The 142,311-nt window shown below is 43.5% G+C and overlaps 3 protein-coding genes and 19 non-coding genes across 31 annotated transcripts; 21 read left to right on the top strand and 1 right to left on the bottom strand.

Annotated features, from left to right (window-relative positions):
• The first annotated feature begins 7,265 nt into the window (after positions 1-7,265).
• Positions 7,266-15,315, top strand: LOC142877123 (histidine ammonia-lyase-like). Its single transcript, XM_076011506.1, has 19 exons — positions 7,266-7,536; positions 7,604-7,640; positions 8,589-8,616; positions 8,706-8,780; positions 8,858-8,930; positions 9,027-9,093; positions 9,599-9,636; positions 9,771-9,896; positions 10,421-10,560; positions 10,810-10,857; positions 11,235-11,382; positions 11,794-11,889; positions 11,994-12,052; positions 12,189-12,269; positions 12,897-12,962; positions 13,284-13,449; positions 14,244-14,378; positions 14,459-14,567; positions 14,659-15,315. The coding sequence occupies exons 1-19, from the start codon at positions 7,281-7,283 to the stop codon at positions 14,765-14,767; spliced, it is 1,857 nt and encodes a 618-aa protein (XP_075867621.1). The 5' UTR covers positions 7,266-7,280; the 3' UTR covers positions 14,768-15,315.
• Positions 15,316-15,958: 643 nt separating this feature from the next.
• trnah-gug (transfer RNA histidin (anticodon GUG)) lies at positions 15,959-16,032 on the top strand. Its single transcript has one exon. It is a non-coding gene; the product is annotated as a tRNA-His (tRNA).
• Positions 16,033-16,730: 698 nt separating this feature from the next.
• Positions 16,731-16,804, top strand: trnan-guu (transfer RNA asparagine (anticodon GUU)). Its single transcript has one exon. It is a non-coding gene; the product is annotated as a tRNA-Asn (tRNA).
• Positions 16,805-17,432: 628 nt separating this feature from the next.
• On the top strand, positions 17,433-17,506 carry trnan-guu (transfer RNA asparagine (anticodon GUU)). The gene has a single exon. It is a non-coding gene; the product is annotated as a tRNA-Asn (tRNA).
• A 1,301-nt stretch (positions 17,507-18,807) lies between these two features.
• Positions 18,808-18,881, top strand: trnan-guu (transfer RNA asparagine (anticodon GUU)). Its single transcript has one exon. It is a non-coding gene; the product is annotated as a tRNA-Asn (tRNA).
• Positions 18,882-19,335: 454 nt separating this feature from the next.
• On the top strand, positions 19,336-19,409 carry trnan-guu (transfer RNA asparagine (anticodon GUU)). Its single transcript has one exon. It is a non-coding gene; the product is annotated as a tRNA-Asn (tRNA).
• A 447-nt stretch (positions 19,410-19,856) lies between these two features.
• trnan-guu (transfer RNA asparagine (anticodon GUU)) lies at positions 19,857-19,930 on the top strand. The gene has a single exon. It is a non-coding gene; the product is annotated as a tRNA-Asn (tRNA).
• Positions 19,931-20,553: 623 nt separating this feature from the next.
• On the top strand, positions 20,554-20,627 carry trnan-guu (transfer RNA asparagine (anticodon GUU)). Its single transcript has one exon. It is a non-coding gene; the product is annotated as a tRNA-Asn (tRNA).
• Positions 20,628-21,163: 536 nt separating this feature from the next.
• Positions 21,164-21,237, top strand: trnan-guu (transfer RNA asparagine (anticodon GUU)). Its single transcript has one exon. It is a non-coding gene; the product is annotated as a tRNA-Asn (tRNA).
• Positions 21,238-21,684: 447 nt separating this feature from the next.
• trnan-guu (transfer RNA asparagine (anticodon GUU)) lies at positions 21,685-21,758 on the top strand. Its single transcript has one exon. It is a non-coding gene; the product is annotated as a tRNA-Asn (tRNA).
• Positions 21,759-22,893: 1,135 nt separating this feature from the next.
• On the top strand, positions 22,894-22,967 carry trnan-guu (transfer RNA asparagine (anticodon GUU)). Its single transcript has one exon. It is a non-coding gene; the product is annotated as a tRNA-Asn (tRNA).
• Positions 22,968-23,589: 622 nt separating this feature from the next.
• trnan-guu (transfer RNA asparagine (anticodon GUU)) lies at positions 23,590-23,663 on the top strand. The gene has a single exon. It is a non-coding gene; the product is annotated as a tRNA-Asn (tRNA).
• A 440-nt stretch (positions 23,664-24,103) lies between these two features.
• trnan-guu (transfer RNA asparagine (anticodon GUU)) lies at positions 24,104-24,177 on the top strand. The gene has a single exon. It is a non-coding gene; the product is annotated as a tRNA-Asn (tRNA).
• A 1,135-nt stretch (positions 24,178-25,312) lies between these two features.
• Positions 25,313-25,386, top strand: trnan-guu (transfer RNA asparagine (anticodon GUU)). Its single transcript has one exon. It is a non-coding gene; the product is annotated as a tRNA-Asn (tRNA).
• A 622-nt stretch (positions 25,387-26,008) lies between these two features.
• Positions 26,009-26,082, top strand: trnan-guu (transfer RNA asparagine (anticodon GUU)). Its single transcript has one exon. It is a non-coding gene; the product is annotated as a tRNA-Asn (tRNA).
• A 440-nt stretch (positions 26,083-26,522) lies between these two features.
• Positions 26,523-26,596, top strand: trnan-guu (transfer RNA asparagine (anticodon GUU)). The gene has a single exon. It is a non-coding gene; the product is annotated as a tRNA-Asn (tRNA).
• A 787-nt stretch (positions 26,597-27,383) lies between these two features.
• trnan-guu (transfer RNA asparagine (anticodon GUU)) lies at positions 27,384-27,457 on the top strand. Its single transcript has one exon. It is a non-coding gene; the product is annotated as a tRNA-Asn (tRNA).
• A 440-nt stretch (positions 27,458-27,897) lies between these two features.
• Positions 27,898-27,971, top strand: trnan-guu (transfer RNA asparagine (anticodon GUU)). The gene has a single exon. It is a non-coding gene; the product is annotated as a tRNA-Asn (tRNA).
• Positions 27,972-28,765: 794 nt separating this feature from the next.
• Positions 28,766-28,839, top strand: trnan-guu (transfer RNA asparagine (anticodon GUU)). The gene has a single exon. It is a non-coding gene; the product is annotated as a tRNA-Asn (tRNA).
• Positions 28,840-33,132: 4,293 nt separating this feature from the next.
• trnan-guu (transfer RNA asparagine (anticodon GUU)) lies at positions 33,133-33,206 on the top strand. The gene has a single exon. It is a non-coding gene; the product is annotated as a tRNA-Asn (tRNA).
• Positions 33,207-46,881: 13,675 nt separating this feature from the next.
• On the bottom strand, positions 46,882-58,085 carry adm2a (adrenomedullin 2a). Of its 2 annotated transcripts, none has more exons than XM_076051783.1 (2): positions 57,705-58,085; positions 46,882-50,309 (listed from the first exon to the last, which is right to left on the bottom strand). In XM_076051783.1, exons 1-2 carry the CDS (start codon positions 57,803-57,805, stop codon positions 49,895-49,897), a joined length of 516 nt encoding a protein of 171 aa, XP_075907898.1. In that variant the 5' UTR covers positions 57,806-58,085; the 3' UTR covers positions 46,882-49,894. The 2 variants fall into 2 exon arrangements, with proteins under 2 accessions (XP_075907898.1, XP_075907899.1); XM_076051784.1 differs by lacking the exon at positions 57,705-58,085 and adding an exon at positions 52,602-55,278.
• Positions 58,086-69,558: 11,473 nt separating this feature from the next.
• Positions 69,559-133,149, top strand: sbf1 (SET binding factor 1). 9 transcript variants are annotated; one of them, XM_076012015.1, is made up of 43 exons: positions 69,559-69,844; positions 92,359-92,444; positions 94,468-94,605; positions 95,244-95,372; positions 96,084-96,194; positions 97,226-97,297; positions 101,309-101,338; positions 103,047-103,152; positions 104,598-104,730; positions 104,842-104,950; positions 105,688-105,801; positions 108,491-108,568; positions 109,342-109,455; positions 109,527-109,655; positions 111,360-111,458; positions 111,575-111,782; positions 112,827-112,939; positions 113,064-113,213; positions 113,913-113,981; positions 114,095-114,256; positions 115,266-115,552; positions 115,894-116,066; positions 116,158-116,231; positions 117,944-118,136; positions 118,814-118,941; positions 119,044-119,219; positions 120,696-120,832; positions 122,499-122,706; positions 123,083-123,279; positions 124,065-124,202; positions 124,299-124,394; positions 124,543-124,641; positions 125,173-125,345; positions 126,364-126,540; positions 126,666-126,767; positions 127,503-127,688; positions 127,923-128,049; positions 128,139-128,269; positions 129,500-129,847; positions 130,999-131,204; positions 131,542-131,629; positions 131,724-131,855; positions 133,037-133,149. In XM_076012015.1, exons 1-43 carry the CDS (start codon positions 69,790-69,792, stop codon positions 133,133-133,135), a joined length of 5,880 nt encoding a protein of 1,959 aa, XP_075868130.1. In that variant the 5' UTR covers positions 69,559-69,789; the 3' UTR covers positions 133,136-133,149. The 9 variants fall into 9 exon arrangements, with proteins under 9 accessions (XP_075868130.1, XP_075868129.1, XP_075868132.1 ...); XM_076012014.1 differs by having other exon boundaries at positions 69,561-69,844; positions 115,263-115,552; XM_076012016.1 differs by having other exon boundaries at positions 69,564-69,844; positions 115,263-115,552; positions 124,567-124,641.
• Positions 133,150-142,311: the final 9,162 nt, after the last annotated feature.

Genomic DNA, 142,311 nt, shown 5'->3' with positions numbered 1-142,311 from the left:
ATTTGAGCTGCCAAGTAGTATTTCTTAAAACTGGGCAATCGAAGTCCCCCTGAATGATGGTCCCACGTTAGTTTCTCAATCGATACCCGGGGTGTTTTATGGTTCCATAAGAATTGTCTGACATATCCATTGAGGGTTCAAAAAAAGGATTGTGGTAATGGAATAGGTAGAGATTGAAACAAATATTGTAACCTTGGTTGTACATTCATCTTAACACAATTAATTCTGCCAATCAAGGTGAGAGGCAAGAACGTCCATCTACGCAAATCTTCTTCAATCTTACTGAGCAGTGGGAGATAATTCAGTTTATACAGGTTTTTGAGATTGCTGTCTACAAATATACCAAGATATTTTATACCATCTGTAGGCCATTTAAATAGACTTGTTTGCTGAAGTTCAGAGTGGTCAAAATTCGTTAAAGGAATAATTTCACTTTTTTCCAAATTTACTTTGTAACCAGAAATATTACCATACATATTCAAAACAGTTTGCAGTTTGGAGAGAGAGTTACCAGGATCTTTTAAGTACAAAATGATGTCATCTGCCAAAAGATTAATTTTATGAGTTATCTGACCAACCTGGAAACCTTTTATATCAAGATCATTTCTAATTGTTTGAGCTAAGGGTTCAATTGCTAAAACAAAAAGTGCTGGGGATAAAGGACATCCCTGTCTACTTGATCTGCCTAGAGGGAATGCAGGCGAAATTTGTCCATTGGTGCTAATTTTACCTTGGGGTTTATGGTACAGAGTTTGGATCCATTTAATAAATAGTGGGCCAAACTCAAATTTGGCAAGCACTTTAAATAAATATGCCCATTCTAACCTATCAAAGGCTTTCTCAGCATCTAAAGCCACAGCTATACTGGGTTCTGTTTCAGATTTTGTTAAATTAATAATATTAAATAGGCTGCATAGATTATTAGCTGAGGAACGTTTTGAGATAAAAACCACTTTGGTCCGGGTTTATTAGTTGAGGCAGGTATTGACTAAGCCTGTTAGCCAAGGCTTTGGAAATCAATTTATAATCTGTGTTTAACAATGAGATTGGCCGGTAAGAGGAGCAATTCAATGGATCTTTATTTTTTTTTTATGAATGACAGTAATTATCGCTGTAGAGAAAGAATCAGGAAGTGTTCCTGTTTCTGAGGCTGTTGATGACATCAATAAGAAGTCGGAGAAGTAAATCCTTAAATTCCCTGTAGAATTCTGGAGGGAACCCATCTTCTCCTGGTGATTTGTTTGCTTGTAATGAGCTAAGAGCTTTTTCAATTTCTGTTTGTATAAAAGGACGATCAAGGCTATCTTGATCTTCCTTGCTGAGCTTGGGCAGTTCAATCATGGACAAAAATTCATCAACACTATTCATATCTTCTGGAGGTTCTGATGTGTATAACTGCGTATAGTACTGTTTAAATGTATCATTAATTTCTTTAGGGTTATATGATAGCAAACCTGTTTTAGTCTGAATCGAATTAATTGTCCTAGAGCTTTCCTCTTTTTTTAGTTGCCAAGATAGAATTTTGTGTGCCTTTTCTCCCAGTTCGTAGTATCTTTGTTTGCTTCTCATGATATTTTTTTCAATTCTATAAGTATGCAGTGTATTATATGTAAGCTTTTTATTTACCAATAACTGATGTATATCTTTAGATTTTGATTGTTGAAACTCTTTTTCCAATTTTAAGATGTCTGCTTCCAGTTCTTCTATTTCTGCCATGTATTTCTTTTTGATACCTTTGGTATAGGAAATTATTTGTCCCCTTAGAAATGCTTTAAGTGTGTCCCATAATATGAAACTGTTGGGGGAAGAAGGACAGTTTGTATCACAAAATAACTCAATCTGTCCCCTTATGAATTTGCAAAAATCTGGTTTTTGAAGGAGGGTAGGGTTGAGACGCCACCTATAGACATTAGAAGTTTTTTCAGGCATATAAATTGACAGTGTCAAAGGAGAATGATCTGACAATATTCTAGGTAAATATTTAGATTCTATTGCTCTGTGAATCAGGTGTGTCGATAACAAGAAAAGATCAATCCGAGTGAAAGAGTTATGCCGACCAGAGTAGAAGGAGTCGTCTCGGGCTTGAGGATGCATCTGCCTCCACATATCAGTTAAGTTTAATTCCTTCATGAAGTTAATGGTGGTTTTAGCTGCTTTAGATTTGGTTACTGATAGAGCTGACTTATCTAGAAGAGGGTCCAGGCAGAAATTGAAGTCTCCCCCTATTAGAATGTTTTTATGTCCACCTGAGACCTTCAAGAATATATTTTGAATAAATGACTCATCATCATAATTAGGTGCATAAAAATTCAAGAGGGTCCAGGGTTCTGAATAAATCTGACAATTCACCACAACATATCTACCTAATGTATCAACAATGGTTTCTCCAATTGTTACAGGGGTGTTCTTATTTATTAGGTCGGCCACTCCCCTGGCTTTAGAGTGAAAAGATGATGATATTACGTGCCCTATCCAATCTCTCTTCAATTTTCTATGTTCCAGGGGTGTTAAATGGGTTTCCTGTACGAAAGCAATGTCTATTTTGAGTTTTTTCAAATACATCAAAACTCTCTTCCGTTTTATTGGTCCATTAAGCCCATTCACATTAAAACTTACAAAATTCACCACTCTATTCATCAACCATAAACTTTCTTAAGAAATATTGTCCCATCCATATCATGCTTCCCGTATAACCAAGTATTTCAAAATAAAGCACTGACCGTGCAAGGAGAAAAGAAAAGAAAAGAAAAGAAAAGAAAAGAAAAGAAAAGAAAAGAAAAGAAAAATATGCTACAACTACACACACCCACCACCCTCCCCCCACGCGCCTTGCGCCTTCCCAAACCTGGCGCATGGCAGGCGTGATTATCACAACGGGACCTACTGGGCAAATGACTAAACCATTAGCCCCCTCTCTGCAATATTCTAATGTCAACAAAAATAACAAATGACATCGCGTAGAAAAATAAATAAATGCATTTAAGAAAAATGTGGACAGTATCATTACCTCAAAATGTGCGGGTATGACAGCAGTTCAAAATGGACAATTGTAATGGCAAAATTGTATAAAGAAATCGTTAATGCAAGGAGATCCAAAAAATGTAAGCAGCATAGCCGTTTTGAACAAATGGTAACATCCCCTTAGCACAATCGTGAGTTAAATAATAATGATAATAATGAAAGAAAAAGAAAAGTTTTGCCTGTGCGGATCAATCTCCTTCCCGTACGTTATCCTTCTTCAGGAACTTAGTCGCCTCCTCCGGGTCCACGAAAATCTTGGGCTCTTCATCTTCTCCCGGATAGACGTAAAGCTTGGCCGGGTACCGTAAATTGTATTTTAATCCCTTGTCGCGTAGAGCCTGTAGCACTTCTTTGAAGGCTCGCCGTTGAGCCATGACCTCACTGGTATAGTCTGGAAAGATAAGGACTTTGCCTCCGTTGTATTCCATGGACTGTTGTCTGCCAAGGCGTAGAATTAACTCCTTCTGCTGAAAGTGATGGATATCCATCACGCGGTCTTGTGCTGGTAGCCGGCTTCGGCTGGAGGGATCGGTGCGCCCGATCCACCATAACTGGATGCGGGAAATGTTCATCACCAAGCAACTTTGGGATTAGTTTGGAGACAAATTCAGTAGGTCTACCTTTCTCCTCATCCTCCGGTATCCCCACGAGTTTAATATTGTGTCTCCGGGAGCGAGCTTCCAAGTCAAGGACTTTAGTCTGGAGCTGAGCGTTGTGTTTCGTTAGCTCAGTGCATTTAGCCTCCAATTTTAGCATGCGGACGTCAAGGTCGCTCATTGCTTGTTCTTGATTGGTCACACGAGTTTGAAGTTCAGTCTGTGAAGCTGCAAGCGCATGAAACTTGGCTTCAAATGCATCAAATCATTCATTTATGCAGCGAAGGATTGATTCAGACATCTCTTTGCATATTTCTTTACACATAGCGTAGGTTTGGTCCGAAGATCCCTCTGGCTTGGTGGGAGAGTCATTAGCATGGTTATGGCTACCGATGGTACTAGCTCTAGTTCCAGTGGCTTGACTGTCGGTAGATTTGGTTTTGCTGGAGGTGCTTGGCTTCGGCATGTTGGATTCCCAGTTCCTTAAAGGTTTTCGGGAGGTATATATACACACAGACACTTACAGACACTTTTAGTCTATACGTAGAAAAACGCGATATAAAGATGATTTCAAAAAGTCGCAGAGAGGAGCACGGACTAAACATGTCTTACAGCTTCCGCATGCCGCGTCTTGTGTCCACTTTTATATCTTGATTGAGAGAAAGACTTGATTAACAATTAAGAATACAGACTCAATAATAATTAAATTCTCGTGATCTAACATTAGTCTTCAGTTCAGGGATGGCTTATATACATTAACAAAACTATTCAGTTTGTTTATTAAACATGGAAAAATAGCCTGATGTCAGGGTCGGAGTATTCAGAGGTTATTGAACATGATACCCAATCTTATCTGACCAACTCAGAGGTTAAGGGTTTGAATAATGTCCAGTGAAACTTAACTAAGGTGTTTGGGATTCTGATTAATCCCTATCTTAGTTCAGTGATGGCAGATATAGACAAAGCATTCAGTGACCTTCTTAACATAGAAGAACAGCCCAGACATCTAGGTTGAGATATTATACTCAATCTTTTCTATTCAACTCAGAGGTAAAGAGTACTAGCATTACTCAGATAAATCTACCATATAACTGAAGACTTAATCAACATCTAATGTCAGATTATGCTCTACATAGAACAAAAGTCTCAACAAGTTGGTACTGAAGGGAAATGGATAACATACCAGTTTATTGCGATGTCCAGAGTAAAAATGCAGCAAAAATGTAACAGACCGGTTGTGTAAAAATGATGGTAAGCAAATCAAGAAGTCAAAGAAAAAGAAGAAGAAAACAGAAGAAGAGAGACAGAGAGAGAGAGAGAGAGAGAGAATCAAAAAAGAGAGTGGGTTCCAGAAAAGGAGAGGAAAAAGAGAGAGCTTCAGATTCTTGTTCCTTCCCTTAAATATCCTCCCAGAACAGAGACACTGCTAAAATGCATATTTAAAAGATTCAAATCAGATCTACTTTTCCCACTCGGGAACCTTTTGGTCATCAGGGGTTATCTTCCACAGCAACAATAGATCACCAAGACCTTCATACCTCTCGCACTGACACTCACAACATTTCAAAGCAAAGTTATAAACAAAAGGCAGAGACAGTCCCTGAATGCAAATCCAACAAACCCAAGGAGATACCTTTTGGCCCTCGGGGGTTCCTTTCCCGCGACACGTAAATCATGTTAGTTACAATAGGTGAGATACACACAGTTGTAACCCCCGTCTTTGAAGAACTTCCAGTGTTAGAGAAAACACTTCCGGATGTGGATTTGACTGTCTTACACTGTTGAACAAAGGAGCGATATGTGTTGTACCTCCCGCACAAAGTCAGAGCGGTTTTTACTCCAGGTATTTCCTGGTCCCCAAACGGGGAGGGACCGGAAATCGGCCTATCCTGGATCTAAGGGCTCTGAACAAATATCTCAGGAAATACAAGTTCAGGATGCTCACACATGCATCTCTCTTGCGTCTGGTTCGCAGAGGCGACTGGTTCACCTCTGTCGATCTAAAAGACGCGTATTTCCACATTCCAATATATCCCCCTCGCAGAAAGTATCTCAGATTCGCTTTCCGGGGGATCTGTTACGAATACCGCAATCTTCCTTATAGTAATATGAGTGAGATGTCTCACCAGACAACCCTTCTTGCTTGGGCGAGTGAGAAGAGGTGCTTATTTTGAATGACGTGATACCGCCCGCAGGTGGCATTTATGGTAGGTGGGACTACCTGATGCGGATGGATACACTTCACCAGCCAATCAGGATTGGCATAATGAGATTAATGCTTCTGAGGGCTGCAGCGGGGGCGTGCATCCCATAGTGAGACATCTCACTATGGGATGTTGACTACCTTCTTGTTTTACTTTTTTTATTATTTGTTTTCCCATTTTATCTTGTAGCTTGACTTTCTATTCTGTGTTTTGTTCCTTTCACTCCCTGCCCTTCATAACAATATGACCTTTGTCACATGTCCGACGTTAATATGAACCAAGAGAACTTTAATCTGAACAAAAGTGAGGCAGAATTGGACAGGAGGAGAACAGTTTCTAAAAGCAAAAAAGAGTGCAAAAATGAGGAATATCTCAGCAAACATGGACATGCAGAGAGAGAATTTAAAAATGAAATACATTTTTTTTTAAACAAATTGCAGATGGAAGTGATGCAGCACTGAGGATGTCCCCTGCAGTTGACTTCATGATACAGTGTATCTAACCCTAACTCAATCCGAGCAAGCAACACTCTTGACAATTGTAATAACAGCAAAAAATACATTAATAAATAATGAAATACAACATTTCAACATTTTATAAATGCTTTGTTATAAACCAAATACCAAATGACGCCCAACATCTGTTCACCCTGTGTTGGTAACAGTCAAGATGTACAGTGCCTGACACCTGCACTGGAACTGAACTGGAACTGGCCTTGTCATTTACAGTACTGTGCAGTACAGTACAGCGCTACAGTACTACAGTACGCTGACAAATGATATTGCAGTTTCCAATTTTCTTTTGAAATGTCGCCAGTGTCAATACGCACAGTTATCAGGTCTTTACCGCAACACAAGCCAAGTCCCATGAGGCAGAGCTGACGGCCCTTTTTAGTTGAAGGCAACGTTATTCATTAATGCTAAGTCAAACTACAATAAACAAGACTAACTTTATACCATTTTGTCATATTCAGGAATGATTCATCTTGTAAACGGTCGTTCCTATTTTTGATAAGAATCAAGGCGCCATATAAAGGGCTTTTGTTTTTAATACAATGCAAAAAAACATTTTAAAAATGACAGTTTTCCTCAATTTAGAATTCTGGCATCTAGTACTTAATGCAGGAAGTGATAAAGTCATTGTGAAAAAATAAGCTCCAATCTCCCTGTACCTATGTTTTTGACTGTCATATACAATCTTGCCGTCTCGGCTGGTGGGTGAAATGTGCTCATAATCACAGTTTCATAATTTAACAAAGACACCTGCTGCCGGTGGTGGTGGTGGTGTCTGAGCAAACACGTCAAATTAAAGATTGACTACAGAAACATCCAACATGAAGCCTCACAGATGTGTTAATGTGTCATTGAACGCTACACTGAACCAGCTTTACCAGTCGCTCTGGTATGGGTTGGGCTGCTCCTCATCTTTAAAAAGTCGTGCTTAGCTGCACTTTTGTCAAATGTCTGCGCTGGAGATGAGCCTGTTGTCTGTGTGCATGCGGGGCGAGTGGCTCAGGGTCCCCCGCGGCGGGCCCTCCACCTCCGTCCACGCGCTGGGGGTCAGCGCCCTGCGGAGGTACCATGAAGCCAGGGGACGTGCGGACGGGGGAGAGGAGAACCTGAGGTTCAGCGTGCAGAGGTGCCGCGGCGGAGAGGTCCTCCACCCGGACGACAAACTGGAGGACGTCTTGGACGACAACGACTTTGTGCAAATGGGTACGTTCCACCGGCGAATTGCACGGAACGTCTGAGATGTCACTGATTTTCTTTTTGCTCTCTGAAGTCTTTGCAGGAGAAACGGGCAGCGGGTCAACGGCAACGTATCCTTGAGCGGATTTCATCACCGTCATTTTCTATCGTTCTACATCTTCAACCAGATTCATCTGACAAACTGCCTGGTTGAAATGTAGCGATTCCTTCATTCACTCCAGGCATCTCTGATCCAATCAGCAAGCTATAAGGCTTGCTGATGGTTTGTAAGCAGTGTGCGAAATACCGGTCCATCCTTCTTATTGTTATTCAATACTATATACGGGACCGGCTGGCTTGCCAAAAAAAAAAGGTTGTGAGTAATCACTGAATATTAAAGCACTTAAAGCAGGCATGAGCAAACCACGGCCCGGGGGCCATATGTGGCCCGTTAAGATATTTAATCTGGCCCGCTGAACTTGAGGGAATGATATTTATAGTCAGTAAGTCATAAAATAGCTGTAATTCATCCATTTTTTTCAGACTTTTAAGAATCATTTCAATAAAGAGCTGAATACTATGGGGCTTCAAAGACGCAGATTTTGTTGTAATGCGTGTTCATTTTCAATTGACATTAAAGCACACGTTTTTCACACATCACATGATATATTTTTCACCAAAACACTCCATACATCTGCTGCAGCTCCGGCCCCTGTGTCACATTTTACAAGCCATGGTGGCCGACCGGGTTTGCCCACCCCTGTCTTAAAGACATTCTAGTGACCATTGGTGACAATAATACATGTATTTTTTAGCTTTTTGAAAAGAAAAAAAAAGTCAGAGCCCCTTAAAAGTTTGCCTTAAAGCTTTTAGGGGTTCTCATGAGTTAATCAGGGGGTCCAAACCCCTGATTACCCCCCCCCCCCCGCCCAATTTAACCAATTTGTAACCAATTTGCAGAGTTCCACCCAACTTCTGCTAAATACATTGATTTTCGTCTCAGTAATGTAACAGTTAAGCACACATTGATTTTTCTCTCTCTGATTAACTCACATTCACCCTTAACCAACAACAAACAGGCAAACCCCGTACCGAGAGCCCAAAGAGGTAAGGTGGTCTTTTTTCTTTTTTTTTTACTTATCATTTGTTCCAATTTTGTGGCATTTCTATGCTTTCAATCCATTTTTCTCCACCAGTTTTATCTCCTGGATGGCAACAGTCTAACCACAGCCGACCTGGTCAAATTGGGTCAGGGTCTCTTCAAAGTAAAGGTGGGAAAACTACTTTAGAAAATGGGAAACAAAAGATGTTGTCAACGTACTGATTTTTTTCTCCCTCCCGTCTCCAGCTGACGCCTGAGTCGGAGGAGCGAGTCAAGAAGAGCAGGCACGTGATTGACTCTTTCATTAGAGAGGAAAAAGGTACGAAGACCTGAAGCCAATTCACACTTTGCACCTTGCATTTGCCATTTTAGACCCTCCAACCTCCTCCGTGTGTTGTTTTTTTTCCGGATGCAGTTGTGTACGGGGTCAACACCGGATTTGGAAAGTTTGCACACACGATCATAGCGAAAGAGCAACTGGTGTGAGTATCCTGTCAATAAATAACTCACTCTTATGGGAATTTGGATGGATTCAGGGCCAACATGTTCCCCTTTATGACTGTATGTAGCTTCTGTTATTTGTCTTTTGTGTATGAGGAAGAGTTTTACACCAAATCAACAGGCGGCTATTTGGCTACTATGATTACATTGAGAAATGAGGAATGAACTGTTCCCCGGGACGTGTACGCTTGTATGTTGTGTGTCACTCCTGAGTGAGAACATTAAGATCTTGAGTGCAGAAAAAAAGATTTTGCACATTTCATACAATGCTGATCAACAATGTGCATTCATTTAAGGTCACAGTCTGCTTAGCAAAAGGCAAAACATAGAGTGCTTCACTGTTCAACAGCAGGACTAAATTAACAGCACTGGCCTCCTTGCCTACAATCACTCGTCAGCCGTGCCTTCACCCACTTCCTCACTAGTGACTCTAATGAGGTGGTGCATGTTTAACAGCTCTGCCACTCTGCTCCTCTTATCTTCCAGGCAGCTGCAGGAAAATCTGGTCCGTTCGCACTGCGCTGGTATGCGGCGAGTTGGCAACGTCACCTGTTAAATATTGAACTAAGGAAAAAAAGCTAACGTCTGTCGCAAACATCCACGTGTGCGTGTGTGTGTGTGTGTGTGTGTGTGTGTGTGTCCTGCTGTGTGTGATAAGGTGTGGGCTTGCCTCTGAGTGTGGAGAGGACACGCATGCTGCTGGTTCTCAGGATTAATGTCCTGGCCAAAGGCTGCAGCGGCATCTCAGTTGAGACCCTCGATGGTTTGATCAAGGCCTTCAACGGTAAAAAACCAAACACAATAACACAAAACTGACACCCAGTTTGCCATTTCTTTATGTATGTATGTGGAATTTGGTTTTCCTGAGGATCAAAATATACACTGCTGGAATAAATAAGGGGTGACTCTAGGTCAGTCGCACTTTCTGGACATCAGAACAGCACTAATGACTGTCAGTCATTCGTGTTTCATTTATATATATATATATATGTATATATATACATATATATATATATATATATATATATATATATATATATATATATATACATATATATATATATATATATAGATAGATAGATAGATAGATAGATAGATAGATATACATGTATACATATACATATATATATAAAGAGAGAGATACATATACATATATACATATATACACATATGTACATATATATAAAGAGATAGATAGATAGATAGATAGATAGATAGATAGATAGATAGATAGATATACGTGTGTGTATACATTTTACAGATTTAAGATCAAATGAAAGATGGCAGAAAATGATTTGTATGTTCCAGCCTCGTGTTTGTCCTGGGTGCCAGAGCAGGGCACCGTGGGGGCCAGTGGAGACCTGGCCCCGCTGGCCCACCTGGCGCTGGGGCTGATGGGAGAAGGCAAGATGTGGTCGCCTCAGAGCGGCTGGGCCGATGCCAAGGCTGTGAGCTCCTCCACTGTCACTGACCACACTCCACCTCCTGTTCTGAAATGATTGACTCTATTGCTTTGACTTATGGTTGCTATGTAACTGTGCTCGTAGTTACTATTGATGCAGAATGTCTGATTTACTAAAAGTTTCACTTAAAAAAGAAAACAAATGGGCCTTCACCTTAGCCATCCTTTATGCTAAAATGGAACTATTTCACTGATTAACTACTTCTTTAGTCTGTGTGGGGTTTTATTCCTGCAGGTGTTGGAGGGCCATGGGCTGAAACCTCTGATGCTGAAACCTAAGGAGGTGCAGTGCATTATCTTCCCACAAAAATGTAACATTTATATTATTGCTAATCTGCTATAATAATTTGTAGGATTTTTTTAGGCTGATGCAAACATGAGAAAGCCAAAGATGGCGGCAGAGAGAGGGGCCAGATATACAATGTGACTGCAGGGCTTTTTGCAGTAGAAAACCTCTTGCAAACAGGACAGAAAACTTACTTTGTATAATTGCTCCATAGTTTTATTGGTTTATACATTTGACAATAGGTGTTGTTTAAGCAACATTGTCTGAAAAATATAGTTTGCTTATGTAAAAGAATATTAAGCGTGTTTTGGGTTTTGAAGTTGGTCTGTTCCCTGTCTGCAAATAATAGTTCAATGGTTTCTTGCTTGGTTCAGGGTCTGGCTCTGATCAACGGCACTCAGATGATCTCGTCTCTGGGTGCCGAGGCTGTGGAGAGAGCTGCGGCCGTGGCAAGACAAGCCGACATTGTCGCAGCCTTGACTTTGGAGGCACTGAGAGGCACCAAGAAGGCCTTCCACAAAGGTGCGCCCAGAAGCGTATACCTAATATACCCAATAAGCAGCCCAACAAACATTCCCAGTTGCATTTTACGATTTCTGAAAAGTATTTTGATCCAGGTCTTGATCTGTACTTAGTTGCATTGTTAAGTTAACTGCATTTCATTAGTTGTATTACCTGAAAGACAGTATGACATAGTTAAATATGGAAATATTGAGTCTCCAAGCTTTTTGATCAGCACTTAAACTAATTAATCATTGATTAGATCATTTCAGTTCAGTCTGTGAAATTTTGGGGCAGTTTTCTTAAAAAACATTATTTTTTCTTTTTACTTTTGAATCACGTGAAGACATTAACATCTTTTACTGCAGGACCCAGTAAGTGTCTGTAGATCATATAAGTGTAAAGGCCTAATAGTGAAGTGTTGTGCTGCAGCTGTCCATGCAGTGAGGCCTCACCCTGGTCAGGTGGAGGTGGCCCAGAGGCTTCGCTCTCTGTTGGACTCAGACCTTTTTCCTTCTCAGATCTCAGGTACAACCCCTCCTGCCTTTAACAAGTCACCCGTTATTACCCACACGCCAACAATCAATCAAAAGTAAATGTGTTTTTGTATACTCAAACCCTCAATTCCTCAGCGACAGAAAAGGCCCGCAGTCGAGTTCAGGATGCCTACACCCTGCGATGCGTCCCACAGGTACAGTGCACGAGGGGTTGTACAAGCAAACTCTCTGGAACTGCCCACGAAGCCGCGACCCAAACAACCCAATCAAAACAGCTTATTTATTATTAAGATTATTTATTGTGTGTGTTTGTGTGTGTGTCTGTTGCAGGTCCATGGGGTGGTGAATGACACCATTGCCTTTGTCCAGAAGGTGATCAACACTGAGCTCAACAGTGCCACAGACAACCCAGTATCCTTCACCATCAACTCTGTGCCCTGCAAGTATCTCCACCTCTGCTGTCTTTAAAATGCATCTGGGCAGTTCTATTAGATTCATTAATTGGCTCAACTGATGTGCAGATTCATCCAGGCAACACGGAAACTGTCAAGGGTAGCCTGTATTCGGCTGCATTCCACACAAATCACCTGAAATGTTCCTTAAACTACTTGATGAATCTGGATAATTAATGATGCTTCAATTGGTGTGTGGAAACTCATGTCCAATCAAAATAGGTGGAAAATGTTCCATCTAAACCAATATCGTAAGAAGGGGAACGTAAATGAGTAGTCTTTAAATAAAAACAACAGGAAGGAAGAATGTTTTCTCCTTCAAGCTGCACAACCTCACTCCTATCATTCTAATCTTTTTTTTTTAAATAACAAATGTTTAGTGCTGCATTTTACATCTCCTTTCCCTCACCTATAATTGATTATATTGATTCAAAGGTAAACTTTTTTTTCCTTTTCTTCAAATCCAATATGCAAACATACTCCAGAACATGGAGTATGTTTGCCCTTGGGAACATGATCTCCATGTCTTAATATAATGTGTTGGGGAAACAACTCGCTCTTGATTTATCCTTAATGTTACTTCCAGTTGGTATTTGCAGAAATCGGGGAGACAATATCTGGTGGGAATTTCCATGGAGAGTATCCAGCAAAGGTAACTAACATATAATTCTGTTGGCCTCCTGGGGAGCAGGAGTGTTTCAAGGCATACCTGACCCAGGCAGTTGTGTCGGGTGCCCCCTTGTGGAAGAGTTGCTAAACACAACCCTTCCCCATTTTTTTTTACATTCTTAGATATGTTGTTGATGTGTATTTAAGGGTATTTTGTTTACCTGCTTCACAACTCCACGATGATATGGCTAGAAAAGCCACTGCTCACCATAGTTGGCTCAGCAGACAGTGGATATCGCGATCAGACACTCCACACTCCTCTTGGAATGTTGATCAACACGTCATTGCATGACTGCCGTTTCAGGTGCTGGACTACCTGGCCATAGGTGTGCATGAGCTGGCCAGCATCAGCGAGAGGAGGATAGAGAGGCTTGTGAACCCCTCCCTCAGTGAACTGCCAGCCTTCCTTGTCCGAGAAGGAGGCTTGAACTCTGGCTTCATGATTGCCCACTGCACTGCAGCAGCCTTAGGTAGCAGCCTTCTGTTTAACTGTCTTCTATTTAACTGTCTTCATCATGTTTTAATAGTGTGGAAAAATAACAGTACATTTCAAGGTGTTTTTACTGTTTAAAATTGTAAATGTATGTTTATTTTCAGATTATTATTATTATTATTATTATTATTATTATTATTATTATTATTATTATGATAAGTGTGAGAATGAGAGGGACCTATGAGTAACAATGAGGTTACAAGGAGTCGAGATGAAGAAAGTTGAGGTAATAGTGTGTGTGTGTGTGTGTGCGTGCGTGCGTGCGTGCGTGCGTGCGTGCGTGCGTGCGTGCGTGCGTGCGTGCGCGAGCGTGTGTGTACAACTACTGAGTACTTGACCTTATGGACGGAGAATGATAAAGAAAAGAGGTGAAAAAGTGTGTACAACCAGGATGGAATGGGTGTTTGAAAGCAAAGGGAGGATGATGAGGACCCAACAGTGGTGAGAGCAGCAATGTTGCATTGTTTCAAGACAAGGAGGCAGAGCTGGACGTAGAAGAGAGATTCAACCATTGAGCTTTGGCAGAAGGTTGGGTTAGATGGAGACATCATTGAATTTGATGCATTTTAAAGCTCGTTAACACTGGTCCAGTCTCTCTCACAACCCCTTCACAGTAACCTCTGATTTGATGAATGCTTGCCACTGCTTCTAACGCCATTAGCTAAATGTCTTTTCTGACAGTGACACTTGATTAAAGATGCCTTCACTGAAAACTTAGTACAGTCGTTACCATTTTGAGCTCCACATTCACTAAAGCTGCCGTCCCTCCAGTGTCTGAGAACAAGGCTCTGTGCCACCCGTCCTCTGTCGACTCCCTGTCCACCAGTGGAGCCACAGAGGACCACGTGTCTATGGGTGGCTGGGCCGCTCGCAAGGCCCTCACAGTGGTGGAGCACGTGGAACAAGGTGACCACACCACCAACGCTCACTAATAAAACACCGGTGTCCCTGGTTCCAAGTGACCCCAGTGTGTCTCTGTCATGCAGTGCTGGCCATAGAGCTGCTGGCTGCCTGCCAGGCTCTGGAGTTCCTGCGCCCCCTGAAGACCACCACCCCCTTGGAGAAGGTTTATGAGCTGCTGCGCTCTGTGGTCAGGTCAGCCACCACTCAAAATCTTGTCTTTCACTAATTGGTTTCAAGATCTATGCATACATTGGGGTAGGTCTAACTATTTTTGCATGTCCAGTCCCTGGGACAGAGACCGCATCATGAGCACCGACATCCAAGCTGCTCACACGCTCATCAGAGAGCAAAAGGCAGGTTTACTTGAACATCTTTTCACACGTGAAAGCTGAGAACTCTTAATCATGCTGTGTCTCTGGTTGGTTTTCAGGTGTGGAGAACGGCTCAGCCAGACATGGACATGCACAGGAGGCACGAGGACTCGAGAAACTAGTAATCAAATGTTGGGAATTTTCAGACATAAAGTGGATTATGATTAAAGAAGATGATTTCATGTGAAATGTTTTGGTAGGGGGCTAAATTAAAGCAAAAGAAATCAAAAGTGAAAGAAGTGTTAAATTTCTGATTTCAATTTAAAAAATAATTAATTTTTTTAAATACTGCAAAGTTTTTGAGGTTACTCATCACTGTCATTTTTTAATTTTCGTTAATAATAAAAAATAAATCACTTTGAAAGAGAAATATCCCTTTAAGGTTGGTTTATCCTCAAATCCTAAGTGCTAATGGGTTTAAGATATGCATCTTAAAAAAATGAAAACATTGAATAAATAAAGTAAATAAATATTCTGATCACGCATTCAGCTATTAACTTAGGAGTTGGTGGTTCAAGCCCACCCACGGATGACCCTTGCCTGCAATTCCAAAGAAATCTTGTGATCTCCGTTCGTAAAAATGATCTTGAGACTTGATAAGATGTCATTTTTGAAAACCTCCACAATCAATGTGCAACTTAAAATGTTTCTATTTCCATGGCAATATCTTATTATTATGTCCAGGGATGAGTAGCTGGTATGATGTCCATTTTGAAACCTCCCCAATTAACATCCAACATAAAGTTACTCTTTCCATGTGTTACAAACCCAGTTAATCTAGGGTCACGTGTTGCAACATGAATTAAAAACCAGTGGGCCACCGAGCATTTAGGAGGCAACGTGATGCCTGTGTATGGAGGCCCCCTTTCTTACCTGTCCCAAGGCAGGGCATACAAAAATGGCAAAACGAGGAGAAACAAAATGGGACCGACTCAGGAGCAACGGTCATGTGGCTGGTGTGAAGCATGTAGAGGAGGATAGAAGGGCTGGACCCCGCCCTTTTATCGAGCAGCTGATGGGTGCTCTGATCAGCAGCAGGTGAGGTGACTGGGAGATGCAGCAGATGATGGTGGTGATGGCGAATTCGGGCCTGCAGAGAGCAACAGAGGGAGGGAGAGAGAACAAAACAAACCCGGGAAACACCATGCAACTAAAACAAAAAGTGGACCGTAACACCATATCCAAACTTTTATGAAATGTACAATAAGCCATGTCTCTGTGGCGCAATTGGCTAGCGCATTTGGCTGTGAACTGAAAGGTTGGTGGTTCAAGCCCACCCAGGGACTTCTAGCTGTTAAGATACCTTTTTGGGAACCTATACAATCAACATGCAACATTCTGTAGAGTTAGTATTTCCATGTCCTTCTTCTAATTAAATGTGTACTATGTCTCTTTGGGGTTTGCGGGTTTGTTATGTTAACGGCGACCAACGGTAACTAGCTGCAAGTTAAATAGAAACTTTGTTCTACTGCTTAGTGCTGAGCTAATACACCTACTGCTGAAATAGTGTTTACGTTCAGTAAAGGTCGTCGTTTACAAAATTGGTGGAGGTGTCACTCTGATCTGCATTCAGTACTTGAGAGCCCAGCTAAGAGATTGTGGGTTCAAGCCCACCAAGGGATGAGTGGCCAATAATATGTTGCTTTTGAAACCTCCACAAACAGCATGAAACATAAAGTTCCTATTTCCATGTATTTGACTGTTAACCGAAAGGTTGGTGGTTTGAGTCCACCCAGGCATGAGTAGCTGATAAGATACCTCTTTGGAAACCTTCACAATCAACATGCAACATACTGTAGAGTTAGTATTTCCATGTCCTTTTTATTAAATGTACAATATGTCTACTATGTCTCTTTGCTGCCATTGGCTAGCGCATTTGGCTCTTTCACCAATAAGATCTTACTTTTGAAACATCCACAAACAGCATGAAACATAGGGTTACTATTTCAATGTCTAAATTTTATAAAAATGTTTAATCTAGCATGTCTCTGTGGCGCAATAGGCTAGCGCGTTCGGCTGTTAACCGAAAGGTTGGTGGTTCAAGCCCACCCAGGGACGAGTAGCTGGTAGGATCTCTCTTTGGAAACCTCCACAATCAACATGAGACATAGAGTTACTCTTTCCACGTTCATATCTTTATTAAATGTACATTTTTAGATGTCTCTTTGACACAATCAGCTAGTGTATTTGGCTCTTAACCGAAAGGTTGCTGGTTCAAGCCCACCCAGGGACGAGTAGCTAATAAAATCTCTCTTTAGAAACCTCCACAATTTGCAAAATGACATTTCTATTTCAATGTACAAATTTTTATGAAATGTACAATAAGACATGTCTCTGTGGTGCAATTGGCAAGAGCATTCGGCTGTTAACCGAAAGGTTGGTGGTTTGAGTCCACCCAGGCATGAGTAGCTGATAAGATACCTCTTTGGAAACCTTCACAATCAACATGCAACATACTGTAGAGTTAGTATTTCCATGTCCTTTTTATTAAATGTACAATATGTCTACTATGTCTCTTTGCTGCAATTGGCTAGCGCATTTGGCCCTTTCACTAAAATGTTGGTGGTTCAAGCGCACCAAGGGATGAATGGCCAATAAGATGTTACTTTTGAAACATCCACAAACAGCATGAAACATAGGGTTACTATTTCAATGTCCAAATTTTATAAAATTCTTGATCTAGCATGTCCCTGTGGCGCAATTGGCTAGCGCGTTCGGCTGTTAACCGAAAGGTTGGTGGTTCAAGCCCACCCAGGGACGAGTAGCTCATAAGATCTCTCTTTGGAAACCTCAACATGAGACATAGAGTTACTCTTTCGACGTTCTTATCTTTATTAAATGTACATTTTTAGATGTCTCTTTGACACAATCAGATGGTGTATTTGGCTGTGAAATGAAAAGTTGCTGGTTCAAGCCCACCCAGGGACGAGTAGCTGATAAAATCTCTCTTTAGAAACCTCCACAATTTGCAAAATGACTTTTCTATTTCAATGTACAAATTTTTATGAAATGTACAATAAGACATGTCTCTGTGGCACAATTGGCTAGGGCATTCGGCTGTTAACCGAATGGTTGGTGGTTTGAGCCCACCCATGGATGAGTGACCAATAATATGTTGCGTTTGAAACCTCCACAAACAGTGTGAAACATAAAGTTACTATTTACATGTCCATAATTTTATTAAATGTAAATTGTAATATGTCTCTTTGCTGCAATTGGATAGCGCATTCGGCTGTTAACCGAAAGGTTGTTGGTTCAAGCCCACCCAGGGACGAGTAGCTGATAAAATCTCTCTTCAGAAACCTCCACAATTTGCAAAATGACGTTTCTATTTCAATGTACAAATTTTTTATGAAATGTAGAATAAGACATGTCTCTGTGGTACAATTGGCTAGGGCATTCGGCTGTTAACCGAAAGGTTGGTGGTTTGAGCCCACCCATGGATGAGTGACCAATAATATGTTGCGTTTGAAACCTCCACAAACAGTGTGAAACATAAAGTTACTATTTACATGTCCATAATTTTATTAAATGTAAATTGTAATATGTCTCTTTGCTGCAATTGGATAGCGCATTCGGCTGTTAACCGAAAGGTTGTTGGTTCAAGCCCACCCAGGGACGAGTAGCTGGTAGGATCTCTCTTTGGAAACATCAACATGAGACATAGAGTTACTCTTTCCACATCCATATCTTTATTAAATGTACATTTTTAGATGTCTCTTTGACACAATCAGCTAGTGTATTTGGCTCTTAACCGAAAGGTTGTTGGTTCAAGCCCACCCAGGGACGAGTAGCTGATAAAATCTCTCTTTAGAAACCTCCACAATTTGCAAAATGATGTTTCTATTTCAATATACAAATCTTTATGAAATGGACAATAAGACATGTCTCTGTGGTACAATTGGCTAGGGCATTCAGCTGTTAACCGAATAGTTGGTGGTTTGAGCCCACCCATGGATGAGTGACCAATAATATGTTGCTTTTGAAACCTCCAGAAACAGTGTGAAACATAAAGTTACTATTTACATGTCCATATTTTTATTAAATGTACCTTATAATATGTCTCTGTGGCGCAATAGGCTAGCGCGTTCGGCTGTTAACCGAAAGGTTGGTGGTTCAAGCCCACCCAGGGACGAGTAGCTGGTAGGATCTCTCTTTGGAAACCTCCACAATCAACATGAGACATAGAGTTACTCTTTCCACGTCCATAATTTTATTAAATGTAAATTGTAATATGTCTCTTTGCTGCAATTGGATAGCGCATTCGGCTGTTAACCGAAAGGTTGTTGGTTCAAGCCCACCCAGAGACGATTAGCTGATAATATACCTCTTTGGGAACCTATACAATCAACATACTGTAGAGTTAGTATTTCCATATCCTTCTTTTTATTAAATGTACAATATGTCTACTATGTCTCTTTGCTGCAATTGGCTAGCGCATTTGGCCCTTTCACTAAAAGGTTGGTGGTTCAAGCGCACCAAGGGATGAATGGCCAATAAGATGTTACTTTTGAAACATCCACAAACAGCATGAAACATAGGGTTACTATTTCAATGTCCAAATTTTATAAAAATGTTTAATCTAGCATGTCTCTGTGGCGCAATAGGCTAGCGCGTTCGGCTGTTAACCGAAAGGTTGGTGGTTCAAGCCCACCCAGGGACGAGTAGCTGGTAGGATCTCTCTTTGGAAACCTCCACAATCAACATGAGACATAGAGTTACTCTTTCCACGTCCATATCTTTATTAAATGTACATTTTTAGATGTCTCTTTGACACAATCAGCTAGTGTATTTGGCTCTTAACCGAAAGGTTGCTGGTTCAAACCCACCGAGGGACGAGTAGCTGATAAAATCTCTCTTTAGAAACCTCCACAATTTGCAAAATGACGTTTCTATTTCAATATACAAATTTTTATGAAATGTACAATAAGACATGTCTCTGTGGCACAATTGGCTAGGGCATTCGGCTGTTAACGGAATGGTTGGTGGTTTGAGCCCACCCATGGATGAGTGACCAATAATATGTTGCTTTTGAAACCTCCAGAAACAGTGTGAAACATAAAGTTACTATTTACATGTCCATATTTTTATTAAATGTACATTATGATATGTCTCTGTGGCGCAATAGGCTAGAGCGTTCGGCTGTTAACCAAAAGGTTGGTGGTTCAAGCCCACCCAGGGACGAGTAGCTGGTAGGAGCTCTCTTTGGAAACCTCCACAATCAACATGAGACATAGAGTTACTCTTTCCACGTCCATATCTTTATTAAATGTACATTTTTAGATGTCTCTTTGACACAATCAGCTAGTGTATTTGGCTCTTAACCGAAAGTTTGGTGGTTCAAGCCCACCCAGGGACGAGTAGCTGATAAGATACCTCTTTGGGAACCTATACAATCAACATGCAACATACTGTAGAGTTAGTATATTAGGTTGTTTGAATGACGGTAGTCAACAAATAAAAACAGTTTCACTGTGACAGACAGCGGGTTTGTTATGTTAACGGCTGACCAACGGTAACTAGCTGCTAGTTAAATAGAAACTGCGTTTTACTGCTTGGTGCTGAGCTAATACACCTGCTGCTGAAATAGTGTTTATGTTTAGTAAACGTTGTCGTTTACAAAATTGGTGGAGGTGTCACTCTGATCTGCATTCAATACTTGAGAGCCCTGCTAAAAGATTGTGGCTTCAAGCCCACCCATGGATGAGTGACCAATAATATGTTGCGTTTGAAACCTCCACAAACAGTGTGAAACATAAAGTTACTATTTACATGTCCATAATTTTATTAAATGTAAATTGTAATATGTCTCAGTGGCACAATTGGCTAGCGCATTCGGCTGTTAACCGAAAGGTTGGTGGTTCAAGCCCACCCAGGGACGAGTAGCTGGTACGATCTCTCTTTGGAAACCTCCACAATCAACATGAGACATAGAGTTACTCTTTCCACGTCCATATCTTTATTAAATGTACATTTTTAGATGTCTCTTTGACACAATCAGCTAGTGTATTTGGCTCTTAACCGAAAGGTTGCTGGTTCAAGCCCACCAAGGGATGAGTGGCCAATAATATGCTGCTTTTGAAACCTCCACAAACAGCATGAAACATAAAGTTCCTATTTCCATGTATTTGACTGTTAACCGAAAGGTTGGTGGTTTGAGTCCACCCAGGCATGAGTAGCTGATAAGATACCTCTTTGGAAACCTTCACAATCAACATGCAACATACTGTAGAGTTAGTATTTCCATGTCCTTTTTATTAAATGTACAATATGTCTACTATGTCTCTTTGCTGCCATTGGCTAGCGCATTTGGCCCTTTCACCAATAAGATGTTACTTTTGATACATCCACAAACAGCATGAAACATAGGGTTACTATTTCAATGTCCAAATTTTATAAAAATGTTTAATCTAGCATGTCTCTGTGGCGCAATAGGCTAGAGCGTTCGGCTGTTAACCGAAAGGTTGGTGGTTCAAGCCCACCCAGGGACGAGTAGCTCATAAGATCTCTCTTTGGAAACCTCCACAATCAACATGAGACATAGAGTTACTCTTTCCACGTCCATATCTTTATTAAATGTACATTTTTAGATGTCTCTTTGACACAATCAGCTAGTGTATTTGGCTCTTAACCGAAAGGTTGCTGGTTCAAGTCCACCCAGGGACGAGTAGCTGATAAAATCTCTCTTTAGAAACCTCCACAATTTGCAAAATGACTTTTCTATTTCAATGTACAAATTTTTATGAAATGTACAATAAGACATGTCTCTGTGGCACAATTGGCTAGGGCATTCGGCTGTTAACCGAATGGTTGGTGGTTTGAGCCCACCCATGGATGAGTGACCAATAATATGTTGCTTTTGAAACCTCCAGAAACAGCGTCAAACATAAAGTTACTATTTACATGTCCATATTTTTATTAAATGTACATTATAATATGTCTCTGTGGCGCAATAGGCTAGCGCGTTCGGCTGTTAACAGAAAGGTTGGTGGTTCAAGCCCACCCAGGGACGAGTTGATGTTTCTCTTTGGAAACATCAACATGAGACATAGAGTTACTCTTTCCACGTCCATATCTTTATTAAATGTACATTTTTAGATGTCTCTTTGACACAATCAGCTAATGTATTTGGCTCTTAACCGAAAGTTTGGTGGTTCAAGCCCACCCAGGGACGAGTAGCTGATAAAATCTCTCTTTAGAAACCTCCACAATTTGCAAAATGACATTTCTATTTCAATGTACAAATTTTTATGAAATGTACAATAAGACATGTCTCTGTGGTGCAATTGGCAAGAGCATTCGGCTGTTAACCGAAAGGTTGGTGGTTTGAGCCCACCCATGGATGAGTGACCAATAATATGTTGCGTTTGAAACCTCCACAAACAGTGTGAAACATAAAGTTACTATTTACATGTCCATAATTTTATTAAATGTAAATTGTAATATGTCTCTTTGCTGCAATTGGATAGCGCATTCGGCTGTTAACCGAAAGGTTGTTGGTTCAAGCCCACCCAGGGACGAGTAGCTGATAAAATCTCTCTTCAGAAACCTCCACAATTTGCAAAATGACTTTTCTATTTCAATGTACAAATTTTTTTATAAAATGTACAATAAGACATGTCTCTGTGGTACAATTGGCTAGGGCATTCGGCTGTTAGCCGAAAGGGTGGTGGTTTGAGCCCACCCATGGATGAGTGACCAATAATATGTTGCGTTTGAAACCTCCACAAACAGTGTGAAACATAAAGTTACTATTTACATGTCCATAATTTTATTAAATGTAAATTGTAATATGTCTCTTTGCTGCAATTGGATAGCGCATTCGGCTGTTAACCGAAAGGTTGTTGGTTCAAGCCCACCCAGAGACGATTAGCTGATAATATACCTCTTTGGGAACCTATACAATCAACATACTGTAGAGTTAGTATTTCCATATCCTTCTTTTTATTAAATGTACAATATGTCTACTATGTCTCTTTGCTTCAATTGGCTAGCGCATTTGGCCCTTTCACTAAAAGGTTGGTGGTTCAAGCGCACCAAGGGATGAATGGCCAATAAGATGTTACTTTTGAAACATCCACAAACAGCATGAAACATAGGGTTACTATTTCAATGTCCAAATTTTATAAAAATGTTTAATCTAGCATGTCTCTGTGGCGCAATAGGCTAGCGCGTTCGGCTGTTAACCGAAAGGTTGGTGGTTCAAGCCCACCCAGGGACGAGTAGCTGGTAGGATCTCTCTTTTGAATCATCAACATGAGACATAGAGTTACTCTTTCCACGTCCATATCTTTATTAAATGTACATTTTTAGATGTCTCTTTGACACAATCAGCTAATGTATTTGGCTCTTAACCGAAAGTTTGGTGGTTCAAGCCCACCCAGGGACGAGTAGCTGATAAAATCTCTCTTTAGAAACCTCCACAATTTGCAAAATGACATTTCTATTTCAATGTACAAATTTTTATGAAATGTACAATAAGACATGTCTCTGTGGTGCAATTGGCAAGAGCATTCGGCTGTTAACCGAAAGGTTGGTGGTTTGAGTCCACCCAGGCATGAGTAGCTGATAAGATACCTCTTTGGAAACCTTCACAATCAACATGCAACATACTGTAGAGTTAGTATTTCCATGTCCTTTTTATTAAATGTACAATATGTCTACTATGTCTCTTTGCTGCAATTGGCTAGCGCATTTGGCCCTTTCACTAAAAGGTTGGTGGTTCAAGCGCACCAAGGGATGAATGGCCAATAAGATGTTACTTTTGAAACATCCACAAACAGCATGAAACATAGGGTTACTATTTCAATGTCCAAATTTTATAAAAATGTTTAATCTAGCATGTCTCTGTGGCGCAATTGGCTAGCGCGTTCGGCTGTTAACCGAAAGGTTGGTGGTTCAAGCCCACCCAGGGACGAGTAGCTCATAAGATCTCTCTTTGGAAACCTCAACATGAGACATAGAGTTACTCTTTCGACGTTCTTATCTTTATTAAATGTACATTTTTAGATGTCTCTTTGACACAATCAGATGGTGTATTTGGCTGTGAAATGAAAAGTTGCTGGTTCAAGCCCACCCAGGGACGAGTAGCTGATAAAATCTCTCTTTAGAAACCTCCACAATTTGCAAAATGACTTTTCTATTTCAATGTACAAATTTTTATGAAATGTACAATAAGACATGTCTCTGTGGCACAATTGGCTAGGGCATTCGGCTGTTAACCGAATGGTTGGTGGTTTGAGCCCACCCATGGATGAGTGACCAATAATATGTTGCTTTTGAAACCTCCAGAAACAGCGTCAAACATAAAGTTACTATTTACATGTCCATATTTTTATTAAATGTACATTATAATATGTCTCTGTGGCGCAATAGGCTAGCGCGTTCGGCTGTTAACCGAAAGGTTGGTGGTTCAAGCCCACCCAGGGACGAGTTGATGTTTCTCTTTGGAAACATCAACATGAGACATAGAGTTACTCTTTCCACGTCCATATCTTTATTAAATGTACATTTTTAGATGTCTCTTTGACACAATCAGCTAATGTATTTGGCTCTTAACCGAAAGTTTGGTGGTTCAAGCCCACCCAGGGACGAGTAGCTGATAAAATCTCTCTTTAGAAACCTCCACAATTTGCAAAATGACATTTCTATTTCAATGTACAAATTTTTATGAAATGTACAATAAGACATGTCTCTGTGGTGCAATTGGCAAGAGCATTCGGCTGTTAACCGAAAGGTTGGTGGTTTGAGCCCACCCATGGATGAGTGACCAATAATATGTTGCGTTTGAAACCTCCGCAAACAGTGTGAAACATAAAGTTACTATTTACATGTCCATAATTTTATTAAATGTAAATTGTAATATGTCTCTTTGCTGCAATTGGATAGCGCATTCGGCTGTTAACCGAAAGGTTGTTGGTTCAAGCCCACCCAGGGACGAGTAGCTGATAAAATCTCTCTTCAGAAACCTCCACAATTTGCAAAATGACTTTTCTATTTCAATGTACAAATTTTTTTATAAAATGTACAATAAGACATGTCTCTGTGGTACAATTGGCTAGGGCATTCGGCTGTTAGCCGAAAGGTTGGTGGTTTGAGCCCACCCATGGATGAGTGACCAATAATATGTTGCGTTTGAAACCTCCACAAACAGTGTGAAACATAAAGTTACTATTTACATGTCCATAATTTTATTAAATGTAAATTGTAATATGTCTCTTTGCTGCAATTGGATAGCGCATTCGGCTGTTAACCGAAAGGTTGTTGGTTCAAGCCCACCCAGAGACGATTAGCTGATAATATACCTCTTTGGGAACCTATACAATCAACATACTGTAGAGTTAGTATTTCCATATCCTTCTTTTTATTAAATGTACAATATGTCTACTATGTCTCTTTGCTTCAATTGGCTAGCGCATTTGGCCCTTTCACTAAAAGGTTGGTGGTTCAAGCGCACCAAGGGATGAATGGCCAATAAGATGTTACTTTTGAAACATCCACAAACAGCATGAAACATAGGGTTACTATTTCAATGTCCAAATTTTATAAAAATGTTTAATCTAGCATGTCTCTGTGGCGCAATAGGCTAGCGCGTTCGGCTGTTAACCGAAAGGTTGGTGGTTCAAGCCCACCCAGGGACGAGTAGCTGGTAGGATCTCTCTTTGGAAACATCAACATGAGACATAGAGTTACTCTTTCCACGTCCATATCTTTATTAAATGTACATTTTTAGATGTCTCTTTGACACAATCAGCTAATGTATTTGGCTCTTAACCGAAAGTTTGGTGGTTCAAGCCCACCCAGGGACGAGTAGCTGATAAAATCTCTCTTTAGAAACCTCCACAATTTGCAAAATGACATTTCTATTTCAATGTACAAATTTTTATGAAATGTACAATAAGACATGTCTCTGTGGTGCAATTGGCAAGAGCATTCGGCTGTTAACCGAAAGGTTGGTGGTTTGAGTCCACCCAGGCATGAGTAGCTGATAAGATACCTCTTTGGAAACCTTCACAATCAACATGCAACATACTGTAGAGTTAGTATTTCCATGTCCTTTTTATTAAATGTACAATATGTCTACTATGTCTCTTTGCTGCAATTGGCTAGCGCATTTGGCCCTTTCACTAAAAGGTTGGTGGTTCAAGCGCACCAAGGGATGAATGGCCAATAAGATGTTACTTTTGAAACATCCACAAACAGCATGAAACATAGGGTTACTATTTCAATGTCCAAATTTTATAAAAATGTTTAATCTAGCATGTCTCTGTGGCGCAATTGGCTAGCGCGTTCGGCTGTTAACCGAAAGGTTGGTGGTTCAAGCCCACCCAGGGACGAGTAGCTCATAAGATCTCTCTTTGGAAACCTCAACATGAGACATAGAGTTACTCTTTCGACGTTCTTATCTTTATTAAATGTACATTTTTAGATGTCTCTTTGACACAATCAGATGGTGTATTTGGCTGTGAAATGAAAAGTTGCTGGTTCAAGCCCACCCAGGGACGAGTAGCTGATAAAATCTCTCTTTAGAAACCTCCACAATTTGCAAAATGACTTTTCTATTTCAATGTACAAATTTTTATGAAATGTACAATAAGACATGTCTCTGTGGCACAATTGGCTAGGGCATTCGGCTGTTAACCGAATGGTTGGTGGTTTGAGCCCACCCATGGATGAGTGACCAATAATATGTTGCTTTTGAAACCTCCAGAAACAGCGTCAAACATAAAGTTACTATTTACATGTCCATATTTTTATTAAATGTACATTATAATATGTCTCTGTGGCGCAATAGGCTAGCGCGTTCGGCTGTTAACCGAAAGGTTGGTGGTTCAAGCCCACCCAGGGACGAGTTGATGTTTCTCTTTGGAAACATCAACATGAGACATAGAGTTACTCTTTCCACGTCCATATCTTTATTAAATGTACATTTTTAGATGTCTCTTTGACACAATCAGCTAATGTATTTGGCTCTTAACCGAAAGTTTGGTGGTTCAAGCCCACCCAGGGACGAGTAGCTGATAAAATCTCTCTTTAGAAACCTCCACAATTTGCAAAATGACATTTCTATTTCAATGTACAAATTTTTATGAAATGTACAATAAGACATGTCTCTGTGGTGCAATTGGCAAGAGCATTCGGCTGTTAACCGAAAGGTTGGTGGTTTGAGCCCACCCATGGATGAGTGACCAATAATATGTTGCGTTTGAAACCTCCACAAACAGTGTGAAACATAAAGTTACTATTTACATGTCCATAATTTTATTAAATGTAAATTGTAATATGTCTCTTTGCTGCAATTGGATAGCGCATTCGGCTGTTAACCGAAAGGTTGTTGGTTCAAGCCCACCCAGAGACGATTAGCTGATAATATACCTCTTTGGGAACCTATACAATCAACATACTGTAGAGTTAGTATTTCCATATCCTTCTTTTTATTAAATGTACAATATGTCTACTATGTCTCTTTGCTTCAATTGGCTAGCGCATTTGGCCCTTTCACTAAAAGGTTGGTGGTTCAAGCGCACCAAGGGATGAATGGCCAATAAGATGTTACTTTTGAAACATCCACAAACAGCATGAAACATAGGGTTACTATTTCAATGTCCAAATTTTATAAAAATGTTTAATCTAGCATGTCTCTGTGGCGCAATAGGCTAGCGCGTTCGGCTGTTAACCGAAAGGTTGGTGGTTCAAGCCCACCCAGGGACGAGTAGCTGGTAGGATCTCTCTTTGGAAACATCAACATGAGACATAGAGTTACTCTTTCCACGTCCATATCTTTATTAAATGTACATTTTTAGATGTCTCTTTGACACAATCAGCTAGTGTATTTGGCTCTTAACCGAAAGGTTGCTGGTTCAAACCCACCCAGGGACGAGTAGCTGATAAAATCTCTCTTTAGAAACCTCCACAATTTGCAAAATGACGTTTCTATTTCAATATACAAATCTTTATGAAATGTACAATAAGACATGTCTCTGTGGCACAATTGGCTAGGGCATTCGCCTGTTAACCGAAAGGTTGGTGGTTTGAGCCCACCCATGGATGAGTGACCGATAATATTTTGCTTTTGAAACCTCCAGAAACAGCGTCAAACATAAAGTTACTATTTACATGTCCATATTTTTATTAAATGTACATTATAATATGTCCCTGTGGCGCAATAGGCTAGCGCGTTCGGCTGTTAACCGAAAGGTTGGTGGTTCAAGCCCACCCAGGGACGAGTAGCTGTTGATGTTTCTCTTTGGAAACATCAACATGAGACATAGAGTTACTCTTTCCACGTCCATATCTTTATTAAATGTACATTTTTAGATGTCTCTTTGACACAATCAGCTAGTGTATTTGGCTCTTAACCGAAAGGTTGCTGGTTCAAGCCCACCCAGGGACGAGTAGCTGATAAAATCTCTCTTCAGAAACCTCCACAATTTGCAAAATGACGTTTCTATTTCAATGTACAAATTTTTTATGAAATGTACAATAAGACATGTCTCTGTGGTACAATTGGCTAGGGCATTCGGCTTTTAACCGAAAGGTTGGTGGTTTGAGCCCACCCATGGATGAGTGACCAATAATATGTTGCGTTTGAAACCTCCACAAACAGTGTGAAACATAAAGTTACTATTTACATGTCCATAATTTTATTAAATGTAAATTGTAATATGTCTCTTTGCTGCAATTGGATAGCGCATTCGGCTGTTAACCGAAAGGTTGTTGGTTCATGCCCACCCAGAGACGATTAGCTGATAATATACCTCTTTGGGAACCTATACAATCAACATACTGTAGAGTTAGTATTTCCATATCCTTCTTTTTATTTAATGTACAATATGTCTACTATGTCTCTTTGCTTCAATTGGCTAGCGCATTTGGCCCTTTCACTAAAAGGTTGGTGGTTCAAGCGCACCAAGGGATGAATGGCCAATAAGATGTTACTTTTGAAACATCCACAAACAGCATGAAACATCGGGTTACTATTTCAATGTCCAAATTTTATAAAAATGTTCAACCTAGCATGTCTCTGTTGCGCAATAGGCTAGCGCGTTCGGCTGTTAACCGAAAGGTTGGTGGTTCAAGCCCACCCAGGGACGAGTAGCTGGTAGGATCTCTCTTTTGAATCATCAACATGAGACATAGAGTTACTCTTTCCACGTCCATATCTTTATTAAATGTACATTTTTAGATGTCTTTTTGACACAATCAGCCAGTGTATTTGGCTGTGAGATGAAAGGTTGGTGGTTCAAGCCCACCCAGGGCTGCTGAAATAGTGTTTACGTTTAGTAAACGTCGTCGTTTACAAAATTAGAGGTGGAGGTGTCACTCTGGTCTGCATTCAATACTTGAGAGCCCTGCACGCACACACACACACACACACACACACACACACACACACACACACACACACACACACACACTCTGTTTACAGGTGTAAGGACCTGTGTTTGTTGCACTGGTGTGTGTGTGTGTGTGTGTGTGTGTGTGTGTCCCAGCAGCAATCACATCAGCTGCAAACGACGACTCAGATTGTGAACTATGAACTGTGATTCGTTGTCCTCATCTGTCTTCACAAGTACAAACACACACACACACACACACACACACACACACACACACACACACACACTGTGACACTCCTCTTCCCGGAATGAGTCAGGAGGTTAGAAGCCCCCCCCCGGTGCTCCAATCACAGCCCTGACTGGTCGTTTCCTCCCCTTCAGGTCAGACATGTTGCCTCTGTCTGGATCTTCTGAAGGATCCAGCAGTGACTACTTCCCGTGGACACAGCTACTGCAGAAAATGTCTCCAAGACCACTGGGATGCAGAGGAGGAGAAGAGAGTCTACAGCTGCCCTCAGTGTAGGAGGACCTTCAAACCGAGGCCTGTCCTGGAGAAGAACATCATGTTAGCAGCTCTAGTGGAGACCCTGGAGAAGACTGGACTCCAAGATACTCCTGCTGATCACTGCTATGCTGGAGCTGGAGATGTGGCCTGTGATGTCTGCACTAGGAGGAAACTGAAGGCCCTCAAGTCCTGTCTGGTCTGTCGGGCCTCCTCCTGTGACTCTTACCTCCAGCATCATCGTGATGCTGCTCCCCTACAGAGACACAAGCTGGTGGAACTCACCCAGCAGCTCCAGGAGACCATCTGCCCTCGTCATGATGAGGTGATGAAAATATTCTGCTGCACTGATTGGCAGATCATCTGTGGTTTATGCTGTATGGATGATCATAAAGGTCATCACACAGTGTCAGCAGCAGCAGAAAGGACTGAGAGGCAGAGAGAGCTGGAGGAGACCAGGCAGAAGATGCAGCAGAAGATCCAGCACACAGAGGAAGACCTGAAGGTGCTTCAGAAGGAGGTGGAGTCCATCAATGGCTCTGCTGATAAAGCAGTGAAGGACAGACTCCTCCAGCCTGGAGATCCGTCCTCGGAGATACTTTGAGGACGTGGCAGCAGCTGTGACCAAGCTGAGAGATGAAATATAGCAAGTTCTGATGGAGACTCAGACAAACATCTCATGGACAGTGAGCAACGTTGATGTTCTACTGAACGTACCAGAACCCAGGAGCAGAGAGGACTTCCTCAGATGTTCACCTCAAATCACTCTGGATCCAAACACGGTGTTATTATCTGAGGAGAACAGAAAAGTGACATGCATGCAGGTTCAGTCTTATTGTGATCATCCAGACAGATTCACTGACAGGAAGCAGGTCCTGAGTAGAGAAGGTCTGACTGGACGATGTTACTGGGAGGTGGAGTTGAGAGTGGGGAGGGGCCTCCGGGGGGTTTTGTACGGGGTTGGTGTAGCAGTGGCCTACAGGAACATCAGCAGAGGGTCAGAGGAAAGTTTATTTGGATTCAATGACAAATCCTGTAGTTCCCCAGGTGAATATGTGTTTTATCACAACAAAATCAACACTGGTGTCTCAGGTCCTCGGCCCTCCAGACTGGGAGTGTACCTGGACCACAGAGCAGGTCTTCTGTCCTTCTATAGCGTCTCTGGAACCATGAAGCTCCTCCACAGAGTCCAGACCTCCTTCACTCAGCCGCTACATGTTGGACTCAATGTTCCTTCAGGTTCTTCAGCTGAGTTGATGAAAGTGTGTCTGAAGTCGTCAGCGAGAGACTGAACTGAATTCTCACCTTTGATTCTTCTTCTGTCTTAACGTTTGTTGCCGAGTGTCTCCGGCTGTCAGTCAAACAAGGTGGGCAGGGCCACTTCCTGTTTGTGCTCCTGGTGACTGTTGCCCACCTGATGTTTGTCTCCACAGCTGCTGGATGTTTGTGCCACGTTGTTTCTCTTCCTCTGCAGCCGATTCATCCCACAGATTAATAATGTGTCATTAGTCCACATTACAACTTTATTACTGTGGAAACACAGCTGAGGTCTGTTTCCACTCTGGACCTTTCCTGACCTTTGACCTTTCAACAACTGATCCATCTGATGAACTTTCTGACTGTTGATCCGTTTGTCAAGAATCAGATGAATGGATGTAAATATTGTGAGAGAATTTTGTCTTTTGATTCTGGTTGTTGGGCTCAATGGGACGATAGTGAATCAATAAGTCATGAAATATGCCATCAGTCTATATTGCACAACAATGTCATGTGAATGATCAACTTTTGAATTGAAGCAATAAAGCAACAAGACAATCCAGAGAACAGTGGGAGTATTTCCTTGCAGTGAACTGGTGCCAGTCAATGAGCTGATGTGACTGATGTCAGGCTGCAGGACCAGGTGGTCACCAGAGGGGGGAGGCAGAGAGTCAGCAGGAACACAGTCAAAGGTCAAAGGTCAACCAACAGTTAGCAAAGCAGCTTGATCTGCTGCTCAGCAAAAACAGGGGACAAAAGTGGGCACGCATGCACACGCACACACACACACACAAACCACTATTTTACAGAACAAGTCGAGAATGGGTACTTTACTCACATTGACTCACATTGTATTTACTTTATTGCATCATAACACCCATGATCATGTGAATTCATATATAGTGATTATATAATATTATCTTATATTATCTATTATGTCAAATATGTATATTGTATATTAGATGTAATTTTTATATTATATATTACATATTACATTTAAACAAAATCATTAAAATGTTTATGCTATGTCGATTATTATGTTTATTATATTATACTGCAACATTAATATTATTATCCCCTACTAATATTGTTAGTGATTTTACTTTTTTTTTTTTTTACTAATTATTGAAATTATTATTATTCTATATTATAATGGTATAATGTGATATGTTTGCATTCCATTGTGGGAACATATTATATTATATTATATTATATTATATTATATCATATTACGGTATATGCATTTCTAGCGGAGGCCGTAAGCGATGTCATATTTAGTCAACCCTAAATTAAAACAATAATGAGCTTCAACTATTGTCCAAACTGGACCAATAAACTGAACGTTGTCTCCAACTCAATGCACCAGGGCTTCTTGTCCAATCACAGGATGCTTACGTGTGAAGTTCAGCGTAAAGCCAGCTAGCTGACCTTGCCATTGGAGACTCGGGATCTGATTGGCTATTTCAACTAACTGCTCAGTGGTCTAGTGGTAGAGTGTCGCCTTGAGACTGGTAGGTTATGGGTTCGATCCCTGGACGGGTCATAGCAAAGACAGAAGAAGTGGTCTCCATTGCCTCTCTGCCTGGCACTCAGTATTCAGGGTTGGAATTGAAGGGTTGGATCAGCCAATGATTCCCAAAATTGTACAAAATTGTCACATCCTGGCAGAATGTGACAATCACTTGGACTTTAACTTTCGACTGTAACATTAACTGTGTTCTGTTGACTTCCAGCAGTCTGCAGCCTGCTGTGTCGGTTCTGCTGGCCTCAGGCAGATTTTAATGGAACCTGACCACACAATCTGTCTGAAATATGCTTCGCTTCCACGTCCCGTGAACTGGCGTAAATGTATGGCACGATCCGCGAGGGGAGGCGCCCGCCGTTCTGGTGTGAACCACTACACTGATTAACATGGGCGCCGAATTGAAGCGTTCGGCGGCGCTTGGCGGCGCTTCCACGTCCAGTGTGAACAGGGCGTAAGCCTGAGTAGATATTATAACAGCAACCACACTGATGATAATATAAATGATATGAAAGACCCTCATTCCTGTAACCCATCCAACCCATGTGGACAATTATTATATATATACTGTATATATATATATTTTTTTTTTTTGGAGGGGGGGGGCGTCACTCTGGTCTGCATTCAAAACTAAAAGATTGTTGGTTCGAACCCACCAAGGGATGAGTGGCCAATATAATGTTGCTTTTGAAACCTCCACAAACAGCATGACGCATAGGGTTACTATTTCCATGTCCATATTTTAATTAAATACTTGAGCGACTGTGTCTCTGTGGCGCAATTGGCTAGCGCATTCGGCTGTTAACCGAAAGGTTGGTGGTTCAAGCCCACCCAAGGACGAGTAGCTGATAAGGGGCCAATTCCAATTCCTCCCTTCATCCTAACTCTCAACCCTCAATCTTTGGCCCTCAAAAATAAGTGTAAGGGTTATCTTGTGACTTAGAAATTGGACACGCCTTAAGTGCAGTTACGTCTTCAGACTCTGGGGGGGCGGCCTTACGCCAAAGCTACGTCCAGTCTGTCAAGAAGAAGACGACTAAAAAGAAGAAGTCCTCCGTTGCTACACAACGAGGTATACAAGTAACATGAAGCCAGGACCGCCGGTCCGGCTGACAAACATCATAAAGTAAAAAAAAAAAAAAATGTTACGCAACAACGATATCAATATATAAAATACGGGGATTAATTGGTGGAGACAGCTCAGAGAGGAGCCAAGCGTTAGGAGGACAGTAGTGGGTGTGAGGACCCCATTCCACAGCCTATAAGCGTTTCCGTGATGAATATGAAGGATATCGTTCAGATGGTGACATTACCAGATCACGCACCCCCAGACGTGGATGAGACTGATGTCTCAAGCAATGCTCCTGAAGAGACAACACCAGGACCCAGCCATCAAGAACAGTCCAAGAAAAGGCGTGGGTGGTGATGGAAGGCTTCTTCGCTAACACCAAATCAAGCCCAGTTTGAGCATGAAGAGGAAACTGTTCAGGACAGAGAGGGCTGGACCCCCCCCCCCACTATACCTGTACCTGGAGATGAAATAGTAATGATTAAATACATTAAATGGACCTCAATTCCCCTAAGTCTGAAGCACACATTTATTGCTTATATTTATTGTTAATTGTATTTTTCATCTACAGATATTAATATGTATTTAGTGAATTTATATTAAATCAATTTGAATGTTATATATATATATATATATATATATATATATATATATATATATATATATATATATGCCCTGCGATGAACTGGCGACTTGTCCAGGGTGTCACCCTGCCTTCGCCCTAAGACAGCTGGGAGAGGCTCCTGCAGACCCCCGTGACCCTGAATAGGAATAAGCGGGTATAGAAGATGAATGAATGTTCATATTTTATGCACCGTTTTCCATTGCCCACAAAACGTTAAAGGCCTTCGTGGTGGCCAGCAGAGGGCAGAGTGGTAAAAGAAGTTTCAAGGGAGCGTCTGCCTCGCGCTGTTTGAAAGAAGTCACTGACACAGCTGCGAGGAACAGTAACAGTAAATTCCTCGCTTCAGTACGGAGAGAATAAGGGACCTACTTTGCAATTACAACACCAAACCACTAGAGGACGACTTAAACATTTGCACTCACGTAATGCGCGCTTGTCGTGACGTGTGTGATCCATAGGATCCTGTCCTGTCTGCACCGAGATCAAATGCAATTCATTCAGCACGAGGAAAGGAAGGAAGAAATGACGGAAGGAATTGTGTGGCTGAACTTAAAATGAAAGATTAAAAAATCAGTTCCAAATATTTAAAACTAAAAATAGAAATTCATCTGTGGGTTTTTGTATTTATTACTTTATTTAGATGGATAACTAGAATGATATATCGATAAATAGATCAATCCAGCAATGTATTGAATACTTTTGAATCAAATAATGACTTAGTTTTTCTTTGTTTATTTAATTCTTTTACTTTTTATCCTCATGATTTTTCAATATAATGGTTTGGGTGCATGTAATGATAGATAGATAGATAGATAGATAGATAGATAGATAGATCTCCCACAGTGTGACATTTTGGTGATTCAGAATAGCTGAGGTCAGCTTGAATTCAGGAGCAAGGCTCCACTGTTGGGAGGTGTGCAGCCAATCAGCAGTTCCAGAAATTCTTCCAGTCTGACGTCACAGATTATGGTCTTAACTCCCAGACAGGGATTAATTTCACTGTTCTTTCTTTCTTAAGGCGAAGACCATTGATTTTCCCCAGTAATTCCTTCCCCAATTTCCCCCCTTTTGTCACTGCACTGCACGGCGCCATGCACTGGGATTGATACGCTGTCTCCCCTCGTAATTAATACATTATCACCAATTAGTTGTCAGAGTGGATGTTTTTGTTCTCTCTCTATAAACGTCAACATACAGTATAAGCAATGATGTTGTTCGAGTGCTGCGTCAAACTCGTTTGCTTTTGGTCCCAGAAATCTGGGTTCAAGGTCACGAGGACTTTAACTCTCAGCGGCTCGCATTTTGCGCATGTGCGCCACGAGGGAGTTGGAATGACTCCCAATGCAACAACAACTCCTAATGAGAGGTTTTCCAATATCGGACGGGCAGGTCCTGACATAAGAGACGCGCTGGCGTGCGGCATTTTGCGTCATCGAGGGGGTCAAAGTTCAAGTTCAGTCTGTTGTAGCGTATAGTGGCTCGATGTGTACGCGGCGGCGCAGCTGGCGGGCTTCCAGCGTCCGGAGTAAAAAACACCTCAACTGTGCGTCACGCCAGGGGAGAGTGTGATGAGGATAAAAACTATGGTGAAATGTTTTCTGCAAATGAAGAAAGACTGCGTTAAAGACTGAAACCAGTTAATCATGTGACAGCAGGGAGGATTTTGTTGGGAGGATGTGATGGTGCACCATTCGAGCTGCAGGATTGAAAAAAAACAACAAAACATAACAACATAGAGATGGACCGCTAGCAGAGTCTCCCTCCTTGATTGCTTTCAGCAATCAATTCAACTTTTTTACTTTACTTTGAATTAAATCAAATCAAACAATTAGTTGTTTTTTGTGTGTTTGTTTTTTGCATTTCCTTTTCACCCCAAGCGGTCAAAGCAGATGAGAATTTTCAGTTGGTTTCAGTTGGTTTTCTCTTGAGTGAGCAAAGTTGTGATTTTGCTCTTTACAAAGAAAAGTTTGATTGATTGACTGACACTACCGTCCCAGTAGATAATTTCATAAAACCATGGTTATATGTTTATTTTATTCATTGTTTATTGTTGTTATAATGGAGTTCAATGCAGAAATGAGTAGGTCACCCCAAACTTTTGAACAGTAGTGTATATAAATATACATATTGTTGGTATATTTGCTCTGTTGGAGGTTGTACATTTTGTCACCCCATTTTAAGATATTTCTATGCCACAGAAGAAAACACAGTCATGCAGTTTTGCCCACAGTCTCTAATAGGGCTGGTCCCTGTGAGGAGGCTGCGTGTGTGAGAGGCTGCACGTACGTGCACTGGCAGACAGGGCAGCTGTGTGCCTCTGTGCATGTGAGTGTGTATGTGAGTGTGAGTGAGGGTGTGAGGGTGTGTGCGTGCCAGACGTCACGTTCACGTTCAGGCCGCAGGTTGGGAGAGTTCAGGCCCGCCCGATAGGTTTTCCAGGGATTACTCTCCTCCGCTGGTAAAATACCCACAACTGGAGCTCAGACATTATGAAGTCAGCTTTTCCTCAAAGTCCCTAAAATCCAAGAAGCCCAGAGAGAGAAACAAAACACAAAAAACGCAAAGTAAGCTGAAAGATTTGGGTTCGAGGTTCCTGTTAGTGTAGGAAGTCCAGGACTAATGTAACAGCGAACGTCTCCGTTTTACTACACTGTAGCTTTAATGTTTCCTTTTCAAGAATAGAGACATTATTTTTACTGATCTTAGGTTTAAATGAGTCACTCATGAGAGAGATAGAATCAAGGTTTTTATGTTTTTTGGGGTCACTTGGGTCAAATCCCAGTGTCGAGTTATTTTCCCTTCAAACTGCCAACCAGGCCTTTGCATGGAGGACGCAGGAGTCAACTCAATTCCAACGTTTCCTTCTTATTTGATTTTTTTTTTTTTTCATTATTGGATCAATCAGTCAGGTTGATAACCAATAATGTGCTTCTGATTCCACACCACACCCAGGGCGGACAAATGGCTGCCCAGGTGCTCCCTACAGGTTAATCACCCTGGTGCTTCTCACCATGGCTGTGTCTCAATTCAGGGTCTGCATCCTTCTTCGGCTGGGTCCTCCATTAGCCGCCGGGTCCTTTGGAAGACCCGGGGGCCGACGGAGGACGAACCCAAACCCGCCTCGCCTGGTAATCACATGGGACGGTCTAGCTTGCTTCACCACCGTTCCCTCCTGCTAGCCAACCTCGGAAGTGCCTTTTTTTATAGCATCAAGCTAACCATTGGTTCACCATCCAACCATGACATTGGATGTTCAAATAAGTGAATACCCTACGGTAAAAACGTAATATTCTCTGTGAAATTTCAATACTTAAAAGTATATGTCGTGTCTTTGCCAGTATCTGCTGCCATTTCAGCTGACTTCCTAGGATCCCAAGATGTTTGCGTGCTGCTGCAAATCAGGGCTGGGTTTGGCTGCCTGGTACCTGTAACAGACACGTTGTCTTTTATTTAAACACTGTCTGTGGTCTGATGAGCAACAATAGGTCAAAACCAACCCCAATGCCGCAACAGTTATAACTAGGGGCATTCCAAAATGCAAATGCACTAAATGCAAGTAGAACGGGTACTTGTATGTTGCGTCTCACTGATTTCAAAGATGAGTACTTAATAGAGTCATTACACATTATAGAATTTGATTTTTATTTGGGGATTTTTTATTTTTTTTATTTTATTTTTTTTTTAGTTTAACACAGATGTTCTGTTATTGGTACAACATTCCTCAGCATTTTTTTCTCACTCACAGGTTTTACCTGCAATATAAACACAAATTTAACACAACCCTCATATACAGTACATACATGTACACTACAACATCAGTATCATAGTATCCTCACACATCATACGAGTAGAGTACTCATCCCTGGTATCGGTACCAATACCTGATACTGTTATCGGCATTGTCATCGGTATTGGTAGCGATACCCAATACTGGTATCGGCATTGTCATCGGTATTGGTAGCGATACCCAATACAGGTATCGGCATTGTCATCGGTATTGGTAGCGATACCCAATACTGGTATTGGCATTGTCATCGGTATTGGTAGCGATACCCAATACAGGTATCGGTATTGGTGCATCCCTAGTTAGTCCCCCGCTGTGGACAGGTTATGCAACCATGATTCATTTCCGTTCTCTCTGTGCCACAGACTGAGACATTCAGCCTTGACGGCGATGCACTTTCTTCCTAAACCTTCCACAATTCTACCCCTGAAGCCACAGTCATATTATTTCCAAGGATCATGATCTCCAATAACTCATTATTTTAGAGTTTTGTGCAGGGCTCACAGAACTCCAGTCCCAGACAGGGTTTAAAGAAAAAACCTGAAAATTTGAAAATTATTTTACTCAAGGCACTATTCCCTAAAATCATTACTATTATTATTATTATTATTCCCATCTTCCAAAGCTCATTGCTTTGCAATCTTATTTTCTACACACCCCCCACGTCCCTTTCGGTGAATTCGACCCACTTGTTCTTATAAATATTATATCTTGGGTTCGGTTTTAGTTTACTCTTAAATTACTGCCTTTGTTCACTTTTGTTCTGAGAAAGCATTGTGAGCTTTATAAACAGCAGTTTAGCAATTTATTTTAAACTGAGGGTTTGTTATGTTCCACTTACAAGTTCTTACACTTGGATGTTGTCAATGTGTCTCCAGGTCACTTCAGTCTGACCTCATAACCTTCATTGAGCTTCTTCCCTAGATGATGTGTGGCATGGATTTTCCTGATCGTGGCCTCTTTTGAAGTTCTTATGGTCTCATTCCTTTCCCGTAGGACTGTTCCAGGTCAGGTACTTTTATTTTTTATAACCGTGTTATTGTGCCTGCCAAGTTCCTTCTTGTCTGCCTCGATTTGGCAGGTGACAGATCTCGCCTTGCAGTCTGCAGCAGCAGTCCATCATCTGGCTGGCATGCAGGACGGTTTGGACGCAAATTTGTGGGATGATAAAAATCCTCACCCTGTGTTTTGTTGCATTGTGTCTTTTGCATCAACGCACACTTCGTTTGGCAGTTTTAAAATCATTAAAATCAGTTTAAAATTTGGCCCAAGTTTACAGGAAATGAAACAGTACCAGTACCTTGAATCAGCTGGAATCTTCAAGACTTTTTATGATGCAATAAACAGCAGTCCTAGTTAAGATGCTCCCTGAAGTTGCCAGAATGACAGACAGGAAATTAATTCAAGAGCTAAAGGCAAATTTAGTCCATTTGATTTTGCAAACCTAGTTAGAGGTGGTCAAAGGCATGAGTTTTTCTATAGCTGTCTTGAAGCTAACAACAAGAAACTAAATTTAAACAGCAAAATGTGAGCCGCCTCGTTTGCCAAGTTCAGAAGTGTGTGTGTTTTTCAATGACCACAGCGCTTCTTCTTCCCCTGGTCTTTACCACAAGAATATACAGCAGCTTCTTGCACTCCACCGTTTCTTACGTAACGCACTGCCTAAGAATGCGAAGCCCCTTTGGCCCTGAAAACCTCTGAACAAAATTTACGAGGAGCCGTTACTGTCAGTCAGCGTGCAGCTGCAGAGATGTGGGGCAGGCACGCCTCCACTGATTAAAGCAGCCGCGTGAATGGACATGTGAGTGTCCAGCGCTCCATCCATCCACCCATCAGTCTTGAGCCCCTCTCAAGTGGGGACGTGTGGCTTGTGCCCTGAGTTTTTTATTACCGCCCATGCTGGCAGAATTACTTCACCTAGAGAAAATGATGTCTCTTATAGTGCAGCAAGGCTCCCTCCGTGTGAGAGACATCTGCCAACAGTGTCGTGAGTTATGACGAGCACATGCTCTCTGTCTCCTGCCTCCAATCAAAATAAATGGATATGACTTTGGGAAATGATTTTCTTTTCTTTAGATAGGTTGAGTTGGTGCGTCACCGGCACTGGGTGTGTTTGAACTCATGTTTGTGAATATGACCTTCACCGTAGGTGTGTGAGGCTTTAAGTGGATCAATATAATTGCACTGTGGTTTTGCCAAGGGCAGTAACTTCACATCCCGTGTGAAAATCCTGTACTGGCCCTCTGCTCTCATGTGGCAAAGTAACCGATTCTTGCTCAGTGACTCAACAACTACTGCATGTGCTTGTCTAAGCAATATATATATATGTATATATATACATATATATATATATATATATATGTATATATATACATATATACATATATGTATATATATACATATATGTATATATATATATATGTATACATATATGTATATATATATATATGTATATATATATATATATATATATATATATATATATGTATATATATATATATATATATATATATAATATATATATATATATATATATATATATACATATATATATATATATTTATATATATATATGTATATATATATACATATATATATATACAGAAGACAACAACAGAAAAAAGTGCATATTTTTATATTCTGAAGTATTTTTTAAGTTATGCATTTGCCTTTTTAAGCGTTTTCGACCCAGACCTAGTGTGAGTGTGAGTCACAGAGTGTCTAATTACAACAAGTTGATTCTCCAAAACAGGATTCAGAAATAAAAGTAAATTTAAGACCAATACAAAAGATTAAACATGTGAAAATCCGTTGGTTCTACTAAAATCATCTTTCAGTACTTTTTTTTTTTTCTTTCTTTTTTCGCTTGTCCTGTCTGGCCATAATGACAAGCAGAAATGTGACTGAATGTCTTTATGATGGCTGACAGATTTAGTCTTGATGGTAAAGCATGTCACCTCATAGTGTGAATCACACAAGCCGGTTAATTTCGGTTCATCTGTTGTGTGGTTTTATTATATTTTTTATGGATGAGTGATCTGCCAGTACTTTCAGCATCTTATCCATGCATCCCAATGCCCAACTGGCAGCCCGTGGAAACATGCCCTTATACTTTCCTAGTCCATGAATTGTATTTAATTGTTGCGCTATAAAGATTTCAAACACAATTTAAAGAAGGAGTTTAAAGAACTGAAAAATTCAGCAGCAGTCTGATAAAGAATGAGAAGAATGGAGCTTTGCAGAGCCAAATGAGCAACAGAAAAACTAGAAATGTCTTCAGACTGACTGGTCTGTATTCTGAGGCAGAATACAGACCAGTCAAGTGCACCACCCATCCACATATTTTCTGCTACTCCTTCTCCTGCACTCAGGGTGGTGGGGTCTGCTGGAGCCCATCCCAGTTTGTCTCTGGGCGAGGCCGAGGTCATGTCAAGTTACCACACTTACATCTTCAGCCAATTTAGAATTCCCAATTCACCTCATTGTGCATATTTTCGAGCTCTGGGAGGAAGCCAGAGAGAACCCGCGCAGACACAGGGGAGACCATGCAAACCATCCTCACAGGATGGTCCCATGGCTGTGGACTTGAGCCTGTGACCTTCTTGCTGTGAGGCAACAGTGCAAACCACTGCGCTGTCATGTCACCTTCAAGTGGACCAACCACTAAGAAAATAAGTTTACCCGCTAATTCCATGGTGATGAGGAAAAACAACCTTGTGTCTTGCAGATCTCTGGACTTTTGTCGATTTAATGATTCTGACAGTGTCAGTACACTGAAATATTTGTACTACAATGGAGTCAAGTGAGGCAAACATACTGCACGTATACAGACAGAGCCTTAGTAATAGTAAATACGTCGTAGTCAAACGTGTTTTGTAACTGTGTCTTTAATCGAATAGTTTTTTTTTGTGTATTGCACTTGTCCAACTCGTCAAACTTGCTAATGCCAGGGAATGTAGGTGGACACGTTCTGGCCGCGAGTAGATTCCACTTTGGACGCCCGTCACGTGATTATTTGAAATTACTCAGTGGTGGAATTTTTCTCCGACTTGTTCAAACAAATGCAAATACATTCAAGTATTTATGTGAACCACGTCAGTGAATCACCCTGTTCCCGCTGCTTGTTGGTTTCATTATTCTCGTCTTTGTTGTCTCAAGAAACGGTTTCCAGTCGCAGATAATTACCGTGCGTGACTTCCTGCTTTAGCCAAACTGCATGAGGACCTGATATGTCTGCGCAGAGCCAAAGAATTGGATCATTGGTCCAGAGTCAAACTCAAAATCCCTGCTACTGCTTGTTTAGTTACTATCTTATCCTGTTTGCCCCGTTTCCCTGCAGCGTGCTAAACTTGAGCGGGGATAAGCTCTCGATAGGGTGGCATCAGCTCCGTGTCTGCTGGGTAACTGTTCTCCAACTCTTATCATGTCTGCCCAGATCTTGATGAAATGTGGACACCAGAGTAACTTTATTTGTCCTCTTGATGAGGGACATTGTGTCCAAGACGTTTCAAGTCCTTGGAATAGCGTACAACCACTTCACTTTGCTGATATACATTCAGCTTTATTTCAAATTCAACATTTTTGAGTATCATGTCTGTGTGCTAATTTTAACTGTTGCCATTACTTATTTTAAGTTTAACTATACAATATTTTTTGTGTTGTTTTAGCTAAATCAAGCTAACTTATTTTTAAAGTAATTAACTTTGCTTTCCAACCATCTGACCTCACACTTACCGCCACTCACCACCAGCTTTATGCAGTCATTTGCTATGAGTGCAATATTGCTAGAATGCCACACTTCTACAAACTCTTTCTTCTAGAAACAGTACACTCTACCAAATGGAGCTGCTCAAATTGACCAGACTGATTGGTAGTTGCCCTGCGATGAACTGGCAACTTGTCCAGGGTGTCACCCTGCCTTCGCCCTAAGACAGCTGGGAGAGGCTCCAGCAGACCCCCGTGACCCTGAATTGGAATAAGCGGGTATAGAAGATGGATAGATGGGATGATTGGTAGTTATCCCAGTGCAACTTGGAAAACCCAGACTGAGTGCGGGCGAGAGCCTCTGTGACCCAGACGTTGTGACCCTGCAGACTTCATTGTTGTTGATTTTCTAGACGCACTTTTAGAGACCTCAGTCTGAAATTGAAAGTTTCAGACTGAAAGTTTCAGGGCAACACACTTCTGGGCACATATTGATAACAAAACATGTGTTATTAACTTATCCTCAGCATTAAATGGCCATGTCTGAGTCTTAGTTCAGCTCAGTACCTTACCTTTGATCAAACAACCCTTTTTTCACTGCATTGTGGTTGTGGCTGTGACGTCAGTTCTTCTATTGGTGCAGGTCTGGCATCGCTGTTCCACCTTCTAGTGTTACTATCAGCTACATTCCAGCACTGATAAATATACACAGGTCCTGCACGTGCACAGCTAAATGTATGCGTTTGAGAAACAGGGTATTATTGCGTAGGTTCCATAAAGGCATGTCTGAGTGAGGTCGCATGCTGGAATGTAAATGTTATGACAGTGGAAGCGGGTCAGGGTCGAACCGAACCAGGCGGCCCGGCGGACCAGTGCGTGAGCTGAGGACGGTGTCTGCATCCTGCATGTTTACTGGTCTGGGTCCAGAACCGAGATTCCACCCACCTCCCCTGAATTGACATGTATGTCTTTTCATTTTGAGTGACTCTACAGAGGGATGCATTTGAAAATGTTTCTCTCAACTTTTAACACAACCCAATAAAACCCATCCGTTCATTTATTTTGTGTTCCGGCTTCTCCAACAATCTGGGGGGTTGGAGTGGTGGGCGGTTGAAGTCTAGTTCTGGTGTTTTCAGGCAAAGGTGGGGTTACACACTGGACAATGTACAAGTTTAAATACTACACAGTGATGAGTGATATTAAGAATATTTGCTTTTGTTGTGTTTGCTTCTCTTCAGTTCAATTGCAAAACTGAGAAGAGAAGAGAAGAGAAGAGAAGAGACGACAATGAACTTTATTTCCCCCAGGGGGGAAATGAATGTTGTTACAGCAGCAATAGAAACACAAGACAGAACGGTCTCAATGTTTGTGTGTCAATAGCAACAACCCAATCAACAATAAAACTTAGCAATGATAAAAAAAGATTTAATGAATAGTACAAGATGATACTTGTCTTATTCTTGTCTTCACTACTGCACCAGTGGCTCCTGACCTACTGTGCCGATCGGATGCTTACCTGATGTTTTTGTTTTCAGGTTTTTTTGTTTTTTTTAGAAAATGGAAACATTTCTGAGAATAATTTAACACTTTGCGTGTTAATGTGTTCATGATGCTTTAAAACCCTGAACTCTTTTTTAAGACCTACAGACTGTTTTGTGTTGCAACTTCCGATAGCATCCATAAAAAATATGTGTTAAAAGTTTATTGATCAGCCAGATCAGATCGAAAGTGACAACTCTTGCTTTGAACAAGCCTTTTGACAAGTCTTCTTATGTATGTATTAAGGAGGTGATAAGTGACCAGAGGGGGAAATGTTTGCAGTTAATTTCTGGAATCGCTGGGAAAAGACGGAAAACACCAAACTGTCGCAGGGAGGTTTTTTGATTATAACTGCTAACTGCTTTTTGGCGAGCTTTTTTGTCTGCCTTGTCCGGCAGATTAGAGAAATATGGATTTGGCTGCACTTTTCCACTTCCTGGAAAAGACATTTGGAGGAAATTAAAACGAATTCAATCCAAGAGCTAAATTAACCTACATCAAGTAAGTCTAAAAAAAAAAAATCCCACATAGAGTCAGAGAGGAGTTTGGTTCACCTGTGCGAGAGGCCTCAGGTCTTGTAGCCTACTTTTCCCTGATTTACACTCAGTTTATGTTGTGGCCATAGGGTTGCATTCCACTGACCAAATGCACAGCATTTCACATTGCATGCATTCATGTGTGCAGATCTGCTGTATGTTAAAAGTTGTTATTTTCCATGAGGCAACATGAACCAGACTCGGCCTCTGTGAGTTTCCACTGGCTTAGAAATTCCATTAAGTCACTCATTTACACTCGATGGGCTGAAACGTCACACGGCGGCTCTTTAGTTTGTTTGACAGATGAAGGAGTGAGAAGAAGTTTGTGTTATTTTGCACTGTACCCAACTACAGGAACGCATTTCAATTGCAAGATGAGGAAGTGCAGCCAGGATTCTTTTTTTTATGGGATTTGCGATGTGCACAGTGATGAAAGCGAAGAGATAATGCCAACACACGAGAACAAAATAAATACGACCAAAGACTGTGTGTTCCTAATCTGAGCGGGTTCACTTGGCTGTGCTGCCAACTCAACCTTCAGTTGAAACTAGTAACTGCATTATCAAAATATCTCCATTTTTTTATAATTATTATTACCAAAATCCAACTCACTAGTATGCTACACAGATTTGATGGCTTTGTTGAGTAGCAGCAGGAGGTTACGTCACAATTGCAGTCCATTCATTGCACTTTAAGCACAGTGACAATCATTTGCTATGTGTTTTCACAGCCATGACCTGACCAAGCTCACCTGTCTGGGGTGGATCCTGTCTCTCACCCAATTGCCATAGGAATAGGTCCTCGACCCTGGCCAAGCCTGTCTGTGTCGGACCGCACGACAAAGACAAAGTTTACAGAGTAAACACACAGGGTTAGATTTGCTATGTTGTACCACAATATGGACACACACACACACACACACACACACACACACACACACACACACACCGTTTTGCATGCAAATTTGTGCCATCGCAAATCTAAAATCTCTATTTTGTGTTCCCAATGTATTGGGTTTTTTTTGTACCTGTCTTTTTTAAATTAATGGGAACAATTCTGTCATTTGAGCTGAAATTTGGAAACTCAAAAGTCCACATGTGAAACACTTCATGGCCTAGAAGCAGCCTATCCACGCGTTTGCTACCTTCCAGGATATAAGCTCATTACCACTTTATCTTGTAGTCCAAAATGCTTTTATTCTAGCAAACTATGACAGGGGGTCATATGCAGCCCATTTAACTTTTTAATCCAGCCAATGATCTTGAAAAAATTATATTAATATTAAGTAAGTCATAAAATAGCTGTATTTCTTAATTTTTTTTTCAGTGTCATTTCAATAAAGAGCTAAATACCATGGGGCTTCCACCACTCCATCCATCTGCTCCTGCTCCGCCCCCTCTGTCAAATCTTAGAACCCATTGCGGGCCACCAGTCAAACATTTTGCCCTGTCCTGTCTAGCCACAACTGATGAGTGTCTTTTATGTAGTAAACAAAGCAAATTCCTTCGATAAAGCCACAAAGCAACCCAGCGATGTCTCAGTATGAAAATTCTGAAATCACAATCACTCCCTCATCATCCCGTAGGACTATTAAACTAAAAATCAAATTGTTGAGTATTTACATGGTTGAACAATACTTGGCAAAACGTCAACAGTGCTTGATTTCTAAAAAGTCCCCCTGACCTCACTTGTCCTCCTTTCCTCTTCTTTTCTGGATGACAAATGAACGGATGGAGTGCTGGCTGTTGACTGGACCTTTTGTTACTCATTAACGCCATCTGTCATATGACCCCTTCCAGTAATGTGGCAATGTAGTAATGTTAGTTTAATTTCTTAGCACATTTTCCCTGCTGACCTTAAAGAGCTTTGTGAGATTCATATAGTAGTGGTTTACTTTTTGAACTGTGCATTGCTTCTTGTGAGTTCAGATTTTAATGCAAAATTCCTTTTAATTAATGATTTATAATGTCTCCTGCCTCCCTAGAGGTTAGAACAGTCCACCCTTCACTTCTTTTTTTCCAGGAAGTGCATGCTAGAACCTGCAGTTCTGGAAATAAGCCTGTTGTGACATCACAAGGGGTTAGCCTGCCATTTGTTCCGACCACTGATGCTGATTTGCGGTTACTTTGTTTTTGTCCGCTTCCACGATTTTGTGGGAGGTTGTAAAAAGAAGACTTCTGTTTATATGGCCTTTACTGCCATCATGCTCTTAGGAAAGTACACACACACACACTAAAATCATACTCCACACGCTATGCTACAGTACAGTTCTTTATTTTACAGGGTGAAAGACATTATAAACAGTAACATTTAGACTAAAGGCTTCCTTTCCTAGCATCAGGTCAGCTTTAAAGAACAGTGGGAATGTCGAGATAAATAGTCTTTGGTGGCATACAGATATTAACATATCAAGATAACTTAAATACAATAACTTTGCTTTAAATAGTCTGGCTAAATATATAGATAATGTATTCATAGGTGCACGTCACATTCACAGTCCTGACCGCCAGCACGACACAAGTGCACCGACATTGAAAAACAACTGCGCATTAATCTCAAAATAGCAACAATTCCAATTGAAGCCTCGCCATCACACACTTTCACAAGTTCTTAAAAAAAAAAAAAAAAAAAAGGGAATGGAACTGAAGGGTCTGTCGACATGTGCGTACGCATTAAAGTGCTTTCCTGCAATCGGCGAGAAAAAAAAAACGAACCCACAGGAGATCTACCTGCAACTGCTGTGTCTTGCAAAACAGGCAAATATTATCTAAGCCTCGCATGAATGGCGTTCCCGTGAGGAGGTACTGCCGGCAGTTTGCACACACAACCAGACGTGACACAGCGTCACACGTCACAGAAACAGTGTGCTCAGGAAAAGAAAAAAAAAAACAAAACACAAGTTAATGTGTGAGCACAATGGTCCCGAGCACAATTCGAACACAACAGATAAGTGTCCTGGCAGGCTGTACATACACATACACACACAGGCAGACATGTTACATTTGACAAAAGCAAAGAGATTCACCGGGGGTTTTCAAGCATTTGAAAAAAAAGCCTTTTAATGAACTGTCACGAGACATCGTTTAGCTCCGTTACAGCAAAGCAAGCTTTTGAACAGATTAGATTAAAGACTAAAGAACCACTGATGTTATTACCATGTGACCTCCAGGCTTCCCCCATGATCAGAGAGACAGGAAAGAGAAGAGCACCAAAACAGTGCCAGGAGTCTCCACGTTTAAAAAAAAAAAAAAAACATTTTTATATATATAAAAAGGAAACAAAATCTGAAGACAAAATGCAAAGTGAATTAATCTGTCAAGTACTGCCAGGAATTTGAGTAAAACTTTTTTTTTTTTTTTTAAGGCCAAATGTAATTTTTTTATGAGATTATATGCAAAATGATGAAACATTTTACAACTGAGCAAATGATCGAAAGGCATGCAAGTCAGAAAGTAGGCCAACTGCTGGGCAGCTTTGAAACTCTCAACCACATTGCGAATATGGATCACGCAGCCATACAGTAAAGTCAACGTATAGAGCAACGCATAGAAATACCTCAAGAACAAGAATTCTAGTTGGTTTTCTCACAAAAAAATGGGTTTCATGGGAAGCTTGCGCTCTTTTCAGTTGCCTCTCAAGTGCTCTCTTCCTTAATGAGTTGAAGTTGACCTCACTTATTTTTTTCCAGCCCATAATCCACCCACCATTTCGAACATAGGCAGATATAGACTAAAGGAAAAGTCTGGTCATGTATTTTGGATTATAAACTAAGCTATTTTGCGAACATGTTTGAAATGGGATGCAAAAAAACCTAACATTTTGGTTGCTGTGGTCTCTCATTAGAAAACCGCAGTGTAACAGTAGGGTTCTTATAAGTCACTCATTTAAACCCATTCTCCATTCGTGTGAACAGTGAGTTGTCAAGTGCGTTGTCAAGAGCGACCTGCTGAAAACAACTTTTCAGGTCATTTTCAGTTAAAATTACGATTTCTATGGGACGCATTTGAGGACAAATTTGCTTCATGTAAAGATTACACAAAGGAGTCGATTCCAAATTCAAATCACATTGCGTATTTTCTGCCAAGCCCAAGACATAGTTTGCATTTTTCCCCCCTCTCTTTTTCTTCACCAAAATCTTTTAATATCCGGCAACCAAACTGCTGTCTTTATTCACTGATGGTGAATTTGCTGACCGTGGCGGGACAGGGCCTCACTCCCCCACTGGGGTACATATGACAAAAGTGATTAGGTCAGGTATATTAAACTAAAGTCTGCCAAAATAAACCTGACTTCCACGAGGAACTTATAAATCACGTGAAAGGGCTAATATTTTAACCCCGGCCTCCAGCTGGGAGAATGCCGCCACCGGAGCCATGGGGCCCTTTTCCAGGGCTCCAAGGTTCATTTTGCCGCCCGCTGTGTTGGCTACTAAGAGGCCACGCTGAAACTGATATTTTCAGTCCCCTTGGATAGATTTCAAAGTCATACAAGGAGAGGAGGTTGACCATTCTCTCTTTCATTCTCACCCCGAGGAGTTGATGTGGTGAAGTCGGGGTGTAACCCAAATGCTGTGGCTGATGTTAGATGTAAACTGTGGCCCTTAAGCACTAAGTCCTGCTGAGTGTTGGTTCCCAACTTTCACAGAAGGACCACAGAGTAGACCACGGATGGAAGAGTTCACGTGCACATTTTTGAAGGTTCCTCAGAAAAGGTTGGGACGCGAAAGAGGTGAGAGGGTTCGTTGGGTCGTTGAAGAGGTCTTTTGAGAGTGCATTGGTTTTGACAGCCAACTCCCAAGTGCAGGATGGGCCCCCCCACCATTAGGAGCTCATGTGTTTGATAAGCAGTGCTGGGGCAGTCAGTTGGCAGGCAGGCCTGAGCGCCGGTGAGCGGGACAAGCCTTCACTCTTACATTAACAAGATTAAGATGTCTAACTGCAGCCTCTTAGGTGGGTATGAGAGTTCAGATGGGAGAGCCAGAAAGTCTTTGATGCGTCCATTCATTCTTGTGATGGTGATAGACGATAAACTGGGAATTGCAGGACAAGTCCGTCCATCATAATCTTGATTTTTTTTTTTTCTTTTCTTGACAAATCGAAACAAAGATGAGAGGCACAATAAGCATTTTCTTAGACGCTTGAATGTCACTTCAAGAGATAAAAACATTGACTACACCAATCCTAATGCAGAAGCTACCAGTAACACTTGTCTGGATAAAAGGTTTTTAAGTTGGGGACTTGTTGCGGGGTTGGGCCAGAGCTGTCGACCAACTCATCCAAAGCTATGAGGGCTCCTGGGGTTGATGGGGGATGAGTCTTCTCTGCCACTTTGGCCGATGAGCTGGTAGAGGCGGTGGCTGAGGTTCTGCACCTGGCAGGTTCCAAGGACGCAACCCACCCTCATCAGCTGGCCGTGGTGTGGATGGTGGTGGTGGTGGTGCCCGCCACGAGATCCTGTGTGGGCATTACGAGCTCTCCGAACTCTCTTGGCCACCTTCGGGGCGTTGCCGGGTAGGGCCCACGCCAGGCTGGGCGAGAGGGTTTTCACTCTCGATGATGCTCGCCGACTTTGTACACCGGGCAGCTGTTCCGGGAATCGGCCCGGTGTAGAAGCTGGTACGTCCTCGCTTTCTGACGGTGAGGCCTCATCATTGCTCTGGTCCATCAGCTCGTTCAGGAGGTCCAGGCTGTGGAGAGAAGAAGAATTGTGTCAAAGGATCACACTTGCAGTGTTGGAATCTAAAGTACCATCAACGTTTGCTGCACTATTGGTAGGCTTTAGATAAACCACAGAATTATCACTTTAACTCACAGAAATTGACAAAGGTAAGGCTGCATTTCAATGAAATCTGATGGCACAACAAGGGAGGAACTGTGGTGTCATGTCAAGTTGTGTGTTCGCTTCTGACTGGCTGCGACAGAGTGACCGCCAAACACTGAGGTAGCATCCACATCTTTTGATGCAGCTCACTGCAGTTTTTCTGGGCATCGGCTGCAACACAAAGCACCGCAGCCAAACTGGATGGGCCTCATTAAAATTTAAAGAAACTGACATTTTCACTTTGCAATATTCCGTCAGAATGACCCTTTATATCTCAATCCTCTTTAGTTACCATTCATCCACGCTAGCACAAGCGCAACACTTCAACAAGATGTACGTTTGAGACTGATTGGAAAACTGTGGTAGAAGGTCAGGAGACAAAATTGCATACTTATGCAAATTATACCATCACTGCTGTAATACCCTGCATTTTCCATGAAAGTCTATCTCGCAGTGTCTTTGGAGGAAGAAAAAAAAAGTTGCAACTTGTGAGTCTGGCTGTTTTCACTGGAGGTCAGGGTGAGTTTCTGTATTTCCAAAAACCGATAAAAACCCATCAAAATTAGTCAGTAAAGTGGAATTGCATAAACTGACGGACCAACGTTCGCTTTTCCCCTCTAGTGACTTGGAAAAAAAGTAAATTCAATGCTGCGAGACATCTGAACAGCTGTGGGGGAACAAAGCTTGGATAAACAAATCTTGTGTCCCTGCTCAGTCGTCCATCCAAGTGGACACCACGCTCATCTCTTAATGCAGGACATCAAAGTTAACGGCTGCTTCCAAAGAAAAACATGTTCCCTGAGTCAGCTCTACTTTTTGCATTATACAACCGAAACCTGCGCTCCACTGCATGTTAATGCCCAGATGGTTTTCAGCGGTAGCTACGGTTGGTAGCTATGTGTCTGCGGTGCTGCTGCGCTCCATAGAGGAAAACTGATCCCTTACAGATACAAGTTAGTGATTAGACAATTCAAGATCTGTGATAAACCAGTTTATACGCCAACTGCCATTGTTGATGACAGATTTTACCTTCAGTATAAAAAGGCTTTCTGAGTGACGCATCAGACTAAATGGCCTGTGAAGATGGATCAGGTCCCGCCGTGCTTTGGGACCAGTGTGCAAAGGCCGTTCGGCAAACACAGTCCGGACCCGCCGGCCATCTGTTCACTGTTTGACAAAGAGTCGCTTCTCGCAACTTGACCTTGCAGCTCCTCACTCAACTGTCGCCACTGTGTTTGCACAGCACGGCGTGATTTGAGACAGCTGAGTGTTAACCCATCACCGCCAGCATGAAAGAAGGAGAAGACGAAGAAGTCGGCCGAGTGCAAGAGAGAAAAAATGCATTTTGAAGACATTGAGAAAAATCTTTCCACCACAACGGGCTCAGCAATGTGTTCTCATGTGTTAAGCCAGAGATATAATTTTTGAAAAGTCATGAGTCATTCTCCACTGGAGAAATGCCGACTTGTGCTACTTTCTCCCTTAACACATGGTGAAAATGAGACATCAGAGCGTTTGGCTTCCCTCTTGCAGTTTGAGCAGGTCTGAGACTACTTTGGGAAATATGAGGTGCTTGATTTATTTAGCTGCTTGAACGGCTGCCTCGCTGCTGACAGGCAGCTCTTCGAAGACCCTGCTGTCCAAAATGTTGCAGAATAAATACTGTAGTTGGGTAATGCCAGGCCACAGCCAGAGGCGAGCGCTATTTCCAGGGGAGGCCTTGAAGTGCTGTGGTGCCACATCACCATGTTACACCCACCTGGTCTGAAGGAAAACTTGTTTGCGTGGGTCACAATGCAACGGCGTTGACCTTTTCCAACTCACCCTATTTTTGTCACATATCCACGAGACACTGTGTTGCCCAACCATTGCACATTGTATCCTCCTAGCGTGTTTTTACTGTTTTTAAACCGTCTAACATTGGGTTTTCAGTCGATAATACTCCTCCTTCGTTCTCTGCCTGCGCTCTATCCCATAATTATGCTACAACAACAATTACAAAAATACTCACTGGACACTATGGACAACAAAGGTTAATGTTGGTTCTTTGCAGCAAACAGACTGTGTTTTCAAGAAAAAGATGTTCAGGATGATGATTTCTCGAGATCTTTCTGTATATTTTCAAGGCCTTTCACATGATCACTCTTCAAGAAGTTACCCAGAGCTGAAACACCACATTTTCTCTGAAAATAGTAATGTGGTTGGTAGATGTTTAGTGGAGGGCAGAGTGAGGTTAAGTCCTGGGTCAACCCGCAGCTCATCTTTCTCCAAAGGCTCCTGTCGAGCCCTTTTTCTTTCAGAGTTATTAGCCTTGAGCAGCAGAGAGCCCCTTTACTCTGTCACATCCAATCTTTGAGGACACACTAAGAGCTTAATCCAACCACTCAGAAGTAATAGAGATCTCATCTATTGGCAGACGATCAAAGATATCCAAGCAAGAGATCCTTTCATTTTGATATCGGGATGGTCTTCAATGTCGCGCTTTAATCTAAAATTTTCTTGAAGGGGATTTTTAAGGAATTTCATCAGAATGAGGTCGGAGCTTTCTGCTAAGTGTTTAGTTTTTAGTTGTTGTTTTTTTTTTAAAAAAACTAGTCCAGCACCAGTCCCCATATATTTTTGGTAGGGAGGTGTACAACAGAGGCAACAACATACTGCCTGCAGTAAGCATATTAACACACCTGTACGACAGAGCTGTATGCCAATTTTGGATGTGATGGAGAAAATGAAAACAACTGCTCTGAAAGCTGTCCAACTTTACGACAAAGCTGATGCTTTAGGCAACCTGGCTTTGGAACTTGTCTTTCTTTACCCTCATCAATTGGCATGTTGCTTGCAGACCCAGTTATTACCAGCCACCCAAAGCTTACTAAGGGCCACCTTAATCGGCAGTAAATAAGGCCCAATCATTGGTAATCTGTTGCTAGCCAACAGTGGGGAGATTGTTTTTTAGATTGAAGTGGAACAAAAATAACAGAGGTGATTTGTGTCAAACACTGGCGCCGTCATCCTCACTGAGTCGCGATTTGCTTTAAGCAATTAAAACTTCCTTGGTAGTAGCCCAAATTGTTTGCTGATTGGATGAAAGGTTAAACTGTGGGTTTGTTAGAAGAAAAAGAAAACATTTTTAAAAAAAAAAACACTCTAAATCAGTAACTCAAAGTTAGTTACTTTTGTATCAGTCCAGTCTCTTTCTATATGTAACATCTGCCATAGATTATATTTCACAGTGTAAACAAAAACACATTGGTAGCTCACTCTTGGTGGACTTTCTTTCTGGAGGAATGGAAACACGCTCTTTAAGGATGTGGAAGGTGGAATTTAGTTCTTAGCCATTAATCCACAGTGGAATTCTCTGCCTGCCTGGTTTCGCAGCTCCTCCAGGGCCTCCACGACTGCTGCCTGGGTTTGGTCAGGTCGACCCCCATGGAGTCATGTAACTGTTTATACCGTATATGTCTGAAGAGGCCATGCCGGAATTTCTGTTTACAATATGCAAGAAATTAACGAGGAGATGTGAGACGAGGCCTCTCACAAGAAGAAGTAACACACTAACGCTGGTTCCAATCCCTCAAACCGTGTTTTCGAGATGCAAACCTCTGATGTGTACGCTTCAAAAGGAAGAGTAAATTAGCTGTTGTTTTCATTATAGTGCAAACACACAACATACTGTATATGTATACAAGCAAGGGGGTGGGCCAAACGCACGTGCAGTGAAGGGCCCAACAAACATCAACAAGGCATGAAGCCAGTCTGCCAGCACAGAATTCTGGTAACTATTATCTGAAAAGTGCCGTAAAAGTGACTGTGTGAATGATTGAACCCTGTGTTGTCCACTTAGAAGAGGGGATAATGAGTCATTAAAATCATTTGAGGGGGGAAAACATGACTTTGGCCGTTTGAACAAGCATTCGCGTCATACAAGCATGGACCGATTTGTCATCTGACCAATGTCCAGAAAGAGCAGAGGTCCGGCGCTCAACAAGAGTCTAACCACAAACTGCTTTTACACGTCCCTTTCCCCAAAGCAGCTTCCAGCTTTCCACTGGAATCTGAATTGTTGTGGCGCTGCGCCGCTGGAGCTGTATTTAACTTATCGCTTCACTTGCGATCCAAGTCTATATTCGCATAAGGGGTGGAAAAAAACAGTCGGCATTACGTAAAAAACACTAAGCAAAGCTGCGTGTGATCACAGGGGAATGCGCAAAAGACCACTCCTTGTTTGGAAAACGCCCAATAGGCATTGTGGCAGTGTCACTGTTGTCGTGTCCTTATCCGGACGCACGGGGACAACATGGATACAAAAAACAGAGCAGGGGAAGGAATGGCAGACATCTGAGCTCAGTCGCAAGTTGGCGTTCCAAGGAGGGAGAAAAAATGTGGGGTAGTCAAGTCTGTTATTATCATGCTGTCAGTATTTCATGATAACCGAACAGGATGTGCTCTGTGGAGTCGAGAGAAGGAGCAGAATTTACTGTCCCAGTAAAAGACAGGCCAGACAGGACATTTATGTGAGATGAGTGGAAAGTGAAATATGGAGGCAAGGAGGCGTGAATGGACAACTCTCACTTGTAGAGTGAAAAAGTTGACGGTGTGAAAAAAAAATGCGGGCTGGGAGCTTTGTGACAAGGTCTTGGTAGGTGTATTCCTGATGAGTTGTAGCTGTCAAATGTCAAGTGGATGCAGATAAGAAGTACCTACAATTGGCAGGTTTTGTTTGGTTTTCTACCAGAACCGCCTCTCCTGCACTCAGTTGCTACTGCCTCTCCCAGCTGGCTTCAGGCAAAGGCATGGGTTCATCCTTGACCGGTCGCCACTTTATCGCAAGGCCACATACAAAGAGAAAAAACGACTATGCGCACTCACACTAGAGGCCAAATAGGAGTTTCCATTTCGTATCACATCAACGCGTGGGAGGAAGGCAGGGTACCAGGAGAGAACCTAACACTCCCCACAGAAAGGGCCCCAGGGCCCGGAGCAAAGAAAGTGCAATGTAACAATATATATACTGTATATTGCAATTATAACATAGTAATAACTATGTATCATGATTTTAATATTGTGATAATATTGTATTGTAAGGCAATATAAACACGTTGATGGTGGGACGTGACTGGTGACTTCTACCAACACTCCCCTACACTCCAGGTCAGACTGCTCAGAGTCCACACGTCTACATTCAAACCACAGCCAACTGTGCAAACATCACATCACAAAGTGGGTCACAATAACAATAAAAAATAAATAAATGCATATTTGTTGAAATCATATTTTGGAATGGGGTCATTTTGTAGGCTTTCGTTCAGATAAGGGCCAGTTTAAGCATCTAACTGGGACATGGACAGAAGCTGCGTCAGTCACTGCCCTGACATTTTAAACAGAGGGGGAGAATACTGGCGCTGGGCCGGTAACGGTCCTGCAGAGCAGCAGCACACACAGAATTAATACCCCCAGTCTTTCATTTTGCCAGGGTTTCAGCAGCAGGTGTTTGCTGTTCAAACACAGACGCAGGAGACGGCCACCTGGAGGAAAGGTCCGGATCACCTTACACTCTTGTACGCTATGCTTGGCCATGAACATGGCAATAAATTTGCGACTTTAAAGGCCCCACTGGCTCATTCCCATCACAAGAAAAAAAAAAATGCAGTTCATTTCTAGTAATTGTGACAGATTCCACGATTGCACAAGATCCGACACGCTGCCGTGCTGATCGGAAACCGGCTGTTTCTTAACGGTTAACTTGCGCGAAGCTGATGCAGGAGAGGATGATGGTCACGTGGCGAGTTGCAGCTCGCAGATTTGTTACAAAGGTCGGCGGCAGCTCACGACCAGGTTTTCGTTGCCCTTTCCCACACTCTGCCCTGAAAATTCTTTCAACCCACTCAAGTCCACGTTGTCCAGAGAGCTATGCGTGCGTGCGAGAGAGAGAGAGAGACAGACAGACAGACAGACAGACAGACAGACAGACAGACCCGTCCCCCTCCCCCATTGTTAGGTGGCATCACCCACGTCTCTTTCGCTGTAATTCCAAGAGCCACCAGAGGGGGGCACTCACGCACCGACGCAGCTAAAAGTCTGCAACAAACGCAACTTCCCGTGGTGATTGCATCGCTGGCGGGCCTCTCTCACACGCACATCATGGTGCGCTGGCTGGCCCGTGTGCGTGTCGCTCTCGGTATAGTAATCAAACTGCTCGTTATGCCTTTGCCTCGGGTTTTACGCACGGCTGCGCCGCGTAAAGACGCCGCCACTTAAGGCTGGTGGAAAAGTACAGGTGCCTCTCATTGGCTCACCTGTACAATACTTGTTGGCATGTGTTGGTATTCTTGGCCGGACTATTCATGCCGGAGGAGAGCGGAAAAAATGTTTTCCCTACAATGCAAATTACAATTTTCCGTCATGAATCAGAGGAAGAATACAACGTTGTTGGGTGTCTTACAAACAGTACGTTTGTAAGCGCGCGATAGAAACCGTGAAGGGAAACGATGTACCACGAGGAACGGAATAATAAACAATAGACTGGGGTGGGTGCGGGGGGTGATTTAACAGCTCGGACGTGTTCGAGGCGGCACACGTGCGTGGCGGCACTTCGCAATAGACTGGTCCAGTTGACTGTAGATACGGTGCGAAGTGCAAACGTTTCTGACGTTGTGAGGGTACGCTGTCACCTGCACGTCGTCAGGATTTGGAAAGTACAGCTGGGTACTTTAAGTCTTTATTCACAGCATTTTAAAAATAAAAACGCACCGAAATAATATTTTAGTTGTTTGTGTACTTGTTTATTTTATTTTATTTTATTTTATTTAAAAAAAAAAAAAAAAAAAAAGGTGAAACGTCATAACCGTCAGTACGGCACCAGTGGCTGATCTGCCTGCCGGCACGTCCTCCTCACTCACGAGTCACAGATATATTCCATTGTTTTATTGTATCATTGCGGAGCCTTTGACCTTGCAGCCTGCACTATCAGCCCGACACAACATCTGCACTTTCGATACAGATTATCTAGAAAGTGCAAATTATCTTGTCCGCAGCCAAAATGGTCCAACTCAACAACGAACTGCCGGTGACGCTCTGATATGGAACTGATCAGGGTAGGTATGCCGGAAGCGGGTCGTCATTCCGGGGTAAGCGAGCGCGCGCGAGAGAGCGAGAGCGAGAGCGAGAGAGAGAGAGAGAGAGCGAGAGAGAGCGAGAGAGAGCGGGGAAGAGGAAGAGGGGGGCGGAGGAAGAGAAAGCAGCCCAACAGGTCGAGTGCTCCTACCTGTTCGCGCCGGGACGCTCCTGTGCCGGCAGAGCCAGCAGCAGCTGCTGGAGGGAAACCAGGCTGATGCAATAGACAGAAAGCGGGAGAAGGGACCGCATCTCCGGGCCAAAGTCTTCAGCCCTCTCAGAGGAAGGAGGGATAGGTTGGTGTGGGTGGAGGGGGTGGCGACCACACGCACAAGGCACCAAGATGAAATCCCGAGAGTGGGGATTTTTTTAATTTAGTGTAAAAAAAAAATAAAATAATTAAAAATACAATAAATAACAAATCAATGAAAAGAAAAGCAAGGGAGGGAGTGTTCCCAAGGTGCCTGCTTCAGATATCCACAGTTGGCAGTTGTGCTGATGTAAGCCTTTGGAGAAAGCAGAAGAAAAGAAAAATAACTGTAAGTAACTTAATTATTTGCAAACCGGAGCAGAAAATATGCCCCCCCGCCTTAGCCTGCAGTAATATGTGGTCACCTAAAATAAAGAGAATTTTCTGAGACAGACTGTGTGCACTATAGGGGGGAAAAAATTACACATGGATCCCATTATTCAAATCTATTAGCTAATCGGTCTACTCTGCATCCACTTAGAATGTGCTCTTAATTAAACACTTTGTTCAAAAGTAGTTTAAATAATGCAACTTCATTCAAATATGCAAATCATCCAACACATCGCTCCACCACTTTACTATGCATTAACTTAGTCAAAGCAAAAGTTAAACTCTTTCTTACCCTCTTGGTATCCTCAGCAAATCAAAGAGTTGTCAGAGTTGTCAGAGTTGTCCCCAGTGAATCCTCCTAACGTGTTGGTCAAGATCAAGTTTTCCAGTGAAGCTGTGCGCCTGCTGACATTGTGGGTTTAAATAGTGAGTGGGAGGAGTTACAAGTGCCGGTGGGCAACTTCCAAAGCAAAAGGTGCATTGACATTATCGGCAGTGTTGGGAATGTCCTGCATTGTGAGCAAAACATAAACCCTGAGATCAATTTACTGGCTTATGTTTATATGGCAGCTATTTTATGGGGATTTTTCTGTAGAGTGTGCCAAGTTTAAAGGATAAGAGGCAGCATGAAAAAAATGAAAAAGCTGCAGGACAATAAAATGAGGTTTTGTTCTCCCAGTATATTTAAAAGTGGTGTCTTTAACATTTGACAGCAGGGTTAAAAGGGGCTGCTGTTAGGACACCCTGAATAGGCTGAGATTCTCTAAAGCTTCTAAGCAACAAAAAAATGTAGCTATTTTATTTATGTTTTGTCCAGACATACAATATGTTCTCCTCCTGCTCTTCTCAGCTTGGACGGCATAATAAGAACGCTTCCACGTCATTGCTTCTGTGAAATGGATTTGCGTGAGGAGATTCAACAGCATTAAAATCAAAATTACACAGTTGAATCTGACGTCAGCAGGGGGGGAAATGTTGGCAACGCGTGTTTGGCAGCTTCACATCACTCTGTTTCCCTGCCATATACATTTGCAAGGATCTTTATTTTGCTGCCACGTCAATAAATATTCAAAATCTAATCTTCAGCCTTTTAGCACTGTGAAGTTAATGTGTTAATGTAAATCTGTTTTGATGCTGTAACCGCATTAAAGGTCACAAACGGACACCTTGTTGTAATGAAGATACGCAAAATGTTCGATATGATCGATGATCTATGATCAAAGAAATACACGGTTTTCTGAATTTAACACTACAAGGAGGCTGTTGGGCCCTTTAAGACAAAATGCTGTGATGCTAATTCTATAGTGACTGTCGTTTATTAGGGAGTCCAAGCGAGTACTGGGACCAGTCTCGTTCAGACTGGTGTTAATAGCACCTATCCTATAGGTAGCAGGATTTACTCTGGCACTTTGACGTTTTTTGTTTGCTTATTTTCGAGGGCGGCAAAACATTAAAGTGGAATCTACACTATCTGTCTAGCCAGAGAGTCATATGTGGGTTTGTTGTTTCTCTAACTGTGGAATTGTGGCAGTACTTTTGGCACATTTATTAAAAGACATTGCAAACACTCAACTTGAGACAGGCATATTATTATTAACTTATTAACATATGTATATGTTAATAAGTTAATAATTAACATATGTATATGTTAATAAGTGCCAGGCGAGGGCAAGGTCCCGCCTATCCCTCCTTGCAGGGCTAGTTTGGCTTATTTTCACAGTTCATTTTCACCTATGTGTGTTCTCAGCAAGATGGCCCAATTTTCATGAATTTCTTGAGCAGTTTGTCTTTCCGACCAAACCCTCGTCCTATCTCTTATCGTCTCTGTCAGTCAAGTGTGTGAGACAGATACAGAATTCTTCTCAGAATCCGCAGAACCTTTTCGTCAGTCCTAATCGTCGCAACATTTCCTGAGAAAAAAAGTCTCAAGCAGTTTGTGCTTCCTAGGGCGAAAATGGAGCAAGCTTTTTTTTTTTCTTCGTCTTCTCTTTTTTTCAACAAGCGTTTGTTCGCAAACACGCTGTGTTTTGAAATCAGTTAAAAAAGCAAGGAAGATTAAAAAATGTCACAGGCCCAAACATGCATCTTACAACTTTGTGTGCTGACTCATTTTAACCCATTTGTAAGAACGTCTGAATGAAGTCCAAGGTCCCGCCTCCTTTTTAGTCCTGATTCACTGATTTACAATGGTAATGCCTACACCTCATCTCTTCTCAAATGTGGTTACGCAACATCCATTTTTTCAAAGTAGCTTTTGGGAATGCCAACAGTTGAGTAGACAACTTCCTGTAAGGAAAGACATTGCAGGACAAGCAAGACTGGTGCGTGTGAAGTTATTTATCTTTTTTTTTTTTTTTTTTAATTATTATTGTTTTTACTAATGTTAAAAAATACTCATATATCCCAGACTTTAATTTACTACATGATTTTCAATTTAAAGGAGACGTCTTGGACAGTAAACACAACATTTATGATCAATGCTGTGTGATTTGGGTGTTTTCAGAACACAAATGCATGTTGAAATTCATTTCACATTGCCTGTTTTCTATGTACCGCTCAGTGTTTCTGCAGTTTTTGCACACGCATTAGAAATCAGAGGGAGGCTTTAATGTGTATTTTACTATTACTGATAAATCCAAGTAAAATGTATCTTTTTTATGAATATTTATTTTGCGTTCCAAAACGATCATCCACATTGTTTGAAAGACTAGTTGAGAAGTATTGGGGAAAGTAAATAGAGCGGTTTTAACATTAAAAAGCACTTTAAACATACATGACACCATTTAAGTGGGATGGGTGGTTCAAATCTAAGCCTCGATCTAACACAAATTGGAGTCCATCCCACCTGTCAGTTCGTCGCAGCATCCGCCAACATTTCATTTATACCTTTTGAATTGCAAATAAGGAAAATACACTCACATGCCAAATTGCGTTTGCAATTCTAGCAACAATTTGAACTCATCCTACAATTCAGTTCATTAGTGCACAAGAAACATGAACGTGAAGCAGACAAAAAAGTCATTTAACCCTTTCCATATAAAAAGGCCTCAAATTCATATTTTCACCGCATAAGTCTTTCAAATATCCTGAATTCTTGGCGACTCATTTCTGTACTGTGCTGTATAATCTTTCCCATACCAGTGCTGGCTTTTGGCTTTCATGCTATGCGTTACTCAATCCCTCTCTTAGAAGTCCTGCGTAAATCACATTTGACGTGACAGATCCACCTGTGATAGTTGCCAAATTCTCACTCTTACCGCTGACCTCCTATAGTTCAGCTCTGGACGGGTAGTTCTTTGATCATCTCAAGTCTTCTGCAAGGCTCTTACACCACCTTGGTCCTGTTTTAGGGCATTCAAGGATATTGCCAAGGTGTGGCCTTCAAAGAACAGCTCTCAATGCCTAAGTCTGTTGCCACACTCGATTCACTTAATGTCAGCGTGTTGACCTTCAACATAGCATTTTGATTTGGCTTTGGTGATTCATAAAACGTATCCCTGATAACATAGGGAAGGTACTGTCACTTGGGCTCGAATGTAAAAGCAGGTCACTCCTGCTGCACCGATTCTAACGAGTTTATGTAAGAGTTCACCAGCATGTGACAACGCTTGAATCCGGACACGCTTGGCTCTGAGTCTCTAAACGGGTTTCACTTTTGTTTTAGGCTGCAATTAGTGGACGATGACCATTTTCTCCACTGGGTGGGCCCAGTTTTTGTCGAGATATCCAATATGTGCCTTTGTACCACATCCAAATGGGAAAAAAAGTTTGGAGGACACAGTCAACTAATCAAAGAGGAAGGGGGCGTTCATGTTACTGGACTCTTTGTCTTGTCTTTGAAATCTTTGAATGGAAGATACTGGGACACCGGCTGCAATAAAGGCGCCGCCTTGTGTCATTATGCACGCCGGCAAATCAGAAAGAAGCCAATTTGATAACATCAAAGTTCTCTTTCACACACAAAGTATTTGTTCCCGCTCATGCACTTTGTCCACTTTATACTCCAGCACTCCAGAACAATACCTGATGGTGACCACTGTGATGCGCTGTCATCACTGGGCCTTTCGCTTGGGTTTACTATCTCAGCTCTGTAGCTGAAAAGGGCAACCATCAAGTCACAATAAAGGCAAAACATTTTTAAATTCCTCATTTTCACTTTCTTAATGTCATCCTGGACTCTTGTAGAGAAGCCTTGCTTGAGAAATCACCCCGATATTGACATATTATTGACATAAACTTAAAAACATTAAGTATGCGTTAATGTTTTACAAATGTTTGTTCAAAACACTCAGACTGCAAGTGTTGTGTAAGTTGCAAGTTGTGTGTAATTAGGCACCTATGGATACTGTGCAGCACAACTTAGTTTTTTACAGTATTTCAGTGAAGCAATTCTGTGGTAAATTATCTGACAGGTATCACATGAGTAAGCAATGAATGTCAATAACACATGAAACAGTTACTGACAAGAATTACCTTTATGTCCTTAACGTCACAAAAATGCTGTATATTATATCCAATACTTTTCATGCAGAATAAGAGTGTATTTAACAGGTATTTTTTTTTGCTTAAATAGATGTCTCTCCCCATTATTTGAATAGAAAAGGGATTGTATTGTTTTAGTTATTAAACCTGATAGGATGTGGAACAAGACCTGAAAATGTGGATAAGGAATGAAAAGCGTACAGCAATAACAACTCACAATGTTTGACTTTTCCTCTGTAAGTTCTCTACGGCGTACGCCGGTTGTTTGAAAGATAAAAACAAAGAGTTGTATCTCTGTGAGGTGAACTGACCCTTTCATTTCACTGAATCCATTCAGGATACGTACAGTATATCCTGAACTGCCGTCCAGCTGTTTTGCTGGTCCTTTATGTCCCGATACAGAATGTAAAGCACTAGCTTCACCAAAACAAATTAATCAAGCTGGCAGCGCCGATTGCGATGTGGAGCGGCTGAGCCAAAGGACTTCGTATATAAACAGCACCTGCGGGGAGGACTTTCAGCTCCTCGAAGAGAGTCTCCTCTTTCACTGTTTTGAAAGCAGTGACCAGCTCATGTATCCCAACAACAGCTTGTCACATGTGCATGTTTTTCCTCCCTTCCAACAACCTCATTGAGTTAAACAAAAAAAAAAATCCCGAGTCATGGTCAAGTCTTGCAGTGTCCAGTCTTTCTCTCTCTACGCACATGTAAGAGATTTTTCAGTTTTAACACACCTCCACTTCCTTCTCTTTTCCACAAATGCAAATCACATGTACAGACAATGTTCACTGACAATGAGACTTTGTTCACGGAGACTATTTTAAAGTTTTTAAAGTTAAAGTTTAGCATTTTTTAAACCGGTCTTGTGCTCACTGATTCAACTTTACCTACCACACTTTTGTAGTCTAATGATTGCTGCCCCCTAGTGAAACCCATGCTCCATCTGTAAATTTGACCAGAGATGCTGAGAATGAGTGTATTTCTGCTTCCCACAGGTACCAGGGCTGGGTTAAACTCCCAAATTCAAAATAAATATCAATTATCAGTTTATTTCAAGATTAGTAACAAAAACATTTTTCTCGGGGTGTTGCTTAAATATTCAAAAAGCCCAAAATGAAGAAGCAAATGAGGGATATTTTCCCATTGCTCTAATGTCAGCATCCTCTTGGCCTCTTTAGCAAACTTTATTTACTCTGCTTGTTTGAGACGCTGTACGACAATGTTTGTTGTCCCCATCCAAATCGTCTCTGTTCGAGTTTGTTTGGCATGGCAGCACACCAGCGAGGGCATGTGTGGGAGGAGACCTCGGCACACACTGTTTTGTGAGCTTTTGTGGACAAATGAAGGGTTGGATTTCAGTGTGGGAAATATGAGGATGAGAGTAGAGTAGTAGCAGATGACGCAGGGGATCCTAGGAATCGCAGCACTCAGTGCCTGATAAATAAAGTTGAGGTTCCTCAATTGTAGGATTTTTTTTTTCACTTCCTTCACAATTCGTATTTATGCCCACTGTTCAAGCAGGGAGCAAAAACACTTGTTCTGCTGTGAGAAAGGGATGAAACGTGAACGTCCCGAAAGGCTGATTTCCCAAAATCTGTGAAGAAGTTACATATTGAAAAAATAAATAAAAATGGATCCACAATGCATGAGTAGTATGCAATGAGTATTCTTTTATTACACTTTTATGGATGAGTGATGTTCTGGCCATGGCTGGACTGAGGGAGGGATAAGGAGTGAAAAGAGAGTAGAAAGGGGATGTAAGTGAGGGGCAAGAGGGGGGAGAGAGGGACAGAGAGAAAAACTTGCAACAGTATACACGTATTGTGACAAAACAAACATAAAAAACAAAGCAAAACATTAATTTGCATTGTTAATTATCCAATGATAAACTAATTCAAGTAATAAACAGATTAATTCATCCAGAAATAGAATAAGATAAATACACATACAAAAAAATAAGATAACCATAATTAAGTAAGACAAGAAACTATGTGTATGTGTACGTGTGCATGAGTGTACAGATGTGCGTGTACGGGTGTGTGCGAGTGTACCTGTGTGTGTATGCCAATGTGTATATAAGGTCTATGTGTGTGTGTGTGTGTGTGTGTGTGTGCGGGTGTGTGTACCTGAATGTGTGTGTGAGTGTGTATGAGTGCGTCCCTGCAAGCAGGCTGCTGGTTAGTGCAGCCGCCGAGGGAGACACCCCAGGAAGGAGGGACACCACCCGGGGCAGACAGGCAGCAGAACCTGACCCCCGGATGGGGATCACAAGGGCAAGCGAGTACTAGAACCATGCCCAGGCCCAGAGCTTAGCCCCGTCACCCACCAGGAGGGCCGGTACTTTCAGAGCCCCCCCACCCCCTCCCCACGGGCCCAGTATGGTGCATCAATCGCCCCCCATGGCACCCCACGCCCGCGGACGCCCCCACCGCCAGGGGACAGCACCCCTGCAGCCCCAAGGCCACAGCCGCACCCCGACCCCGATGCAGGTAGATCTGACCCCCCAAGCAGAAGTCCCCCCAGGTTCCCCTCGTGCCCCGTGAGGGAATATAAATTACTAAGTAAATAAATAAGTGAAGGGGGAAAAACCAGCTTCTCCCCACCTTGTGGACCCCAGCCTACCACCCTCCTATCCCTGTGTCTCGCCCCCCCCCCCCCCCCCCCGGGAAGAATATGATGCTGGTGGGAGTTTGTATTTAAAGAACAAAAAAATAATTAGAGAGGATTGGGAGTCTGGGATGGTAGTGGGAGGAACACGAAATGAGCAAAAGTTTAAAAACTCAGAAGGGCAAACTGGAAATAAGGCTGGTTGTGGTGAGGTTTGGTTTAAGCCTGGAAAAGTTGAGGTGATGGAAAGACAAAATAAAAGAATGGACTTCCCCATCCTCACGTTTAGATTATTTCAAGAGAACCCAAACGCTACCACTTAACTTTTGCGTCGTTGATTAACAACGCAAAAGTTGTTGGGCTTCAGCTCTGCACTTTGTCCGTTTATGCAAACCGCAAAGATTGTCAGGTGTTATGCCACCTTAATCATTTTTATTTTCTTCTGGGCCGATGTGCAGCACAGTGCTCTGCTGATAACCGGACATGGATTTATGAATATCATGGGCTTTATTGATACTATGACAAAAAGTATAGTATTGACTATTCTGGCACGCATTGAAAGTTCATACAAGAAGCTAAACTTCCAGTCTGTAAATTCTAATATTCTCAGCACACCTCTTCAAAGATGGGCATGTGGTGGGAACACAGTAAGAACTGATTCCCAGTTGCAGTTACAGCAGCTTAGTTGGATGCACAATTTTCAGACTACTTTAACTATTTATGCCTATAAATGATAGTAAATACAGCGTGAACATTTATCAGGTCAGGCCACTTTCATAATTATTAATAAGGCTGTGAAATGACATGAAAATTACATTTTTAAAAATTATATAATACTACGATCGCAATAATTCACAAGTAAGTAAAATGTAACTAATACATCCGGTCAGTTTTTATTTTATTTTTATTTTTATTTAAGCAATACTATATGTCTGCATAAAATCATTTAAAAAAAAATCTATTCTCCATTCTTTACCTGAACAGCTCTTACACTTCCTCTGCATTCGGCATTGTGAAAGCTGAATGTGTCTTCGGTTTTATTCGAGAAGAGGTTCATCAACAAACATGCAAAAGTGTAAGTCTTAAATTCCCAGAAATATTTAAATATTTCTCTGCTGCAGTCTGTCCCCACCTACACATGAACACAGTTTATGTTATAAGGCAGGTTAACTCACATGGGATAGCCAACAATTTTAAAACACTAATGTACAGTGACTACATACTAGGTGTTTCCTGACAAATGAATAAGACACAGTTGATGAGCTGCTGGACAAACTTAATAATGAAAGCTTAAATTAATAAAGAATTACATTTCAAACTACAACAGTAATCATCAGGATCAGAATCACAATTTGATTAAAGAATACAACACAAAGATAACAATAGGTTTCATTTAAAACTAATGAAATGAAAATTCAAAGCAAGATTAAAAAATTATCAATCTTATCATACAATAAACTCTGACTTTTCTTTGTACGTTATCAACATATGGCGAAGGTTAGAAATGATGAGAGTACACTTTTAAAAACAAGTGGAGAAGTCCACACCAAAAAGAAGGTGTTTTCTGTGCAGACCACAGTAGAGGGAGGGACTGCCCCGACCTTGAACACTCCAACTGCAACTATCAGTTTCGCCATCGCTTTTTATTTGTATTTTGTAGATTGCAACCGACAATAACTGACACCTCTGCGATACACTTTCTGGAGTGTTTTGTATAAAAACATATGAGTTACAAACCAGGATGTAAAGTAGTTTACTGTACACAGTAGTTTGCTACACTGTACACTGCAGCACCAGCTCTAGTTACAGCAATGCAGTGCAGTGAAGGGGCGAGAAGGTATTTATCTTTCCACATATTTGCTTTTATTCTTAAATTTCAGCCTAATGGGTTCCAGCTCACGTTAGCCAACCATTCTAATGCCGCTATGCTTCACCTGTGGTGAAGGGCAGCAGAATGCTGAATTAGTTCCATGAAAGAGGAGTGATGCACAAGAGCTTTAACCACTTCCTGTCTGTTGGTTAGTCGACAGGAAGTCACATCGCTTTTTTGCATCCTGCACAGTGACTTTGTGCTCTGATTGGTTTGCTGATTGGTTTGGTGATGAACATAGAAATGACAGAGGAAAAAGTTACTTATCTGTTGTTTTTTCACCAAGAGGTGAAAGGTGACTAGAACTAAAACTACAAACTAAACCTGTAATATAGGGAAGTTAAAATCAGTTAAAAGTTAAAAAATAAATGGTAAAGGTCAACCAACAATTGTTGCATTGTATAGTGTGCATGTATAGATATAAACATAAAGTTGTTTTTTGAATGGTAATATTGCAAAATTAACCACATGTCAAATTAGCAAAGTGCCTGATTGGTCAGGATAGACTCTACCTGCAAGGGCTCTGATGCGTTATCAAAACTTAAATCAATAATAAAGGAAAATTAGCTTCATCAGTTGCATTTTTGTGTTTGTCTTATTTTTGTCACAGATAATAAACTTTCACTTCTCATAGTGAAGAACAGCAAGATACCTTTCTGTGTTCTAAAAGTGAAAGTTAAATACCTTTGCACTGTCACATGACTTCCTATAAAAAGAACTTGAAACCATGTCTATAAGGAATGTAATATATAATATATACTGTATATATGTGCTATTAAAGTCCAATGCAAAATTAGTCATAACTATGGCCATTCACAAGGTTCAAGTTAGTTTAGATACAATTCATCCTGTCTGTCTGTTTCCTGAAGGGAAAAGTCTAGAAGAGAAGAGACTGAGCGCCCCTTGTCTTTCTCTTGCTTGGCAGTGGATCAAGTGTCCTTTGAGACTGTGATACAACTAAAATCCACAACTAAAATCCACCGCAACAGTGACCGGATTGTGGCTCCTTGGTGTGTACTCACAAACAGGGAGGAGATGTCTGTTATCTCTCGTTAACATAGCTTTGGTTTGTAGGAAGCTGACTTTATCAAAAGCGCTGCGCCGTCACTGCTCACAGCAGGCCCAAGGTTCAGATAAGTGTGTGAAAGAAAAGGGGGAGACGAGTTGTTATTGAGCGTTAGGAAAACAAGGCTCTTAGAGAAAAAAATGTGGCATCTCATGCTCAGAATTGTTTTCAACCATGAAACGATAAGAACTTTGGGTCAAAGATCACAAAGCAGGAAGTGTTGGAATTCTCTCGGGGCTGTTACATTGCTGACAACCAAGGACAGGCCACGCGGATGTTGGCCATCCTCATATCCCACCCACATATGACCTGCCCACTTAGACTGACACCGAACCATCGTGTCAAGGTTTTCTCCACGATTGCTTAGCTTAATGGCAAGTCAAAAATTGCATTTCCGATACTTTTGTGTAGTTACTACATGGGAAATATACCACTACAGTGTCTGAAATAATCTAGAGGTGGTGATGCTGAAAAATACAAAATGAAGAAGATATAAGATGGGGCTCAAAGCACAAAAATATACCCCATAAAACGTTACATACGCTGTAGGCAAATAAATCATTCATTCACCTCACAAAGTTTCTTGCGGTGGACAAACAATGTTGCAGAGAATGAAAAAGACTCAGACTGCAGCCAAACAAACTGCTTAATTTTGTGGGTTCCTCTTTTGGTTGAGCAACTAGCCCTTAGCGCGGTCCAAAATGAAGGGCCACTTTAGAAGTTTTATATATATGTATGTGTTGGTCAGGTCCACGTTAGGCCCATGATTTCGAAAGACTTTTTTGGCAAGGGGCAAATAAACGTAGGCTATATTGTAGATAAACAGCTTCTTCTTCTTCTTCTTCTTCTTCTTCTTCTTCTTCTTCTTCTTTTTTTTTTTTTTAGATTGAGTGTAAGATTTAACACTTAGTTAGCTGCTGAGCTACCTGATAATTGCGTCCTGCAAGTTAACGGCAGGTTGAGCAGGTGATGAATTGTATTGGCTGTTAACTAAATGATATATATATATATTTTAAATAGTATTCATATGCATTCACTGAACGTAACCTTATGTTGTTTCCCTAGGTACCGTGTTATTTCGCCGGCGTACCAGAGTCAGAGCTCCTTTTTGCTGGATAAAAAATGCTTTAATGTCCGGTCTTTGTCGACTTTGCCACCTGTTTTGATGTCTGAATCCACCGTACAATTACAGCGCTCTCGCATGCCCGATCTGACAATTAAAAAAATAAAATAAAAAATATAAACCACACTCAAGTTCGTTTTAGCGGCTTCCCTCCAGTTTTGAAAGCTTGCCCGACGCGTCGCCACCTCACCCCTCTCCCGACGGCCCAGCCGGCATTGTTATTATAGGTTTTCGGTCAGACTTTTGGCCCCTTCTTGCGCCGATTTTGGCTCCTCACATGGGACATTCCTGCCGAGCAGCCCCTCCCTGGAAGTCCCTCAGTGCGCAGACTCAGGGCTCTTCGCTGTCAGGGCAAGGCAGACTGACAGTATGGCGGCGGGGTGCAGCTGGAAGGATGCTACTGTCGCCCGCGATGCGTCTGTCGCCGGGAGGACGTAACTGGACTATTGGCAGCCAAAAGAAGGAAGGATACAGCGAGGAAGGCTCGTCGCCGTGAGCTTCCTACAAGATGGCCAGGCTCGCAGACTACTTTTTAGTGGTCACGTACGACCTCGACAAGCGAGGTGGGTTGCTTCTGTTAGCCTTGTCCTCGGCAGCTTTAACGGCGCACCGTAGCTCCGGGTAAACAGGAGGCGGGGAGGGAGGAGGCGGGGACGTGCCGGCCCCGATAATCACCACCGAGCCCCGCCAGACGCCGTCATGCCGGCGCCCGGCTGTCAACTTTGGCCCGAGGATGCGGAGGCCTCACGGGATTAGTGCACCTTAAAGAGCAGCATTTCATATCGTTTTCACTGTTCTCGATATGGAGGGCACAGTATACACACAGGCCACTCGGCCGGTGTCACTCGCACACCCATTTTATCTTTGGCAAACAAATACGCCTGCTCTGTTGACAGCAAACTTGTGCTAACTTTATTAGCCGGGCGCTAAGGCTAGCCCGGGCTAGCTATGAGCGAGGGTGGAGGGGGGCTGGGGCTGGCTTCTCGCTCGGCTCTGACCTAAGAGGGATTTATTCAACCGTTTCACAGTTTCAACTTACATATTCCTACCCCCCCCGTTTCGTCTGTCTGTTACAGATAAACTTTCAACTGCAAGTGCAACTGTCTGCCGCTTAAACTGTGCCACCTCGGAGCAGAACTGTACACGTTAGTCTGCTTTGACAGCGAGTTATCACTGTTGTGGTTGCAGCGTCCCGAGCAAGTTACACCTCTCTGCTTGTCTCCGCTCGGCATTTTAAGTGTCGGTTTATTTGAAATCGGTGCTTCCACTCTAATGGTGCGGATTGTTTCCTTTGTCCGTGTTGTATGTGGATTAACCCAGATAGCCTTGCCCCTCCCTGAGCCCCTAGTTAGAACCGGCGCTCTGCACCCTTGTTTTATTGAGACGGGGGTTTGGACCGTTATCTGAGCACCCTCCAACCCCCAGCCTTCCTCCAGCCTGAGCCCTGGCCTAGATCTGTGTAGTATAATGGCCCGTTTAATCATGAAATATTCAATCTGCCTATCCGCTGGATGGGATACAAGCTTGTAACGTGGTCATGGAGTGTTTCATTTTAGAGTGAAGACTTTTTGCTCATGGTTTATTCAAGCAGAGGCCAATCGTGGCACTTGCAAAAGCCCTCTCTGACTTAAACAAAAAAAAAAAAAAAAAAAAAAAAAAAAAGGCGACCGGCTGCGAGAGAGATGACTGCAGAACTTTTTTCCAATCGAACTGAAGGCAACCGATCACACGTTGCGTTTTTCTCTCGTTGAAGACAGGATGTCGCAACGTGGACCTTGCAAACGCTGCAGAAAGCCTCGCTTCCTGCCCCGAGTTGCGATGCAGAGCGAAGCGTGCCTGTTAAAGAAAAAGCATCTGGGAACCAGACATTAAAGCCACAATGGCTCTAATGGATCAAGGCTCCCATGGGCCGTAAAACGAAACACTTAGGGGTGATGATGATTGTTGGCGCCGCTCCACGTACTGCGGCCTCGGTGTTTACAGCAACGTTGCTGAGAGCTAAAGTCTGCAGGTGGAGCTTCCTTGCTGTTGCTGTTGTAGTTTTTGTTGATGTTGTAGTCGGTGCCAGTGGATAAAGAGTTTCCTCTCGTCGCGATTATCGCACGCTGGCAACCATTAGTAACATGTCAAGTGCATTCCCTGCAAGACTGATTGACAAACTAGGTAGCGGCCTAGCCAGATGTTGATGAAACAACTTAGATTCGATTAGATTCAACTTTATTGTCATTGCACATGTCACAAGTACAGAGCAAGGAAATGTAGTTGGCATCCAACCAGAAGTGCTTAACACTAACTCAAATACAAATGTACAGTACATATGCTTTATTTGACACATATGCAAATGAATGAATTGTGTTATTGCATGTATGAATGTTTGTAAGAAGTGCACTGGACAGTCAATCGGTTTTCACTCTCTTGGGGAGCTGAGTTGATTGGAAGATTCTTTGCTGACTTTTCCCCAGTTTTGTGAGCTCCTCTTGGCGTCGTGAATGCAGGGGGAGTAAAACCTTGGCTCATAACCAAGAACGAGCGGTCCTCGATCATAAGAATACCAGGAATTCTGAAGCACAGTTGAGTTTCCTCTGGCGTCTAAATATTTCACGTATCCGGTCTGCCGTGTGTGTTTGTGTTGGTGTAAGTGGCTGCTGGCTGCTAGTCAGTGGAATGTTTCACAAGCGTGGGCACTGTCAGGTTTGCGGGGCTGACATCACCGCCTCTCGTCTGCGTCTTCAAGCGCCGTCGCACACAAGGGAAGATGTGGTGTGGGCGTGTACAAAACCGAGCGCATCAGTGGGGGAACTGAACTTTACCCAATTTTCCCTGTTCTCTTTTAGGGCGGCAGATGACTGTTTGGCCAGTCTAGAGCAGTGCTTCTCAAATGTTTTTTTTGCTTATCATGAGGTTGCGACCTAAATTTATTCCTCAGCACTCACGAAAGCACGAAACCGCAACCCAATCAAACCAGCTTTGTGACCCACCAGCTGAGAAACACTGGTCTAGACCAGGTGGTGGGCAAACCTTTTGACTGGTGGGCCACTATGGGCTCTAAAATTTGACAGAGGGGCCGGAGCAGGAGCAGATGGATGGAGTGTTTTGTTGACCCACCTCACAGGAGGAAGAAATATATCATTGGATAAGTAGAAAACATGAGCTTTAATGTCAGCTCTTTATTGAAATGACACTGAAAAGATGGATGGAATGCAGCTATTTTGTAACTTACTTACTATTAATGTAATTTCTTCAAGTTTGGCAGGCCAGATTAAAAAGCTTAGCGGGCTGCATATGGCCCCTGGGCCTTAGTTTGCCCATGCCTGGTTGTGACCCTCACAGACCCTGTCTGTGTGGTCTTTAAGGTGTCATCTTTGGATCGTAGAGGTTGAGTTTGAGAGTTTTGAGTTTGCATGTGGAGGTGGTGGAAGGGTCGCCGCAGTTTTCGGGGCGCGGTTCTCTCCCTAGCCAAGGTCCCTTGGGGGAAACCCCCACAGCATGTCCCTGTGTTTTCACAGCAGTTCCTTCACTGCGCCGCCGAGGCGAGGACCCAGCGGCTAAAAAGATACGCAGCAGCGTCGAGGCTCAAACAGGAAATCAGCGAGAGGACCCCCTGGGGGGGAGAGACTTGTGCTCAGAGCGAGAATCCACATTGTGTCCTGGAGTGGCTGCAAATCACGAAAGGGGTGTGTGTGTGTGTGTGTGTGTGTGTGTGTGTGTGTGTGTGTGTGTGTGTGTGTGTGTGTGTGTGTGTGTGTGTGTGTGTATTTTCCGAACTTTTGCGAGGAAATGCGCGCATTTTGCACAGAGCAAGTGCACGCAAGCCGACATACGGGCTCTATTGTCACTCCGTCTGCGTCCCCGGATACAGAATACAGGGCGGTTGTCCTCTTCTGCACACCCAATTACACACAAAACACCCGCAGCTCGCAGTCGAGCCAGGGCCATTCACAACTGCAGGTCACAAAGAACCCAACACACGCTTGGTTTCGCTGCATGTCGCGTTTACAGATTTCACTTTTAACCGTGTGAAATGGAATAAAAACAAACAACCCCTTTAAACAAGAGAGTGCCACGTCATCACAGAGTTGTCGCGGTAATAGGAGCACAGAAGGAGTCGGTTATTTGTGTTTAACGACTACTTTTACCGTGTAAAGTCAGACTAAAATGACTGGGATTTCTTGTCTTTTTTTTTCAATTGAACGGCACTGTACAAAAAAAATTAGGTCCAAACCAAAATGTTTTGTCTCAACTCCTGCAGCAATTTTGGTTACTGGCTGTTGCAGCAAGAACGCAGAGGGGTCTCGTTGAAAATGAATGAATTTTTTTTCCTGCAGGGCCTTTGATAGTCCTAACCCAAGTTTTCACCTCCTCGCTGTCCTCATTTTGTTTTGTAAAGTCGTTGGCTATGAATTTTTCATCTTCACACAGACACAGTGGATTGCTCTGGCTCTTTCACACAACTGTGTTGTTTCGGCTGACAAGAAATGAGTGGCGGTGGCCACCTTCGAAATTAATATGCAGGAAAAACCCTGCACTCGTAGCCGCGAGCTCAAATGTGCAAAAACAAATTGGGGGCCTTTAATGCAACCCTATTGTCATGCTAGCTGTATATTAAAAGTGTTCATAACCAGCTTGAACTGTTAAAGCCATAGTTTGAAACGTCTCTGTCATTTAATTGTCCTGCTACAAGATTACACTATGAAATGATCAATTTAATCAGGAGAATTAGCGGTTATTACCGTTTTAGCCCCTCCTTTAATATCTGAGTGAGCATCACTGCTTTTGGCAGTCTTGAAACGTGAACTTTGGATGATTACATAATTGGGATTGGGATTTAATTCCAAGGGGATGGCCAGCTGCATCAACCAAAAGTGTGCATGCGAGAGTATTTTTTTTATTTAACTTTAGCTGCCTTTCTTATTGCACAGGCAGTTTGGCCGTGCCCTAATGCCTTGTTGGTAGGAGATTCAAAACTGGAAAGGAAAGAGGACTGAGGTCTCCCACTTTGAACTCTGGCCGTTGCATTGAAGTTAAAAAAGAATGCACCTGAGCAAGGCTGTGACTGGGGATGCCCTGATACTACGTATTTTACAAGTACTCTACTCATGCTCATAAAATATGTGCAGATACCACGACACCGACACCAGTTGTTAATAAGTACTCAGTATCGGTATCGGGTGAGTACCAAAATGTAAGTACTCTCTACGGTGCACCCCTAGCTGTGACTAACACTCCTCAGGATTGAAGATTCAAAGATCTTTTCTTGTCATCGTGCGCGCACAGGGGAAATTTTGAGGAGTCTCTCACATGCAGGAAGAAAAAAATAGAAATACAGCGCACGTAAATAAGTTGCTAACGTAAGATACAGAACGTAGCAGATGTAAAGCACCTCTATAGTTCACAGAAATGAGATGACGTGACGCAAATGCAAGGAAGCGTAGGTCACAGGAGTGCACGGAAAATCAGAGGGCGAACCCGGGAAGAGGGGTGGGGGGGCATCGTGTGCGTGTGTGTCTGTGTGACCCACACAGCCGAGAGGGTTTTGCGCGACGCTGCCAGCAGTGCCTGCTTGCGGGCAGCCACTTCCTCCACGGTTCCTGAGCGAGGGCCCGTCTCGAAATAGTCCCCCAACAGTCTGCCTTTCATGGGGGTGCGGGGGTGGGGGATTCGGGGGGGGGGGCATTGATGCTCGTGTGTCCTCGCGTTGGCACCGCTTCTCCCCCTCTTCCCTCCGCCGCCTGCCTGCGTGTGTTTGCTGCATTGCCGCGGCAACAGGGCCTCCCCTTGTGCTCCCCGAGTCACCACCACGACTCCAATGTCTTCTGGAACCGATGGAGCTCGGAGCCAGCGGCCAAACCAAAAACCCCGCTTCCCGTTGCACCTAAAATGTTTTATACATTGGTCGTAAAGCGACGGATTGGCTCGGCCGAGTCCGTCCGTCCGTCCGTCCGTCCGCTGGCACAAGCCGAGGGCGGTTATTTAAAGATCTAAGATTCGAGAACTTTATTTATCACATGCTCACAGGATGTGCAGTGAAATGTAAAAGTGGTCAGTGCTTACCAGAGATTGTGCAAACAGCAAAAAAAACAAAAACAACATTCACTGTATTGAAAGAGCAGCAGGAACAATCTAGACCAGGGGGTGGGCAAACTTTCTGACTGGTGGGCCACAATGGGTTTTAAAATGTGACGGAGGGGCCGGAGCAGCAGCAGCAGATGGATGGAGTGTTTTGGTGACCCACCTCATAGGAGGAAAAAAATATATTATGGGATATGTAGAAAACGTGCTTTTAATGTCAACTGAAAATGAACCAAAGCAAAGTTACAACAAGAAATATCTCTCTTTGAAGCCCAGCGGTATTTAGCTCTTTATTGAAATGACTCTTAAAACAGTGACAGTCTGGATGAAATCCAGCTATTTTAGGACTTACTTACAATCAATATCATTTCTTCAAGTTGGGAGGGCCAGATTGAAACGCTTCACAGACCAGCATATGGCCCCCAGACCGTAGGTTCCCCATGCCTGATCTAGAATAACACTAAATACAACCTATATGCAAAGGTTAACAGGTTAGAAATGGCGCTAAATGAAACCTACGGACTACAGAAATGAAAACAAACTCCGTATTATGAACTTCAAAGGAGGAGAGGAAATGCTTTTCCAGCTTTCGGATGGCAGCTGTACCGGTGCTGTGACCACGGAGGGCCGATTATATCACTGCTGCGATGTTGCCCTGAAGCCTTTTGTGTGTGTGTTCCTGTGTGTGTGTGTGTGTGTGTGTGTGTGTGTGTGTGTGTGTGTGTGTGTGTGTGTGTGTGTGTGTGTGTGGAGTGTGAGCGGGCCAGTGTTACAGCCGTCTGTCTGCTGCACTGAATACTTGTTATTCATGAGGAGGACGGCGGCCCCGGGGCCCCAACAGTGCCCTCATTCCCTCATTCTTACATTTCCAGATACAGGGGGTTGTGTGTGTGTGTGTGTGTGTGTCTGTGTCCGTGCGCTTGTCTGTCTGTCTGTCTGTCTGTCTGTCTGTCTGTCTGTCTGTCCGTCCATTGGGGGAGGGGTGCAGCCACACGGGCGACTTCTGTTGGCAGACACTTACTCATCTGTCAAATGCCGGACGCTCGGCTGGAAGTCCGTCGTCCCGTTGGGTGCGTGTTGCACATGGGCGACGGCAACACGCACCTTTGAGGCTCAAGGCACGTTCATGGACGCAATTTTGCACTGCATATCATTTAGAACCTCTTTGATACGACGCAAATGTTAGCTAACGCTAACGATACCTTGGTTTTTTGATGCCAGTCCCGAACAATCCTTTTTTTTTTTTTTGAAATACGATTATTAGCATTTTTCTTTTATAACAGGCACACAATGTCATGTGTCTGTTCGAAAAGAAAAATGCGTTACCATGACATCCAAAACTTTTATCTTTCTATTTTTACTGGTGATTCGAATCAGGAGTTGCTCCAAATCGAGTGTAAACGCTTTATTTTGATCCGCTTCATGAAGTGGAGCCACACTTTTGGCTTCGTTGGCCTGACACTAACTTTCACTCTTTACGCAACCAAAGGTTTTTGCCAGTGTTCTCAGTTGGCGACCATATAACGTGAAAGACAATCGCCAGCGACTTTAGATCTTCGGGTTTGGCACCAAAAGATGAGTAATTACTCCATTAAGTAAACACGGACCGGCCGACTCCCTCTTGCACGAGACACCTGGATGCTCTGCTCTTTAAATCTTGCGCTTTTAACAGTTGTGTTTTAAATTGTTGTATTTTACTGTGTACTTTTTTTTTTTGATTTTTGCACTCAAAGAGTTGCACTCTTGAGTTTCATTATACCGAATGTACAATGGCAATAAAGGCTTTCAGTCGAACTATTCTCTCGTCCGCTGCTACGAGTGTATGGGTTCGGTAACCAGCTTGCGGCTTGTGCTCGACGTTTAGGCAACCAGTGTGGCTAACGGTTGCGTTGGGGTGCGGTGTGTACTGGCGCGAGGGAGGAGGAGGCGTTGGGGATGCCCTTCTCCGCGGCACTTTGATGGTTTCCCCAGGAATTCCGAGAATTTCTCTGTGCCCTCTCGGGACAAAAGGCAGAGTCAGTTCCGCTCGCACTCCATGGAGCCATCGTTGAAGACCCCATGGGGGTGATTCCGGCCTGTCCGCAGTCCTTTGGATCCTTCATAAGCGTGGGCCTGTAATTGTAGGTGGCCTGAAGGAAACTTCAACAAGCATTTTGTGTTTACTCATCATTATTAGCCGTTGTTCTTTAATCAAAAGCTTCTTTTCTTGGTTTTTAGTTATGGCCTGAGATTTGTTGGACATTGAAGACTTGATTGATGTCTGCGCCTCTAAAGCAATGGCCTGGGTGTTTATTATGGGCTCGCGTGAGACATTGCTTGTGTTGATCTCAGGCGTCCAAAGTTTTGGTGATTTTTTTTTTTTTATTTGATTTGATTTGTTTTCCTTCCCAGACACACTGGGAAGTCAGACAGTGGAAAGAATTCTCCAAGTCGTGCCGGTCTTGGAAGAAAAGCTAGATTAAGTCCCGCCAAAAAATAAAGTCCAAGGAAATCTGTCAACGTGTGGCCAAACAGACCTGCAGCTTTTCCAGTGTGACACTTTTCCTCATATTTGTTTTTCACTTTATGCCCGTATTAAGTACATATCATCACATTATGCGCTTTAATAAAGCTGTTGTTGCGACCGTTCATACCGGCTCTTTTACAACTAGTGCGATGTGAAACTGGGTGGCGTTTGCTAAATTACTGCTAGAAAGAGAGGGACCGCCTGGACAAGATTAAACATTAAACATGGGGGGGTGGAAATTTGCCTCCCCAGACACTCAATACACTCCCTCTAATCTTACATGAAGCCAGTGATTGGTTTAAATATGAAGATTAAAGGGATGTGTGTTGGTCCAGACCTGATTTGATGTCTTTACAACTCTCAACTATCTTTGCGGCCCCCTCCTCCCCCCACAAATCCATCTGTATCCTTCAAATGTCAAACACAGTACTGTGAAAGCACAATGTTTGAAGGGGCTGCTTCAGAATCTGGGACATAGGAGCTCATTTCCAAACTAGCCAATAGGGCTGGGCCATTTTGGACAAAAATAAAATCCCCCCTTTTTTTTTCTTCTCTGAAAAATAATGTTTGAAATGAAAAAGAAGCATTTTAACATTTCATTTCATTCACTCCGTCTATTTTCTTTTTTATTTCTGACATTCTTCTATCAACACAGACATTTACATCGATAGTCTGGCATTCTAATGTATTTGCTTCGGGTTGTAGTTCGGAGTGGGTAAGATTGTTTTTATTGGCAGGCTAGCAGAAACCATTAACTTGCGCTAGCTTAGCGCCAGCCAACTCTGCTAAACTAGAGGGACTGGATGAAATGTGCTCAAATGGTCTCCACTGACACATTAGCACACTGGCTAACTTGGACACGTGTCCAAAATTCTGCTCCACCCCTTTAAGTAACCCTGTGGTTCCACTTGTGAAAAGACATGATGATGATGAAATAAACCACTCTTCAACTAACCAGACATGTTCGGCTTTCTCATGGTGCAATGTGATCGTTCTTTCCAGCATGCAAAATATTGTTTGGAGCTGCTGACACGCACGCCTGTTCACATTATTTCTTTTTTTTCAAACGGGACTTAATCTCTCAGATTGGGCAATGTGTGTCCCATTTGACTTTATAAAGAATGTGGGAGAAGCAAAACCGTTTCATATGTGTCCACAGGGGCAAAGTAAAGGTCACTGAGCCACAGAGTTTTGTTGGTGTCTTAACGTGAATGGATTTTTTCAATGCTGCGAGTGATTTATTGCTCTTTGGTGGAGATTTTGGCTTTTGTCTGCTTCTGCTAGGAGTTTTTTTTCTTTATAGTGAAAACAGAAGACTACCAAGATTATGTTACAGAGTGAAAAAAAAAAAAAAGGCTCAGGCGGTTTTGATTGAGTAGCGTGACGAGGAGGAGGCCGCATCCCATCGCGTTTCCTGTTCCTGTGCCGAGCGCTGACACTCGGAAGTCTTGTTTGCATCTCGGTGCTGCATTAAGGCTGTATTTCCTGTCGTTCATTGTGTCTGCGTCCTCTCTTTTCCTGTGTCTAAAGATAAAAAACGATTTGCTTGGAGTCCAAAGACTCAACAGATTTAAAAAAAAAAACAAAAAACACCTTTAGAATTCAACCACTGTTAAGTTGCGAGTCGACCCGAGGCCTAAGTTGAGCTAAGCTGGCGGCCTTATCTGGGTTGTGAACCCCAACTTGAACTCTGGACCAGTGCGTGAGATGCACAAGACGCTGGAACTGCCAGAGAGCTGGTGGCAGTCAGGAAGTTGTGCTGATTCAGAGCCACTGGCTGGCTTGCTAGCCGTCGCTGTGACTGAACTCTGACTCCAGCAGCTATTTTGCAATTCTTAAGGACTTATTTGGAATGTTGTCACAGAAACATTGGCCTGTGTGTGCCAGATGTTTCTTTCAGCGTCATGCGCTGGCCGCATGCACATTATTTTAAAAATGACGTTGTTAATTTCACAGTGACACTAAAAGTGTATTCTATTCTCCTCTATTCATTTTCCCCCCGGTGATGAAATTTGAATCCATTTGTTATGTGTATACGGTGTTTAATCAAGCAAGTGTCCTGAACAGATGTGAAAATTTCTAATTTTGGCCAGGCATGGGCAAACTACGGCCTGGGGTCCTGGGGTCCGTTAAAGCTTTTTAATCACCCACCAAACTCGAAACTATATGAGTAAACCTTATTAATGTTTTAGTTTCCCTGCGTTCTCTCTTTTTCTGCCACAGTGGTGATGATGATGATGATGATGATGATGATGATGATGATGATGATGATGATATCCTCAAGAATAACATCACTCTAAATGACGTCTAAATAGCATTAATTCATTAATTTTCAGTGTTCAAAGAGTCACCTCAACTAAGACGACTTCAAAGAGATATTTTGTTTTAACGTTTTCGTTCATTTTCAATTGACATTAAAGCTTGTGTCTTCTACATATCCCATGATAAATGTTTTTCTCCAATGAAGTGGGTCACCAAAACCCTCCATCCACCTGCTGCTGCTCTGGCCCCCTCTGTCAAGCTTTAGAACCCATAGTTGCCCACCCCTGAACAAGACCATCACCACCTGGTTGGCGTCACGCTCTGAAAGCCTTATGTAGCCTTATGTAGCCTATGTTGTTGCATGTGGATGAGAAGTTGACATTGTGTTGTTGTGTACATATTTTCTTCCCTACTTGTCGCTACAGTGAGCGCTTGGTTCGTTATTGAAAGCTGCAAATTGTAGCGGTTCCAATCAGTGTCTTTGTCTGGTATTGTGACGCATGAAATATGACTGGCAGGTGTTATTTAGGAAAAGGAGGGCCTGCGTTCAGGGGAGGGGGAATCCTGTTGTGTTGACGCAGTTGTGGCGGCTCAGAATAAAGCAGGACAAACGGCCGACGACACCACCTGTAGCTTTTTATATGGCGGGGGAGTGACTGAAATGTCCCAGGGGACGTGAAGCCTCCGATCACGGGTTTGTCACAGCGGATGAGTAAGAACCGCGCCAACCAAGACACTCCCTCAAACTGGAAACGTATGCAGCAGTCGGGCCGTTCCCTTCTCCTGGAAAGCCTCTCTGTTTGTTTTTGTGGAATTTGATTTGCCGCGTTGGGTGAGGGGAGGGAGGGGAGGGGAGGGGCTTCACTTCTCCAGGAAGGATGTGAGTTTGCTGAAGAGCTTTTGCTCTCAAAAAAAAAGAAAAAAAAGAAATGCCACACATTGTCTCGAGGGAAACAGTGGTTGCCTGGTTGAGCAGGGTTTTTTTTTTTCAACCTTCTTATAGAACAGAATGGCAGCCTTTATTAATCCCACATTGGGGAAATTTGCATAATTACAACAACAGTAAAGTGCAAAAGAATTCAAATTATATTAATTAAAAGAAATAAAGAATAAGATATTTATAGACTAAGAAGAAAATAAGAAGACATTTGCATTATCCTGACAGTTGGAGTGATGTCACGTTATGTACATGATATTGACACATCAGTAAGTGTTTTATTGCACCTTTATGAAATGTGAGTGTAAGCATTTTGTGACAGTGGCAGCTTTACTCTGACAGTTATTATCGCCTGGTTCACTGTTTGGTTTTTGGTTTCTTTATTTTGGTAGTGTTTCCATCTTGGACCATTTCTTCCTTAAAGCTGCTCAAAATTACTGGCGCTGATGCCATTGATCCACCCTTTCACCTGTGAACCAATGGCAAGTTCCCGTCTGTCGCTGCTTTTAATCCAAGAGTGACTCATGGTGCATTGCGTTTAGCAATGGATGTTGGGCGACTGGGCAGGCGGGGAGAGCGCTGTCAGAGGGTGCGGTGTTGTGAAATGAAATGATGTCATGCTGCTCTTACACAGATCTCAAATATTGTTTCTGAAGACGTTCTCTTAAAGGCACAGTCGGTCTCTCCACCCGCGTCCTTTAAGTCTGCAGAGTCTGCTAGTGGTGACGGTTGAGGCAAGGAGGGCGCTGGTGATGTTAGCCACACCCCCAAACCCCCGGTCAGCAGCACAAGACTCCGGTCCTGGATAAACACGGCAATACGGTGTGGTTTGGCTCAACCACCAAGGCCTGACAGTGTTCTGACTTCTAGATGTATATCGAGAAATATGGGACTTTTTCTTGGGATGTTTTTGAAATTTCCGAATGCGACTTAAACGCTTTATATATGTATGTATATGTGTATATATATATATATATATATATATATATATATATATACACATATACATACATATATATATATATATATATATATACATATATATATATATGTATATACATGTATATATATATTTATGTATATACATGTGTGTATGTATATGTATGTATATTTTTGTGTAAATTTTACACACTGGACCTTTTAAGCTTTTGAATGCATGTGTTTACTGTTTTAGTTCCCTTCTTTTTCAAAAAAAAATAATCATCAAGCGGTTACATTTTAAACTGCAGCGCTCACTCTCTCCCCCTCCCTCTCCCGAGCTTGCCAGTGAACTGCGGTGGCCTGTGCACCCAAAACTGGACACCTCATCCACCTTCCTCTTCTTCTTCTTCTTCTTCTTCTTCTTTGTTGGTTTATGTGAGGAAGCAAGCGTTCAACCTAAATGCAAAACGCGCTGTCAGGCAGCTTGATTGTCCACACCAGGTTTCCATAGAAGACCCTTGATCAATGTATCAATCTTATATTTATATATGAACCGTTCTAAGAGAAGGAAAACCAAATTACTTTTATTGTACTGTGATTATACACTTTAATTCATGTATTTATTGCCAGTATATTAAGCTTTTACCAATATAAAAATACTAAATCAAGCCAGATATTACATGCTGGACCTTTAAATTTCTTATCTTCATCATGAAATATCCCTGCAACAGCAACTTTTATATTTTCCATACATTTCAATAAGAAGTCAAACATTCATCCCTTTTTTGTGAGCATTTAAAAAAAAACAAAAAAAACTGTCCCATTAACATGGTGTGTAAAAAAAAGTGTAAAAAGAAGTGTAAAAAAGAAAAAGCGTCAGTGGTTGCATTTCCTTTACGTTACGGAGAAAAAAAAAGTGTCGTTTCGCAGCGGCAAAATCTTCACCGCAGCTCAGACACTAGGCACACAGGGAGTACGTCTCGGTTGCGCACATATTGTTTCAATAAACAGAAGCATTGACTTCGTGCAGCGGCAGCCTGGCTTGCCCCGAGCAGACGTTGCCCGAGTTCACGAGACACACGCGAAGGCGCCGAGCCCTTCTGCCCCGCCCACCACCTCGGTCGCTGTGGAAACCGCCCGCTGTCGCGTCATGGTGGATTGAAAGCCTGGAGACGAGAAGCTGTGGTCTGGTGCGGCACCAACAAAGTGACACACACACACACAAAGTGACACACACACACACACACACACACACACACACCCTGTTACCCATCGTTCAGCGATCACATGACCTCCGTCCTGCTGCTAGTCATCTGTGCGTGAGGAGTCATGACCGTCTGTGTGTGTGTGTGTGTGTGTGTGTGTGTGTGTGTGTGTCTCACACACACCAGTACGTATTTCCTTCCCTTCTTGTGGCTTTTTGCCCAATTTGGCTTGTCCCTTCCTTTTTTTTTTTTACTTGAGATGTTTTTTTTTTTCTCCTTGATATTTAACAAACAAGTTTTGCATACCCCTTCTTTTAACATGCATCGACTTGTATGATGGGACGGCAGGTCCCGGGTTGAGCTCAGCGATTGGTTTGCGCTGATGTGGCCGAGCGGAGCTGCTTTTTGTGTAGTTCTGCGACAAAAACATTTTTAGTAAAATATAAGAAAATGGCAAATTTGTTCTTGTTGTACAATGCAGAACTGATGCTTTCTTGCAGTGCAGTGGTGGGGGGAGAAAAAAGTTTTTGGACACCTCATGCATTCGTGGGGCACTGCATTGCGCTAAGAATCGGTCTTTCTTTAAGACTCCCAAGTGCAGTTTGTTGCAGTGCAGTCGCCAACATTGACCCACATCCTGCGCGAGCACTGCTGTGATGCTTCAGCGAGATGACATCATCAGTATTCCGATGCAGTATATACTTTTCTTATATTTTTTCTTGTTGGCAGGCGACAGCAAAAAAGTGTCCCGTTTGTTTGTGCGCCTCTGATGGAGGCACGTGTTTTGAAACACGCAAAAACATTCTCTCCCTCCATAGAGTTGCAGTTGCGTACTACCAAGGTGCTCTGGGTTTGTTTTTTTTGACTCAGTCTCACTTATGTGATTTCTGTTGTCGCTGCACAGTGGAGAGGATCTGCTGTGGGAGGAGTCGCCTTTTGCACGACGTGCGCTGGAGCTTTGCCAAGGCTTAAGTCATTTAACTGGATCTGAGTGGAGAGTGATAAATAAGGGTGCGGCATGGGTCTGTTGATGTGTAGTTAACTTGTGCAATTTTCCTTTTTTTAACAGCTGTAATGATGAGCCAAACTGCGCTGGACACAGCATGCTCAATAGAACAGAATCAATGTTCAATACGAATTGTGCGTCTTGGACTCGCAATATTTTCTGCTCACATTTATCATCAGCTGTGGTTTGTTTTTGTAAAAGTTCATTTCAAGGAGACACAAGCAGAATTAACATTTAGAGCACCACATATCTGCTTATTTGTGCAGGGCACAAGTTATATCAAATGTAATATTTTACCTTTATTTTGATTGCATGTTTTTGAACAGGGACTTGACCAAACTGTTAGATTTAATTTGAAGCTTTAGATTATGCAGTATAAATTGTCTCATGAAACATAAACATTGATATATGACAGTGGTTCAAATGTTGCGTGACCACGGGATGGTTTTGACGCTCCTTCGTGGGAACAGTGGGTAGACTAATCAATGGCCTTTACTGTCTCCGGCTGAAAGCCGAGACAAAAGTAGCACGTTGTGTGTGAGTTTCTGACCAGCATTCAGATTTTGGAAACTGCTGTGTTTCGTAACACGCCAGTCCGCCAGCACTCAGAGGACCGAGTCTTGCAGCGTGCAACAGTATTTCTGCATGAGGTGGAAAAAATTGATTGATTTACAATTGGGCCATTTATTCCAGTTCTGGAAGCAGTGGAACACACAGGACGCTTCCAAATGGCTTGAGGAGTTTTTTTGTTTGCTTGTTTGAGTATTTTACATTTTCTTGAACTTTTTTAAGGGTATATCTTGTTCTTTTATTTCTTACTCGATGAACGCAAGGATTTTAGTTTTAAATCTCATTAAGTGCATGTATTTCACTTTAAAGGTCCCATTTGTGAGAAAAGGTGTCAGTCTGTTTTTTTTTTTTTCAAGACTTGAAAAAAAATACAGTCTAAAATGGCGCATGTGCAGTGAGAGTTTCAAGAAAACAAGTCATCGAACCTGCAAGTGCGCACATTGCAAATTATTTTATTGTATTCTTTTCTTCCTTGTATTTAAAACCTGAGGGTTTGTGAGGTGGCTGATATGCTTCGGAAGATGTCCACACAGGCTGTCACCCTGTGTGGTTGTCAACCACATCTACAAAGAGCTCTGGTAGAGCCCTCGACACACCACATGGCAGGGGACGTGACCCAAGATGACATTTCCCCCTGCAAATTTCAAAATAAATGCCAAGCAGAAACGGTTTGTTGGTTTGAAATTCTAAACCTTTTGCGACATAAAGTGGACTATACCTACTTCTGGTTCCTACTTCTGGATGCCTTTCGTTTCTCAATGCGAGCAGGTGACTGCCAGGACGGAGTCATTGCGTGCTGCAGCTCTCTGTGGTTCCTCTTGGTTTCTGCTGCCTGGCAGATGAGCATCGAAACCCTGTGAATAACGAGTGAGCACTCACTGACTGATGTGTTTATTTAAGAAGTGCCGGCTTGTCCAACGATGTGACTGCACACCGAGCCTGTGATGCTCTAAAAGTAACTCCAAATGTTTGCTGTACTTCTGATGTGGCTCCGTCAAAATCGAACCAAACCGTGTAGGGCTTTGATCAGTTACGTCGTGATGGTGCAGTGAAAAGGCTTCAGTTCGGTGGAAGGTGATGAAGAGGGCATGAGGACATACAGGGGACATCGTGTAGCTGCTGAGCTTTCCTCTCAAACTACACCTGAGATGATAAAGAGGGTCCAAACACTCTCAAATGTCTCATCTCTAATACAACTTAATGGCCATGTTAACACTTAGAAATAGTTGATGCTGCCACTTCCCGAAAAGTTTCTGTATTCATTATTCCTGTGGAGGGGGAAAACATTGGCGCAATGTCATCAGGTGATTTGGGATGCACTCGTTTCGGTTGGTCATAATATGAAAAGCCATTAGACAAGAATTTTGATGCAAATATGATACCTGAGGTTAAAAATCTCAGTTGGGTTCTGTGCAGCTCGTGCTTCTTCTAACTAAAACATTTAGAAAATTGCGGACTTGTTGAATCGCTACGGTTGTAATTTGTCCTCCACTGTGCCGCACTTCCTTGAGCCTTGTCATTTGCTGCGTGATTGCTAGTTCTGTCTTGTCAGTCGGAAGCGTTTAAAGGTGACAGTCTGGAGAATTTGGCCTGATTTATGTTTTTTTATACTGGCCAGAAATACATTAATAAAAGTGTAAAATTAAATTTGGGTTTCCCACCCACTGAACGGCTCTTCTTAAAATGTCATGATATATACATAGATGAAGGGTCTTGCTCCCAGTTAGCTGCCATCTTGCACCACCAGTTTCTAAGGAAGCCCGGTGTGGACAATCCAGCTGCCTGACAGCGTGTTTCATATTTAGGGTGAATACTGGCTTCCTCAAATAAAAACCAACAAAGAAGAAGGTGGACGAGGTATCCAGGTTTGGGTGCGGAGTCCACCGTAGTTTACTGGTAAGCTCGGGATACGGAGGGTGAGTGAATGAGCGCTGCAGTCTAAAATTTAACCACTCTGAAATCTCCAAATGTCTCACACTTAACCTTTCAGGCTGCTTGCTTATGTTCTATAAGCCCAGATGCCTTTAGCACCCATGCTCATTTTCCTCGTTGGACTAGATTAGATCCGGGCTTGAGTCACGTGGTTCTTCCCGGCCCAGCGGGTTGAGTGGCATTGGCTGCTGTGGGAGTGGTGTGAATAGAGTGGCTATCTTCTGTCAGCGGTCACGAGTCCGTGCATGTCCGCCCCAGCAGATATCCTCTTCCCTGTGCTGCAGGATGTCCTGGCTGAATACCTCACACCCCCTGGCTGAATGCTAGCCAGCAGCATCCCTGCACTACTGGTGTTTTATCCTGCGCTATATGTGGCGAGTGAGCTGCGACTTGTCGACTCCAGACGCGTTTCAGCTCTTGAAGCATATCAGGCACTTTTATTTTGGTACAAGCCGTCCCAACGTCCTTCACCTTCCTTCAGCTGCGTCGCGAGATTTGAATTTCAGATAACTCACGTGTTGGCCTTGCTAATCCCCAGTGGGAAACATTCCAGTTATATCTCGGTACTCCGTTTCCAATCAATTTACGGTTCCGATGAATGCAGATGAAAACGGCTGCTGTGTGCTGCCCTATGACGACTCAAAGGAAAAAAGACGACCAAAAGATACAGGAAGTAATTGCTAACCTAGCCATTGCTAATAAGATTAGCCCGGATGCTTCACTTTTATCAGATCTGGATGGCAGTAATGATACTCTATGCTACTTAGTACCCTAATGTGACAGTTTCAAAATCATGCTTGGACATGCACAGTGATGAGTGCCCTTTCTTTCTTCTTCAAAAGCCGTAGTTTATTGGAAAAATGCAACAAACAAACAAACAAGCAACCCAAAAAAGAAGATGAATGACATGTGTTCTTTGTGTGGTTTAAGTCGTAATTCTCAGGCTACAAACAGCGCAGTTACATCATTGGGTCGAGAGAATTTTGGGATATAATATAAAGTTGGACAAGTTTTTCATTTGGATCAATTCAGCAAGCTGTGATTTTTCTTGCAGGTCAGGTAGAATCTACCGAGTTGACTTAATGTTCACTTCAGTTGACTCGGCAAGACTTGTTTCAGGAAAACATTTTGCTCATTTGCTCTGATTCGAAAAAAAAGATTGAAACTACCTCAAATGAGCGTACAAAACGAGTTACCAATTAGAGTGAGTCGTTTTGGACTGTGTTGTTTCCACAGATTTTCTGATGCGCATTACATCACACGGTTTTACAGAAAGGCACTTTGTAAATAATAGCAATGATGAAATAACAGGCTAAATAAGTTGAAACCGACAGCACCCCTTTAGAGTTTTGTCACATCTTTGTTTCACTTCATTTAAAAAAAACAAAAAAAAATGCCATAAACAGAGACGAGGGCAAGTGTGCAGACAATAGACGGCTTTTGCAAGTCATGCAATGCACTGCAATGCACTGCAATGCACTGCGCAGCTGGTTTACTCCAAAAATGTGCGGTTGCCAACAGTTGGGCTCCATTCAGGACGGCTCACGGTCTCACTGCAAACGCACCGCCGCACAATTTGTGTATGAAAGCTTAACTGCGACAACTTTTGCAGCGATAACTGGTTTTCCTCTGAACAAAACAAAAAAACGGCCGTACATGAGCTCACAGTGATTCAGAAGAACGGGGGAAGTTAAAGCTGGGCCCCCTCGGTAGTCCGTCATGGTTTCCAGTTATTCTCAAAGTATCTGGAGAGTCACTTCTCATGTTTGACGTGTTGGGTCACATCAAATAGTATAATAAGAATAGTAATAATAGTAGTAATAAAGATAATATGGCAATAGTATAGTATAATATAATATACATAAAAAACAATATAATAAGTTACATAAAAAAAGTGTGTCTGAGTTTCCTCCCAGACAGATTATCCTTGTTCTCTCCGGCTACAGCAGAAATAGTCTTTGGTCTGTTGTTAACATGATTTTTCTTTTTATTTATTTTTTGTGTCTGATCACCTCACCTGCCACGAATGCTGCCCCTGGGCTCTCTCCCAGATGGATCCGATTTTTGGAAGCATTCCATCCATTGCGTCAGCTGTGCCACTTCCATGAGTTGGATCTTTTCCTTGCAGGTGTGGTCTGGGAGCATGAGAACTTTTTATTTTTTTTCGGTTGGGTGAAAGGCGACATTGTTTCGCTTGCTAATCTGCTTGGCACCTTTCAGGTCTGCTATGTGCCTTTATAGCCCTCCCTGAAACCACGCTAACAATGCAAATAGGCTTTACACCATCACGATTTTTGTGCCGATCACCGATCAGTGAGTTTAAATAAACCGATAACCGATCACCGATCCGATCACGTGAGGAGCAATATTTAAATGACTTGTTTATGTAGACCCCTTGCCTTCTCACTTTCCCGACTATATGGACGAGCACTGTCTAAAGTTGTTTGCTTTAGCATCCGTTTCGGACTTTGCTTTTCTTTTTCTTTCTCCGCGCTGCGTTTCTTGAACTCGACGTGCTCCTCCGTGTGTGTCTTTTCCAAGTGCCTGATTAAATTTGTCGTGTTGAAATTTTTTGCCGATGTTCCCCCGCGAGGTACTGTAGCGTTGCATATATTGCAGATAACTTGTGCTAGGTCTGTTTCTCTCACTTTGAAAAACTTCCACACCTCCGACATGTTTGTTTGTGTCGCCCATGGATGTTGCTGTCGTGAAGATTCAAACAAACTTTATTGTCCGTCACATAGCGACAGTAGTCAAAACAGGAAGAGGCACCAAGACGAAAATGAAGTTTTTAGAATCATGAATCATTAGCTCTCGGATACAAATAAATAAACATGTCGAACTACTTTGGAGTAAATGAGACAGAGGAAAAAAGTTTCAACACGACCGTGACGTCATTGATCGGATCGGTGATTTATGACATGACGCCCGATCACGAACATTTCAAAAAATGCCAAATATCGGCCGATCCGATATAGCCGATATGACCGGTGGAAAGCCTAAATGCCAATAATCGATCAGAGGTCGCCTAAACGGAATACTTTCCGTCGTTGACGTCTTTTTTCTTTTTAAACAGTGACGGAAAAATCAGAAGACCGTCTGTCATTTTGACAGATTGCAATACACACACCTGACCACTTGGTGGCATCTGAAGTGGCACTTGTTGTTCCAACCTCCATTGTGGCAGCATAGCGCACATTGAGCCTCCGGAACAACACCAAAACAGCTAAGAGAAGTCCTATTCCATTGTGTTCATATGGAGCCACTGAGGCCACAAAGCATCATTCATCTGCCTGATGCAGTGTGTATTTTCTGTTCATTTTCTGTTCAGCTAACTTTGGAGTTAATATCAATTATAAATGAAAGGGAACGAAATGCTTTCGAATATGTCCTCATCATTTTCAAAATCAAAGTGAGTGGTTAAAAAAAAAGAGTTTACGACAGGATTTTCATGAACTTGTCAGTTAAAATGACAGACGATGAAAAAGTCTTGCGCGACCCCTGGCCCCGATGTTGAATTACCTCAACGGAGAAAAAACACAAACATGAAAACAAGTGTTCGGCTGTTTGCTGACGCAGGGAAAACGCTTGAGAGCAAGTGGAGAGGAGGGTGGGGATGGGTTGGGGGGTGGGGGGGGTCTGGAATGAAAGCCAAGTTATATCTCCAGAAACAAAAAGGATATTAACCTCTTGCCTTTGATGGGGAACTCTTCGCCTGCATGTCCCCAATTTGCTAGTTAGAGGGACGGACAGCGACTGCCTCTGTGTGTGTGTGTGTGTGTGTGTGTGTGTGTGTGTGTGTGTTGGGCGCTGGCCTACTTTTCTGTTTGTGTATTGTCTCTGCGTGTTGGCGCCTCTGTTTTTGTTTGAGTTCCTTGAGCGTTTTTTTTTTTTTTTTTTTTTTTTTTTTCCCGACGCTGCATTTAAACCCACAGCGTCCCAACTGTGGGGGAAGAAGCGTTTGGAGGGGAATTAATATATTGTTTCACGGAGCGGTTTCGGGGAGAGCCGTGTATTCTCCTCGCGGATGAATGCTCCCATTACTCGGACCCCGCGGGTCGGGATTGAAGACGAGGGAGGACGGGGGCTTGTGGCGGCGGTTACATAAGTCTGCTGTGCTGTGTCATTGTACCGCTGCGATGTGCCGAGCCCCGGCCAGCCAGTGGAGGAGGCCCCCACTAGCCAGCACAAATAAGCTTTCACTACTGTCACAGCAGCTTCCTGTGAAAAGACCTACCGCCTCCTCATTATTATCAATCCTTGGATTTATCAAACTCTGTAACCTGGATAAGTGTTTTCAGTGCAAACAGCGTTTGTCCAAACCGAGCACCGAGAATATTTGTTTACAACTCACTAGAAGTTTTTGCTTATCTAATCAATCTTCATAAAAAGTGCTGAGTTTTAATCAGGATAGCTAGTTTTCATAACCTAACATAGGAGGTGGCAAAAGTATTCACATTCTGTACTTGAAACCTTTAATAACCATAGCCAACGTTATTTTCTACTGGTGTTGTCACGATACTGGATCTCACACTTTGATACAATATTTGGGAAAGTATTGATTTTCGATACGATTTTCAATACTAGCCACCGCGGAAGTTTCGAGGGGCGGAGAGGAGGAGGGCAAAGTCCCACAGAAGTCTGTTCGCGACGCGACCTCCCTCCTTTCCTGCCTCGCAGGGAAGTAGCGGAGGGAGCGCTCGGAGTGTTTGTGTGTGTGTTGGCGGCGCCGCACGTCGCCTCGATGTCGTACTGATATATCGATGCTAGTACGGAGAAGTCATATTGCATTGTTTTTAATTTTCAGTGTAGAAGAAATGTCGCCATTTTTGACAACACTATGTTCTACATTTCTATTTTTGTCTGTACTGAAAATAAACTGAACAGTGACCCCAAGGTACTAATCTCCTTATTAAATATGATACACTTTCACATTGAACTGCACAACTGAATAGTTCAAATAGCTCCACTTAAGGCAATAACAAGGATAATTAATTAATTAATTAATAAGTCAATTACTTTGGACAGAATTTGTATCTTTTAAACCCAAAAATAAGCAGCGTGTTTTTCCAATGTAAGGAGCAGAAATGTAGTAAAAGTAAAAAGTCATCAAAGACAGACTCAAGTAAAGTACATACAGTATACCTAAAAACAAAATCTACCAGTACAGTAAGTACCAGTAAGTATTTGTACTTTGTTACTTTGCAGCAGCGTCGCTCAGACTTCGCACTCGTCCATCTTGCCAACCATGAAACAGAGTTTTGAAACGGTGGTCAAATAGAACCGCTCGGCTTGCTTCTCGGATAACGAGGTGGACGTATCAAAGTGAGAAGCAGCGGTTCTGGGGAAATAAAAACCCAATTACCGCTACAAGTTGCAAACAATGGCTGCTGACAAAGGAATTGGCGCAGGTGCCGCTGCAGTTGTTGCATTTTTGGCATGCAAACTTCTTTTTGTTTCACGTGGCACTGTTTTTTGCCAGGGTTGTGATGCGTGACTCATATCATGCAGTACACACATCTGATTGGTCTGCTTCAAATAGATGGATTGGCTTTTTTTTTTTTTGTTGGAACATCAAAAGAAGAAAGATCAAATGTGAGAATACTGCTGGTAAAAACCCCAGAGTGCTCGTTCTTATGTGTGTGTATCCCTCTCTTGTCTTTTTGCAGTGGAGGGCGAAGGTCAAGGTCGCATTATCCAGCGGTTCCCTGAGAAAGACTGGGAGGACAGCCCCTTCCCACAAGGCATAGAGCTGGTAAGACAACACATGCAGTGGAGGAGCGGGGGTGTTACGCTACGTTAGCATCCGCTTGCTATTCCGCTCTGTGCAGACAAGTAGTGCAAGGACTGCTATCCTCGTTCCCAGGGGAGAAGCCAGCAGGGGGAGATTAATGAATGAATTGACCAGAACATGACAGACTCTGTGTTTTCAAGGGTCTGCCGCGATTAGCCCGCAACCCAATTGGTCATCGTTTTGGGTCATATGAGCTGAATATTGACCAGCGTGTGGCCACAGTTAAAGGTGCCAGTGGGTCAACAAGGCTTCACCTGAATGAAGACGCTCCTCCAATAAAAACCTTCAGACTTCAGCTCCATCGTCAACCCTCTGCGTTCTTCTCCCATTCCAGCGGGAAAAGAACTCGTTTATACCGTTAATGCTTTTTTAATGTTTACTCTATGTTAAGAAATTTTAGAGGTATAATAGTGGATATACTTTCTGTCCAGACTAGAGCGACATCGCTCAGCAGTTACGGGCTGTAACGTGTTACAGTAAATCAGAGAAACATTTGAGCGACAGAACAAAGCGATAGTTGTACATTTTGTCCTCTTATTTCTCAAATACCTAAAGAATTATTATCTACCGTTCTGAAAATGGCAGCCATGTTAGCCAGGCCTTCTCTCCTCCAATCACAAGTTGTGTTATTAAGATGGTGAAACACATTCAAACAGCTGAACCAATGACTGTTGCAAACTAGCAGAAGCAAAACCAAGTTTTTCAACTGTAATTTACCTTTTTTTTTAAAATCTTTTTTTATTTTGACATGTTTATTGAAAACCCAGCGATGCAATTCTGAGTGTTATTTTTTCCCACTCGGATCCGAACCCGGGAAAAAAAATCCCATGTCCCAAGTCATTGGTTTCTGCGGGTACCCGACCCGGTGCAGAACTCAGACTCTGCCTGGGATTTGAGGAACCAGACGTGTTGCCGATAAGCTGCATCAGCCACCATTTTAAAAAAATTACATCTTTATTGTGCTTTTGCACTCTGCGTCAGTCAGTCTGAGGGCTGTGACTGCAGTGACTGTTGAGTGCAGTCTGCCGACACCTACACATCGATCAAAGTTCAGCTAATAACTAGCGGTATGTTTTTCTTTCTGACTCACTATCAGCCGCGGCCATATTCAATGGTTTTCAGGTTGCCAGTCAAAAGTCGGCAGGCGGGCAAACACTGGATGGAAATGATCCAATCTAGCGAACGCTGAGACCGCAGAGTCGCTGTATCATCACGCACCGCAGAGAGAGGTTCACAAATAACGTGGAGGATATTTCATAGTTATGTTTTTTGAATGACATGCTAATTTGTTAATTAATCATCAGCCTATGACGCAAGTACAGGTACACCATATGTCATGGAGCGAGCTTGCTTAGCGAACTATAGCTGACTTGGGTAAATGCATACTTTACGACAGTTGTCAGTGAATTACAGCCCCTGTCAATACAGCGTTTATACTGAATTGTAACACTCTTTCACTTAGGACTTATGAACTGTGTTTTTTAGGGCATAGTAGTTTGATATTTAAGTTGTGAAAAAACTGCTCAAGGTATTAAACTGTAAGAAACATTGCATATAACCTTTAAATCGTGAATTAACATACCTATGATATTTTGCGTTGAAAAATATAACAACGGTGTCACAGGTAAATTCTTTGTGTGTCATTATTTTGATATATTTGTTTAAACACGGAACCGGCCATTTGTCCGGGGTGTCACCCTGCCTTCGCCCTATGACAGCTGGGAGAGGCTCCAGCAGACAGAGTACAACAGTATTACACAGGTGTGAAGATTTAAGCAAGTTTTCACCACCAAAACAGGTGGTGAAAATAAAGAAGATAATCGTGACTAATCGACTCGTTGAATAAACAAACGATAGATTAGTGGCTAGCTGCAGCCCTAAACCTGTCCGGTCGCGCTAATTATAGCCTAGCCTAGCGCGCGGTGAATCCACCACCATGACCGTTTCAAGCCCCTTGTTTCTGTTTCCTGTTTCCTGCCTGCAGTTCTGTCAGCCCAGCGGCTGGCAGCTGGCCCCCGAGCAGCAGCCGGCCTCCTTCTTCGTGGCCGTCTTGACCGACATCAACTCGGAGCGCCACTACTGCGCCTGCTTCACCTTCTGGGAAGGCCTGGACAACTCACAGGTGAGGCCACTGACAGCACCCCCCACCCCCCACCCAGCCACCCCTTCACGTTAGTTTCGCTCTTTATCGTCTCTTTCGAGGCACCCAGAGCCTAAAAATGCATTTCTTTTGCAATGCAGGTGAGCACACTCATCCTCTGCAGGCTCGCCTGGAACAGTGGATTACTATTTTTTGACAACAGTAATTCTGATGACAAAAAAAAAGTTAGAAACAGATCTTTGCAAACATCTGGTTTGAACTTTGGTAGATAATTTTCGATATCTATTAAAACCCTTCTTGCATTTCATACAGTGGTGCTTGGAGTTTTATAATGTGGCTTTAAGCAGTCATCATTTTCTGATATAAATTCAGAGTGAATGCATGACAGACACTATTGTGTCACCACTGAGTGAGGAGTGTAGTGTCCTACATCCAATTGGAGGTTTGTAGGAATGAAACTTATTCAACCTGTCAAGTTGATGTAATTTGTCTTTTTTTTTTTTTAGTATTGCACACTTTATATTAAACTTTGTAGAGCGCACATTTACCAGATAGTGCTCAGCCTGTTGTCAGAGCAGTTTGCCGTCAGCGTGAAAAATTCTTATTTTTACTATTATTTCACAATTTCTCTTGAAACTTCTCTTCTTCCCTGTGATCAGCTGCAGAAGGCGGAGGCGAGCGAAGTGGATGAGGTGGACGAGGAGCCGGCTGTCGTCCAATCAGCTCAGCTCTTTGCCCCGAAGAGCCTGGTGCTGGTGTCCCGACTGGACTACACCGATGTTTTCAGGGTACGGACGCGTTGATGCAGTGGTGATGCAATTAATACACTCAAACAGAGGCTTAAAAATAAACTTTGCATTAATTTATTATTTAGATATGACCTTCCCTCTAATATAGCTGCCATTAAAAACATGAGTTTTGAATTGATATATATAATTGTATTCAATTACAGGTTCCTATATTTGAGCTATTTTCGTTGCTTTGTTTTTCCTAGACTCCAGTGCAGCACTCGCACATGATTGGCTGTCCAGAAACTGAAAAACAAAAAACAGCACCGTTAGCCCTCTGTTTGCAGCCTCCTAAAACGTCTGTGCTCATTCTTAGTTCTTCCACACACAGTATTTGGAAGGAGGTGTCTTGTGTTCAAACTATGTTCTGTGCTACTATGCTTCTACATACTATGTGTGTAGTATGTTCCTACTTTTTCGAGGGAGTTTGTTCACTTTCTGCTCAATGTCCTATGTCGGTCATGTTATTCATGACTACCGTAGTTCCAGTGCCTCGTTGTGCTCTTTCCTCACGGCAGATCTGCCGAGGAGAAACGCTTTCAACATTTGTACGTTTTTCTTTCGTACAACACCGTTCTTTTTTAATAACGTGTTGGTTCAGAACAAACGGCAGCTGCTAACCCCTCACTTGCCCATCGCGTCATATGGATGCTGTGTTGTAAGATCTCGATTTGACCGCGTGTTCCCTTCCCTTCCACTTTGACTGAACAGAACTGCCTGGGCCTGATCTACACCGTCCATGTGGATGGCCTCACTGTCCCTCTGGAAACGGTGATAGGAAACCTCCTGACATGTGTCATCCCCATTGCCGGAGGCTCCCAGGTAACCGCTCATCCGGTCGACGCTCCTCCTCCGTAGGTCGTGAGTCATTCGATCGTAGCGGATACGAGAAGCTAAAAGGAAGCCATTCCGCCGGAGACGGGTTGACTCAGTTTGGCGCCTCACGCTTTTAACAAATTTATGGCTTTTTGCTACGTGTGTCACACTTCTTATCTCGACCCACGCACCGTCAAAGCTTTACAGTTAGCACTGTAGGGACGTTTGAGCCGTAAGCAAAGCAAAGTGCTTTGTGTGGGCAGCTGACTCTCACTCTGGCTATTGCTTAGTCTGCATCCATGCCATTTCAGGAGAAATAAATGAATTAAAGAGGCTGTTGCTGGGAAGCTTTCGACCTCATTTTCCCCGCGCATATGCGTGCATGTTAAGGACAATGCACGTACAGCGCTTGTGACATGCCAACATATTCCTTTGCGTGTGCCGAAGTCAATAATTAATGGGTAGCGATCACGAGGCGACTGCTCTGTCGTTTTAGGGGGTGTTAGATTTTTTGTCATCATTTCAGTCTTTGAATTTATTGTTTTTTTAGGTCCACGTCCATTTAAAATCATTTTCTTTGTCGTCAGTCAAGGGCAGCTATCAGACGTAGAGGCAGAAATCTCAGTGTACCCGCAGCAGTGGAAAAAAACAGCAGTCATTTTTTTTTTTTTTTTCACAAGATGTTATCAGAATTGTTGCCAAAATTAATCAGTGAACATTTTTTATCTGTAGTGAAGTTACAGTCTGTGTGTTCAATGAGGAAACAGTTCTATGACTTCGATTTTTATGGGCTGTTTTTTGTTTTTTGTTCACATTTACTCCCTTTTTTGCTTTGTTTTCTTTTTTATTTGATTTACACGTTGCTTTTTTTAATGTCGTTGTCTTTTTGCAACTAATTTTCAAACAACTCGACGATGGGGGAGCGCTGTGGATTATTGCATCAGTCAAAGTGTGGATGCCAGATGTTGTAAATAATAATAACCCTTGTTTCTTTTTTTGTGTGCACTCCCCTGTACGCCGGTTCCTCTGTGTTACAGATAAGTGAGCCCCAAGTTTGTAGTTTAGACAAGGTTCCTCAGGCCTGTGAGTGGCTGCTGGCCTGCCTGCAGGTAACTCTGAGCGCTCTGCCAGCTCCACCAATCAACAGCCGAGCTTGGTGTTCTTGATTCCCTCTCAATCAAACGGAGCCAGAGCTGTTTTCTTTTCTTTTCTTTTTTATGGAATGTGTTTGTTCTCGCAGCCATTTCAAATCATGAGTGATTGATCGTCGCGCTTTGGCTGTCGTTGACCTGCTTTAAATGTGATCAAACGGGATCATGTTGTGTGTTTTAAACACTCCAGTCCCCCCCCCCCCCCCCACCCCTGCCCTTCTCCGACCTTCCTTTGTCATGTTTATGGTCATCTTGAGTTATTGCAGCCTTTTCTGAAGTATTGATCAGGAGGCCTTCTTCCGAAGGCGCCTAAATACACGTGCACAGTGGATCCCCGTGGCTGTGCAGGTCAGAGTGCCGTCGCCGGGTTACCATATGGGACGGCAGATGGCCTCCGACCAGGCGGCACCGTGCCTGAATGGGGGAATCACGTCTAATCAGTATTAGCGCAGGCACGGACCCCAAACAAACGCGGCTGCTCAAGCTAAAGCCCTCCTTCACACACTGACACGCCTGAAACACAAACATGGACCAAACATAAGCAGCATTACCTTATTATCTAACATGTTATTATTGTTTTCATTACAGAATACCACGCAAAAATGCATATCGCACATATGTCTCATACAAACACCCGCACGTAAGGAGCTCCTTAAAGGTCCAAGTGTGTAGTATTTGGCCTGGCTTACCATTTCTATATTGGTAAAAGTTTAACATACTGCCTGTAAATACAGTCATAAAAGTGTAAACTCGCAGTACAATAAAAGTCATTTGGTTTTCTACCCTTAGAACGGTTCTTATTTATATATAAGAACATCCATAGATCAAGGGCCTTGTTCCCAGTCAGCTGCCATCTGGACTGGCATAGCCGTGTCTCTAATCAAGGTCAAGGGTCTTCTATGGAAGCCTGGTGTGGACATTGCAGCTGCCTGACAACACGCTTAGTGTTTACGGTGAATGCTGGCGTCCTCAAGTAAACCAACAAAGAAGGTTTGACCATAGTTCACTGGCAAGCTTGGGAGGGTGAGAGGGTGCAATCTAAAATGTAACCACTTGATGTTGCTGTTTCTTCTTCAAGCTTTCCCAAATATTACACACGTCCCCTTTTAAGGGGCTCAGAATTTTGGACGCAGGAGCTCATTTCCAGGTTGCACAGTGTCCTGTTTATCACTGGAGACCATTTCAACAACTATTTCATCCAGTCCCTCCAGACTTTGCTGGTGCTAGGCTCGTGCAAGTCAATGATTTCACCTTGCCTGCCAATGAAAACAATCTCACCCACTCCACAGCACACTCAAGGCAAATGAATTATAATACCAGACTACTGATGTCAAAATCTGCATTAATAGAATGATGTTATCCCCTCCCATCACGTTGCATTTTGACGGAATAGTGTCTCAGCGGCAACATAGTTAGACTTCCTGTTGGCAGTCGGCTAGCAGAAACCAAGCAGAAACCAACTGTATTGAATTGAGTGATGTTTATTTAAATTCAGCCAGCGTTTTCACAACTAAAATGCAAGGATTAAAGCAAAAATAAAAAACAATCCAGACAAACACAATCGCTCCTTCCTGAACTCACAAAGGACAGGCCACATGCAAAGGACACACGCACAAACACACACTTGCACACATTCCAGGAACACTGTAATCATGCATCAGGATGCCAAATGTCTGTCATTAGGGCAGAATGTGTTTATTAAAGCCGGTCACTCCGCCCAAACACACATGCGGTGGGAAGAGCGGCTGACACGCTGGGAAAACTACCCAACTTTAGCTCGGTCTCACTGAGGTTCCGTCCAATGTATATAAGATTAGGTTTCCGGACACCTTTCAGATCTTAGACAATCTTGAATATAAATCTTGAGACTTTTTTCATTGTAATAAGAAAAAAAAATCACTCAACTTGCCATGGATGGGCGATAAAGACGCGTTGTCTCGCTGAAACATACAATTTTGACCCAGAATGCAAATAAAATTGCGCTTGAAGTTTTAAGAGTGATTCTTAACGCAGTACATCAGTAATCCATGGGGTGTCCAACAACTTTTCTTTTCCGACCATTGCGGTTTGCAGATCACCTCGATCATCCGTTAACGATCTGTTAACCAAATGAAACAATGAAATGTACTAAGACTTTCTTTTTCTCCAATTGCCCGATTTATAAACTTAAATGTCATAATTCATAGATACCAGAAAGTCCGCATTGACCTTGAGAACGACTGCAGTCAGTGTTCTGTTGCTCATTGTACAGCCATTTTCATTGACTTTGCCATTATATGTCTTTATTTTGGCTAGTGTAGCTTCTATCGTAGGCTTTGTCCAGCCCTGGAAGTGAACCGCCGGTTGTTGGCCTTGTCTTGAGCAATGATGCATTTCTTAAGCAGGGACACAGGCGCGACCTCACACTGACCACCACACTGCTGGTTTCATTACGAAATCCTTATCAGTTATTCATCTCCAAAAATCTGCATACAAACCCACTGAGCAGTGCAGCAGATAGGGGGGAAAAAAGAGAAATCTGATTTGATCTGAAAATGATACAAGTTGTACTTGGTCATTGCAGTTTTTGTTTGTCTCCAGTTTGCAGTCAGTTTTCCTCCCCCTCTTACTCCGACTCCGTGCCAGTGGGTCTGAGGTTTAAAAGGTAATTTCAGTGCAGGTCACAGGAGCTGTTTAATTACCAGGCGCAGCTTAAAAGATTATTTGCTGTAGTTTAACCCATGTTTTATTTAATGATGTTCAACTGTAATTACTCTTCCCCTCTCTCTAACCCTATTTTCATCATTCCCAAAAAGCCAACCACTTAATGCATCTTTTTTATTTTCTACATTAGTGTAAAAAAAAAGAAGAAAGTTCTTGGACACTTTTGCGGACAATTTTTGTGTGTGTGTGTGTGTGTGTGTGTGTGTGTTTCAAAACGATGAATTGTCAGTAACTAGAAAAATATATAAATTTATCCTGGTCTGGCTGTGTGCCAGGAGCCATAGCCTTGTCAAAACATCCCCTTTGGACCTGGATGGAACTTCCTGGACGAAAAGAGAGTGTGTAGCTTGTGGGTGGCAACGCTGAAAGAAATCGCACCTGGAGACTGTGACGCTGTGACATAAACGCACGCGGTGTCAATTTATTTATTTACCACCGTCACTTCTGCTAAAAATAAACAGGTGGACTTCCTGCAACGATTCGTTGCATAACACCTTTGCACGGGTTGGTAACTCCCAACCGTCACGTTCGTGTCATTAAAGCGCTATCAGCAACGGCGATATCAGCGCTGAGTGATGCGGCCCCCCTCACCGCCCCACAATGCTGCCTTGCTGGTGACAGTATAACTTTGCGAGGATGGCGCCGCTGACAGAGCTGGTTAGATAACATCTCCATCTAAATGATCAACTCAGTCCCTCTAATAAAGTGTGCCTGAGTCGCAATAAACGGTATTGTAAAAAAAAAAAGGGATCCTCGCCCCTCCCCCCATACAGTCGGATGAAGCGAACAGTGTTTACGTCGTCGATCTTCTTGTAGTTTTATGAGGCGCTGATGGTTAAAAGAAGGAAAAGAATGGTGCTCTGTGCTGCTGAATGCTAATTGCTAAATGACGGCCAGTCTTTTGTTTTGCACGTGGTCCCATCAGATCAAATGCACCCGCAAGGGTTATTTATTAATTTATTATTTTACTTATTCATTCATTCATTCATTCATTTGTTTGTTTGTTTATTGATTTATTGATATGTTGCCACAAAGCCATCTTGCTACTCATGCCCACGGTGTCACATCCATCATTTGTGCAGCTTCCTTTTTTTTGTTGCGCTCCCTAGCGCCCTCTTGTTTCTAACATATGTCTTATCCCGCTCTGTGTGTGTGTGTGTGTGTGTGTGTGTGTGTGTGTGTGTGTGTGTGTGTGTGTGTGTGTGTGCGCGTGTGTGTGTGTGTGTGTGTGTGTGCGCGTGTTTTTCCGCGGGGCCGCTTGTGCAGCCGGGCCAGGAAGAGAGGGAGGAGAACCTGGTACGCCGGCAACTGACTTCGTCGCCGCCCAATCAAGCATCCAATCAGCTTTGAGCTTCCGCAGCATCCGTTTTTTGTTTTTTGTTCCCCTCTTAACCGCGTGCTTCCCGCAGCTGGCGAACCAATGAAAACGCTCTGACGAAAATTCAATCTGTCACCCACAGCTGATCGTTTTAGCCCACGCAGGTTATTCTGATTGCACTGCCAGACTTGATGACTTCCGCAATATTCTGCAGTATAAAAGCAGATAACTTCACCGTGAGCAACATTCTGCAGTATTATGGGGGTGGTGGTCTTTACCAAAGCCCCCCAAAGCAACCAAGCAAAATTACACATCACAAACCTCACCTGATGATCAGACGTTGGGTGGCAGCATTGATTCGCTAACAGCTTCTTGGCCTGTGGGTTGCAGAGAGCTGCATGTCGACAGCGGTGCACTTTGTTTGTCCCAGCTAGCTGAGCACATGCAGCGTCATGCCCCTTCAGTGTTTGGCGATGGTGATGGCTGATTTCCAAGGCTATTGGACACTTTGGAAGAACCAGTTCACCTATTTGTGTGTAATCCTTCAGATTTTAACGTTGATCACCAATGTTCTCGGTAGCCACATACGTTTCATGGACTCAACGAAATCGTGTGATCTCGCCTCTTGCCTTTTTTTTTTCTGTGCCTGTTGTTTGAACTGTACCGCTTACATTGCTTGGTGCTAATGTGGCCTGAACCGTTCCCATTTCCGCTTGCAAGATGTTTATCCAAAAAACCACCCGCAAATCAATTTTCATCCACTCCAAGTTGTGCTTTGTGTACGGCTGTACGATTGATTGCAAGCAAGAGTCGCGCAAATCAAGAAAGGCAAAACACTTGTCTTGTGCAGTGAATTAAAACTTGTCTTCCAGGCTACTAGTCTTTTACTCGACATGGTTCAAGTTACTCAATTCTGATTATTTATTTATTTTTCTAAGTGATGAAGTGGTACATCTCAGAATTGTCACAGGAAAGCCTTAGCAGGAGGGTAAAAAAATACATGAATATACAGTTACAGTGGGAAAAGGTTGCCTGTGAGAGAAAGATAATTGACAGACTGGAACAAATTCTGCATTTTTTTTTAGAGCATGAGTGTCAGAGCAGGTGAGGGTTGGCAATTACTTTCCTCCTTAGATACGCTTCATGGTCCAAACCAAGTCGCGCAGAAATCTCCTTCATGGGTAACTGACTGAGGTTCATTGTGTCTGCATAAGGTATAGACCATTATTAGCATTTTTCTTCTACAACTGACACATGAACATTTTGAGATGTTGTTTTCGTACTTTGACATGTCACCGTAAGCGACCGTGGAAACAATGCTAAAGCTGACACCTGGCCCGGGAATCCTGGCCCGCATCGTTCTTCCCTGACGTGGTTTCGGCCGTTGGCATGGAGTCGTTTCCGCCCCCCAATCAGCTGGAATGGCTTGCGTTTCACTTTTGTGATGTACCTGCTAAGCTTGTGGGATTGTCCCGCTGTTGGCTGGCCGCCGCTGACTCACGCTGCTCTCCAGATCTCCGCCACCACTGATTGATTAAAGCACGCCGTCGCAGCCTGATCTCCCCGGAACACAAGCCGAGCTTCTCTGGTTTCATTTTTCAATTTCCATCTCCTCCTCCTCCTCCTCCCTTCTCTCTCTCTTTTGCCCTCTCTTTCTCTCCATCTGTCTTTTTTTCAACTCAACAGAGAACCATAACGTTAGGTGCTGGCGACCGCCAAGTCATCCAGACGCCCATTGATGATGCACTTCCTGTCAGCGGCAGCAGCGTGGCGCAGCTCTTCAGACAGCTCGGTACGACCTCACCACATGTGACAAATACGTTCTGCATCATCTTGTAAAAAAAAAAAAAAAAAAGAGAAGAAAATCCGCTTCTTGTTGGGTTGAATTAAAACTTGGATTTACTCTAAGTGGATCATATTACCCTATTCCGATTTTTTTTTTCATATATAAAGTGGCACATTTTAGAATTGTTACAATTCTGAGATGTAACCATAATGTAACAGTAATTGAAATCATAAGCAGAAACATTGAATATACAGTTGTGGAAAAAGGTTTTCGGACACCCTTAATATTTCACTCTATCAATCCATTTTTGATCAGTTGTGTGTTTCAAAAGATTTGGGGGCATAACACCTGGATGGATGGAAATGGAAATTATTTTGTTGTCTATTGTTAATAAGACAAAGAAAATAATAAGACATAAGAAAACTAAGTCTACTCTTGTAGTTCTCATACTCTTGCACTCTGGATATGTTGCAAGGGACGTCATCTTCATCCAGTTCTGGGCTGGACGGAACCATGAACGTGCAGCACGTGGGTCAATGTTGGTGACGTCACTAAAATAAACAGCACTTGGAGACTTCAGACTGATTCTTAGCGTGACACAGTGCTTCACTAATCCATGAGGTGTCAAGAAACATTTTTTTCCACCACTGAAAGAGAAAATGGAAATTGCGCCACCTTCACACATGGATGGAAATCTACGGAAGAGAATTAGGGCCACACAAAGAAAAAAAAAATTAAGATTGAATTATTTTCCAGTTTAAGTTAAGTTAAGTTTCCAATTCGAGAATAAATTTGAAATTTCGAGATTAAAGTCGAAATTTCAAGAATAAAGTTGAGGTAAAAAAGAGGACATTTCATGAATGAAATTGGAATCTTGCAATTAATGTCAACATGAAGTAAGTCAAAATGTCAAGAATAAAGTGGTCTAGTGGAGTACGTCCGTTTTCGCCAGTTTCCTTCTTACCTGATTACCTTGTGGGATACGCCTGTTTTCGACAGATTATTTTTAACTGTGGGTAACTGGGTTCATTCACCATCCATCCAGTGTACTCGCCAATTTCCACTCTATTTGCATCGACTTTATTCACGAAGCCTCGCTGTTGTTTTTAAAGTTAACTTTTTTCATGAACTTTTGACTTTATTCATGAAATTTCAACTTAAAACTCGAAATGAAAACTTCAATAAAAATTTCCTTTCCTGTAATATTTTTTTCTCTTCTTGTGGCCCTAATCCTCTTTCGTAGAAATCAGATCAAACTATCAACCAATGTTTGTGTAGCCCTAGTGGACATAGTTGGTATTACCTGCCATTTATCTCATTGCTTCTTTCTACTCTGAATTCAGGTTGTTTTTTGTGCCTCTTTGGTTATTTTTTTTCTGTAGAGGAACAAACTCTGAATTTGTTCCCCTCATCGCCTCCTTTGAAATCCGTGTGCTCTGTCTCTCCCTCAGGTATCGTCAACGTGCTGTATCTGTTCTGCGCCGCCCTGACGGAACACAAGATCCTGTTCCTGTCCAGCAGCTACCAGAGGCTGACGGACGCATGTCGAGGACTGCTTGCCATCATGTTTCCCCTCAAGTACAGGTACCCTGCGCTAGTTCCCACCCCAAAAAAACATGAATAAATAAAAAGCAGATGGCATGAGGATGATTGCAGTTCTAACAACAAATATCTTCCTCTTTGTCCCTTTCTCAGCTTCACCTACGTTCCCATCCTGCCAGGGAAGCTCCTAGAGGTCCTGAGCACCCCCACCCCCTTCATCATCGGTGTCAATTCCTTCTTCCGCTCGGAGACGCAGGAACTGGTGGGTTCTTGTCCTCGCCTACTGCGCCACACTTGAGACATGCTGTCATTTCATATGCCTGCACCTTCGTGGCACAGCTGTCCCAGTGTGGGTTCACCCAATCATAAATGTTTTAGTTCAGTGTTCTTGTTTTTTTTAAATTTCTGAAATTTGAAATAGTCATTTTGCCCATAAAATGTTGTGCTATTGTTTTGCTATTCGTGAAAGGAGATGATCAGCGGTGCATTCTGAATGAAGAGGCAGAAGCCCTTTGAGTAGAATGTGGTGGGGGGGAGTTTTTCCCCTTGTGCATTTGTGATGTGCTGCATTCGGCCTCACTGTTAAAGTATTTTTGTTGCAGTCGACAACATTTTACCTGCGTGCCGCACATGTACCGTTCCCTCCAGTTCAGTACTGCATGTTTTAAGCAAGACGTCCTCCCCTCGCATCACACCTGCAGTACAAGAGCAACAAGACTTTAGTTTTCTTACTTTGTCTCATTCACGACGACATGGGTTAGGGTTAACACATTTCCAGCCAGTTGTTTGTGCACCTCTGATGCAACCAAAGCTCTTGAAACGCACCAACAAAATTCTCGGACAAATACTTCAACAAATAAGAACTCGTCTGCATTCATCACCAGATTTTTTTTCTCAATAAACCTTTGGGTTCATCACGAAATATGCCTGGCACGCCCAGTCACAGCTGCAGGTGGAACAGTCCAGGCCAGGGCAGTGACATTGTCCTCTTCCTCACAGCTGGACGTGATCATTGCCGACCTGGACGGCGGAACGGTGACCATCCCCGAGTGCGTGCACATCTCCCTGCTGCCCGAGCCGCTGCTGCAACAGACCCAGACTGCCCTGTCCATGGTAGGTCTGACACGGCTTCTGGTCAAAGTACTTGCACTGGGTGCGCAGTTGGAGGATGGGGGAAGGAGGGCAGGAGGGCTCATTAATATCCAGTCAGGGATTTCTATCAGGCTTTAAAGTCCTTAATAATCCTTTATGGCCTGAGATGCCAGGACGTTTTTGAAGATTTGTTTTCCTGTTTTTGGAGTTAATTGATTGGTGTGTTTGATGTGGGTTCAGAGGTCGAGATTGTCTTCCCTCATTTTTTCAAACAGAGGAAAGTGCCTATCTCCCATCCACCCACTACCCATAAATAAGAAATCCATATTTTAATTGAATTGAATTTGAAATTGATGCAGAGTGTGACTCCACCAGGCACAACAAATAAAGAAAGTATAATAAAGTATGCAAATACTGCATACTTTATTATGCAAAATAATGTAAAATGCAACAATTCAAAGTGCAAAGCATCCAGGTGCTCATGTGAGGGCTGCAGGTCAATGTGGCATGTGGGGCATGAAGGTTCTGGATTTGATGGACCTGTAGCGCCAACTAGAGGGTAACTCTCCAAACAGATGATGACCGGGGTGTGTAATGTCCTTAATGATGTTTTTGGCTCTTGAGAGGATGCCTTCTTCAATCTTGACTTCTTTTCTCTGCTCTAACTGCTCTACCTTACAATAAGAAGTGATGCACTGTCCGGAAAAAAACGGTCCTAAGTGATGACCGTCGGTTTTGTTTGGGCAGCGGGTTGTAAACGGAGGGCCGAGTCCTCTGTTTGCTGGACGTCTGCAGAGGTGTTTGGGTGAATTTTTTACAACGACATCCTAAATGTCTGCGCCCGGCTGCGGCGGTGGCTGCAGACAGACCGCAGTATAACTCCTATCACCAAGAGCTTTTTTTTTGCTGTAGATTAAAAGTTAAAAGCGGGTCCATTCAACACTATCAGCATTTCCTGCACGCCTCTTTGAATGGTTATTCTTAAACAAGGATCATGCACAAAGATATGATTTTTTTTTATTATTTTTTTTATTTTTATTGACAGCCTGATAGCCGGAAAATAGTTCATTATTTCCTTCTTCCTTGTGTGTCACAAGGCTATAAATGCAGCTATTGCAGATGTTTGTTTTGGTTTTTTGATCCGTCCACCAGGTTTGTTTTGCTACGATGGCAGTCACATGGTCACTCAGCGAGTGTGCCGGCTCAAACACTATACAGTTGTAAAGGGTTAAACAATGACTGTAATGACCATGTTTTTAATGCAAGTGGCTCCGGTGCTCGTAAAATGTCATAATGGGAGTATCATAATCGTCTTTATCTTCCTTACTACAGTAGGAGTGGATGTCACCTGTGCGCATACAAGGAAATTCATGCACGGGGAGAAAACGCTGCAATTCGGTGCACGTCTTTGCATGCGTGAGATTGTTTAAAAAAAACAAGTTGTAAAAATGACAGCCATAAATGTTCAAGGCAGCGTGTTTGCAAAAGCAGTCAGTGTTTGAACTAGTGTTTCTTTACGACCAACTGAATCAGCTTTGGGGGGGAAACCCTCATTACTTGTCATGTTGTGCCGAGCTGCTCCTTTCTGAGTTGTCTTCTGTATTCTGTATTTATGTAAGGTTTGAGTTTTATTTTTATGTTTTTATCATGTTATTGTTGTTCTTAAATGTTTTTGCCTCTTTATTGCCCATAAGAAGTGCTTTGTTGTTGAACTCAGTTGTTGATTTGAAGACTTCATATTTGAGACGGCGAATGGATGAATGTGTTTATTTGTGGAAGGCTGCGCCGTCTTGGCGAAAGTATGTAAGCATTTTGATGACTTTACAAGTTTTTCGGGACTCGCTTGTGATTTTTCCCATGGACGGTGGAGCGCTTGGGTCCGTCGTAATCCTCCTCGCTTTCTAATCCTCGTGTAGTCGGCAGGCGCCGGTGTCCTCACTCAGTCGGTCAGCAAGAGTGTTTGTGTTCTGCCCGCTCCGAGGACTGATGACCCGAAGAACGAGTCAAACCCGACAGCTCGCGTGTCCGCAGAGCTGGAAAACCCGATCATTGGGATCTTGTGGCCTGTCTATAACGTTTCACTCACTCACAGGTGCCCCACCCCCCCACCCCCACCCCCCACTCCTCCCTGTGAAAGGTAGAAGCCGGTCTGGTTCCAATTCATCGGATTTACGTTGCTCTAGTGTGAACCGAGGCTGTGTACCTGCTTGCGCTCATTTTACAGCAGCCTCAATGAGTTTTCTTGTTCTGGCCCAAAAGTTAAAGGTTCTACAGTGTCCTACCACAGCGCCTCCTGGCTCCTGGTAGAGACTATGGCAGTATCTTGCATTTGCTTTGAAAGGTTAAGTGTGTAATATTTTGATGAGAGGAAACAGTGACATCCAGTGGTTACATACTTCCCCCTGATCTATTTTTAGAAACTTTATATGCCACTAGTCCTGCATCCTCAGAGCAAAGAACTCTAGGAGGATGCTGACGGATCAATGAGCTCTTCAATATATGGTGCAGCCAGAGAGTGTAGAGCTTGTTAAGTAGTCAGAAGGATCTTAAATTCTAGACTGAACTGGAGGCCAATGTAGAGATGCCTTCCAGGCCTGCTGAGAATGTGCTGCCCGTCTCCTCCAATTTCGAGTTAGGAGACATGCAGGGACGTTTTAATACTGAGGAATTAAATCAGATGCAGTTGGATGTAATCCTCTGTGTGTTGTAGGTTTTAGATCCAGAGCTGGAAGTTGCTGATCAGGCCTTTCCCCCAGCCTCCACCCAGCCCTCCGCACTCAAGATCCAGGTAAGACGAACATCAAGTGTGAAGTGTATATACTTATACTGTACTTGTTCAGTTAACAGCAGTGGTCTTGTTCGTACACTGTAATGTGTATGTGTTTTTGTAATTCATGAGATCAGGGAAACGTCATTTCAACTATTTCTGTATGTCCTGTACATTTTGAGAAGTTAACAATAAAATGAACTTTGAAACTTGAAAACTTTTCTGCTTGTCAACTGAGTACTAAATGTAGTACTTATAGAACTAAATTTAGGACTTATGAGGCTGTGAAAATAATATTTGGGCCTCTCTTGCATTTGAGTTTTTTGTGGTTACTGTTTTATTTTTGTCATTTACTCAGAAACGGCTAAAGAATTGTCCATTTTTCTTCAAGTGGGCACAAAATGAACCTCACAAATATGTCGAACACATTTCAAGCAACTATCAAGCAATGTCACATTTATTTAGCCCCCCAACCCTGAATTTTGTCTTCTTTTGCAAACGTGATTGGTGGGAAATTAAAGTTTTAAGTGGTAGTTCAATGGTGATAGTAGAGATTAAAAAAAAAACTGCAATACCAATATTTGGCTGATGCATCAGTGCAACAGTCTTCTTCCTGAATTAACCGACAATATTGGTGCTAAATGGATGAAATATGTTGGTCCGGAATTATAAAAACTTATATATCATACATATCCAGTCTTTTTTACTTGCAGGACCTCTGTTATCATTTGTGCAGTTTGTGCAATAATTTGTCCGCTGGTTTATTTAACCCTGATTTTTTTTTTTTCTTTCAGGATAAAGAGATCCGGGCCGTTTTCCTGTGGCTCTTCGCCCAACTCTTCGAGGGCTACCGCTGGTGTCTACACATTATCCGCATTCACCCGGAACCGGTGATCCGCTTCCATAAGGTCTGCCCCTTAAAATCGGATGTCTCCCAAAATTGCGAACAGAATAAAAAATTGTTTTTCCCCACCCGCAGGCTGCCTTCCTGGGTCAGAGGGCGCTGACGGAGGATGACTTCCTCATGAAGGTCTTGGACGGGATGGCGTTTGCGCGATTCGTGTCAGAAAGAGGCCCCCCATACAGAGCCACCGACCTGTTTGATGACGTGAGTCTCTTCTAGCTGTAGTAAATGCAGCCAATTTTTTTAATTGATTTCGGAGTTGCTGAAAATATCAAACTACAACAACAACGGCGTGGTTCTTGACCTGGAAAAAGGCGGTTTGCCCTCTCCGGGTCGGTGGAGACACCCTGCCTGGTGGAGGAGTTCGGGTATCTCGGGGTCTTGTTCACGAGGAAGGTGGAGCGTGAGATCGACAGGTCGGTGCGGCGTCTGCAGTGATGCGGTCGCTGTACCGGTCTGTCGTGGTGAAGAAGGACTAAGCCGAAAGGCGAAGCTCTCGATTTACCGGTCGATCTACGTCCCCACCCTCACCTATGGTCACGAGCTTTGGGTAGTGACCAAAAGAACGAGATCGCTGATGCAAGAGGTCGAAATGAGTTTCCTCCGTAGGGTGGCTGGGCGAACCCTGAGGGACAGGGTGAGCAGCTCGGTCACCCGGGAGGAGCTTGGAGTAGAGCCGCTGCTCCTCCACATCATAATTTGGCAGAAGAAGAACAACAGCAACGTGGCAACGCGCCTTTTGAGGCTTGGTCACGCGATGGCGTTATTTTCTTTGCTGTTGACGTTCTTATTTCTCGAGCTCGGCCATTCCCAAGAGATCTCTCTGAACCTGCGTCTGTTGAGTTCAGCCCGTCGTCGTCACCGTCCCCGATCCTGTGTGGCTGCGCTGTTCGCGTAAAGCACGATTCGTCACTCTGTTGTTGTTCGCCTCGACAAACATGGACAGCGTTCAAGAGGTGTGTGAAGCAGTCGCAGGTGTTGTCATCCAGGACTCCGCCAGTTGTGAAGTGGAAAAGGCTCATTTTGTGGAAAAGCACCAACAGGGTCTCTGACGCTTTGTTGACAAGAAAGATCCGCACCAGATGCACATTTATTTCCATTATAGAAACATATTTTCAGATGCACGCTGTCTGCCCGCGTGGGAGGTCGTCTGCGCCTTTCGCTTGTCTCCCTTTGCCACCCGGATCAGTGTCTTGAGGAGGTGTGAGGTGTTTCTTTTCCTGCAACGGAAACTTTTAAAGATTCGAGGTGTCACCATTTGCGGTGGCTTTGACACACAAGTGTTAAAGGTGATGATGATGGTGTGTCATCAAGCAACCTCACACACGGCAGATACTCAGCTTGAAAAGTTTCCTTCTGTACCTATATGTTTGTACATATCTATATTTTTTAAATTTTTCTGCTGGCAGTCTTCATTCTCAGACTCAAATGAATGCCGTTTGTGGCAAACTCACAGAATCAGAACTGCTGAGAAGCACTAAAATAGTAGCTCATTGTTGTCCAAAATGTCCATTCCCACACAACAAATTGCTGAGCGTCTTCTTATATAATGCCAATTTTTTCATTTGGTTACCTCGTTTGTTAATCACGTTTAGAGTCAAATATACCCAATCAGTGTCAATTTTTGACTCGGCTCGACAGAAGAATCTGCCTGAATAAACAAAAAATGCCACAACACCACCGCAAAAGTCATTATCCTGCTGAATTTCCCAAAAAAACAGGTTTGCCTTTGGATTTGCAGAGCTGCCGTTCGAAATCGTGATTATGACACAACCAGTTCATTGTTTTTGCTCTCTGGGCTGCGTCCCTCTCACTGTGCCGCTGCGAGGTGCCTTGACCTCCGCAGCGACAGGCTCCATGCTGGTAATTTGAGGTGAGCGTTGCCTCTCCGTCTTGTCCCCCCCCCAGCTGGCGGCCAATCATGTGGAGCGGATACGACAAGAGGAGGCCTGTCCGCACAAAGTCATGAATCATGTCAAGGAGCTGGCGGAGCAGCTCTTCAGAAACGTATGGGCTGCCACACAGCCTTTTTCCTTTGTTTTTTATCATTATTACATATTTATTATCTTGTATTTCACACTCCAATTAAAATGATTTTCTTTATTACTTCTGTTTCTCACCAGGAGAACCCGTACCCTGCCGTGGCCATGCACAAAGTCACGCGGCCATCGGAGAACGGCCAGAACCCTGCGCAGAACCAGAGGATATTCCCTGTGCTGGATGATGTTGCCGTGCAACTCTTCATCGACCACGCCACCGCAAAGTTGAAGACGGCGCCCCCGGTGGTCAAGGCGGAGCTCAAGGGCATGGTGCCCTCCGGGCCCCCGCTGGGTGAGTTGGCCACATTAGAGGAGTTATCTTTGTGTTTAGAACGCAATTGAGTAAATCTTAACTGTCCTCTGAGGTGGAAAAGTGCCTTGTGGATTGACATGATTAAAAAAAAAAAAGGGACAAAACCACACAAAAGAATAAAAACAATATAAAATAAAGTGCAATAAAATAGATAATAATTGAATGGGGACTTAAGCCAAGTTCTCCATCTTCTTTATTCTATATATATATATATATATATATATATATATATATATATACATATATATATATATATATATATATATATATATACATATATACATATATATATATATATATATATATATATATATATATACATTTTTTTTTTTTTTTTTTTTTTTTTTTTTTCAAACAGTGTTCATTGATTTTTAGTACTGCTACGACAATAATGATGAGTGCCAAAGCAGAAAATCTCGGCTCACCAACTTTGCCGTTGCACTCGCAAACATGAACAACAGGCAATTGTGTGGCCACACATTTTCCATCCAGACCCATTATATGTCATAAAGGTTTTCCATATTGTATGGGAGATGTCATCCTTTCCAAAGCCAAATAATAAATTGCCAAATAATCAAGAAACATATATTCTATAACAGCATCATGTTGTCAGTGTGGCCTTCTCCACAGTCTTGTTCAGCAGAACACACTTTCTTAATCTCTACTGTCGACTGCATGCCTCATCTATTTTTATCCTGTGAAGCACTTTGAGCTGCATTTTGTGTGGGAAAAGTGTTATAAATATATTTATATTTATGAATTATTATAATTGTATTATTATTATTATTATTATTAGTAGTAGTAGTAGTAGTAGTATTAGTATTATTAATAATAATAAGTAAAGATGTTTTTACAAAACAGCCACAAGTGAAAGTCGAGCAAAAGTGCTCAAGTTCAGTGTGTCCACCTCCTCGGTCGTCCCGCGAGGACGTGACTCTGCCGCCCGGCCTCACACTGTGTGTTTTAATTGGTTTGACCTCCGTGATGAATGAGGTCCCCGTCACTTCCTCTGGATCCCAACAGGAGACATCGTGGACAGGAACGGCAGCGTCATGGCCAACAGCGCACGCAGGCTGGAGGTGGTGAGGAACTGCATCACGTACATCTTTGACAACAAGATGCTGGAGGCCAAGAAGGTAAAGAAATACTTTTTGTTTTTTGATTGTAAAATTCTGGACAAGCGCCGTAAACTGTCACAGAACTCTATAATCTTGATTGTGTGGTCAGTGTTTTTTCTAATGCACTGTTGCCTCTTTCCAGCTCATGCCGGCTGTGCTGCGGGCGTTGAAAGGTCGGGCTGCTCGGATCTGTTTGACCCAGGAGCTCAATCAGCACGTCTTGCAGAACCGGGCCGTCCTGGATGACCAGCAGTTTGATTACATCGTCCGAATGATGAACTGTACCTTACAGGTGAGCTTGGACATCAGCGCTGTTGGAAAAAAATCTCTGAATGGTTATGATGATTGCCGATGATTCTTCTCATTAATAGGACAATATTCTGAATAGATCTGCAGAAAACTGCATTTTAGCTGTTTGTTTACAACCTCTCACCAAAAAAACACGTCTTCTTCAGGTTTCTACCCACTGCGGTTGTTGCAGAATGTGGAACTTTAAAGGTTAAGTGTGTAATATTTGGAGATTTTGAGAAGAAACAGCAACATCAAGTGATTGCATTTAGATTGCAGTGCTGTCAACCTCACCCAAACTTGCCAGTGAACTACAGTGGCCTGCGCACACAAACCCGGATATTATTATTTGAGGTCCCGAGCAGTTGCTCTAATTACGTAACGCTCTGTCAGGCAGCTGGATTGTCCACACCAGGCTTCCTTAGAAATATGGCAGTGCAAGTTGGCAGCTAACTGGGAGCAAGACCCTTGATTTGTGGATATTCTTATATATAAATAAGAGCCGTTCTGAAAGCATCCAAAATACAAATTAAAAATCCTCAATCAGACCAGATTTTACACACTGGACCTTTAAATATTAGTGATCTGGTTTTTGTTAAGTGGAAAAGTGAAACTGTTACTGTTTGAAAAATGATCTTGCAGTACAAGTCCCATGTTTTACATCATTAACTACTTTATCTTCTTCTTTTTGGTTTCTCCTCAGGACTGTTCGCATATTGACGAACACGGCATCGCAGCAGCCCTCCTTCCGCTTGTCACTGCTTTCTGTAGAGTAAGCTCATAGGAAACTTCACCAAAAGCCCCTCTCACCCAATTTTAACCACAGCTGCACAGAGCTATGAAGTCATTTCTAATTTGAGTTGTCTTGCCTTTTTTATCTGACAGAAACTGGGGGCCGGCATCACTCAGTTTGCTTACAGCTGCGTGCAAGAGCACATGGTTTGGACCACTATGCAGTTCTGGGAGTCCATGTTCTACAGCGACGTCCAGAGTCACATCAGGGCTCTGTACCTGGAGACGGACGAGGGAGGGCAGCACAACCACTCTGTGAGTGCAGCACTCCACAAACACAAGAGAAACGTGTCGCGTGTGAAGGTTCTGACCCACTGAAAGCGTCCGTGCCACTTGACAACTAGCTACAATACCACCTTGAGATCCATCCACCTATTATCGATCTCAAGTTGGCGTTGGTATCGGAGCGATACTGGCGTGTTGAGATCGATACTTCAGTTTCAGTTTCCTCAATACGGATTGTATTGTGGTTTCTGAACTATCTACCTTCGTTTTGTTTGATCTTGTTTTAATTTTCACTCATCATTATTATTAATCATTAGTTATCATTATTATGGAGGAAAATAATGTTGGTTTTTCTATTCTTTCTGTTTATCATGTTAATATAGTGGTACCAAAATATTTTGCAGTCGCCTAAAAACTTTTTCCAGATTCTCTCCGAGGTTTTAACAAAATAATGCAAAGGAAAAACCGCTAAAACACCCATAAAGGTCAGATGTTTGATGATGTGTCAAACTTAAAATAATAAACAGAATCAGTATCGCGATATTGGCCCTAGTATCGGATTGATATCGGACTGATACCAAAATATGCAGTACCGCACATCTTTATTGGCAGTCAATTCAGATCAGGTCAAGCAGGGCAGATCCAACCATTCAGACAGGAAGTCAATGAATTTCTGTGAAACCTCAGCATGACGTCTGGGCTTCAATGCTATTCAATCTGGCTTTCAAATAACAGATTTCACGTAAAATCTTCAACTAAAAATGGACTAAATGGACTTTCTGAGAACTATTCTTCTCTTCAAATAACCACAATTCTACATCGATTGTCGCGCAACATTGCAATCCTGTCCAATCAGACGCTTCCAGTGGGTCCGAGGGGATAAAAGTTTCCGTCGATGTCGTCTCGTCTCAAAGAAAGTCGGCCAAAGTCACCGAGCGAAGTCCGTTGGCCTCGGCCCTGCTGTGCTCGGCCCTGCTGTCGCTCGGCTTTCCGAGATCATGAATCACAAATGAGCCTCTTCTCAATGTGCGGTCAGGAGCCACATCAGCAGCAGCAGCAGCAGCAGCTGGAGGGCTCGGCCGGCGGGAGGGAGGTCAGCGCCCTGGAGCTGGCGTCGGAGCAGAACCGGCTGTGGCCCACGCTGGCCAAGGAGATGCAGGCGGAGCGCGTGCAGAAGGAGGAGAGCACGGTGTTCAGCCAGGCCATCCACTACGCCAACAGGATGAGCTACCTGCTGCTGCCGCTGGACACCAGCAAGAACCGCCTGCTCAGGAGCTCCGGCCTGGGCGACGTGGAGAGCGTCAGCAACAGCTACGTCACCAACAGGTACCAGACGCCTGTGCTGAAACAATAAACTGAACACTTTACGACACACAACATCCATCTCGTATGTTCACGTGTATGACTTTCATTGTTTTTTTAAACAAACATACATGTACAAAAGAAGCTTTTCAACTTTTATTTTTGTCTTTTTGCTAGTGCCTCTTCCTCTTTTGCCCTGCTGACAATGAAGATGCTTTTTCAATGCTGTAATTGTCTGAAAACTCTTAAAAAAAGAAAATAAAAAGACACCCAGCTGCACAGCAAAAAATTCCAAACTTCCCAAAAATCCTTCACCAACTAGGAGGCTTTGCTTGAATGCGGCTGCATCTTTGCTCTTCTTTCAGTATTGCGGGGAGCATGGCGGAGAGCTACGACACGGAGAGCGGCTTCGAGGACGCCGAGAGCTCTGACGTGGCCAACTCTGTGGTGCGCTTCATCAACCGCTTTGTGGACAAAGTGTGCAACGAGAGTGGCGTGACCAACGAGCACCTCAAGGCCCTCCACGCCATGATACCGGGTGCGGTGGGGTGGCGCTAAGGAAAAATCTTCTCGCCAAGTTTTTCCCCGCTAACGCCGCGCATTTGTGCTTTTTTTTTCACCTCTCACAGACATTGTCCAGATGCATATTGAGACGCTGGACGCGGTCCACAGGGAGAGTAAGAGGCTACCTCCCATCCAAAAGGTAAACAATTCCTATTTTTACGTCCCGCTGGACAAAGGCCTTGCAGAGCGGCGGCTAGCCACACCCACCACCCCCTCCTCTCCGTCACTCCCTACAGCTAGGGCTCTCGCTGTCACCGCAGGTACGTCTGCCAGCCACTGGCAGAGACGTGTGACCCCCACCCGCCTGCTCCACCCCCTCGCATGCCGAGTGACACCCTCTTACCCGTCGCCCATTCGAGTGCCTTCACCGGGAAGGGTGCCGTTCTTGAGCTCCATTGGGCACGTTTTGCAGTTTTGCTAAGAGAGGACCTGCTGTAATCGCTCAGCCCGTTTCTAGTTTATTATCCCCCTGCCTTTATCGCACGGCAAGAATGATTCAGCGTGTCATTAGATTTCTTTAGAAGAAGAAACTGCGACATCCAGTGGTTACATTGTAGATTGTAACCCTCTTCCGAGCTTGCCAGTGAACTACAGTGGCTTGCAGACAGTGATTTTAAATCTGCAGAGAGCCTAGTCTGATATTTATTGAAAAAAAAGAGGTAAAAATGAGTGATGCAACTATTCATTTATTTATTTATTTATTTATTTGCTGCATCAACTTTTCCAAGTGCAGTGTTAATTAACAGCCCCTTTAGACTCTCTCGTCCTCCAAAGCAGTGCAGCAGCACGCGGTCCAGCATGAGACTGTGAAGGGTGCAGTGTGGGATTGCTGTCATGTGAACCAGCATGGGTTTTTTTTCTCTTCTCAGCATAGACAAATCCAATGACAACTTTGTGTATGTCACCATCTTGTGGCGCCGCCATTACTTACTTTACATTGCATTACGATATTGGTGTGTTAGCATGCGGGACGTCTCACGAGAGTCAGTGACAGCCAGTGAAAGTAGCATCGTGGCTGATTGGGTGGATGATGAAAGACAGCGGCCTCCAGTTACTGGTGAATGTAGCCTGTCAGGGAGCTTATGGAAATGGGTTGAAGTCGAGCAATAGGGACAGAATTAACATGAGGTCAATATTTGCTTTCATTAAGCCGGTAATTTAAATTAAGCTAAGCTAGCTAGGGTTATGTTTGCTAAAGTACACTTAAGCACGAGCAAACCCTTAATAAATCTTTCTTTAAAAATGTTCTAATGTGGTGAACATCTAAATGGCCCCCTTATTGATAGTTAATGGCAGCTTCTATGGGGGGAACACCTATTATGCCCAAACCTAGTATGAGCAATATGTAAAGTTCCACTGTAACTTTGTTGCATGTGAATAAAAGTTACATTTGTTAGTTAATTTGTTCACTGTATGGCAGCAGACAGTTGCATGCTTTGTGCAGTGGAGACTTTCTGTATTTCACGTTCCTTCTTCTTCCCCAGTTTAATTTTAATGCAACTATTGCCGCTGTTGACTGCGGCACAAGGATTTTAAAAAATAAAGCGTTTAGTTTAGTTTGCCAGCAGAAAACACTCATGGAGGTGGAGGCGCAACACTCCAGTAGTGGCTTGGTTACTTTCGCTCACTTTCACCGGATTCGTCCGAATCAATCAACTTGGTTGATCAAATTTCACTTGTGCATTTTTTTTGAATGAATAACGCTAGTTTGAAAAAGAAAAAATGCAATTACGGCTCGTGAAGAGGTCACAAACCCTCAGAGGTCGTTGACCTTTCAGCACCAAAGGTGAAAGCTTCACTCCTTTAACCCCTCCCTTTCTCCTCTTTTTCTCCCCCTGTGTGTGTGCGCAGCCCAAGCTGCTGCGGCCGCTGCTACTGCCGGGTGAGGAGCTGGTGATGGACGCCATGCGTGTCCACCTGGTGCCCGATGGCCGCGAGGAGGCCACGGGGCTGATGGGAGGCCCCCCGCTGCTCCCGGCAGAGGGCGCCGTCTTCCTCACCACCTACCGCCTCATCTTCAAGGGCACGCCCACCGACCCATTGGGTGAGTTTGTATATGCGTATGCATGAGTATATAGAACACAATAACTCAAACTCCTTTTAACGGCACTCATTTTTTAATGTGCGATTAACGCCTTGTTCACACCAGAGGCAGAAGCGCCGTGAATTGTCGCAGAACGGAGCCCGCTTAGGAGCATTGAGGCTTGAGAATACCTCAAAGTTTGAGGTTTTTTTGTAGAGTGTCTGGACAGTATGAAATCGTTTTGGAATGTTCCAATGAAAACAAAAATAGAATATTTCCACAAATGAGTTATTGTTGTTCCCTCCAATTTTTCCTAAAGTACAAGAACCACAATAAATATCTCTATTAATCTATCTTTTAGTTATATATAGAGCAGGGTAAAAAAAAATTGCACTCAATTTGCGATTAATCACGAGTTAACTCAGGACGCTAATGTGATTAATCACGATTAAAGATTTGAATTGACTGACAGCATATATATATTTATGTATATATATAAATATATATATATATGTGTATGTATATATGTATATTTGACGTTACATTAGATTTCTATGCCGATCAGCAGGACTATTTCTGAATCTAAGTACTAAAGGAAGAAACTGCTCGAGCGTGAGCCTGGGTGGAGATGAGAAGAGGAAGTGTGCATCAGTGAGCGTCAGGTGGTCGATTGATCAGTGATGCTCTTCGTCCTGCAGTTGGCGAGGAGGTGGTGACCCGCTCCTTCCCCATCGCGTCGCTGACCAAGGAGAAGAGGATCTCAGTCACTTTACCCATGGACCAGTACGTCCAGGAGGGGCTCCAGCTCCGGTCCTGCACCTTCCAGGTCTGCGTCAACTCTCTACCCTCAAACCTGCAACCCCCACTTTTCTTTATTTGCCCGTCGTTCCCGGTCTCTGATTCCTCCTCCTCCTTTTCGCCGCCCCAGCTGATGAAAATAGCGTTCGACGAGGAGGTGGCGTCGGACCTGGCCGAGGTATTCAAGAAGCACATGCACAAGCTGCGCTATCCCCAGCACGTCCAGGGCACCTTTGCCTTCACCGTGGGCCAGAGTGGCAAAATGGTGGTGGAGCACAAGGCCAAGGACAAGAACCAGTCACTCAGGTAAGGCAAAGGTCAAGCAAAAATGTTTGAAATGCAAGTTCAAGGATTGAAACGCGTGACAGAACAAATCCTAACGGGCCATAAAATCACATGAAGTGGCAAACTGATGGAGGACTTGTCCAAGGGAGGAAGGTTCACACCTGTGACTGCTTGATTGACTGCTGTCCCAGCTGTTCTGCTCATATTTGACATATTTACCCAGTTATTGATTTAGAGTGTTGGCCAACTCTGGAATGTGCTCGCCGTATCTAACTGGGCTAAAGATTGCGTCGGGTGACGGTGCGTTGTGTAACCGAAACCAGTTCACGGCTCAGGAGCAGGTCAACAGCTTTTTAGAAACGGTGAAGCTGTTTTTTTTTTTCCCCTATCTTTGGCTCAGGGAAATCAATTAAGCAGGTGAAAGTAATTTTCTGCTGTGAAAAATAAATTACTATTTATCATTATTATTATTATTATTATTATTAGTTTAACTGACAAATCTGTTCTTTCTTCCTCCTGCTGATTTGGCCGACCCATCTACAATCCACACATTTTTAACCAGCAGAACTGCAGCAAAATACGGGTTTAAACTCTACTTTATGAAGAGACACATCTCTGCTAAGATAATAACAGAAAAAATGTCTTCAGTGGTTGTAATTATATGTAATTATTAAGTATTTTTAACGGTAATTGCAGATTGTAAACTGTTTTTCATCAGTTTTTAGTCAAACCTTGTTTTTCACTGTCTTAACCAAACACATCTTCTGCTGTGTGGACTTTACCTTGATGGGTACACAGAGCCAATTCAGCCCTGCGTAGGTGGGACTCGTGCATGCGTACATACAGTGCTCAGCTCACTGAGGCTTGACTAATGCACTGAGGTGAAAAACAAACCGGCTCTCGCTGCGACAAGACTGAGACCAAGACTTTGGGAATATGGAGTCGGAGACCTTCTTCTCCCTTCAAACGTCAATTCATATATCATTGTAGTCATTGATGTGTCAGTAATTTGCTCAGGTTTGACCCATATACTGGATTTAAACTGACAAAGCATGCACTCAGGCCCGCACACACACACAGCTTTTCCCTCTCATTTACTCACGAGAATGAAAGGGAGCATGTGAGAAGCCTTTGAATAATTCATCAGCGGAAAATATGGGAGCAGTTATCGTGCCTGTTGTTTCCATCTCTGGACTCTGTGTACTGTGTGTGTGTGTGTGTGTGTGTGTGTGTGTGTGTGTGTGTGTGTGTGTGTGTGTGTGTGTGTGTGTGTGTGTGTGTGTGTGGCTAAAAACTTAATGACTGCAAATTATGCACTCAGACGAACAGAGTGTCGAATCAGCCCATTGTGAGCGCAGAAGAACTCTAAATGCGCGTTTGTGTGCTACAAGGCCCGACAGGAAGTGGATTACTCAGTGACTCTGAATAGGGCACGCTGTGGTGATGTGGGTTTTTTTTTTTTTTCTTAAAAAGGTTCCCTTTTTCTTCCTTTGTCAGGACACTTTCCAAAAACTTGGTGAAGAGTGCCAAGAAGACCATTGGCCGGCAGTACGTGACCAGGAAGAAGTATGCCCCACCCACGTGGGAGAACAGGAGCAGCCTCCAGTCGGAGCTGGACGAGGATGAGATCTCCGGTAAACCAACCTCATGGGCCTTGTTTAACTGACGCTTAAAGGTCAAATGTGTGACATTTGGAGATTTAGAGGAAGAAACAGCGACATCAAGTGGTTACATTTTAGAGTGCAGCGCCTGTTCACTCCCCCTGCCCCTCCTGAGTTTGCCAGTGAACTATAGTGGCACCCAAACCTGGATACCTCGTCCACCTTCTTTTTTGTTGGACGCCAGCGTTCACCCTAACTACCAAACATGCTGTCAGGGAGCTGGATTGTCCACACCAGGCTTCCTTAGGAATGATGGTGGTGCATGATGGCAGCTTAACTGGGAGCAAGACTCTTGATACTTATGTATGAATAAGAACTGTTTTTAAGTAGGAAAACAAAATTACTTTTATTGTACTGCAAGTTTACACTTTTATGTATGTATTTATGGGCAGTATGTTAAGCTTTTAGCAATATAAAAATCATAAATCAAGCCAAATATTCCACACCTGACCTTTAAACCACATGGGACCAAACTTGACAGGAATCTACTTGTCCTAAAACAGAACTGAAAAGAAGAGATGTAAATGAAGAAAGAGAGAGCGATAGAAATACAGATTGGAATAGAAGTGTCAGTGAATATTATGAAACAAACCACAGGATTGGGACAACTAAGCATCTGCCTTGGCAAGTTAAGGGTCTTTTTTTCATTATGATCATCTATTATTCTGAGCCTAGGTGTGGTTTGAATAATCAACAAACACACGCCCACACGGGGAACGATTTGAAATCGGGCACAAGGAATTTCACACAGCACAGGTCCGGAACTGTCTCGCCCAACCTCCCTGAAATACATCCAGGACTGCCGGCGGTGGTGCCGTTGTGCCGCCGTCGTGCCTCGGGGGGGCAAAGGTCAGAGGGGAAGGGAAGGAAGTCAAAAGATGAAACGTGAATTAAACTCAGAAACAACCCCTCCTTCCCCCGCCTGTGAACATTTGTGTCTGAGGCGCTGCAAATAGACGTCTGCACAGATACACCGCCGCTTTCTCAGCAACTGCGTTTCCGCAGAAGAGCAAAGTGTTTGGATTCTGAGTGAACATAGGTCAGTGTGCTTCAAGCTGTCATTACCGTGTCTCTCTGTAAGCGGACGTTTTCCCATTTCCTGTGGCAGGCTCCTTACATGAAAGGACAGTAAATGCTATTTTTCTTTTCTTTGTCAGCAATGACATTTTTTCGTGCGAAGCCACAAGAGGGAAGAAGAAGGGGCCTCAGTATTTCTTTAAATGACTAAAATATGTACACACATTATGCACATTAGTGGAAAAAAGCTTTCGGACACCCTTAAAACTTAACTAAATCCAAATGACGAGCTATTTCTCAAAATGTTTGGCTGCATCAAACAAGTTACTTTTGTTGTTGTTGATGTTGTTTTTTTGTTGATGAGAAAAAAATGTAGAAAACTAACTTCTTGTAGTTGTTGTACTCTTACAAGAGCCTGTGCAGCATGTGTGGGTCAATGTTGGCAGTGGCGCTAAAATAAACCGTGCGTGGTGACTGAAGACTGGTCCTTTGGGTCAACACAATACATCATAAACGCACGAGGTGTCCAAAAACTTATTTCCACCACAGTTGTTTTACTTCAGAACCTTAACCGTGGCGGCCTCCTCTGTCCCCCACCCCCCACCCCCGTTCCCACCACCAGTGTCGGAGGAAGTGGAGCCGAGCTCCCTCACCCTCTCCTCCACCATCCGCTCGTCCGACAGGCAGACCATGAGCAACGTGGTGGAGCGCGCCTGCTGCCGCGACTACCAGCGCCTGGGTCTGGGCACGCTCAGCAACAGCCTGACGCGCTCCAAGAACGAGCCCTTCAGGATCTCCACCGTCAACCGCATGTACACCGTCTGCAGGAGGTGAGACAGAGAGCTTCCACACCGACCCCTCCCTGTCTGTGTGTGCGCGCGTGCGTGTGCACACACGTGTGTGTAGAAGAGAATGCCTTTATTAATCCCACATTTGGAAAATTTACATAAGTACAGCATCAACAATAGGAATATAATAATATATGTATATACAGGTGCTACCCAGAAAATTAGAATATCCAGAAAAGGTTGTTGTACTTCTGCATTTCTGCAAAACCACATATTTACTGTACATCTTATGGACAGTTGGACTATTCATATCTTATCTACATTATTTTGATAGAATTTACACTATATTGTGTGTGTGTGTGTGTGTGTGTGTGTGTGTGTGTGTGTGTGTGTGTGTGTGTGCGTGCGCTCCCCACAGCTACCCGGGCCTGCTGATCGTGCCTCAGAGCATCCCGGACACGACCATCCAGAGGATCAGCCGCTGCTACCGACAGAATCGCTTCCCCGTCGTCTGCTGGAGGAACTCGCGGACCAAGGCTGTCCTGCTGCGCTCTGCGGGCCTCCACGCTAAGGGAGTGGTGGGCTTCTTCAAGTCGCCAAACGCCCCTACTGCAGGTAAATTAAAAAAAAACTGAATTTATTTCAGAATATTAACGCAGGATGTAAAGGTATTATCTTTTTTTTTTGTTGTAGTGATGTTGGTAGGCCCTGTTTTTTGTTTATTGAACTACAAAGAAGAGCTCAGTGTATTACCCATAATCCTTTGGGCTCGGATTGCGTTCTCAGATCTGGAAGTGCAGTGTAATTAATTGATGCGTTGGAGGATTTTGACTTCCCCATTTTATGCACATACTGTGATGTCCATTGTTCAATTTTTCTTTTTTTTAGTATGAAGCTTGAGGCTTTTTATTCACCTAGAAAATATTAATAATAATATTGACAAATAATAAAAATAGGGCTGTCAAACAATTTTGTTAATTGGAATTATTTAAAATTGTAAATTTAAAATTTGTGTCCTCAACTAAACCACCAAGATTGGTTCGTCCCCTAAGAGGTATCCAGGTTTGCGTGCACAGGTCACCGTAGTTCATTGGCAAGCTCGGGAGAGGGGGGTCGAGCGAATGAGCGCTGCAATCTAAAATCTGACCACTAGATGGCAGAATTGCATAACCACCACTGATGTTAGCAGGATGCAGCGTCGAAACGTAGAAAAAAAAAAGGTATTGTGAGTTTGTCACAAAGGACTTATTTCATTGTGAGGTTTGGTTTCAGGACGTTTATCCTTCTTTCACAGCATTATGTATCTATTATGTGTCTAGCTATCCATCTATCTGTCTATCAGTTCAATAAACTGACAGTATCACCATTCACCTGGTTGTTTTTGCGTTGCGTCTCTGCAGTTCCCTCCCAGGCGGACTCCACCAGCCTGGAGCAGGAGAAATACCTGCAGGCCATCATCAGCTCCATGCCCTCGTACAGCGAGAGCGGCGGCAGGAACACGCTCAGCGGCTTCACCTCCACGCACATGAACACCTCAGGTGCTCACAGCTGTCTAAACTCCCCACCCTCCACCCCCGACCACCCAACCGTTGTCTCACAGCGTTGCTAACTCCGCGCCTCGACCTCTCTCGCAGACTCGTCGGACAAGTTGCGGCAGCCCAAGATCGGAGCGCTGATGAAGCAGGTGATGGGAACCAAGGAGGACGTTCCCGGGACCTTCAGCAGGGGAGGTGAGGTTCCTGTGTGTGTGTGTGTGTGTGTGTGTGTGTGTGTGTGTGTGTGTGTGTGTGTGTGTGTGTGTGTGTGTGTGTGTGTGTGTGTGTGTGAGAGAGAGTGTGTGAGACGCCATCCTCTACGGCGACACGTCTTGTTTAACAGGTCATTTCTGTCATTTGACCTCAGCTCTGGGTCAAAGGGCCAAAGTCATCTCCCTCTCTCAGCCAAAAGTGTCTGGCAAGGCCAGGAGTTCTCCGAGAGGTACAGTCGGCCCCATCCTACCAACCCCCACCCCCCGCCCTCAAACCCCGCCTTCACTCGTCGTGTAACCAATCAGAGCTCTCTCCTGGTAGCAGTCAGTGTGGGGCCTGACGGCGTGCTGTGTCTGCAGACTAACGGCCTTGTCGCCCGCGCTTGTGTTGGCCGGCGAGCTGCATCGTCTGCATGCTTCTGTCGACTTCCTCTTTCTCGTTTCCGGAGTGACTCTTCTTCTTCTTCTTCTTCTTCTTCTTTGTCTTCTTCATCTTCTTCTTCTCTTTCAAATGTCAGCAGAAATCAGAGTCAACTCTTTAATCAGCTGTTTGTAGCAAATCAATACTTTGTAGCTGACTCCGCCCACTTCACCAGCATGGCTGTCCGGTAGGGGCGGACTCTGTCCAAGCAGCACTGTGTCTTGAAATGACTGTTTTGTGATGCGTTTCATCTTTGGATTGTAACAAAGTTGATTGGTTCGTCGGAGAGAACATTTTTTCTTTCTGTTGGTCACCGTTTGTGTGTGTGTGTGTCACGCAGGGAAATGGGGCAGCATCCGAGGCAGCGGGCGTCTAAGTGCCTACAACCCCGACGTGGGGACCCGACTGGCGGGGAAAGAGTCTCCGCAGCCCAACGGAGGCCCCAGCGAGGCGCTCTTCCTCCGCCAACACAAGGCCTACCTCTACATCATCGGAGACAAAGCCCAGCTAAAGGTAAACCGCTCGAGCTCCTCGGATTCCACCCTGAAAGCAGGAAGCTGTCTTCCTCAATCCATCACATAAAGGTTAAGTGGGAAATATTTGGAGATTTTTAAGAAGAAAAAGCCACAAGTGGTCACATTTTAGACTGCAGTGCTCTTTCATTTAAGTTCCCTTATAGTCCCTTTCCTGAGTTTTCCAGGAAACTGGAAGTGTACACCCTGGAAACCTGGATACCTCATCCACCTTCTTTTTTTCCGTTGGTTTACTACTACTACTACCTTTTTTGTTCATGTGTTTATGGGCAGTATTTTAAGCTATTACCAATATAAAAATAATAAATTAAGACAAATTTTAAACTCTGGACCTTTAAAAAAAAACAAAAAACCTTGTGGACCAAGAAGCAATACAGTAAGCGACAGCAACAGACGAGGGTAGCAATTGTTGGGGCGTTGGTTTTAACAGATCTGAGTGGCATTTATTAATTCATTTAGAAAGACAAGAATATTGTTGAAGACTTTTCTCATGTGAAAGTACATTTTTCAATTTACCCAAGACAGACCTTGCCAAATTTTAATGAACACTGTGGACTTTGCTGCCCCCTTTAGTTTGGTTAGTGATGTACATCTACAGTAGAGGAAAAAAGTTTTCAGACGCCCTTAAATATTTTTTACTTAATACAATTTGTGAGTCAATGAAAAGCAATTTTTCTGTCTCAAAAAGTCTGACTGCATCACAAGCAAATGGAAATGATGATGTTGTTTATTGTTCATGAGACAAAATAAAGACACAAAATTCTGTAAAAACATCCAGTTCTGAGCTGGACATCACCATCACTGTGCACGTGCACGAAAATAAACCGGACTTGGAGACTTAAGACCGGTTCTTAGCGTCACACAGCGCATCACAAATGCAATGAAGTGTCCAGAAACTTTTTTCCACCACTGTAGCACTCACTCGTGAATGTCGCTGCACCAGCAGAAGTGCCGTCTGGTTTTTGCTTGTGTTTTTATTTCTTCTTCTCTGTGCTCAGGGAGGGAAGCAGGACTCGTTCCAGCAGTGGGAGGTGGTGCCCATCGAGGTGTGCGACGTGCGGCAGGTGAAGAACAGCTTCAAGAAGCTGATGAAGGCGTGCGTGCCGAGCTCGTCCACCACGGACCCCAGCATGAGCTTCCTGCGCTGCCTGGAGGACTCGGAGTGGATGGCGCTGGTCAGTCAGCAGCACCCCCCCCCCCCCGACCCCCCACCCTCACCACCCCCACCTCCGAGCAGTTAGCTTGTGACGTGACGTCGGGTGCACTGACCTGACCTGCGTGTGTCTGTGTGTGTGTGCAGCTTCACAGGGTGCTGCAGGTGTCTGTCCTGGTGGTGGAGCTCCTGGACACGGGCTCGTCAGTCATGGTCAGCCTGGAGGACGGCTGGGACGTCACCACGCAGGTTTGGATCGGTGTCTCTGCCGCTTGTCCGCACCAACGAGGGTATTTTTTCCAAAGCAAGGTTTTTTTTTTCCTGCCTCTGGTTGTGAAAAAAAAAAAATCCTCGTCCACACCAATGGTGTGATTAAAAAACTATCTCCGTCCACGTGAAACCTCAAAAATCCAGCCCCAAGCAGTGTAATGCACATGCCAAAGCACAAGGTGGCGACATCAGCCCGAACAGGAGGAGTATTTTGGTCAGACACAAGGCTGGAAATTCATAGAATAGAACAGAATAGAATAGAATAGAATAGAATAGAATGCCTGCATAATTACAGTAGCATATTCAGCACAAAGAGAAGAAAAGAAAATGAATTGAAAAGAAATAAATAGATAAAGTAAAATAAAACAAACGTACATACATATGGACAATTGGATTATATAGAAATTATTTTCATAACTCAATAAGTGTTCATAAATGGGCATTTTATTGCAGCGGTAAGTGAAAATGCAGTGATTTAGAAATGATGGCAATGGCAATCTTTAACGTGGAGTTACGCTCACTCTAACACACGAGTACAACAAAATTCAACAAAAGTCATGTCAACCACTGTGGTGATGTGTGTGCGAAAAGGCCGAACCGTGCAGAGAAACACACGGTTAAAAAGAAATCCCCTTGTTGGTGTCGACGGCCCCTTCAGAGTGGTTTTCCCTCCTGAAAGACGCAGCTTGACGCCGCTTCTCTGCATGCCTGCAGGTGGTGTCTCTGGTGCAGCTGCTGTCGGACCCCTACTACAGGACCTTCGACGGCTTCCGGCTGCTGGTGGAGAAGGAGTGGCTGTCGTTCGGGCACAGATTCAGCCACCGGGGGGCGCAGACGCTGGGCAGCCAGAGCAGCGGCTTCACCCCCGTCTTCCTGCAGTTCCTGGACTGTGTCCACCAGGTGGGGCTCACGGTCTTTGAGTTTCAAATGATGTTCCACTATTCTTTTATTACAGGCATATATGTTTCAGCGATCTTCTTCATCAGAGTGTCACGTGACACTCTGACGAAGGCGTAAGTAGATCGCCTTCAAATTAAGAGCTTCTTCAAATTAAGATTTATCTTTGACGCTCAAAGTAAAAGAAACTGGTCTGTGTTTATTGAACCCTGTTTGTCCCTCTCCCCCCATCCTCAGATCCACCTGCAGTTCCCCATGGAGTTCGAGTTCAGCCAGTACTACCTGAAGTTCTTGGCCTACCACTACGTGTCCAACCGCTTCCGCACCTTCCTGCTCGACTCCGACTACGAACGCATCGAGCTGGGTACGGCCGCCGCTGCCACCGCCGCCGCCGCCGCTCCCAACGAAGCCACGGCACCGGATCTTGCTTACAAGCTGTGTTTGTGCGTGCAGGGGTGCTGTATGAAGAGAAGGGCGAGAGGAAAAGCCCGCAGGTGTGCAAGTCGGTGTGGGACTACATTGACAGGCTCAGCAAGAAAACCCCCATCTTCTTCAACTACATGTTTTCTCCTGAGGACGAGGAGGTGAGGCCTTGATTGCACTGGTAGTGACCAGTCCTGTACAGAGCTGGGAATGTTAGTACATGCGCACAGTAGCTGGGTTTCAGTCTCGCCGTTACGATGGCGCACGAAGGTGGTGCAGATTCAGACAGAGGGCAGGAAGTAGAAATGGAGTCCATGGAGGAAACTGTTCAAGATGTCTGCATTGTTCGGATTTAGAGCCCGATTCAAGATGTCAAAAACCCAGTTAGCTAGCTAGCTAGCGTACCTCTGATAAAGTGGTCGCTGCAGACAGACTAGCATTAGTATTAGCAGACTCCACTCCTCCCGACCACGGACGAAGGGTTGAAATCCACTTTTTACTGCGTTGTTCTGTGAACTTTTTACACTTCTCACCTTTGTGAACAACATCAACCTTTGGAAGCAGAAAAAAAACGCTTTTACGATGATTACAATATTCCTGAGGTGCGCTGATTTATCTCAAAATAGCCTTTTACCCCAATAAATAATTCAAATAATCCCCCAAAAAAACCCTGAGGACAGTTAAAACTGTTTGGCTCCTCCCACTTTAGCAGCAGATGCGCTAATTTAATCCATCTCCAAACACGTGTAGCCACCTTTAGCTGGCACCACGTGATACTGCAGTAAGCAGTGGGTGGAGCCTGAAAATTCCTTGTGGTGGCCACAGGGTGAGGTCATCACTCACATGAGGGGGGGCAATAAGTAGATACCTGAAATGTCTACATGACATTTTTTTTATTCTAGCTTTACCATAGTTTTTTTATATTTCTTAAATGTTTTCAGGGTCAGACTGTTACTACTCTGATGAATTAGAGGACAGCAAATCTTCGAACGTTAATGTTAATAGTAAACCTATATGAGCTTGTTCCTACTGTCCTTGGATCAGGGTTAGTGTTGCATTAAAATACTTCTTTGAGTGTCAAAATCCAGCTGAATAATCAAGTCAAGACACGTACATTATTCCTATGAAATACATACATGCATTAATACATATTTAAAAAGACACTGTACATCAATCAACAAAGACATGACTTGAGATGCTGTAGTGTGGAAGTGTGATGGCCTTTTGTTAAATTACCCCCCCACTACCGCTGGCCACGGCTTAGCTCCGCCCCCTGACACTGACCCCTGGTGGCACGGAGGAGAACAACTCTCCAAACAAAGGAATGAAACAGCACTCGCAACAATTCCAAGTGTATTTGGAGATTGTGACTGAAGTGACTGTGGCTGCAGGTGCTGCGTCCGTACACCTTCATCTCCAACCTGAAGGTGTGGGACTTCTACGTGGAGGAAACCCTCTCGGAGGGGCCGTCCTACGACTGGGAGCTGAGGGGCCGGCCGGAGCGCCTGGCCGAGGAGGCGCCTGAGAAGGCGGACGGCGGCGCCGGGCCCAAGTCGCGGCGGCGCATCGTGTGGCCGTGCTGCGACAGCCTCAGCAAGGCGGCGCCCGACGCCATCACCAAGCTGCTGCAGGACCTGCAGGGTCTGGAGGCCGAGCTGGGCCAGACGTCGGAGAAGTGGAAGGACACGTGGGACAAGATCAAGACGGCGCAGAGGGTCGAGAGCAAACTGGAAAGCAAGGTGGGACGGCTTTGGGTGGCGAAGCGACTTTCCCAACTGTTTCAAGGTGCAGTGTGTCATTTGGAGATTCTGAAGAAGAAACGGGGACATCAAGTGGTTACATTTTAGATTGCAGCATCTTTCACCCTCCCTCCTCCTCCTGAGTTTGCCAGTGAACTACGGTGGCCTTCGCATACAAACCCGAATATCTCTTCCACCGTCTTCTTCATTGTTATTTTGAGGGCATGAGTGTTCACCCTAAATACCAAACGCGCTGTCAGGCGGCTGGATTGTCCACACCAGGCTTCCTTAGAAATTTGGCGGTGCCAGATGGCAGCTAACTATACATGGAGGAGAGCCTGAGCAGCTGCACTCAATAAAATCATTTTTATAGTTTGTGCAGAACCTCCAGAAAAGCCTGAGTGTGTTTGTCTTGATGGATTGCTTCCACCTGCTGAAGCTCCTCTCCCTGTCCTGCCCTCCCTCTGCCCTCCCTCTGCCCTTCCTCTGCCCTCCCTCTGCCCTCCCTCTGCCCTCCCTCTGCCCTTCCTCTGCCCTCCCTCTGCCCTCTGCCCTCCCTCTGCCCTCTGCCCTCCCTCTGCCCTTCCTCTGCCCTCCCTCTGCCCTCTGCCCTTCCTCTGCCCTCCCTCTGCCCTCTGCCCTCCCTCTGCCCTCTGCCCTCCCTCTGCCCTTCCTCTGCCCTCCCTCTGCCCTCTGCCCTTCCTCTGCCCTCCCTCTGCCCTCCGCCCTCCCTCTGCCCTCCCTCTGCCCTCCCTCTGCCCTCCCTCTGCCCTCCCTCTGCCCTTCCTCTGCCCTCCCTCTGCCCTCTGCCCTCTGCCCTCTGCCCTCCCTCTGCCCTTCCTCTGCCCTCCCTCTGCCCTCTGCCCTCCCTCTGCCCTTCCTCTGCCCTCCCTCTGCCCTCTGCCCTTCCTCTGCCCTCCCTCTGCCCTCCCTCTGCCCTCCCTCTGCCCTCCCTCTGCCCTCCCTCTGCCCTTCCTCTGCCCTCCCTCTGCCCTTCCTCTGCCCTCTGCCCTTCCTCTGCCCTCTGCCCTCTGCCCTCCCTCTGCCCTTCCTCTGCCCTCCCTCTGCCCTCTGCCCTTCCTCTGCCCTCCCTCTGCCCTCCGCCCTCCCTCTGCCCTCCCTCTGCCCTCTGCCCTCCCTCTGCCCCGCAGCCGTCGTTCTCCAGCTCCCTGCTGATGTCGTCCAACCTGAGCCACCAGCGCCGCTCCCAGGGCGTCTACCTGCAGGAGACGGGCGCGGGCTCCTCCATCAACCTGGCGCTGGAGTGCGAGGCCAGCGCCACCTCCACGCCCGTCGCCGGGCGCACCAGCACCAGCACGCTGTACAACCAGTTCCGCAGCACCGAGAGCGAGAACAGGTCAGAGGTCACCACAGGTGGCAACATGATTCACATTCTGTACTTCAGTAAAAGTACAGATACTTATACCTGTGTGTGTGTGTGTGTGTGTGTGTGTGTGTGTGTGTGTGTGTCTGTGTCTGTGTGTCTGTGTGTGTGTGTTTGTGTGTGTGTGTGTATATAGATATATATAGATATAGATATAAATATAAATATATACCGATACCAGTATTGGCAGTATTGGGTATCAGCGCCGATTCTACTTGTCAGCGGCTGTTTGTGGCTGAGGTTATTTCTGCTTTTCCTGCACCCCCACTCACCACCCCTCCCTCCCTCTCTCCTCCCCCCCCTCTTACAGGAGTTTTGAAGGCATTCTGTACAAGAAAGGGGCCTTGTTGAAACCGTGGAAGCCGCGCTGGTTCGTACTGGACAAGACCAAGCATCAGGTCGGCAACCACCGCAGCCAAATCCAACCGGCCAGCCGTTGAAACCCAACTCTGTCTCACGGCGGTCTTGTCCCTCCACCTCTCACCCTCACAGCTGAGATACTACGAGAGCCGCCAGGACAAGGAGTGCAAGGGGGTGATCGAGCTGGCCGAGGTGGAGTCCGTCACCCCGGGGACGCCGGCCATGGGGGCGCCCAAGAACGTCGACGAGAAAGCCTTCTTCGATGTGAGTGGCTGCCCGTCCTGTGTGTTTAGCGGTAGAGTTGCGTCCGCTGAGTTGGAACCCGTGACAGAACGCGAGTATTACTGTCACCACCAAGTGACCGTCCGTTTAGCCGGTGTAGGTGGATTCCCACCCTGTAGTTCTGCGCCTGTCTGTCTACCTATCTATCAATGCATGCGTCAACTGTCTGGCCGAGTTTCCATTACAGTTCTTCACAAAATAAAAGCGATATTTATAAAATTTCGATAAAGTACACTTGCGATTTGCAGGCGTTTGCGATGAATGAATGAATGAATGAATGGTGTGAAGCGCATAAGCCGTAATTGTTTAGGTTTCTTTGCTGTCAAGAATGGTTGTTGTGTTTTTCTCTTTGATTAATTGTAAAGAAATATTCCGTTTCCTCCTCCGTCCAATCATAACGCGCCATTTTCACTTGGAGTGAACTGGTCACGTGACCACCGTACGTCACTTCCGGTGACGCGTAAATTCAAAAAGGTGCTTCCATGATACTTTTGCGCTATACCGCTATATCAATACATCGTGCGAGTGTAAAAACCTTTTAGCAATATCTGAGAGGTTTTTCAAAATGTAGCCGTTTCCATTCCAGTCTTTTATTGCGATATTTAGGTTTTGCGCAATTCTAGGCGTAATGGAAACGCAGCTACTATCTCTGTATTTAACCGTCTGTCTCTCCGTCACTGTTTCATCCATCTACCGATCTACACAGTAGACATCTGTCTATTCATCCCACAGTGTATTTGCCACTCTCTTATTTATTATTATTATTATTATCATTATTATTATCATTATTATTATTATTATCATTATTATTATTATTATTATTATTATTATCATTATCATTATCATTATTATTATCATTATTATTATCATTATTATTATTATTATTATCATTATCATTATCATTATTATTATCATTATTATTATTATTATTATTATTATTATCATTATCATTATCATTATTATTATCATTATTATTATCATTATCATTATCATTATTATTATTATCATTATCATTATCATTATTATTATTATTATCATTATCATTATTATTATTATTATTATTATTATTATTATTATCATTATTATTATTATTATTATCATTATTATTATTATGAACTGCTGCTGGTGATTTTCTCATTCATTTGTTTGTTTCCGCCTTTCAGCTCAAGACGACCAAGCGGGTGTACAACTTCTGCGCCCAGGACAGCCACAACGCTCAGCTGTGGATGGACAGCGTCCAGAGCTGCCTGTCGGACGCCTAGAGCGCCACCGCCAGGGGAGTGCGGGAAGGGAACCGAAGCAGAAGGGGGGTGGGAGGGGAGCAAAAAGTGCCGCTTGAATGGAGGGCGGGTGGCCGGGGGGGAAGGGGGCCTTTCAACCACTCTGCGCTCGCTTCCAGCGTCCCACTGATGACTCTCGCGTCGCAAACCTTTCAGTGTTTTTGTTATAAAAAGAAAAACGAAGAAAAAAAAAAAAAACCCTCGGAAGAAAACCACTCGCCGCCGTCTCGCACACTCTCGCTCTGACAGCCTCGGCCACTGGGGGGCGCCGCGTGGGTGAACGAATGAACGAGCGCATGCGGCATATTTAACGGAGAAAAGAAAAGGAGAAGCGCGGTGTCCCACGGACATCCATCCATCCATCCATCCATCCAGACCCTCCCTCCCACCTGTCAATCGCAAAGCCCCGCCCCCGCCACCACCTTTGTGCGCGACACTCCGGGGGAGGAATGACGGAGGGAACTGCGGGCGGCACGACGGGCTCGGCTCTCTCGAGGAAGGAGCCCAAAAAAAAAAAAAGAACGAAAAAACCACACATGGACCGCTGGGTTGAAGGACCAAAAATGAAAAAATTTAAATATGAAAACAAAAAACCCCACACACAGCAGCAGCAGCAGCAGCAGCAGCAGCAGCAGCAACTGCTTCAACGGTCGATGAAGGATTCTGCCCTTGAGTTGTCTTTTTTTTTTTCCCCTGCCAGAAAAAAGAAGCGAGAGGGAAAGTGGGGGATGGCGGAGGAGACATACTGTGAAAGACGAGAGCAGCCGGTCGGAGCTTCTCACCGAGAGTGTTTACAACGCTGAAGCAACCCCCACCACCACCACCACACACACACACACACACACACACACACACACACACACACCTGTTTGCTTTTAATCCACACAACCACGATGTCAGGTTGAGAATTTGAAGGGAAAAGAGGGGGATTTATTTTGTCTTTTTTCTCCCCCACAGCCAATGTCTGTGAAACCATGGGCGATCAAGAACAGGTGCGGTGGGGGGTGGGATACTAAAAGAACAGATTGGTATTATGGGATGTTTTGGAGAGACTGCCGTTATTTCATCATTATTATTATTATTAGAATAATGATAATTATTATTATCATCATTACTGTTAATTGACCTGCCACCAGGGGGGAGGGGGGTTGGAATCAACACCCGCAGCTAACAGCGGGCTAATGTTGCTAAAGTCAGGGCCGCATTGCCACTTCTTCGCCCAAGTGGTTCGCAAAGGCTAAAGAAACACAGACGTTATCATCACAATATCCTGTCTGAGTCTCGGCTAATGGGGGGGGGGGGAGGGAGTCAGGGAAAAACCATCAGCCTTGTACCACAAGTGATTTATAGTCAACTTTGAAGGAAGACAGGATTCTTTAGATTGGTGAAAGACCCGCAGTAGTAGCTGGAACGTTCTTCTTCCGTTAGCGCAGCAGGCCTGGGGAAGGTCCGCCTGAGGTCTGAGAGCAGCTCACATCAAAACACACACATTGGTATGTTTTCAGTTCAGCACCTTTCACCGGCGGAGCTGAAGATGGAACTCGCACACATTTGTTTGATATGCCCTTATACTTCTTCTTCTTCGTCTTCATTGGTCGGTGGTTTGTCAGACTGTTGCCCTCCCACACACACAAACACGCCTGCGTTCACACAAACCACTTGGACCTACACATTTTTTTTTTTTTTTCGTTTTTTCCCCCACGCCAGAGCCCTGTCATGTAAAAAGGTTCTACTGCTGTCTTTGTTGGACATAAAAATTGAAATTGTAGATTATTTTTTTTCGTGCGCGTCTAATAACCTTGTATATACTACTCCAGATTTGTATGTAACGTTTACGTTTAGTAATTTATTTAACTTGTCTCCTCAAGTAAGAAAACGTTTCTCAACCACCACTTTTAATTTTAAATTAGGAATTCAATGTGCCATTTTTGTTCATTTCTGTATTAATGTGACTAATGCTTTTTTATGTAAAAGTAAACCCTCGATGTCTGTTTTTTTTGTTTTGTTTTTATGTTTTTTTGTAAACACGGTTGTCCTCACTCAACACCCAACTGTTCACGCAGGACTGGAAAAATAAACTGTATCAGCGGGGTGAGGAAGCCCCTGGGCTAGTTTTTTTAAAGACCGGTTGGATTCATTTTATTTTTAATTTTCTCTTTCCTGTGTTGCTCACCCACTGTGGTCGGATGCTCGCAGATGAAGGTTACAGTCACAATCAATTTTAAACTCGCAGGTGTGCGTCCGGTGCCGGGTTCTGCTGCCGTGAAGGGGACTGTGTTGACTTGATGTGGGCTGCGAGGCGTCTCTGCTGGTATTTTTCACTGAGTCAAAGCTCACACGTTCACGCTGTGCTTGCATTTATTTTGTGACCAAGCTTTACAAATCAGCCTTAAAAGAAAGTGAGGTTTCACTGCCCTCTGGTGGCGACAAGAAGTGCTGCATATAAAAGCGCAGCGGCGGCTGTTTTGTGAACGCGTCGCCGTTTTTGTGCTACAACTACAGCGGCTTTCTAACAGGAGTGAGTTTAGTTTGTTTTAAAGAACTGAATAACAAAATTAATTTTCATATCGTGATGACGTTGACACGGTTTCCTCACCTTTAGCTAAAGCTAAACCAAGCTGTACGGTTGTTGTTGTTGTTGTTTTCCCTCTTTGTTATTGGTGTCATTAGAGCCCGCAGGTGTTGCAGCCACACGGTTGGAATAAATGAGGATTTTAAGAAACACATGGAACCCGGCAGGATTTGGAACCTGCATCAGTAACTTAAAGACTGTTTTTGTGACTGTAGTCTCCATCATTTCATCTCTTCACGGCACATCACTCACTTCCTCTGTGGTAACTGCACCAGACATCAGCCTCATCAACACATCAACGTGGCATAATCCTTCTATTTATTACGAATTTTTTTTTCTTTTTTTTTTTTTTTTCTTTTTTTTTTAGAAATGAATTCCTGAGCCGGGTTATGTTGTAAATCATGTCAGTATAGTTTTTAGAATACAAATAAAAACTGTGGGTTTAAATGTTCGGCGAGACTCAGTGCCGTTTGTGACGTCAACTACAAGTATGCAACAAGAAAACTGCGGGATGAGACAAGAGTCCCTATAAATACAGTACACATATACAAATACAGAATGTATACATAAATGTAAATTAGGACATACCAAAGGACAAGGGACAAAAATATTTAATAGGGTTAAGTAAATAAGCATTATTTTTATTTATTTTTATTTTTTAAGTTTCAAAGAGTTTCGAATTGCAACTGTGCAAAGTTCGGGGCTGACTGAATTTTTTTGACGGTAGATAAAAAGGTTAGAGTACAGAATTACAAAATTTATAACAAATTCTAATGCGTAATCTTGAGGAAAACTAATATTTAAAAAGTCTTTAAAACTGAGAGGGGTGTCTTAAGATTTCGGAGGAAGTGTGAAAATGTATGTTTGCCCAGAATATTTTGGAAACAGGACATTCAACAAAAAAAAAAAAGTTTCAATTCCATGGCTACAAAAAGAGCGAGCTGGGTCAGTGTCCAAAACGTTTTGCAATAAAGCCGTTTACTCTGAGGGGTTAGAGGCTAATTCTGCCTACTTCCTGGCTACGTCACTTCTCTCACCTGCGGACCCTGATGTCACGTGGTCTGAATTTATCGTAACGTCATGAAGTTCTGCAAACGTTTCCACGCATTAGCACTGATTCGAATCAGATTTATCATAGTTATTTTAAAGGCCTGATTCAAAGGGGGCGGGGGGGGATTAAAAATTAACAAACCTCGTCTTTTTCTCTTACATTTCTCTTTTAGCATCAGAGAGACTTGGTTGGGACTTAAAACTGAGAAGACTGAATCTGTAGCAAAACCTCAATATAATTGCACAGGTTTTTTTCAATTGCTTTAATTGCTTGCCTTTTGTTTTGAATTTGTGACTAAAAAAATAAAAATAATAAATGTATACGGTTACTGTGAAAATAATTACTTGAAAAAGTGCTCTACCTCAAGAAAGAAGTTCATTTTTTTTCTTTAAATAAAAAGAAACATTTTTGCACTAAAATCTCTGTGGTTGCTATTATCGAAAATAGTATCGAACATATAAAACCAGTATCGGGAAAACACTAGCTGGAACCTTCTACCAAGGCCTGCATCTGCCAAGTCAACAGCAAAGAAGGTGAGAAAGGCAGTGAATGAGCAGAACCTGATGGCACTGGATCCACCAGCCTGGTCATGGCAGAGGAAGCCTGTCACTTCTGAGGCAACCAAAAAGCTTCCCTGTATAAAGACCCCACAAAGACACCGTCAACACAACTAGTTGTGCAGCTCTCATCACACTTGATGATTAATTAATGGGGTAAGTTTTTCTTCATACAAATATACCAACAATGTGAAGGACAGACAAATTCACTTTAATTTTTGTAGTTAGTTTTATTTTCAGTGCAGAGAGTAAACATTAGTAAAGGCTCAAATATTCATCATAAGAATACTACTATTCTTATTGCAGCCACATGAATTTAAATTCACATCTGCAGGTCTTGTCGCAGCATTTCCGCTTCACTTCCAGTTGGGGGGCCAAGTTCCCTTGATTAGCATCAACACCGACACCTGAGTTGACTCATTTGTTTCCTTGACTTGAAAGAAACATCTCCTGCGTGCCCTGGGACGCATCATCACTGATGTATCCTGGGCTCATCGGGTATTTCGGCTGTCGCAACATCAGACAGCCTCTCCCAGGCGACCCAGCTGGAGGTGATCAGGCCCCGACTTGCGTCCCAGTAGCAACCCACTGTTCTGCCCTCCTCAGCCACAGCCACCTCGCGGCTTCCTCTGCACCTTGGATGGCCCTCTTCTTGTCTGCTCCTGTGACGCCCAAACGGCCTAGGACTTTCCAGAGGGAGCGTCCTGCAAAGCCTCGACAGCCGACATCTACAGGCTTGTAGGATTTCTTCCACCCCCTGCCCCTACGCTCCTCCACCAGCTCCTGATACTTGGCACATTTCCTTTCATTGGCTTCCTCGATCCGTTCTTCCCAGGGCACTGTAAGTTCCAGTATGGTCAGATATCTGGAAGCCTCAGAGGAGACCATCATGTCTGGCCAGAGAGATGTTGTCGCTATGTGCTGGGGGAACCTCAGCGGTTTTCCAAGGTCAACGTGCTGCTGCCAATCAGAGGCAGTGTGGAGGAGGCCTGTTGAGGTTTGTGGGCGTTTCCGGGGTCTCTCTCCAGCTGTAATAAAGAGGATTGCTTTCTTTGGAGTATGATGGTGTTTGCTGGTGCAGACGGCTGAGGCTATTCTCTCCGCAACAGCCCTGAGCACCTGACTGTGCCGCCAGCGATAGCGACCATCAGCCAGGGCCCTTGGGCAGCTGCTTAGGAGATGTTCTAAGGAGCGTCCTCCTGAGCGGAGGGGGTAGAAAGGCGTCTCGCTCTTCACCCACGCTTGGAGGTTTGCTGGGCTCGGGAGGACATCATGGACTACCTGCACAGGGAACCGAACACGATTGAAGTCTGCCTGCACGATGTTTGAACAGGTGACTTTGCACTGCAATATGCTCTCCCACCTTGTCCATGCTCCCTGCTGCCAGAGTCCCACTGCCCTGCTCACTCGCTCTTCCTCCACACCTGCTCGGACCTCATCCTGGAGTAGCTGCTGTCTCTCTTCTCCTTTGGGCCTGGCTGAGCTGTGTCTTTGGGAAGTAGCCCAAGCCTGCTCGTCCTGTTGCCAAGGCAAGACTCAGGCAAGACTCCGCCTCCTCCACTACCTTCTCAGCTTTCCACTTCCTACCTGTCCTCACTTCCACACCAGCTGATGCCACTTTTGCCGTCCCTGGAATCCCTGTACTGTAGGCTCTCTTGTACGTGCCACCTTAAGTTCTTCAGTGAGCCCTCTGAAAGGTAACCGGAGGATGTTACTTGACCCATACAGGGCAGCGCTGTTGAGGCTGCGAGGAAGGCCAAGTCACTTCCGTAGAAGGCTGCTCATCTTCCTTTCGAAGGATTCCACAGTTGCAACTGGGACTGCATCGATGAGGAGAGCCCACAAGACTCTCGGCAGGATGGAATGCTCGTAGATCCAGGCTTTAAATCTACCAGTCAGGCCTGACTTGTCCTCCTTGTTGAGCCTCTCCAAGCTCTTCAGACTTTTGGATAGAAGCAGAGTCTTTCAGGCTCGAGTCAAAGAGACTTTCCCCAAGCTCTTGACTGGTTGCTCTATGATGGACGGGACTGCAGTTCCTCTCTTCAGTACCATGGACCTTGACTTGGAGGGCTTGAAATTCATTCTAGCCCAAGCGATTCATCTCTCCAGTCCTTGCGAGAGCCACCTGCTCCCCGGGACTGATGTTGTTGTGATGGTAGGTTGTCCGTAAAGGCTCTAATCGGGAGCTGTCAAACGCCTGATCTGCATAGAGGCCCTCTATACGCCACCTCAGCAGGCTGGACCACCATGTTCATTGCCAAAGCGAAAGGGGTGACAGAGATGTTTCGACCTGTAATTATTCCCTTCCCAAGGCAATGCCAGTCTGATGTTACTGACCCAGAAGCAAGCCTGACCCTGAAATTGTCATAATAATCCATGATCGGGTCCTTGATCTTGCCGGGAACGTGGCGGAGGTGTCGCGACTACTTTGTGTGGGATGGACCCGTAGGCGTTAGTCAGGTCCAACCACAACACAGTTAAGTCACCTCTGAATTCATGGGCCTCTCTGATGAGCTGCGTGACTACACCAGTGTGCTCTAAACACCCGGGAGCTCCAGGGATCCCACCCTTCTGCACTCAAGCGTCGATGTACTGTAGTTGTTCTTGAGGAGAAACTTGGTCAGTCTTCGGGGGACGACAATGAAGAACACCTTCCCTTCGACACTCAGTAGTGAGATGGTTTTTCGAGTCCTCCTCCTTGGGAATTCAACTCCCACTGCACACCTCCACTGGTCGGCCACTCTCCCCCTTCGCCAGATCACCTTCAAGGTCTTCAACAGCTGCCGGAGAAGCTAGTTAGTTTGAATACTTCAACAGACATTTGCTAAGCTGGGAAATCCTCCTCTGTACGACTACGTACACCAGTCACTCATTTCAAGTGCACCCGTATTGCAGACTTTGCAGTAAACACACTGAGACAGAAGACGGCTACAGCGTGTACCGTCTTCCTGTTTTCAAAATGAAAGTGTGGGCTGTGTAAAGCAGAGATAGTGTAGTTTACAGGCAATAAAGAGAGATGTATAAATATGTTACAATGGTTTTAATTAATATCACATGCCCGAATCGATATTCAGCTGAAATGCTAATATTTTCACATATAAATGCTTTGAAAATTATTTAAAAGCTGGTTTACCACGACTGGCGAGCCACTGGCCTGTGATGGTCATGACCCCGAGCACTGCGGGAGGCCCCCTTTATTTTTCTGAATGAAAGATGGCAACATCATCTATAACTGGCCAACACATGCCAGTTCAATCTTACCAGAAACCTGGAAACTGGTAAACTTTTGGAGCCAACAGACACCGGCCGGCGGCCATTTTGGCTCCGCGTCGACAGAGAGACTCTGAATGAACGAGCGTTACATCGAGCAGCAGCTGTCACTCGCGCACAAAATACACGCTGCTCTTAAATAAATAATATATAAATGATACCAGAGGTTCTTTAGCATCTTACCTCGGCACCTGACTTGTTATCCAGTTGGCTAGGTAGTTAGCCAGCTAGCTCGGTGCTAGCTAGGTAGGCAGCTCGGCGCTGGTCGTCACGCTCCATCCTGTTGAACAACGCAACGCACACAAATAGGAAGGGAGGGCATCACGTCGGCCTTTGAAAGGTGAAATGACGGAAGAAACAGGTGCGTCTAATTAAGCTGATGAGGGTCGCTTGCCATCTAGTGGCGGGGAAGACAACTGGCAGTGAAGTCATCCAGTGGGCTGAAGATGAGTAGGAGGGGGTTCGTCTGTACCTGCAGCCCAAACTGTTGTTTTTTGATCCATTTGATCGATTGGCAGCATCGGTTTGGAGTCGATGAGTTCCATGACACTTCGTTGAGTTAGTTGTTAGTTGTTGTTAGTTGTTGCTAGTTGTTGTAATTTTAGTTTACAGTATTATTCTAAAGAGAAGCAGAAGTGATAAAGAGAGGCTCTCATGTATCCCCAGTCAATCACCACAACTCTGCGACCTACCGGAGGCCCCGCAGGCTGAAGGTCAACAACAGGCATTGCACCATCGCAGGAAATCATGGTGAAAATGCACAGGTGTGATTTATGGTTGATTAGCCAAGTGGGCGTCGGAGCCTGGCAGTGTGCAAACTGTCCATGATATCAATGTTTTTGCTGCTGTTGTATTAATACTCTCAGAAACCAACAGCACTTCTTTGATTGGGATGCCAGCTCATACTTCTTTGTTGCGGCAGGAAGACATGACACAGTATCGTATGTTGTTGTTGTTGTTGTTGTCGTCTTTCTGGGACAATAAAAAAATGAAAAATACTTGAACAGCCCGGACATCACTGACACGACCGCCTATCACAGCACGGCACGAGACGGCAGCGGCTGAGTGCAAAATCTCAACATGTCCCAAAATTGACAAAAACAACATACTCCAGTACAGGGGTGAGCAAACTACGGCCCGGGGGCCATATGCAGTCTTGAAAACTCTTTAATCCAGCCCGCTGAACTTGAAAACATAATAGTATTATAGTGAGTCATAAAATAGCTGTATTTCATCCATTTTGTCAGTGTTTTAAGAGTCATTTCAATAAAGAGCTGAATACCGCGAGGCTTCAAAGACACATTTTGATGTAATGTAATGTAATTGTAATTCATTTTCAACTGACATTAAAGTTTTAGTTTCCTAGATATCCCATGATATCTTTTCCTCCTATGAGGTGGTCACCAAAACACTCCACATCCAGCTGCTGCTGCTCTGTCAAACTTTAGAACCCATTGTGGCCCACCAGTCAAAATATTTGCCCAATTTGGGGTGGGGGGGGGATCCGCACCACTGGTTGAATGAACCTGAGGTTAATACTGGCGCCTCACATCAGTCGTGCCGACCGCCAGTACAGCGCCAGAGGGCGCTGTTGCTGATCGCACGTCGAGATTTTTTTTGCAAACATTTCACTTTTTTTTTTTGATTCCGTGCATTTGCCACGCTTTCATTCAGCATTCCCTCGATCCAAAATGCCAAGCCGACACTT

The sequence above is a fragment of the Nelusetta ayraudi genome, unplaced genomic scaffold, assembly GCF_046127955.1.
Source record: "Nelusetta ayraudi isolate G7.1 ecotype Tasmania unplaced genomic scaffold, CSIRO-AGI_Nayr_v1 ptg000135l, whole genome shotgun sequence".
Taxonomy (NCBI): domain Eukaryota; kingdom Metazoa; phylum Chordata; class Actinopteri; order Tetraodontiformes; family Monacanthidae; genus Nelusetta; species Nelusetta ayraudi.
This window is presented reverse-complemented; position numbering and strand designations above follow the sequence as displayed.

Coding starts and splice junctions, on each gene's coding strand:
- adm2a (XM_076051783.1), bottom strand. CDS start 57,805: ATGCGGTCCCTTCTCCCGCTTTCTGTCTATTGCATCAGCCTGGTTTCC. Junction 50,310..57,704: donor GAGCGTCCCGGCGCGAACAG/GTAGGAGCACTC, acceptor TTCTCTCCACAG/CCTGGACCTCCTGAACGAGC.
- LOC142877123 (XM_076011506.1), top strand. CDS start 7,281: ATGTCTGCGCTGGAGATGAGCCTGTTGTCTGTGTGCATGCGGGGCGAG. Junction 8,781..8,857: donor AGGGTCTCTTCAAAGTAAAG/GTGGGAAAACTA, acceptor TCCCGTCTCCAG/CTGACGCCTGAGTCGGAGGA. Junction 10,561..10,809: donor GCTGGGCCGATGCCAAGGCT/GTGAGCTCCTCC, acceptor TTATTCCTGCAG/GTGTTGGAGGGCCATGGGCT.
- sbf1 (XM_076012014.1), top strand. CDS start 69,790: ATGGCCAGGCTCGCAGACTACTTTTTAGTGGTCACGTACGACCTCGAC. Junction 113,982..114,094: donor TTGTCACTGCTTTCTGTAGA/GTAAGCTCATAG, acceptor TTTATCTGACAG/AAACTGGGGGCCGGCATCAC. Junction 128,270..129,499: donor TTTCTCCTGAGGACGAGGAG/GTGAGGCCTTGA, acceptor CTGTGGCTGCAG/GTGCTGCGTCCGTACACCTT.